The 144,179-nt window shown below is 45.9% G+C and overlaps 2 protein-coding genes across 3 annotated transcripts; one reads left to right on the top strand and one right to left on the bottom strand.

The window, feature by feature from the left end:
* Nucleotides 1-40,100: 40,100 nt before the first annotated feature.
* Nucleotides 40,101-44,637, top strand: LOC119961954 (zonadhesin-like). Its single transcript, XM_038789576.1, has 2 exons — nucleotides 40,101-41,642; nucleotides 43,541-44,637. The coding sequence occupies exons 1-2, from the start codon at nucleotides 40,403-40,405 to the stop codon at nucleotides 43,915-43,917; spliced, it is 1,617 nt and encodes a 538-aa protein (XP_038645504.1). The 5' UTR covers nucleotides 40,101-40,402; the 3' UTR covers nucleotides 43,918-44,637.
* A 22,495-nt stretch (nucleotides 44,638-67,132) lies between these two features.
* LOC119961953 (polypeptide N-acetylgalactosaminyltransferase 5) lies at nucleotides 67,133-136,692 on the bottom strand. 2 transcript variants are annotated; one of them, XM_038789575.1, is made up of 10 exons: nucleotides 135,005-136,692; nucleotides 120,007-120,173; nucleotides 111,974-112,093; nucleotides 98,715-98,850; nucleotides 90,288-90,407; nucleotides 89,399-89,516; nucleotides 79,868-80,203; nucleotides 78,633-78,713; nucleotides 68,772-68,930; nucleotides 67,133-67,836 (listed from the first exon to the last, which is right to left on the bottom strand). In XM_038789575.1, exons 1-10 carry the CDS (start codon nucleotides 136,336-136,338, stop codon nucleotides 67,792-67,794), a joined length of 2,616 nt encoding a protein of 871 aa, XP_038645503.1. In that variant the 5' UTR covers nucleotides 136,339-136,692; the 3' UTR covers nucleotides 67,133-67,791. The 2 variants fall into 2 exon arrangements, 1 of the variants encoding a protein (XP_038645503.1); XR_005459770.1 differs by lacking the exon at nucleotides 67,133-67,836 and having other exon boundaries at nucleotides 68,872-68,930; nucleotides 79,942-80,203; nucleotides 135,005-136,686.
* Nucleotides 136,693-144,179: the final 7,487 nt, after the last annotated feature.

Genomic DNA, 144,179 nt, shown 5'->3' with positions numbered 1-144,179 from the left:
GGCAGCAGAACTGGATGGGATTCTCTTAAGGTTAATGTGCAGTTTCAGTCGGCAGTTAAGAAGGCAAATGCAATGTTAGCATTCATGTCAAGAGGGCTAGAATACAAGAGCTGGGATGTACTTCTGAGGCTGTATAACGCACTGGTCAGACCCCATTTGGAGTATAGAGAGCAGTTATGGGCCCCGTATCTAAGGAAGGATGTGCTGGCCGTGGAAAGGGTCCAGAGGAGGTTCACAAGAATGAGCCCTGGAATGAAGAACTTGTCGTATGAGGAATGTTTGAGGACTCTGGGTCTGTACTTGTTGGAGTTTAGAAGGATGAGAGGGGATCTTATTGAAACGTACAAGATACTGTGAGGCCTGGATAGAGTGAACGTGAAGAGGATGTTTCCACTTGTAGGAAAAACTAGAACCAGAAGACACCATCTCAGACTAAAGGGTCTTGAAAACAGAGATGAGGAGAAATTTCTTCAGCTAGAGGGTGGTGAATCTATGTAACTCTTAGCCACAGAAGGCTGGCTGTGGAGGCCAATTAAATGAGTGTCTTGAAGACATAGATAGGTTCTTGGTTAATAAGGGGATCAGGGGCAGGAGAATGGGGATGAGAAAATATCAGCCATTATTGAATGGCGGAGCAGACTCGATGGGCTGAGTGGCCTAATTCTGCTCCTATGTCTTATGGTCTTATGGATGCGTCTGAGGATACTGAGGAAAGTGAAAGTGGAAATTATGGAATCATTGGTCATTATTTTCTTTTTTTTAAAATGTATTTTATTACCAACACGTATCAAAGCAGGTTACAGCGAATAAACACCCCAGTAAACATACTTCCCAGCAATCAACTAATCATCTGTACAAATTTTTCCCTTTTTTCACCCCCGTCCCTGCGATGAACAGTTCCTCAAACACTGCCATAAACATCCCTCACCTTTTCTTAAACCACTCTGCAGAACCTCTTAACTCATATTTCATCTTCTCCAACCACAGGAAGTCATACAGGTCACCCAGCCAAGCGGCGACCCCCGGTGATGATGCCGGCCACCACCCCAGCAAAATCCGCTGCCGTGCAATCAGAGAGGCAAAGCCCATGATAACGGCCTTCCTCCTCTCCATGAGCTCCGGCTTCTCTGAAGCATCAAATATCGCTATCAAAGTGTCCGGTCCACCTCCTCCTCCACCATTCTGGCTAAGACCATGATCACTCCCGCCCAGAATCTGCCCAATTTATCGCAACCCCAAAACATGTGTGCGTGATTCGCTTACCCCCTCCCACACCTCTCACACCCACCTGATACCCCCTGAAAGAACCCATTCATTCTCGTCCAATTCATTTGCACCCTTTGCACCACCTTAAACTGCATCAGGCTCATCCTTGCACAGGAGGATGTCCCATTTACCCTCTGCAGTGCCTCACTCCATACTCCCCAATTGGTCTCCCCTCCCAACTACCCTTCCTATTTCTCCTTGATCTTCACCACCCGCTTGCTTCCCTGCTCCCCCTCCCTCAGCCATTTGTACATATCCCTAATTCTTCCCTCCCCTTCCACATCCTGAAGCAGCAGTCACTCCAGCAGGGTGTATCCCGGCAACCTAGGGAACCCCCAAGTCCCTAACCTGCAGATACCTGAACTCACTTTCACTTGGCAGCTCTACCCTCTCCCTTAGCTCCTCCAGACTGGCAAATCCTTCCTCCAAATACAAATCCCTCACCTTGACCAGCCCCACTTCCCTCCACTTCCTGTATACACTATCCCCCCCCCCCCCCCCCCCCAACCCCCCACCCCGGCTCAAACCCATGATTCTCGCACAGAAGCGTTAACTTCGACATCCCTTCTACCCTAAAACGTTGGCCATCATTTTCTAATCTTCCTTAGCTCAGCAGTGGTGCCAGAAGACTAGAAAAGTGTTCAAAAAATGCATTAAAAAATAAGCCCAGCAATACAGCCTAGTCAGTTCAGCATTGGTGGTGGAGAAGCTTCTAGAAATAGTAATTTGGGATAAATTAGACAAATGTGGGAGAATTAATTAAAGCCAACTTGAATTTGTTCAGGGCAATTTGTGTTTAACTTGAAGTGTTTTTAATGAGGTAACAGAAAATGTTGATAAAGATAATGGTGTTGACATGGCGTACATGGACTTCCAGAAGGCATTTGATAAAGTGCCAGATTACTGGGCAAAGTTATAGCTCATGGAATAAAAGGGACAGAAGGAACATGGATAGGAAATTGGCTGAGTGAGAGAAATCAGCAAGTAGAGATTCGTTAATGTTTTCCAGAGTGGAGGCAGGTTTGTTGTGGAGTTCCCCAGACTTGGAGTTGGGAACCTTGCTCTTCTTGATACACATTAACAATGTAAACCTTGGTGTACAGGGCACAATTACAACATTTTTGGTTGACACAAAGCTTGGAAGCATTGTGAACTGGGAGGCAGACAATGACAAAGAACATTTTATGCAGAGAAGTGTGAAGTGATTCATGTTGGTATGAAGAACAGTAGAAATGAGAATTATACCCTTTAAAGGTAATCTGCGTTTGCAAAGGGTATCTGTGTACATGTGCATACATCATTGAAGGTAGCAGGACAGTTGATGAATAAAGCATACAGCATCCTAGGCTTTATTAATTGGGGAGTGGAATACAAAAGCAAGTTCTTGGCCTTCATGTCTTGGCCTTCATGAGATCGCTGGCAACATGAGGTGTGGTGAGAGTGACTGCCCTTAATATCAAGGCACATTTGACCGAGTACAGCATCAAGGAGCCCGAGCTAAACTGGAGTCAATGTTAATCAGGGGGAAAACTTTCCGCTGGTTGGAGTCATATCTGGCACAAAGGAAGATGGTTGTGGTGGTTGGAGGTCAATCATCTCAACTGCAGGATATCATTGCAGGAGTTCCTCAAGGTAGTCGTGTCCCAGGACCAACCATCATCGGCTGCTTCATCAATGACCTCCCTTCCATCATAAGGTCAGAAGTGGGGATGCTTGCGGATGATTGCACAATGTTCAGCACCATTCGCAACTTCTCAGATAATGAAGCTGTCCATGTATCAATGCAACAAGACCTGGACAATATCTAGGCTTGGGCTGACAAGCGGCAAGTTACATTTGCGCCATATAAGTGCCAGGCAATGACCATCTCCTATAAAGGAGGAACTAACCACTGCTCCTCGCTGAATCCCCTACAATCAACATCCTGGGGGTTACCATTGATCAGAAACTGAACTGGACTAGCCATATTAATACTGTGGCTACCAGAACAGGTCAAAGAAATCCTATGGCGAGTAACTCACCTCCTGACCCCCCAAAGTCTGTCCACCATCTACAAGACACAAGTCAGGAGTGTAATGGAAAATTCTCCACATGACTGGATGAGTGCAGCTCCAAAAACATTCAAGAAGCTTGACACCATCCAGGACAAATCAGCCTGCTTGATTGCTCCCTCTTCCACAACATTCAAACCTTCCACCACTGAAGCATATTGGCAGCCGTGTGTACCATCTACAGGATGCACTGCACTAATTCACCAAGGTTCCTTACACGACACCTTCCAAACCCATGACATATCTAGAAGGACAAGAGCAGCAGATACCTGGGAACCCCACCACCTGGAAGTTCCCGTCCAAGTCACTCACCACCCTCACGTGGAAATATATTGCTGGTCCTTCACTGTTGCTGGGTCAACATCCTGGAACTATCTCCCTAACAGCATAGTGGGTGCACCTACACCTCAAGGACTGCAGCAGCTCAAGAAGACAACTAACCACCAGCTTCTGAATGGCAACGAAGCATGGGCAATAAATGCTGGCCTTACCAGCGACGCCCTCATTCCATAAATGAATAAATAAAAAGAAAAAAGTAGCTTTGGTGGGCATCCTTTGCTAATAAATTGAAGAGGCCATGTCTGCTGATGAGGTCAAAAGTTTTGGTCAGATCTTTGAAAGCAAAGGGGCATCCATTGGTCATGGCATTTCTCCTGTAGCTGGTGAAGGGAGACCAACATGTCAATAGTGGATAGCTCTGCATGAAAGCCACACTGTGCCTCAGAATAGAGATGATCGGCCAGCTTCTATATAAAATGATCCGGGCAAAGACTTTCCCTCCTGTACTGTGCAGGGAAATTCCATACTAGTTCTTGCAGTCACCGCAAGGGATCACACTTGTTCTCAGAGGGTAATGTTGGTATCGCGCATATCCTGCAGCAGAACTGGCAACGGAGTTTTGAGAGTATAGCTGGACTGGCTCACTTAATTATTTCAGGGGTACTGTAGTCCTTTCCAGGCACCTTTCTGCTGGCTAGAGAATCAATAGTGTTGTAAAGCACCAGTTCCATTGGCTATTCATGTAGCTCATTCATGACTGGCAGAGACTGAACTACTGTAAGGGTGGCATCACTGACGATGTTTTCCCTAGAGCACTGTTCTAGATAGTACTTCACCCAGCGCTCATTGGCTTACTTTGGTCACTGATCGTTTCCACTAATTTAAACTTGAGGGTGGTAGCCTTCTTGATGGTTGGCTCAAAAGCTTTCTTAATGCAGTCATCCATTTCTCTGATGTTTCCATGTCTGAAGCCAGCTGAATATGACTGTATAGGTGTTGCCAGCAGTCATTTTCACAGCGCCTGACTGTTCTTTGTGCGGTCCTTCTGGCAGCTTTCAATGTTAAAGATGGTGTGTCGCTGGGGGCTTACTTGTAACTCAGCAGTACAGCTTGCTTGGTGACTATGACTGGTTCCATCTCTTCCAAGTGGACTTGAAACCAGTCTACAATCTGCTTCTCGTGTTTGACAAAGGTCGCCATTGCTGAGTTATTGATGATGTCTGTAATGTGGGCTCACTTGGTCTCTTTGTCCCCCTACGGTGGTATTTTCAAGGGCTTGTTCAAGGGAATTGAGACACTCCTGTAACAGCAGTGAATGAGAAAAGCTGGGAGTGCTGCTGTGCGGGCGACAATTTTGCTTGGAATTATGTATCTTCTTTGATTGGAGTCTAACTTCATTGCACACCGGGGAATGGTCGGTGTCACAACGTGCGCTGTGGAAGCTGCGCGTGATTAAATGTAGTTTAGAAAGGCTCTCCTGGTGATGATGAGATCCAGCTGTTGCCACTAGATATTGCCATAAAACCTGGAAACAGGGTTTGGTTTGAAAGAACGAATGGAATAGCAAACGCTGTGGTAAACACAACTCCAGAAGTCCCTGCTGTTTCTGTTCATGCTTGCAATGCCATGTTGCCCGAGGCAGGAGTGCCATGAGTCATGGTCGGCCCCAAAGCTGGCATTAAAGACCCCCAGCAGGAACAGATGTTTGGTGTTAGGAGTGCTGCAGGTGATGTTGATCTCAAGCTGATCTCAAGATGGCCCCAGGGTGTGGCAACTCACTGCGAGCGCTCTCCCACAGATCCTCTTCCTACATTTCTTATGACTGTACTAAACTTTTAAAACTTCATTCTAACGCTAACACTATCTCTAACCTTTATCTTTTATGTTCCCTCACAGATATGAAGATCCTCCAACATCTGTGGGCTGACCCACATGACCCAGCCCGACCCGTCAAGACTCCTCCAATGTACCGATCGTGGCCTCGACCTGGAACAAGAAGAGGTCTGACCCGGACGTCTAACCCCGACCTTGAGTGCGACCTGACCTGGCTCTCGGAGTGCCCGACATAGCCTGGGAAGCAACCCTGGCTCCAGAGCACCTGATAAAGCTCCTGGAATGCCTGACCCGGCCCCAAACCGACATGGTCTGACCTTACCCGCCTGCCCAGCGACCCAACCAGGAAAGGCCCACCCAGCGCCCTGACTTATCGGCAGATGGAGGAAGAGAGGAGAATTTTTGTGAGGGCCACGAAGAATCCAGCACGAGTTTTCAGGATACAAAGAAATAACATTTATTTGCAATAACATATATATACACAACAGCAGCAGCAGCAGCAGCAACTTCCCTTGCTGCTCACTCCTCTCTCTCTCTGCTGGTTCCAAACTGGCCAGCTCTATTTATTCAGGGAGTCTGCTAATGATTTCTCCGCCCCCCTTCATTGGGCAAGCTCATACTCACATAGGATTGTGGGATTGTCATTAGTCCCCAGCCAATGGTAAGCAGGCAGGTTATATCATCCCCCCCCCCCCCCCCCCCAAGTCAAAGGAATTCACCGAAGACCCTGGCGAAGGAGGGCGGCAGACTCGTTTTGCCGCAGGCCGGACATCATTTGCATGAGGCGCTGGATCGGGCGGCGTGTAACGAGATGGAGACCGGCGCTTCCGTGATGAACGGCGTAACGGTTGTATATCTACGGCCCGTGGGCCCGAGGATTCCCCCTCTGAGGTGTCTTGTGCCTCCATCTCAGAGTCAGAGTCTGCTGCCTCCGTCATCTCGGCATCTTTATCTCCACGTGATTCTGTCACGACCTGCGCCGGCTTTGAGTGAGGCACCAGGGGAAGATTGTGAGGAATACTTTCCATTGTGTCTGGTCTCTGCGGCTGTAGGAATGAGCTCCTGGGGAGGGGAATCTTTGGAAGTGATAGTCTTCTGGACCGAACATGGTCTACATGTTTGCGCTGGAGACGACCCTGGGCTTACACCTGGTAAGAGATAGGGCCTGTTTGGCGAAAGATTACGCCAGGGACCCACTGGGCACCACCAGCAAAATACCGAACGAACACTGGGTCACCGGGCGTAAACTGCCGAATCGGCCGATGCCGAGAAAATCCATGTCCCTGCCGTTCTTGTGTGCGGCTTACTTTTGCGCCAATGTCTGGGAAAACGATGCTAAGGCGGATGCGAAGTCTCCGGCCCATTAGGAGTTCTGCGGGAGCTACCCCTGTCACCGCATGGGGGGGTGGTCCTATATGAAAACAAAAAACGAGCCAGTCTCATGTCCATCAACCCGGAAAACCGTTTCTTTAGGTCTCGTTTAATGTCTGCACTGCGCGCTCCGCCAAACCATTTGAAGCCGGGTGGTAAGGGGCAGTGCGGATATGGTGTATGCCGTTCATCTTCATGAACCACACAAACTCCTCACTTGTGAATGGAGTGCCATTGCCGTGACCAGCACCTCGGGGAGGCCATGCGTACTGAAAGACAAACGCATCTTCTCGATTGTTGCGCAGGACATTGTGCCTCCCACCTTATGCACCTCCAGCCATTTAGATTTGGCGTCGATCAATAGCAGGAACATGGATCCTTGAAAAGGGCCGGCAAAATCTGCATGCAAGCGCGCCCAAGGCCGCCCTGGCCATTCCCAGTGATGCAGGGGCGCGGCCGGCGGGAGCTTCTGATGCTCCTGGGAAATGGAGCAGTTTTGGGCCACCTTCTCAATGTCGGTGTCGAGGCCTGGCCACCAGACATAACTCCGGGCCAGCATTTTCATTTTGGTCACACCTGGATGCCCATTGTGCAAGTCTCTCAGTATCAGCACCTGTCCTTTTTCCGGGACAATCACACGCGTCCCCCACAAAAGGATGCCGTCTTCCACGCTGAATTCGGACAGCTTGGAGGAAAATGCCTGCAACTCGCCTGGGAGCTGTCTATGCTGCCCACCATACAGGACTATGTGCCGAACCTTTGATAGGACTGGCTCCGTCTGGGTCCAGTCACGGATCTGTGATGTCGTGACAGGCAAGGTGTCCATAAACTTTAGGGTTGCAACCACCTCACCGGTCGTGGGGGTCGACATGGGGCCGGTCGAAAAAGGCAATCGGCTCAGTGCGTCGGCATTCCCTATCTGGGTTCCTGGTTTGTGCTCCAGAGAATACTCGTATGCAGCGAGCAACAAAGCCCAGCACTGGATCCGTGTGGAAGCAATGGGTGGTATTGGCTTATCCTCTCTAAAAAGTCCCAGCAGAGGCTTATGATCAGCCACGATAGTGAAGTGGCAGCGATATACGTAGTGGTGGAAACGTTTCACCGCAAAGACCACTGCCAGGCCCTCCTTCTCAATCTGCGCGTACTTTTTTTCCGCTGCAGTCAATGTACGGGAGGCGAAAGCCATCGGCCGCTCGGCCCCGCTCTCCATCTTGTGGGACAGGACGGCACCAATACCATACGGGGACGCATCACATGTGACGAGCAAAGGCTTTCCAGGATCATAGTGGGTTAGTAACCCAGACAACGACAATTGTTGTTTTACCTGCCGGAAAGCGGTTTCTTGCGACTGACCCCAAACCCAGGTGTGATTCCTCTTTAACAGAAGGTGCAACGGGGCCAGTGTAGTTGCCAGATTGGGGAGGAACTTTCCGTAATAGTTTACGAGGCTGAGAAACGAACAAAGATGCAAAGTGTCAGTCGGGGCCGGGGCCTGTTGAATCGCGCGCACCTTCTCTGCGACGGGGTGCAAACCTTCGCCGTGCACCCGATAACCCAGGTAGACTACTTCCTTCGCCTGAAAGACGCACTTTGTGAGACGTAAACGGACTCCAGCCTCCGAAAAACGTCGAAGGACAGCCTCCAAATTTTCCAAATGTTCTTGCTCCCGACGTCCCTGTGATCAAAATGTCATCTAAGTAGACAGCAACACACGGTAAACCTCTCAAAATGCCCTCCATCACGCGTTGATAAATAGCGCAGGCAGAGGATACTCCGAAGGGCAAACGTATATATTCATACAGGCCCCGGTGTGTATTAATCGTTACATATGGCCGGGACGCAGGGTCCAGCTCCAACTGTAGGTAGGTGTGACTCATATCTAATTTTATGAACGAGAGTCCGCCTGCAAGCTTCACGTAGAGATCCTCTATGTGAGGCATTGGGTATCGGCTGAGTCGGGAAGCCGTATTCACAGTAAGTTTATAGTCGCCGCACAAGTGAACTATGGCACCTGGCTTCATTACAGGTACAATTGGTGCTGCCCAGTCAGCGAAACAGACGGGCCTGATGATACCCAAAGTCTCCAAATGAGTGAGCTCCCCTTCTACCTTCTTGAGCAATAGCGCAGCGTGGCTCCTGGTTCGACTTAGATACGGGCTACAGCCCCTTTTATTTTCCTCAAACCGGGCTGGAATACATCTGGGTATCGTCCTAACACCTCAGTCAACCCTCCAGAAACTGTTTGAAGGATGTGCTGCCATTGCAGCCGCAAATGGTGCAACCAGTCCCGACCCAACAGGCTGGGCCCGTGGCCACGCACCACGATGAGTGGGAAACACCCCTCCTGGCGTCCATAAACAACAGGGGTCATCGTAGTTCCTGCAATGTCCAATGGTTCCCCCGTGTAGGTGGCCAACCTGGCCTGTGTGTCGGTTAATGTCAGGGTCTGTATACCCTGCTTGATGCGGTCGAATGTCCTCTCGGCAATCACGGAGACCGCTGCGCCAGTGTCCAACTCCATCTCAAGCGGGTAACCATTGGCCCGTACTGTCACTTTAATGGGGGCCACACGGGGAGCTGCCACACAATGCAGCTGCAGGCAGTCATCCTCCGTCTCCACGTCCTCGGGAGTAGTCGCCGCAGGTTCATCCAAATGAAAGGTACGACCCCTGAACTGGCCCCAGTTTCGGTCGGAACGACGGCACCTCTGGTGCCCCAGGACCGGCGTCCGCAACGGGGTCGGCGCCAACAAGTCTGACACGGACATGGCTCCTCATCCATTGGTTCTGGAGAAGGCTCCCTTCGGGGAGGAATGTCCGACGGCCACTGGCGTCGATCCGGACGTCGCCTTGCCCAAGGTACCGCAGGGGCGCGGGGGGACGCTTTCAGACGGAAGGGGTTGCGCCCCAAGGCATCCACCTCCATTCCCTGTAGCTCCTGCACTCCCCGTTCTGCATTCTCTCGGGACAATACTATTTGAATGGCCTGTTGAAAAGTCAATGTTGGTTCGGCTAACAACTTTCTCTGGGTGGCCGCTTTGTTAATACCGCAAACCAAACGGTCGCGTAACATTTCTGACAAGGTCTCACCATAGTCACAGTACTCCGCAATCCTGCGTAGCCTGGATAGAAAGTCGGCAAGGGATTCTCCTGGGGTCCTCTCAGCGGTATTAAACCGGTAACGTTGGACTATCGTGGATGGGGTTGGGTTAAAATGTTGCCCCACTAAGTTCACAAATTCATCAAACGTTTTGGTGTCCGGCGCAGCTGGGTACGTAAGGCTCCTAATCACCCCAAATGTATGCGGGCCGCAGGCGGTGAGCAATATGACCACCTGGCATTTGTTTTCGGTGATTATGTTTTCCCGGAAATAGTAACGCATCCGTTGTGCGTACTGGTTCCAGCTTTCCAGCGCAGCATTAAAAACATCCAAACGTCCATACAGAGGCATGGTGTAATAGAAAACAACTTCTAACCTGTATCCAACAAAAATCCAGGGAGGTGGCTTCAGCAGTGCAGACAGCTATTCACTTTAACCCTCGTCGCCAGTTTTGTGAGGGCCACGAAGAATCCAGCACGAGTTTTCAGGATACAAAGAAATAACATTTATTTGCAATAACATATATATACAACAGCAGCAGCAGCAGCAGCAGCAGCAGCAGCAGCAGCAGCAGCAGCAGCAGCAGCAGCAGCAGCAGCAGCAGCAGCAGCAGCAGCAGCAACTTCCCTTGCTGCTCACTCCTCTCTCTCTGCTGGTTCCAAACTGGCCAGCTCTATTTATGCAGGGAGTCTGCTAATGATTTCTCCGCCCCCCCTCATTGGGGAAGCTCATACTCCCATAGGATTGTGTGATTGTCATTTGTCCCCAGCCAATGGTAAGCAGGTAGGTTATAACAAGAATCTACTTGGAGGCCCTATTCCAGGAGCACTTGACCAGATCATCAACCCTGGAACTGAACATGTGACCGAGCCCAACCTGACACAGGAAGACCCTGCCAGTGACCCAAAACTGGACTAAAGACCCCCAAAATGGCAGAGACACAGCGCAAGGACCTGAACGTGCCAAAAGGTAGACCTGTCCTTGCTGGACAAGCTGGATGAGTTTAAGGCGAGACTTAACTCTCAGAGAGAAGGAAGTGACTGCTGTGTGCTCTGTTTCATGGAGACATGGCTCACTCCTGCCTCACCAACTGTGCCATACAACCTGACGGCTTCTCAATATACCGGATGGATCACACTGCATCTTTGGGCAAAGTGAAGTGGAGAGGATTGCCTTGTCATCAACTCTTCCTGGTGCTCGGACGTGGCGACCCTGGTGAGCTACTGCTCCTTGGACCTGGAATACCTGACTGTGAAGTGCCACCGTGCTACCTTCCATTGGAGTTCACTTCTGCCATCATCACCGCGGTATACATCCCAACCCGGGCGGAAGTGAAGAAGGCATTTGATGAATTGTACCCTGCTATAAGTAACAAGGAAACAGAACGCCCGAGGCCTTGTTCATCATGGCTGGGGACTTCAACCAGCCAACCTCAAGAGTGTACTGCCAAAATTCCACCAACACATCTCCTGTCCCACCAGGGGCACCAACATCCTTAACCACTGCTACACATCACCTGACTGCACTTCGGAAAATCAACCAGAAGACGGTACTCCTTCTCCCGGCATACAAGCAGAAACTTAAGTGGGAGAATCCGGTTAAGAACAAAGAAAAATTACAGCACGGGAACAGGCCCTTCGGCCCTCCAAGCCTGCGCCGATCCAGATGCTCTATCTAAAACTGTCACCTATTTTCTAAGGATCTGTATCCCTCTGCTCCCTGCCCATTCATGTATCTGTCTAGATGCATCTTAAATGACGCTATTATGCCCACCTCTACCACCTCTGCTGGCAATGTGTTCCAGGCACCCACCACCCTCTGCGTAACAAACTTTCCATGCATATCTCCCTTAAACTTTTCTCCTCTCACCTTGAACTCGTGACCCCTAGTAGTTCAGTCTTGCACTCTGGGATAAAGCTTCTTGCTATCCACCCTGTCTATACCTTTCATGATTTTGTAGACCTCAATGAGGTCCCCACTCAACCTCTGTCTTCCTAATGAAAATAATCCTAATCTACTCAACCTCTCTTCATAGATAGTGCCCTCCATACCAGGCAACATCCTGGTGAACCTCCTCTGCACCTTTTCCAAAGCATCCACATCCTTTTGGTAATGTGGCGACCAGAACTGCACGCAGTATTCCAAATGTGGCCGAACCAAAGTCTTATATAACTGTAACATGACCTGCCAACTCTTGTACTCAATACCCCTTCCGATGAAGGCAAGCATGCCGCATGCCTTCTTGACCACGCTATCGACCTGCGCAGCCACCTTCAGGGTACAATGGACCTGATCACCCAGATCTCTCTGTCCATCAATTTTCCCCAGGGCTTTTTCATTTACCGTATAGTTCGCTCTTGAATTGGATCTTCCAAAATGCATCACCTCGCATTTGCCCAGATTGAACTCCATCTGCCATTTCTCCGTCCAACCCTCCAATCTATCTATATTCTGCTGTATTCTCTGACAGTTCCCTTCACTATCTGCTACTCCACCAGTCTTAGTGTCATCTGCAAACTTGCTAATCAGACGACCTATACCTTCCTCCTGATCATTTATGTATATCACAAACAGCAGTGGTCCCAGCACGGATCCCTGTCACAGTTCTCCATTTTGAGAAACTCCCTTCCACTACTACTCTCTATCTCCTGTTGCCCAGCCAGTTCTATATCCATCTAGCTAGTACACCCTGGATCCCATGAGACTTCACTTTCTCCATCAGCCTACCATGGGGAACCTCATCAAATGTCTTACTGAAGTCCATGTATATGACATCTACAGCCCTTCCCTCATCAATCAAGTTTGTCACTTCTTCAAAGAATTCGATTAAGTTGGTAAGAAGGTTGTGCAATGCTGGTCCGAGGCAACAGAAGAGCTCCTACGTGACTGCTTGGAGTCATTGGTCCATTTTTAAGAACTCAGTGGCCAACCTAAACAAGTATGTTACCACCGTCACAGACTTCATCAGCAAATGTGTGTAGAAGATTGCATGCCAAAGAAGGCAGTACGTACGTCCCCAACCGGAAAACATGGTTTAATCTGGAGATTCACTCCCTACTGAAGGCCATATTTGAGGCGTTGAAGACAGGCAACCCTGACCTATACAAAAAATCCAGGTGTGACCTCCGCAAAGTCATCAGGAACGCTGAGAGACAATATAAGACCAAGCTAGAGCCACAGACTAACGACATGGACTCTCATCGGTTGTGGCAAGGCTTAAACAATATAAAGGGCTACAAAGCAAAGCCGAGTAGATCCTCCGGCAAGGGTGCACCCATCCCCAATGAGCTCAATACATTCTATGCTCATTTGAGCAGACCACCAACAAACTGTTGTCAACTACTCCGGCAGCCTAGGACAAACCTATACCTACTTTCACAACTTCCAAAGTCAGATCACCTTCTTGAAAGTGAACTTTCGGAAAGTAATGGGTCCTGACGGAGTCCCTGGTCATGCACTCAGATCCTGCGTGGACCAACTGGTGGGGGTGTTCGCAGACATCTTCAACCTCTCCCTACAACGTTCCGAGGTTCCCACCTGCTTCAAGAAGACCACCATCATACCTGTGCCAAAGAAGAACCAGGCAACGTGCCTCAATAACTACCATCTGGTGGGCTTGGCATCTATCATTATGAAATGCTTCGAAAGGTTGGTCATGAGACATATCAACTCCATATCCCCACAATGCCTTGATACACTGCAATTCGTATACTGTGACAACCAGTCCATAGCAGACTCTATCTCCCTGGCCGTACACTCATCCCTGGAGCATTTCGACCACAAGGATTCCTACGTCCGACTCCTATTCATTGACTACAGCTCCGCCTTCAACACCATAAGCCCAGCCAAGCTCATATCAAAACTCCAAAACCTACGACTTGGCTCCTACCTCTGCCACTAGATCCTCAACTTCCTGATCCATAGACCACAATCAACAAGGATAAACAACAACACCTCCTCCACGATAGTCCTCAATACCTAAGTAAGCAGCCACAAGGCTGCTTACTTAGCCCCCAACTATACTCCCTTATATACACGACAGTGTGGTGTAACAAAAACGATCTCTCTCTCTCAACATTAGCAAAACTAAGAGCTGGTCATTGACTTCAGGAAGTGAAGTATAGTACACGCCCCTGTCTACATCAATGGTGCTGAGGTGGAGATGGTTGACAGCTTCAAATTCCTATGTGTGCATATTACAAGCAATCTGTCCTGTTCCACCCACATTGACGCTATAGCCAAGAAGGCACAATAACGCTTATACTTCCTCGGAAACTAAGTAAATTTGGCATGTCCACATTGATTCTTACCGACTTGTACAGATGCACCACAGAAAGCATCTTATCAGCCTGGTTTGGCAACCTCTCGGCCCAGGACCGTAAGAAACTACAGAGATCCATCACATGAAACTGTCTCCCATCCATTGACTCTATATCTCCTGCTGCCTTGGGAAAGTGGACAGCACAATCAAAGACCCCTCTCACCCAGGTTACTCTCTCTTCCAATCTCTTCCATCAGGAGATACAGAAGTCTGAGAACTTACACTAACAGGTTCAAAAACAGCTTCATCCCCACTGTTACCAGACTCTTGAAAGACCCTCTTATGGACTGATCTGATCTTTCCACACATGGATCAGATGGGCCGAGTGGCCTCCTTCTGTGCTGTAAATTTTTTTGTATTCTATAATTCTATCTTCTCTAATGAGTAGTACTACACTCCGTATGCTTTGCCCAATGTCTGTGTCTATGCATTTACATTGTGTATTTATCGGATGTCCTATGTTTTTTCATGTATGGAATGATCTGTCTGAACGTATGCAGAACAATACTTTTCACTGTACATCGGTACATGTGACAATCAATCATGTAAATCAAATGTTGTGGTGTTCCTCGTAGAAATAGGGCGTGATTCTCCGTTCCTGACAATAAGTGTTGATGCCAGGGTAGGATTTGTGGACTTCTACAAAACTAGCGCCGCACCTGGACTGATTCAGCGACCGTGGAGGGGCTAGCACTGGTGCCACGTTGAACACAATCGATTCCAATCAGAAACGATGAGGGATTTGCCTGGTCCACGATTGATACAACTCATGTCCTGGCATCAACACTTAGTCTCAGGAACAGAGAATCGCGCCCCAGTTCTACGAAAACACCGTAACATTTGATTTGATATGATTTATTGTCATGTGTACCGATGTTCAGTGAAAAGTATTGCACTGGGAGGACACCCATACGACCTGTGGCACGATGTTTACAGTGGGCAGTCAGGGCCATACGCAGCTGCATGGTTGCCTTGCAGACTGCAGCAATGGTGCTGGGCCCTCGTTAACTCCGACACCACAGCCCACCTCCTGGTCACCTCCCCACTACTCCCCCGGCCCTGGCAGAAGCCCCCCCAGCTAGTGGTATGACTGTCAGCAAACTATGGCGATGTTGGACCCTCTCTCTCTCCCTCAGCAGCCACGGCGCCTGCTTCACGATTTTTAAAAGCACATGTGAACCTCACCGTCAGGGATTTGCCATGCCCTAGCGACTCATCCAGCGACGGGGAGGGCAGCCACACCAACAGCCCCCTGTCCCAGTCAGCTGACAACACCACAACACAGGGGTAGCATAGTGGTTAGCACAGTTGCTTCACAGCTCCAGGGTCCCAGATTCGATTCGCGGCTTGGGTCACTGTCTGTGTGGGGTCTGCATGTTCTCCCCGTGTGTGCGGGGATTCCTCCGGGTGCTCCGGTTTCCTCCCACAGTTCAAAAATGTGCGGGTTAGGTGGATTGGCCATGATAAATTGCCCATAGTGACCAAAAAGGTTAATTGGGGTTATAGAGTTAAGGGGATGGGGTGGAGGAGGTGTGTGCTTTGAGGGGGTGCTCAAGGACACACCGAGGCCAGAGGCCGAGTGGCCGAGTGGCCTCCTTTTGCACTATAGATTCAGTGATTCTAGGGGACGGAGCACATGGCAGCCATGAGCCAGAGCCAGCTGCAGATCACAGCGGCGCTCACCAGCGTGGCCCAGTCTCAGCAGGCCATGGCTGAGAGCATCAGCGCCATTGACCAGGTGCTGGCCGGCGTTGCCCAGATACAGGCAGGAATGGCCAACTCCCGGAGTTCCATGGCTGCAAACTTTCAGACCCTAGTCGATACCAGGGCGGGCCTCAAGGACTGGCAACGCCAGGTGCTGGGGTTGCCTCAGGTGCTGGATCCGTTCGCACCCCCATCCCATGGAGAGCCCCGGGGGCCATCGGGCACCCCGAGGGAGGAGGAGGTGCTGGGGCCTGTTACGGGTCCCCTTGCAGTGGAGGTCCCAGAACACCGCGACATCTCAGACTCACTCCCCTTCAGTCTCAGGTGCATCTTGTGGGCAATGGGCCGAAAAGGGTGGCACCATGCCATCCCGCTCGCCTGAGGCGCAGCCTGGCCCACCCAGGCAGGGCCGCCACAGGAAACGCCAAAGGGGACCCTAGTCACAGGGCAGGTATCATTGGGCAGCCTCCCATCCCTGTCCAACCCATATGTCTGGTACATTCTCCCTCCCCCCACCACCACATCCTCCTGATGGGTACTGGAGGGCCCCTCCAGAGCAGTCCAGGCTCCTGAAGCACATCTTCATCAGCACAAAGCACCTCTCCACCACACACCTAGTCGCTGCATGGGCCTCATTGTAACAGTTCTCCCCGTCGGTCTGTGGCTTCCGTTGAGGCGTCATCAGCCACAAGTAACCCCTGTCACCCAGCAACCAGCCCCTCAGCCGGCGAGGGGGGGGGGGGGGGGGTCCCTCGAACATGGCAGGGATGAACCATTGTGCTAATATGAATGAGTCATGTACACTGCCCTGGTACCGAGCGCAGACGTGCAGGATCCTCATCCAGTGGTCACAGACCATCTGCACGTTCATGGAGTAGGTCCCTTTCCTGTTCATGGACACATCCCTGTTCTCCGCTAATGGCCACATGGCGACATGCATCCCATCGATCGCACCCAACACCATGGGAATCCTGGCAACTGCGGCAAAGCCCACTGCCCAGGCATCCTGTTGGGCGCGGCCCACAGGGAACTGGATGTAGCGGTCCCCGATGTCGTACAGGGCGTCGGTCACTGCATGGATGTACCAGTGCACCAATGGCTGGGAAATACTGGACATGTCCCCACTCGGCGACTGGAACGATCTTGTCACATAGAAGTTGAGGGTGGCCGTCACCTTGACAGTCACCGGGAGAGGATGTCCACCCCCAGTCCAACGCGGTGTCAGGTGTGTCATCAGGTGGCAGGTATGGGTGACGGTTTCCCGGCTCATCCGGAGTCTTCTCCTGCAGGCCCTGTCTGGGAGGTCCTGGAAGGACATGCAGCAACCGGTACACACAAGGCCTCATCGGGCGCCTCCGTCGCTGTGACACCATCTCCTCCTCCTCGTTTTGTTGGGCGGGCAGCCTCCGCCGCCTCCCTGGCACGCCCCTGTTCCAATTCCCATAGGGCTACATGAAGGGCAGCGGCCCCTGCCACGGCGGCGAACATCGCTGGGTGATGGCCAAAATAACGGTCTGCAGGTGGAGGGGTAGACAACATTTCATCATTGCACATACCCCCCTCCGCAACCAGGTGCCATGGGCTGAATGGTCGCCACTGTTGCCAGCTGGCACCTATCCACGCAAACCCCCCCCAACCTCCGCTCCCCGACACTCCCCACACTCCTGACACACCCCAACCCCCCCGACACTCCCCACCACTCCCCACCGACCCCCTCCCCGGCACTACCCACCCCCCTCCCCGACACTACGCCCCCCCCCCCCCCCCCCCCCCGCACCAACACCGTCCCACACCCTCGGTCCTGGGCGGCCTGTGATCCCCGACAAGCGCATCTCTGCAGATACGGACGTGCCGTCTCGCCATCTGTGGCGTCCACCCCACGTCGAGCCCTTTCTCCTCCTTCGTCAGCGACAGCCAGCACGACTGGTTGACGCCGTTCAAAAGGATGTTTGATTCACGCCAGCGGTCACGTCGGCGGGACTGCAGCCCATCCGCCCGGAGATTTGCTGCAGGCCCAGGTCCCAGCACGTCGCGCCAATTCTTCCGATCCTCCGACCCCCGCGGCGCACTCTGCGTTGGCGTGGCTTTCCCCGGGTCGGAGTATTGGAGGTCTGCCGTCAGAGCGGCCTGATGGGATTCGCGCCGCCCCCACAAATTGGCCCTGACAGCCCCCCTCCCCCCACCACATAGAAGCCCCCACCCCTAGATTACCTGGGTGCCCCCATCCTCAAGTACTGAGGTGACCTGACCCACTCTTCCCGAGGAGCCCATGTAATAGGAAGCCCCCCCTAGGGACCCCTGTGTGGGGGGGGGGACCTCCCCCCTGGTACCAAGTAATAGGTGAACCTCCCCAGGGACCCTTGTAATAGCCCCCCCCCCCCCCCCCCCCCCGGGACCCCTGGAAGAGGGGGACCCCCAGGGACCCCTGTAATAGGAAACCCCACTCCCAGGGACCCCCTGTAATATGGAATGCCTCCAGGGACTCCTGCAATGGGGGACCCCTGTAATAGGGGGATGTCCTCCCCCCCAGGGACCCCTGTAATAGGGGGACGTCCTCACCCCCCAGAGAACCCTGTAATGGGGGATCACCCTCAGGGACACCAATAAAAGGGGGACCATTCAGGGAGCCCTGTAATAGGGGTACCCCTCCCCCAGAGGTCATTACAATGGGTGGATCTCCCTAGCAATGCTCTGCCTAAAGGAACCCACTCCACAGCCTCCCCCACGCACAGAACCTCCCATCCCCCACACAAAATCCCCCACTCTCCAGGAAAGGGACCCCTGTCTAGAAGCTTGGTAGCAATCTAGACAGAGGCAGTGGGAAGTATTGTAGTTGTAATACTTACCTTGCAACTCTACCTGTCCATTCCTCAAAGGAGAGCAGTTGTGTCTCCGTCTGGTTCCCACAGATCCATTATCTGCAAGCCACTCAAATCTTTCAGCAGTGGTCTGTGATTGACAGCTTGTAAAAACCATCTGCAGCTTTGATTCATTCATATCCCTTCATGCTTCAGTGGCCTAAGTAGTGAAACAGCAATGTTTGTAAACGTTGATCACATCAAAGAGATGTAAGTGCATTCCAATCACTGAAGTGTGTGATTTCACTGCACATACCTCTTTTCTGGGAGAGGAGGGTATGTTTTGTGGTGTCTGTGGAGGGAGTTCCTTTAGGCAGGGAGTCTCAATGGGGTGTCCACATATTACAGGGGCCCCTGGGGGCATCCCACTATTACAGGAGTCTCTGGGGGGGTGGGTCCCTATTACATGGGCTCCTGGGAGGGGGGGGGGGGGGGAGTTCCCAATTACTCCATACAGCACGGTAGCATAGTGGTTAGCACGATTGCTTTACAGCTCCAGGGTCCCAGGTTCGATTCCCGGCTTGGTCACTGTCTGTGCGGAGTCTGTACGTTCTCCCCGTGTGTGCGTGGGTTTCCTCCGGGTGCTCCTATTTCCTACCACAGTCCAAAGATGTGCAGGTTAGGTGGATTGGCCATGCTAAATTGCCCTTAGTGTTGGGTGGGGTTACTGGGTTATGGGGATAGGGTGGAGGTGTGAACTTGGGTAGGGTACTCTGTCCAAGAGCCGGTGCAGACTTGATGGGCCGAATGGCCTCCTTCTGCACTGAAACGTCTATGAACGCCTTGATCCACTGCAAATCGTATACCGCCGCAACTGGTCCACAATAGACGCCATCTCCATGGCCCTACTCTCATCATTGAGCATCTCGACAACAAGGACTACTACATCAGATTCCTATTTATTGACTACAGCTCCGCCTTCAATACCATATTCCAGCCAAGTTTATAGCAAAGCTCCAAAACCTAGGTCTTGGGTCCTCACTCTGCAATTGGATCCTCGACTTTCTGACCAACAGACCACAAGCAGTAAGAATAAACAACAACACCTCCTCCGCAATAGTCCTCAATACCGGGGCACCACAAGGCTGCGTACTTAGCCCCCTACTGTACTCCCAGTAGACACACGACTGGGTGGCAAAATTTGGTTCCAACTCCACCTACAAGTTTGCCGACAATATAACCATGGTGGGCCAGATCTCAAAAAACAATGAATCAGTATACAGGAGAGAGATAGAGAACCTAGTGGAGTGGTGCAACAACAACAATCTCTCCCTCATTGCGAGCAAAACTAAAGAGCTGGTCATTGGCTTCAGGAAGCAAAGTACTATACGCACCCCTTTTAGCATCAACGGGGCCGAGGTGGAGATGGTTAACAGCTTCAAATTCCTCGAGGTGCACATCACCAAAAATCTGTCCTGATCCACCAACGTCGACGCTATCACCAAGAAAGCACAACAACGTCTATACTTCCTCAGGAAACTAAGGAAATTCGGCATGCCCATATGAACCCTTACCAACTTTTACAGACGCACTATAGAAAGCATCCTATCGGGCTGCATCACAGCCTGGGATGGCAACTGCTCGGCCCAGGACTGCAAGAAACTTCAGAGAGTCGTGAACACCGCCCAGTCCATCACACAAATCTGCCTCCCATCCATTGACTCTATCTACACCTCCCGTTGCCTGGGGAAAGCGGGCAGCATAATCAAAGATCCCTCCCACCCAGCTTACTCACTCTTCCAACTTCTTCCATAGTGCAGGAGATGCAGGAGTCTGAGAACACGCACGAACAGACTCAAAAACAGCTTCTTCCCCGCGGTTACCAGACCCCTAAACGACCCTCTTATGGACTGACTTCATTTGCACTACACCCCTGTATGCTTCACCCGATGCCGGTGCCTGTGTATTTACATTGTGTACCTTGTGTTGCCCTATTATATATTTTCTTTTTATTTATTTTATTTTCATGTACTTAGTGATCTGTTTGAGCTGCTTGCAGGAAAATACTTTTCACTGTACCTCGGTACATGTGACAATAAACAAATCCAATCCAACTGGGTCCCTTGGAGGTTCCACCAATGCAGGGGTCCATGGGGGGGGGGGGGGATACCCCTGTAAAGGGGTCCCTTGTGGCCTCATAAGGCTTGAAAATACCCCGGGATAGAGACCCCACTCTTGCCATGCAGCCTAGCAACTGATGGGACCCACCCATGAACGTCGCAGTTGCCCCAGTGCTGCCCCTATGGATTCACCTGCTTGCACCACTTTCCAGCTGCCACTCTGGCCAGTCCCTCAACCGTGATATCACCCTATGCCAGCAAGGAGGACACTGGAAACGACACTGAAGAGCTGGCTAATGATATTATAATGTATTTAAATGAGATTTGCGACCTTCCAGTCACCGGCAAGAATTGCGTTTCCTGGTTCTGGCCTTATTTCCCCTAGCATCGCCTTTCTCGCTGACAGCTAACCCGGACTTAATTTTCTGCCTGATGAATGGTTAGGATCTGGAAGGCACTGCCTGAGACGGCATTGGAGCTAGGTTCAATCGAGGCATTCAGGACTCAAATTGAATTCTAAGGAAGGCTGACACAATTATAATGGGCCAATGACCTCCTTCCGTGCTGTAACAATTCTGTGCTTCTGAAATTCTCAGTGTAATCTACAAGAGTAATGCAAGGATAAAAGCAGCAACTCAGAGCTACGGTACCACTGACCCTCATTATTAGATTTGGAAATAGACCACTTTGGAATCAGTTATGGATCGTGTGGAAGGAGCAATGTATGACGCAATTTAATGGATCGATTTTAGAACAGAAAACATAAACGACTCCTGCCCCAGTTTTCTTATCCTGAAAAAAGCTTGGATATTCTAACCCTAGAATTTGTGTTCTTTTTCTCAATTTTATTGTTTTGTTTAGTGTTTGCATTTTTTTTTGTTTTTTGTTACTCCCCATTTCCATCTATAACAACTCGGAAGTTCAATTTTTGTTGCAGCAACCTGGGTGGAAATTCCTCCAAGCCATTCTTTTCTTTTTACTTGTTTTGGAGATGAAAGGGGGGGGGGGGGGTAGAAGGAACAGCTAGAAGCAGGTTCACTCACATTGTAGAACCATGTACATCTACAGCAGCTGAGGAGGCTACTGGAAGAGTGTGTGTTGCCTCTATCCATAGCTTCTGCTTCAAATGTTTTGGAAATGTTTCTGTAAAAGAAGCAACCATGCTCTACGATTAAATATTGTATATCATTGCTGTGTGTAAATACGCTTTTCTAAGTTTCTTGCCATGATCTACTAAATTGACATTCCCCAGCTACTTTTATAAACATCTGATTTATTATTAAAGCCCTACAAATATTAAATGCCTCCATAAAATCTGCTTTTGCCTGCTATGCTTTTGTGGAAATGATTCCTGTACCTCAGGTTCCTCTTCATGACTACAGCTAGCTATTCATGACATGAACATAGCAAATTAAATTTGATGTCCCTTCTGTGGAAAGCTCCAAAATGCCCACAGTACTCTCAGTTCTCCAACACCTCAATTTATAATTCCAGTTTTTATATTCAAATCTCTTCATGACGCTAAACCTCCCTATCTAACCTGTGTAACCTCCTCCAGCTCCAGAACACTTCTCAAACTTTGCGTTCTTCAAACTGATGTCTTCTATTCATTATTTTGAATCTATGCCCCGTGGTTCCCGACCTCACTAAAGTAAATAGACCATCCTTATTTACTTAACGAGGCCCTCATAAGTTTTATACTGCTCATTTAGTCACCCTGAGCCTCTGCTGCAGTCTGTCTTAGCCTCTGCTGTTAAAGGGAAAACAATCTATTCAATCTATCTTCAGAGCTAAAATGTCCCAGTCCTGGCAATGTCCTTTTAAATCACCTCTGCACCCTCTCTTGTGTAATCACATCTGACCTGGTGGTGGTTTTCTTTTGCATGATTGCACTCCTGAGGTTTCCATATGCTCAAGGTGTTAAATTATTGAGATTATTGGCTTTGCGATAGCGGAAACGCGGATCGTAATCAACTGGAAGGAGAATCACAGATAATCCAAAAATCTAGGTTTACGCCCGGCGCCAACATATCCATGCTAAACCGTCATTTGCATGGATTCGCTTCATGCTCCACCCTTCCACGATGCTCCACCCTTCCACGATGCTCCATCCCTCTGAAGGGGTAGGTCCCGTGGGTACAAATTCCTACAAGCATTTCCAAGGGGAGCCTGGGCACCTTAGCTGCGGAGGGGGAGCGGGAGGCTAAACATACACTTAAAAATCCTCAAGAAACATCGGGCTTGCTGGGGGTGGAAGCCCAGACCAGGGCTTTAGCGGAGAACAACTTGGTGCCAATTCTATGGACTCAGGGTGTCTCCCTCGGCATTGGAGTGGACTGACTCAGACCGCCATGGTTGGAGTCTGTCTTTTAAACGAACCCCTCTGGTGCTACTTACAGGCCCCTGGCTGTTCACACTGCTGAGAGCTGCCTGTGTCCTTTGAATGTTCATAAGACCTCTAATCATCTGGGAGCCCACCCAGGCCACACTTCTGGACACCCTCATACCCCAGCTGTTTCATCAAGGGGATGGGCGTGGCCAAGTTCAATCAGGGGCCCACCAGGTGTTGGCACTTCTCAGAAGCGCTGCCCCACTGCAGAGGAAGCAGGGGAGCAGCAGAGCTCACCTCAATCAAAGGACATCTGCACTGTAGCATTTGGAGTCTTCCCTGGTTCTCTGCCCCCCTCAGGGCAGAGGCTTCACCAGTGAACCCCACTTCTCCAGCTCCCCAGCTGTCTCCTCCTGGTGAGATTGGCAGCATTGACTGCCTCTGCCACCACTTCCCAGGCACTCTTCAGGAGGACAGGATTGAGACTACAGCCCACCATGGGGGAGAGGGTGTCCCTCTCCTTAGTGGCATGAAGCTGTGAGTCCACCTCTTATTCCTGACCCCAATGGGGTGGCAGGTTTCTGTTAGCCACCTTTGCGGTTGCAGTGAGTGTGTGGAGCGCTTAAAAATAGCTTCAGCTGACAGACTCTTTGCTGCCAACTCCAGCCCCAGCAGTTACAATGCCCGCTGGGGCCGGAAATTGCTCTGAATTTGAGCCGGCAGAGAGCTGGCCCATTTGCATGTCCTGACTCACTTCCCGAATAGTACCCTCAAGGGAAGTGCAAATCGCACGCTAGTCAGTCCCAGTGGGTATTGAAATGAAATTAAATGAATGAAAATTGCTTATTGTCACAAGTAGGCTTCAAATGAAGTTACTGTGAAAAGCCCCTAGTCGCCACATTCCGGCGCCTGTTCGGGGAGGCTGGTACAGGAATTGAACGCTGCTGCGGGCCTGCCTTGGTCTGCTTTCAAAGCCAGCGATTTAGCCCTGTGCTAGAATGACCTCATCGCTCCTGACCTGGTGTCACGACGAGGCCGTTAAATATTTATGAAGCTCAGAACGCTTCACGGGATCTAATGAGATGTCACACGATGTCTGGCCAAGATCCAGATTAACATATTTAAGTGAGCCATTAGGCTCATTTAAGAATGTCTACGCTGGATTCTCCTGAGGCACAGGAATGGACACCTGTGCCTGGGGGACCTCGCCATGGCGCCGTTTAGCAGTGGTCTGCACTAACATGGACCAGACACAATGACACCTGTGGGTCTCTCCCAGGCCATTGGGCTCTGGGCAAGGTTGTACCCTGGCATTTTCACTGCCACAAGGGCACCTTGGCACTGCCACCTGTGCACCCTGGCAGTGCCACCATGGTACTTCCAGGAAGCCAAGGTGACACTGTGGAAGAGGCCCCGGCGGGGCGTTCCCAACCGAGCCCTGAAAAAATGACTGAGCCCCGTTTGATAGCGGGGTCATTTTCAACGCTGCAGATGCCGAGAAGGCCCCCGCTTTCCGTGCCCAAAACGGACTCTGTTTTTTGCGCCTTAAATTGCACACTTAAGACTCCCAAACTGAGAAGTCTGGCCATTGTGTCAAGTGATCTTTGCTTCTGGGAAAGCCACTCACCTGTAAAATTGTGTTGCTCTTCTACATTGCTGTCATGTGCAAGTAGTGAAATTCATGACATTGAAAATAAAATGAAAATTACTTATTTTCACAAGTAGGCTTCAAATGAAGTTACTGTGAAAAGCCCCTAGTCACCACATTCTGGCACCTGTTCAGGGAGGCTGGTATGGGAATTGAACCATGTTGCTGGCCTGCCTTGGTCTGCTTTCAAAGCCAGCTATTTAGCCCTGTGCTAAACCAGCCCAATTGGCTCTGCTGGATTATGGATCTATGATCTCCCTGATACATTTATGGCAACAATACAACTGACAATCAAGTGCTAACCTAGTAAGAATTCAGAAATATAGAAATTGTTAGCCATGGCCTTGAACAGCCACTGGAGGTGCTGTATAAGATGTTGGATATTATCTGAAAGATTTCCTGTAGTTTGATCTCAAAGCCACCTTAATAAGCCTTACGCTCCTTCAAACACATCGCTTCTGTCATTTCTGGGTAACTGCATTTGGCAATGTAAATTGGTTCTATTGCATACCAGTGGGAGAAGACAGTGTTCCTTGCCCTTCAGCTGTTCTTTGTGATCCTCTTCTGCCAGTGGTTCTACTAGTGGAGCACTATAATCAAGGCCCCTGAGTATATTTCAGCTGAAGCACCTTGCAATTAGCTTGCAATTAAGTCAGGTACAGAAAGAGTGCCTTGTTTTCATTCATAGCTAGAGCAAGTGGAAAAATGTTCTGTTTATATAGTGAGGGCTTAAGTGGGTTGGTGCAGACTTGATGGGCCGAATGGCCTCCTTCTGCACTGTATGTTCTATGTTCTATACCCGGTACCACAAGTTTTTAAACCTATTTTTTCACCGGATGTGGGTGTCGCTGGCTAGGCCAGCATTTATTGCCCATCCCTAGATAACAAAACTATTGAGGTTTTGAGAATTTGGCTTGCAATGTATGTGTTGCCAGGGGTGTTGGTTTCAGACAAAAGCCCACAGTTTATGTCAGAAGAGTTAGAAATATTCCTGAATGAGAATATAGAGTGAAACACAGTCTGGTACCACCATATCACTCAGCATCAAGTGTTGCTGCAGAAAGAAGTGTACAAATTGTGGAGAGATCTTTGCAGAAGTATTTGCAAGGTGACAAATTAGGCAGCATTTTCCATGTCTCCTTTCGCCAACGGCTGGACAATTTGCTGTGCCCTGAGGGAATAATTGGGCTATCTAGAATAGGTTTCTCACCTTGCAGAATAGCGCTTAAACGTGCTCCACAGCCAAGGTTTAGTTATTTAATTCATTTAAGCCTGGTGCGAATTGCAAAGTGAAAGAAAAACAAGTCAAAGTGAAGAGGAGTCTTAATACACCAGGCATGAAAGTTAGAGAGATCAATGCTGGTTGGATGGTCATAGTAAAAACCACAGATGCTTGACATAAAGTGAAGTATGTGATTGGAGATGTAGTAAAGAGACTAGGTTAATTCACATATTAAGTAGAGATTGGAGATTCAACCAGTGTCATGCAGGCCTCATTTGCATGAAAAAGGAAATCCAACAAAAGGAGATCATGGTATCATGTTAGGATTCCTTTAAGAAAAGTGTGTTTTATCAAATGGCTGCAGTGATGTCACTGTGTGGGTGGAGCTGGGCTGTGATTCTGGCTTTTACTTTTGTTTTGAGCTGGAAGCTGCTTTGTGGCTCTGAGTTTTTTGGTTTCGTTTTCAGTTGGGAGCTGCATTCAAACAAAGGCTTATTTTTGGTCTCTCTCTCTGCATACTAAAGAATATCTCCAGACCACTTGCTAACTTCAAAGTAAAACCTGTTTCCTGCAAGGAATTAAAACCTACTGTTTTTGTAGAAAAAGGGTGTTTGGTTTATGGATGATGTTATGGAAGTTATTAAGGGTTACCTATAGAGTACTGTATCTTTGGGGGGGGGGGTGTATTTGTGTTGGTAGTTGATAAGATGTTTACTGTGTGTTTATAAAATGTTAACTGGATTCATACAAAAACATTGTTTTGTTTAAAAATACTTAAAATCTGTTGCATAACACCTGGAAAGTGGGTCCTTGTGCTCCTCAAAACCAAAATCTATTAAAAGTTGGAGGTCAGGTGAACTCCATGATATACTTTGGTGTTCTCTAAACCCTGGCCCATAGCAATGGTAATTCTCTTATTGTCTCAATTCCTCCTGCAGTCCAAGTGAATGTTGGAAAGAAAGTGGAAGTGACAAAGCAACGGTAATTTTACCGGTATCATAAAGTCAACTGGTAGGGCAAAGTGAGCCAGAGTCTTTGATTAAGACTAATCGGTCAGTGCCACAGTTCCAATCATGGAGTGGAGTTAGTTGTCAAATGTCAGGGTAGACACAGAGAGGTTAAGAGAGTAGATTCAAGGTCATGAAATGGAAATGGGGGATTTTAACCAGACAGAAAGTGAAAGGAGTCAGAGAGATTCATTGAAAGTGTTATAATCCCTGTAGAGACTAATAACTTTTAAAAAGAGTTATGAATTTGCCAGTGACCAACATTAAGGAATTGCACAGCGTTGAGACTTTTACTGTATGAACAAATTAAAATCAACATCAACTAAACATTACTTGATAAGTAACTAATATATTAAATTATAGAAAAGATGTTCCCCATTAACTTATTAGAATTGAAAAATCTGCACCACTTTCATATATTACAGCACAATCACAGCAGAAATGTAGGGTGAAATCTTGTTAAGGCATGAGCAATTTTGACTGCTGGCTGGAGAGCTGACAAACGACTTGCACTGTGTCTTTTCGGGAAAGCTCACTGAACCACAAGCCAGTTAGGCAGTGATGAGGCCAGTAGCAAGCTTTCCCCTGGAACCAAGACCCTGGGGGTGCAAGTCTCATCTATCAACTTGCTGATAGTTCTTGCGCTCCACTGGAAAGGCAGTGGTTGCTGCTAGAAGGGCAGGCACCGGAGTCCCAGGATTGCCCAGGCATAGGTAAGTAATATTAGGAGGGGGGAAAGGGAAGGGGTCACTGGGTGGAAGTTGTGTGGAGATGGGTGTGGGAGGGACTCAGCAAAAGAGTAGAAGATGGCTCTCAGCCGGCCCCCTCTCCCCTGGAGCTACAAGGTGGCTGCATTGGTTTAGCTGCCGTGCATTCTTCGTAGTGACAGGCCTGCCTGTAACTGGTTAATACCAGCAGTGGCAGAATGAGGCCCTTAAGTGGTCATTAATTGGAAGAAGCAAGAAGTTAGAGAATTTAAAAAGTGGAACTATAAGCCTGCTTCCCATTCCAAGTTAAGTTGCTAGCGTTTCGCGTCTGGATGACTCTTTGTCAAAGCTCAAAGCTTTGTCAAAGGTTTGTTAAAGAGTCATCCAGACTCGAAACGTTAGCTCATTTGTCTCCCCACAGATGCTGTCAGACCTGCTGAGATTGTCCAGCATTTTCTGTTTTTGTATTAAATTAAATGGTGTGTTTGAAGTACTTGGAGTGCAGTTAAAATGATATGCAAAACACATTATTTATATAATTAAAATCTGGAAGAATAACTATTTCTTCTGAAAGCTTGGTGAATTTATGGGGGGATTTCTTTGTCACCTGCTGCCGATAGCGGAGTTCCGGATGTGGTGGAGAATCTTGTGTTGAGCAAAAAAATGGGATCAGAGGGTGGCACAGTGGTTAGCACTGCTGCCTCACGTTGCTGAGGACCCGAGTTCTCTGGGTCACTGTCTGTGTGGGGTTTGCACATTCTCCACGTGTTTACATGGGTCTAACCCCCAGAACCCAGGAGATGTGCTAGCTAGGTGGATTGGCCATGCTAAATTGCCCCGTAATTTAAAAAAAAGAATTGGGTATTCTAAATTTATATTTTTTAAAGGGATCAGCGCCAGCGACAGCGACAGCATTGAGGTTTGTGCCCCGTGCCAGCGGTAGGATAAAAATGGGTAATTTGAACCCATTTACATCCTATTAGCCTCTGGACCCCAGATTCCCCAGGCCTCCATGATACTCCAGCCCTCTGGGCTGGGATTCACGCGAGGGTGGATTGGTGCAAGTATTTGTCAGTGTGGCCCTGATGAGGTGGATCTCACTGTAGGCCAAGGGATAAGTATTTAATGTAGCTGACCTTGGCCTGTCCCCTCACAATACAAATAATGCACAGCCCACCACCAGATACCCCTGCCAGACAGCCCCACCAGAGGCCCCCCGCTAGACACTCCCATATCAGAGGCACCTCCATATCAGTGACACCCTATGTCAGAGAACCCCCATATCAGAGGTCCCACCCTTCTATCAAACAGTCCCCGCCACACCCCATCAGTCCCCCCTGTCTGGAAACTAAAGATCAATCCAGGCAGAAACAGTGAAAAGTCACTGTTTTTCATTCACCTGTCCCTTACACCTGCTGCCTCAGATGGTGCATAGTGAGCAGCAGATTTTACTTTATAGAAAGCCACAAACACATCACAATACTTTAAACTCCCTCAAATCCTTTGATCTTGGTATCGAGCTGTCTGCTCAAAATTTCAGCCCGATAGCGGGTTTTGGACGGGAAACCCTTGCGCTCCCCGTCATGCATAAATTTGCATGGCAAGGGAGAGGCAATCACTTCTGGTGCCTCTCCTTGAGGCAGATTTTGTTCTGACATTAGAACATAGGGCTTGCTCTAATGGCCGTGTTGTGCCCGACTCAGGACATGACGCAGCTTTAAAAATCTCGCGAGTGGCCTCTCATGAGATTTACTGGGCTCACCGCGCCTCGCGAGATCTAATGGGATCCCACAATGAGCAGGACCTAAATTTGCATATTTAAGTGTAACTTAAATATGTCTTTGCCAGAGCTAACCAGTCCCAGGGTCTAATGGCCTCACTTAGGAGACCCCAGCACAGTGCCATTTAGCACTGATCTCCACAAAGGGGACCAGGTTGAACCTTGGGGAGTCTCCCAGGTGATCGGAAGCCCCCGGGTGGTCGATCTCTGTGCAGGGTGGCACCCTGGCACTTCTGATGCCACCCAGGCACCTTGGTGCTGCCTGCCTGGCTCTCTGGCATTTCTACCTGGGCACTCGAGCAGTGCCACCTGGATGCCAGCCTGGCACTACCACGGTGCCCAGGTGGTATTGCCAGGCTGGCAGTGCCAAGGTACCGAGCTGGCATTTTGCCCATGCTGGATATTGGGCCCGGGGTGCCCTGCCCTTATGAGGTGGGATGCGGGGGGCTCAAGGACTCCCACGACAGATAAATTGGTGGGGGGTGGTCTTGAGGCCGCGTTGGGGGGTCGAGAGATCAAGGCATCATTTAAAAATGAAGGTAAGTGTGGCCTTGGGAGGGCCTTCCTCACTGAGGCCTGAAAGGATAATAGAGTCCCATTCTATAACAGGGTCATTCCTGGTACTACAAGCTTGGGAAATACTCTGCTAAACCGCCCACAATGTTAAATAACACCTACAATCTCCTAATGGAGAATGCAGCCCTATTTTAACCCACATACTGCCGTATTTATTTCATGAAATAAGTTGCTCTTTTCACTATTTCTTGTCAAATGATGATATTCACAGTTGCATTTGCCGACTTCAAGGAAACATGGAGCAGCAAATGGAAGGAGAATCCAACTTTTCAGTCCATGACATTTCCTGAATACAAGACACCACTGATTGCATTTTGTCATTTGTGTATATTTTAGGCAGTGCCTTCAGTTGCATCACCCCTTCATGACTGCCAATAAAACATTACCACATTGATATTGGCCATGTTTTCAGTTGCCTGGGCTTAACCTAAGTTGCCTAGGCCTAAGTATTCCATCCCAACTTCCGTTTGCCTTTTAACACACTTTTCCCCTTTAAGAGACTTCATAAAACTACCTCTTTGATGAAGCCTTTGGTCACCTGATCAAAAAGCTCACGTGTCATTGTTTTTAAATGCTCTTGTGAAACATTTTGGGATATTTTATTAGGTTATAGGTGCAAAACAAATGTTGTATTTATGATCGATTGCAATCTGCAGTGTGTGTTAATGGCTCTACCCATTGCATTCCAGTATTGTCAAAGTCCATCAGTATCCATAAGATCATAAGATATAGGAGCAGAATTAGGCCACTCCGTCTGCTCCGCCATTCAATCATGGCTGATATTTTCTCATCCCCATTCTCCTGCCTTCTCTCCATAACCCCTGATCTCTTTATTAATCAAGTCTCCTATGTCAAGTCAGATATGATAGCTGGCAATGAAGAGGCTGTTTTCCCTCAGATCATTGTAAAACGTCTTGCAAGCAGAAAAAAACTGTAAGAATGATAACTTGTGGGCGCAGCAACAGTAACAGATGAGAGGTGACTGCAGGTTCTCAGGAGGATAATGCACTTATACAAATTTTTGCCAACTTAATTGGAAAACCACAGGTTCTTTTGATTTTTAAAGGCTTATTGCACAAAGGGTTGGTCGCAAATCTTCAAAGGAGTTATTTGCAGGTCTGTTTCTACAAATAGTGCTTTGATTTAATTTATAACGGCTTCAGAGCTCTTGGCAACTAAATACTACTCCATTCAGAGTCAATTGCTGTTAAAAATTGTTTTGCGAGGGATCACATGACGTGAGCACGGGAGTGGTTGCGTTCTTGTGAGCTACAGCTCTATTTGTCCTAATCCTTCATTTCATCCTGGTGCACATTTTATACTTGTTTTTTCTCCGGCTTGGAGGTTCCTGATTTTTTTGTGAGAAAGAGTGGAGATAAAATATTAAAATCCGTGTTTGCTCATGGCGATTGGAGTGGGCTGGGGTCGGGCCCAGCTGGTAGTGGCGCAGTTGCTGCTGAGCGAGTTCTCACTTTGGCGGAGCAGTGTGCATTAGAAGACGGCTGCCGTGGAAGATGTTGTCTTGGCTGAGAATTTTGGCCCTGAGTGCAGGTCGATAGAGCTCACAACCCTGAGAAACCTCTGGGACAGAGATCATTGACCTTCAACAATCTCAACCATCTTCCTTTGTGCCAAGGATGACTCCAACCAGCAGAGGGATTTCACCCTGATTCCTATTGATTCCAATTTTGCTATGACTTCTTGATGCCACACCTGGTCAAATGTCGCCTTGATATCAAAAGCAGTCACTCTCATGGGATTCAACACATTTTTTCATATTTGAACCAAGGCTGTAATGAGGTCAGGAGCTGATTGATCCTGGCGAAATCCAAACTGAACATCCCTGAGCAGATTATTATACATAGTATTTACAGTGCAGAAAGAGGACAATTGGCCATTGAGTCTGCACCGGCCCTTGGAAAGAGCACCCTACTCAAGCCCATGCACCCTATCCCAGTAATCCAGTAACCCCACCTAACCTTTTGGACACTAAGGGGCAATGTAGCATGGCCAATCCACCTAACCTGCACATGTTTGGATTGTGGGAGAAAAACGGAGCACCAGGAGGAAACCCATCCAGAACGTGAAGATTCTGCAGTCACTCAAGGCTGGAATTGAACCCGGGCCCCTGGAGCAGTGAGGCAGCAGTGCTAACCATTGCGCCACCGTGCCACCTGTGCCACACTTGCTAAGCTAGTGCCGCTTGATAGCACTGTTGATGACCCCTTCCATCACTTACTGATAATCAAGAGAAGACTGATGGAACAATAATTGGCTGGGTTGGATTTTTCCTGTTTCTTGTGTACAGGACATAGAACATAGAACATAGAACGATACAGCGCAGTACAGGCCCTTCGGCCCTCGATGTTGCACCGACATGGAAAAAAAACTAAAGGCCATCTAACCTACACTATGCCCTTATCATCCATATGCTTATCCAATAAATTTTTAAATGCCCTCAATGTTGACGAGTTCACTACTGTTGCAGGTAGGGCACTCCACGGCCTCACCACTCTTTGCGTAAAAAACCCACCTCTGACCTCTGTCCTATATCTATTACCCCTCAATTTAAGGCTATGTCCCCTCGTGCTAGCCACCTCCATCCGCGGGAGAAGGCTCTCGCTGTCCACCCTATCTAACCCTCTGATCATTTTATATGCCTCTATTAAGTCACCTCTTAACCTTCTTCTCTCTAACGAAAATAACCTCAAATCCATCAGCCTTTCCTCATAAGATTTTCCCTCCATACCTGGCAACAACCTGGTAAATCTCCTCTGCACCCGTTCCAAAGCTTCCACGTCCTTCCTATAATGAGGCGACCAGAACTGTACGCAATACTCCAAATGCGGCCGTACTAGAGTTTTGTACAACTGCAACATGACCTCATGGCTCCGGAACTCAATCCCTCTACCAATAAAGGCCAACACACCATAGGCCTTCTTCACAACCCTATCAACCTGGGTGGCAACTTTCAGGGATCTATGTACATGGACACCGAGATCCCTCTGCTCATCCACACTACCAAGAATTTTACCATTAGCCAAATATTCCGCATTCCTGTTATTCTTTCCAAAGTGAATCACCTCACACTTCTCCACATTAAACTCCATTTGCCACCTCTCAGCCCAGCTCTGCAGCTTATCTATGTCCCTCTGTAACCTGCAACACCCTTCCGCACTGTCTACAACTCCACTGACTTTAGTGTCATCTGCAAATTTACTCACCCATCCTTCTGCGCCCTCCTCTAGGTCATTTATAAAAATGACAAACAGCAACGGCCCCAGAACAGATCCCTGTGGTACGCCACTCGTAACTGAACTCCATTCTGAACATTTCCCATCAACTACCACTCTCTGTTTTCTTTCAACTAGCCAATTTCTGATCCACATCTCTAAATCACCCTCAATCCCCAGCCTCCGTATTTTCTGCAATAGCCGACCGTGGGGAACCTTATCAAACGCTTTACTGAAATCCATATACACCACATCAACTGCTCTACCCTCGTCTACCTGTTCAGTCACCTTCTCAAAGAACTCGATAAGGTTTGTGAGGCATGACCTACCCTTCACAAAACCATGCTGACTATCCCTAATCATATTATTCCTATCTAGATGATTATAAATCGTATCTTTTATAATCCTCTCCAAGACCTTACCCACCACAGACGTTAGGCTCACCGGCCTATAGTTACCGGGGTTATCTCTACTCCCCTTCTTGAACAAAGGGACCACATTTGCTATCCTCCAGTCCTCTGGCACTATTCCTGTAGCCAATGATGACCTAAAAATCAAAGCCAAAGGCTCAGCAATCTCTTCCCTTGCTTCCCAGAGAATCCTAGGATAAATCCCATCCGGCCCCGGGGACTTATCTATTTTCACCTTGTCCAGAATTGCCAACACTTCTTCCCTATGCACCTCAATGCCATCTATTCTAATAGCCTGGGTCTCAGCATTCTCCTCCACAATATTATCTTTTTCTTGAGTGAATACTGACGAAAAGTATTAATTTAGTATCTCGCTTATCTCCTCAGCCTCCACACACAACTTCCCACCACTGTCCTTGACTGGCCCTACTCTTACCCTAGTCATTTTTTTATTCCTGACATACCTATAGAAAGCTTTTGGGTTTTCCTTGATCCTACCTGCCAAATACTTCTCATGTCCCCTCCTTGCTCGTCTCAGCTCTCTCTTTAGATCCTTCCTCGCTTCCTTGTAACTATCAAGCGCCCCAACTGAAACTTCACGCCTCATCTTCACATAGGCCTCCTTCTTCCTCTTAACAAGAGATTCCACTTCTTTGTTAAACCACGGTTCCCTCGCTCGACCCCTTCCTCCCTGCCTGACTGGTACGTACTTATCAAGAACATGCAATAGCTGTTCCTTGAACAAGCTCCACATATCCAGTGTGCCCAACCCTTGCAGCCTACTTCTCCAACCAACACATCCTAAGTCATGTCTAATGGCATCATAATTGCCCTTCCCCCAGCTATAACTCTTGCCCTGCGGGGTATACTTATCCCTTTCCATCACTAACGTAAAGGTCACCGAATTGTGGTCACTGTTTCCAAAGTGCTCACCTACTCCAGATCTAACACCTGGCCTGGTTCATTACCCAAAACCAAATCCAATGTGGCCTCGCCTCTTGTTGGCCTGTCAACATATTGTGTCAGGAAACCCTCCTGCACACATTGTACAAAGAACGACCCATCTAATGTACTCGAACTATATCTTTTCCAGTCAATATTTGGAAAGTTAAAGTCTCCCATAACAACTACCCTGTTACTTTCGCTCTTTTCCAGAATCATCTTCGCTATCCTTTCCTCTACATCCATAGAACTATTAGGTGGCCTATAGAAAACTCCCAACAGGGTGACCTCTCCTTTCCTGTTTCTAACCTCAGCCCATACTACCTCAGAAGAAGAGTCCCCATCTAGCATCCTTTCCGCCACCGTAATACTGTCCTTGACTAGCAGCGCCACACCTCCCCCTCTTTTGCCCCCTTCTCTGAGCTTACTAAAACACCTAAACCCCGGAACCTGCAACAACCATTCCTGTCCCTGCTCTATCCATGTCTCTGAAATGGCCACAACGTTGAAGTCCCAGGTACCAACCCATGCTGCCAGTTCCCCTACCTTATTTCGTATACTCCTGGCATTGAAGTAGACACACTTCAAACCACCTACCTGAACACTGGCACCCTCCTGCGAAGTCAAATCTGTGCTCCTGACCTCTATACTCTCAATCTCCCGTACCCCAAAACTACAATCCAGGTTCCCATGCCCCTGCTGAATTAGTTTAAACCCCCCTACATAAGTAGACTAGGTAGGTGCCAGTGTTGTAGCTGTACTGGAACAGCTTGGCTAGGGGCACAACAGATTCTGGAGTACAAGTCTTCATTCAGGGCTATTGCCACAATATTGTCAGGGCCCATAGCCTTTGCAATGTCCAGTGCCTTCAGCTGTTTCTTTATATCACATGGGCTGAATTGAATTGGCTGAATACTGATGCCCAGGCATTTGTCGCATTTCCAGCTTGTCCAGAGTCCCTGCTTCTCAGTGCATTGGCTGCTGATGGGCGGCCTATCAATAGCCAATGCAGTGTGTAAACTACCTCTGATTGTACAAACTGTCAGGACAGCTATTTTCAAACCTCCCGGGGAACTCCAGGGATCCGTGGAACCCAGTTCAGAAAAAGTGTTCTAAAGGATCGGCAGTTGTACTGTTCATGCTGAGCTAGAGGATACATTGGGCACAAAATTCCAATTTAGATCGTCGCCGGAGGCAGCAAAATGAGCAGAAACAAAACCTCAGTTGGCCATTAAGGGGACCCAGAGAAAATAGAGGCCAGCAAATTATGCATCTTCTCAGCCGACAAATGCAGCAGATTGCCAGTGTGGGGCTTTAAGTCATACCAGGTGATGTGTAACACGAAGTTGGCCAACCTGTGCAAGCCATCACTTACAAGACGACTGCCACTGGAAATGTAAACAACGGAGTTTATTAAAACTGCAAAGCTAGATAGCTATGTTTATTTCTAAACTAAACCACATGGCCCATTAATCCCGTACCAGCCTCCCCGAACAGGTGCCGGAATGTGGCGACTAGGGGCTTTTCACAGTAACTTCATTTGAATCCTACTCGTGACAATAAGCGATTTTCATTTCATTTTTTCATTTCATTTCAATCCAGCAACAGCTGTCTGATTTTTTGTTCTCTAACTAAATACTACTGAAAGTTTCCTACTTTTAAATCACTTCAGATCAGGACACTTAAGTACTGTTTCCTTGAGTTCTGAATGCTGAAGAGCACTTTTTACAATGTGCTTTTGGGAATACCACACTTACAAAATTCTGGTGAATGTAATGATTAACTTGCCTTTTCAGGACAGAATCCTATAATCACTCACTGCAGTAAAAATGTTATATTACAGCATCTAATTATCGAAACTGAAAGAACAGAATTTAAAAATATTTCAAAGCCTGTCAATCAAAGAATTTCAGCATTAGGTCACTGTTTTCTTTTTGGTTCCTCATGTGGAACTGGGGTTCCCCATTGCTCATGATGCCTTGGAGGGGGCTATGAGCCACATATTCCGACCCAACATAGCCCAGATCCACAAAATCTGCGGTGTGTGTGTTGGGGGGGGGGGGGGTTCAATTGCCAACCCCAACAATGGAGGTGGCAAGGGTGGGAATTCTCCATACAGGAGGGCTACCCACACATTGGCTATCACCAACGTTGGCTACCACCAACGCATCACCTGTTCCACCAGAGGCCCAAACATCCTGGACCACTGCTACACAAATATCAAACATGCGTACCACTCTATCGCCTGCCTACACTTTGGCAAATCTGACCACAAGGCGTTGCTCCTGCTCCCGGCCTATCAGCAAAAACTGAAGCGGGAGAATCCGTCAAAGAAAGTTGTGCATTGTTGGTCTGAGGAATCGGATGATCTCCTACGGAACTGCTTAGAGTCAGTGGACTGGTCAGTATTTAAAAACTCTGCAACCAGCCTGAACGAGTCGCCACTACAGTAACTGACTTCATTAGTAAGTGTGTAGAAGACTGTGTGCCAAAGAAGCAAATCCGCGTGTTTCCCAACCGTGGATGAACAGGGATAGCCACTGCTTGCTGAAGTCTAGGTCTGAGGCGTTCAAGTCAGGCGACCTTGACCTCTACAAGAAAGCCAGATATGATCTAAAGAAATCTATCAAAGATGCCAAAAGACAGTACCGGACCAAGCTCGAGTCCCAGGCTAGCCACACGGATCCCCGCCGTCTATGGCAAGGTCTGCAAGTCATAACAGGCTACAAGGTGAAGGCATGTAAAATCAGTGGCTCCAACGCACCCCTCCCTGATGAGCTCAACACATTCTATGCCTGCTTTGAGCAAGAGGTCAGCGGGAGCGAGCCCTCCATCCCAGAAGTCGCGGATGAACTTGTATTTGAGATCACCACTGCAGAAGTCAGAGCAGCCTTCTCGAAGGTCAACCCACGGAAAGCCACTGGCCCGGATGGGGTACTTGGGTCTTGAGCGGATCAGCTGGCGGGGGTATTCACAGACATCTTCAACCTCTCTTTACAACAATCTGAGGTCCCTATCTGCTTCAAGAAGACGACCATCATCCCTGTACCAAAGAAAAGTCAAAGAATAGTCACCAATAGCCTTGGTGACTATTGTCCAGTGGCTCTGACATCCATCATCATGAAGTGCTTCGAAAGGTTAGTCATGACACGATTCAACTCCAACCTCCCGGATTGCCTTGATCCACTACAGTTTGCCTACCGCTGCAACAGGTCCACAGCAGACGCCATCTCCATGGCCCTGCATTCTACCCTGGAACACCTAGATAACAAAGACACCTATGTCAGACTCCTATTTATTAACTACAGCTCAGCTTTCAACACCATCATTCCTACAAAACTCATCTCCAAACTCCGTGGCCTTGGCCTCGGCTCCTCCCTCTGCGACTGGATCCTGAACTTTCTAACCCACAGACCACAATCAGTAAAGATAGGCAACACCTCCTCCATGATCATCCTCAACACCGGTGCCCCACAAGGCTGTGTCCTCAGCCCCCTACTATACTCCTTATACATCTATGACTGTGTGGCCGAATTCCCCTCCAACTCGATTTTCAAATTTGCTGATGACACCACTGTAGTGGGTCGGATTTTAAACAATGACGAGACAGAGTATAGAAATGAGATAGAGAATCTGGTGAACTGGTGCGACGACAATAATCTCTCCCTCAATGTCAACAAAACGAAGGAGATTATCATCGACTTCAGGAAGTGTAGTGGAGAACATGCCCCTGTCTACATCAATGGGAATGAAGTAGAAAGGGTCGTGAGCTTCAAGTTTTTAGGTGTACAAATCACCAACAACCTGTTTTGGTCCCCCCCATGCCGACACTATAGTTAAGAAAGCCCACCAACGACTCTACTTTCTCAGACGACTGAGGAAATTTGGCATGTCAGCTACGACCCTCACCAACTTCTACAGATGCACCACAGAAAGCATTCTTTCTGGTTGTATCACAGCTTGGTATGGATCCTGCTCTGCCCAAGACCACAGGAAACTACAAAAGGTCATGAATGTAGCCCAAGCCATCAGGCAAACCAGCCTCCCATCCATTGACTCTATCTATAATTCCTGCTGCCTCAGAAAGGCAGCTAGCATAATTAAGGACCCCACGCACCCCGGACATACTCTCTTCCACCTCCTTCCGTCAGGAAAAAGATACCAAAGTTTGAGGTCACGTACCAACCGATTCAAGAACAGCTTCTTCCCTACTGCCATCAGACTTTTGAATGGACCTACCTCGCATTAAGTTGATCATTTCTCTACGTCTTGCTATAACTGTAACATTATATTCTGCAGTCTCTCCTTCCTTCCCTATGAACGGTATGCATTGTTTGTACAGCATGCAAGAAACAATACTTTTCCCTGCATACTAATACATGTGACAATAATAAATCAAATCAAATTTATGCCATGCCTGCGGGAATTGCCAGGAACGGGAATGGGACCAGAATCCAGGAGTGGGTTCTCACCTGCTATTTTTGACGTTTAAGTCGATTTTAAATCTTTGGAAAACAAAAGTCACCTTGCTGCAATCTGATTGTGTTCGCAAAATTCAAAATAAGAGAAAGAGAGTTATTTTTAAAGGGCTCCCAAGTCAGCCAGAATAGCCAGAAACCTGTGGCATTATGAATATTGCATCAAGGTGCTGGATAATCCTTGGAATCCCACCTGATTTGGAGAGGAAAGCCAGTGCCAATTTCTCAGTTTACCATAAAATAGTGATTGGGTGTTGGGTGAACAAGATAGGAAATATTACCAACTAATTTTGACCTGTTTACCATTCCACTCATGCCAAAAATGAGCATTTCCGAGACTAAATCTGTTAGTACATTTTATAAAGGTTAACCAATTTCAAATGTACTATTTATTTGCCCTTCACAAGATGCAATTGATGCCAATTGATTCAATTTAATGCCATAACATATATGAAACAGGAAATTATGATAACATTTGTCAACATTACCATACAGCTCATTTGATTAGCAATTTATTCTTAAAAAGACTGCAAACCTCAACTTAAGGTGCATATGAGTTTAAGTCTAATTTGATCAAACATATTTCTACATTACAAATCAGTTTTAGTTCTCCATGGACTAGTACTAATACCTCTAAATATCACTGGAATTATACCTCCTTTGGAGCAGCTAAGATGACTAGAACTTTAGCAATGCCAGTATGACTGGGAATTTTAATCTGACTACATAAAATTGTTGTAGCCCGGCACTGGGATACAAGGTGGTTACTCATTAGGAATTAAAGATTTAGAACAATCACTTCATTTTACAGGGACCACGAAACAAAGAGCCATTTATAGTGTCAGTGAAGGCTACTGTTTACCACTCGTGCAGCAAGCAAACTGAGCCACCAACAGGCGAGTACTCAACTCCTTACATTGTGTATGAATTAAACTGTAAAATGGGACTCTCTCCTCATTGTGCAATCTGATGAATAATTAGGCATGTGATTGATGATTGGCTGACTATATTCTCAATAAGCAGAGAGCCATTCACGGAGTGGTTTTACCTACAGGTTTCTGCTTGCAGCTAACTGGACAGACAGCATTTAAACAGCTTTTTTATAATTTAGTCACTTTCTTTCTCTTATTTTGAATTTTGCGAACACAATCAGATTGCAGCAAGGTGACTTTTGTTTTCCAAAGATTTAAAATCGACTTAAACGCCATTATTGAGTTGGGAGCAGAGAATGGCTGAAGAAAAACCTACCGTAGCTAGTTCAGTCGAAGCTGGTGGAATTAAAACTAGCACACAATCAGAAGTGATTGATGTTATAGGAGGAGCAGGAGATGCTGTTCAATCAACAGAAGACAAATTCCCAACTGGTGAGTTAAACAAATTTTTTTTGTCCGAAACCACGACAACGACTGAGGGAGCTAAATCCAATGAAAATAGCAGTTCTTCTGCAGAAGAGACGGTTACAAGCACTGGGGAAACCAATTTACCCAGGGAAGGGGACATTTCAGCTGCAGACACCATTTCAAATATTAAGGACACAAACTCTTCGACAGAGCAAGTCACTGCATTTGCTCACCAAACCAGTTTACCTGCACAGGCGACTATTCCATGTATTGAGGAAGCCAGCTCCCTTACGGAGAGCATTCCATGTATTGAAGAAATTAGACTCCCTACAGCGAAAATTAATGCAAATGCTCAGGAAACCTATTCACCCACACAGTCGACCACTCCATGTATTGAGGAAAATAGCTCCTCGACAGAGAAAGTTAGTGCATCTGCTCAGGAAATCAGTTCACCTGAACAGGAAACCATTCCATGTATTGAAGAAACTAGCCCCACTGCAGAGACAGTTATTGCATCTGTTCAGGAAACCAGTTCATCTGCACAGGCGATCATTCTGTGTACTGAGGAAACCAGTCCACCTCGGGAGCAAAATATTCCAGTTGCAGAGACCATTCCAGGTATTGAAGGAGCGAGGCCCCCTGCCAAGAAAGTCATTGCATTTGCTCAGGAAACCAATTCACCCGCACAGGCGCCCATTCCATGTATTGGGGAAACCATTTCACCCACAGAACAGGCTATTCTGACGACTCAGGAAATCAAATGCCCTACAGAAGATATTAATTCAAGTACTGAGGAGGCCTGCGTACATCCGGAGGTGGCAATGCAGGAGACCTCTGCAGATGCAACCGTGCCATTTGAAATGAAAACCAGTTTCCCCATTGAACAAGCTGTCACACTTACAGAGAATGCAGTTGTATCGGCTGAGAAGATGAATCAAGCAATAGGTGACATGGACTCAGCTACAGAAGGTGCCATTCAGTCAACAACGGGAATCATTATCCCTACAGTAATGACTATTCAGGATGTAAATCCAGAATCAGAGGTAGTAACATCATGTCAATTAATAGAAGAAGAGCTAGAAAACAGTCTAGTGGAAAACTCTGCTGATGGCGAGAATGGTGAAGCAGGTAAAATATTACATATCTCTTTTTTGGAACTATGGTTAATTGCTCATGTTTATGCCTCACCATATACCTTGGATAGAAATGTACTGGAAGTTCTGAGGAATACAAGAGTTTGTGAGGAGCTGAAGGAAATTAGTATTAGTGGAGAAATGGTTTTGGGGAAATTAATGGGATTGAAGGCGGATAAGTCTCCAGGGTCTGATAATTTTCATCCCAGATTACTTAAGGAAGTTGGTGGTCATTTTCCAAAAATCTTTGGACTCTAGACTACAGATTGGAGGGTCGGTAATATAACCCTGCTATTCAAAAAGGGAGGTATAGAGAAAACAGACAACTATAGATCAGTGAGTCTAACATCGGTAGTAGAGCTGTTGCTAGGGTCCATTATCAAGGATTTTATAGCACTGCATTTGGAAAGCAGTGGTGTAATCAGACAAAGTCAGCATGGAATTACGAATGGGAAATCATGCTTGACAAATCGACTAGAATTCTTTGAAGCTGTAACTAGTAGAGTTGACGAGAGAGAATCTGTGGATGAGGTTTATTCAGACTTTCAGAAGGCTTTTGACATTGTCTCACATAGCAGTATTATGTAAAGTTAAAACGCATGGGATTATGGACAGAGCCTTGAGATGGATAGAAAACTGGTTAGCAGCCAGGAAGTAAAAGTTGGAATAAATCAGTCATTTTCCAATGGCAGCCAGTGACCAGTGGGGTACAGCAGGGGTCTGTGCTAGGACCCCTATATTAATGACTTGGATGAGGGAACTAAATGTATTATCTCCAAATTTGCAGATGATACAAAGTTGGGTGGGAGCGTGAGCTGTGAAGAGGATGCAGCAATGCTTCAGTGGGATTTGGACAGGCTGAGTGAGTGGGCATATACATGGCAGATGCAGTATGATGTGGATAAATGTAAGGTTATCCGCTTCGGTGTTTAGAAGACTTACAAAATTCTAACAGGATTAGACAGGGTACATTCAGAAAGAATGTTCCCGATGGTGAGGGAGCCCAGTACTAGGGGTCATAGTTTGACGATAAGAGGTAAACCTTTTGAGACTGAGGTGAGGAGAAATTCCTTCACCAAGAGAGTGGTGGATCTGTGGAATTCACTGCCACAAAAAAAAGTTGAGGCCAAAACATTGTGTAATTTCAAGAAAGAATTATATATAGCTCTTGAGGCCAAAGGGATCAAGGGATATGGGAGGGAAGGCTGGATCCGGGTATTGAACTTGATGATCATCCATGATCATAATGAATGGCAGAGGGGGAAAAGGGCCGAATGGCCTCCTCCTACTTCTATTTTCTTTGTAAGTTTCCATGTAAACATCTATCTAACTAAATGAAGTCCAGAGCACAGCAGTTACACCATTAACATTTATTTGGTCAGAAATGATGCAGCAATTTGCTTCTCATTTTTCAGTTTTAACTTTTAAGTGATTGGGTTGAAAATATAAAGGATGAAAATATTGTCAGATGATACAGTTCTTTGATGAGAAAGAATGGAGGATCCTTTCATAATGAAACAGAAATTCAACTTGGGTGCTAGTATAGAATGGATGGCATCACATTTGTTGTCTCTTATACACTCTTCCCAATATTCAATTCTGATGACTGATTAGAGGTTGGTGCCAGTGATGAATGATTGATGGAATGCTTCTTGTTTTAGGCTATTGCCTAAGATGAATTATATCTCTCAATATATTTGTTATGTTTCTGTAACCCACACAGCTGGTTTACAACATCAACTACTGTACATACTGTATATGTTCCTCAGCCGCAGAAAAACACTTTTCCCTGTACTTCGGTACATGTGACAATAAATCAAATCAATACTGTGAAGAAATTTTGGCAGAATCAAAGTATCAAGCAATGGAAATACATTAATATTTAAAATTTAGTTCCTGCAGGGCAAGAAGTGATCCCTTTACCAACAGAAGAAGTCTACAAGGAGAACGGAAAAGCAGACACAAACGTAAAAGATTGTAATGCTGATGACAATGGTGATGATACTGGGGCTGACGAGGAAATCTATTCAGAGGAATTCCAACAGGGAAATGACTCTTCTGATTCTCCTTCAACTGTTTCCATTCTCAGTTCCCAACCAGAGTCACCAACTAATACTGATTCTGCTGAAGATCGGCCAGGGGCTTCAAAGAGGCCTGACATTGCCAAGCATAGCTATTCCAGGTACAACACAGTCTCTTATCGTAAAATCAGAAAAGGAAATACAAAGCAGCGTATTGATGAATTTGAATCAATGGTACATATAAATTAAATACTGCAATTAATGTAATTGTTTTCACTTCAGAAAGGAGAAATGTAGCTTGCCTAGTATCTTCATCAAACACACATGACTTTGAACATGCAACGATCAGCGTACAATGTATTGCTCATTAACTAAACTTGGGAAAGGGTTAGCAAAGGGTTATGCCACATGCTACTTGCTTCAAATCTAGCCTGTAACTTTGTCAATTATTACCTCAGTATTGTACATTAAACATTTGTCAATTGAGCAGCTCAGCAACAGCATATTAATGAAAAAAGCTTAACACATTCTCTGCTGAATAAATCAATTTTATTTACTGCAATATAAGTGGTGAATGGCACTTTAAGAGTCGATATGATTTGCAAGACTGCTACACTGAAATGCAGCACAATTGTTCCTTGTACAAGTGGATAATCTGAATTAAAGCTTATTCATTTCATGTGACCATAGTTAATTAGGTCAAATGAATATTTTAGGCTTGGCACTCGCTGTTCTTAAAAGTTTATTTTCAAATATAGATTACTGTATTTTATGATTCTGCGTTATTTGCTGTGAACAAGATGTGTAATTATCCATTTAAAAATTGATAACGATAAAATTATAATGAATAGTACTTGAAATATTTTGTATCATTTCCTGTAATATTTACAAGTTCGGTTTCATTTTTGTTTCTGCTCATTCTGCGCTGATAAATAATAAACCCATACGGCAAGGACCTTGAACAATTTTCATTATTGTCTTTCACTTGCTTGTGATTTTCTTTGTGACATTGTGCTCCTAAATATAGCACACAATGAAGAACAGTTGATATTGTGTTGTTGCCTTTTACAACAGATCTGTTATGGAGCAACAAGTTCCCTGTTGTATGGGCATTCTGTTACTGAACACATTATGCTTTTCTACCAAAATTTGGTTCTATCAAATGCCCCTGTTATCTTGCAATTGTCAGTTTAACATCAGTGCTTGCTTCAGAGTAGTGTCAGCTAACAGTATGGAGGGACATGGCTGTCTCTGCACTACTTTTCTGATCAGGTAACTATAGCTTTATGTGTGCTCCATTCCCATTCGGAATAATAATAATAATCTTTATTATTGTCACAAGTAGGCTTACATTAACACTGTGAAAATCCCCGGCGCCTGTTCGGGTGCACTGAGGGAGGATTCAGAATGTCCAATTCACCTATCAAACACGTCTTTCCGAACTTGTGGGAGGAAACCGGAGCACCCGGAGGAAACCCAAGCAGACACAGGGAGAACATGCAGACTCTGTACAGTGACCCAAGCCTGGATTTGAACCTGGGTCCCTGGTGCTAGGAAGAAATAGTGCTAACCAATATGCTACCATGCCACCTCTCATTTGCTGGTTAAAATTGATGGGGCAATATTTAAAAAGTTTAAAGGCGTTTAGAATGTCCATCCAAACACTATTTAGTACATTCAGACTTTTCAACAGAATTTAAGGCATTATCACTTTTACTACAGTTTATGTGTCAATGCAACTTGAAAACTGAACTGTAAGGGGAGAAAATGTGCAGTGTAACAAGGTCTGTTTTTTAAGTATGGCAAACTAATGACTTATTATAATTTTAAATAATATACATTTTAGAATGTATATTATGGTAAATCATTAGTTATTTCATTTATTGCACTTCCTTTTATACAATGTTGGTGGACCCTTTATATCACCCATATATCAGACCACTGCTGAACCACGTGAGAAAGTTTGCACTGCTTTCCATTATACTGCTTCAGTATGAAAGTGTCAGCTAAAAAGTACATAAAACATAACAATCCTTTCAGAATGAAGTTAAATATTTGGAAATATCGCAAGCAATAAACATTAGCGATTTGTTATTCCTCTGCTTACAGCAGTCCATGAGCACCTTTTTGGGCGATTGAATTGTTGCAAGATACATTTTCCTATGAGGAATGAAAGAGAAGGATGCCTCAATAACTAGGGGCGCGATTCTCCGCACTCCCGACGGTGTGGAGAATAGCGTGGCTCGTAAAATTTTACGGCCACGCTGTTCCGACGCCCTCCCGCTATTCTCCCCCCCCCCCCCCCACGCCCGACTCCCGATATGAATCGCTGCCGCCAATTTTTTACGGCCGGCAGCGATTCTCAGCTGATGGATGGGCCGAGTTCCCAGCCCTTTACGGCTGTTTTTACAAACGGCAAACACACCTGGTCTGGCCGTTCGTAAAAACGGCCGTAAACTGTCGATTTTTAAAACCATGGCACCGATTGGCACGGCAGTACCACGGCCGTGCCAAGGGTGCCATGGGCCCGCGATCGGTAGGCACCGATCGCGGGCAGCGGGCCCGATGCCCGCGCACTCTTTGTCCTTCCGCCGCCCCGCAGTATCCATTCGCGGGGCGGCTGAGGGGCATCCCGGCCCGCGCATGCGCGGGTTTCGCGCAAATGCGCGATGACGTCATCCGCGCATGCGCGGGTTGGAGTCTTCCAATCCGCGCATGCGCGGCTGACGTCATATGACGCGTCAGCCGGCGCTAACTCTGGCAAGCGGGCTTAACGAAAGTTTACGGCGTCGGGATGCTAGCCCCGACCGGGGACCAGAATCGGTTCCCGGTCGGGAAGGGTGGGGCTGGCGTCAAACCCGCCCGGATTTGACGCCAGCCTTACGATTTCTCCCCATATGGGAGAATCGCGCCCAAGGTTTCTGCAAATGTTTTGCCCTCATGGATTTCATGGATGGAGTAGGAATATCAAACTAACAATGGTTTAGTATACCAAGCATAAAAAGTGTATTGGAAGAATTTATCTGCCAATAACTTTTATCTCTTAAAAAGTGTTCTTGAAGCTTTATAATGGTTATCTGCTTCTTTAAAGCTTGTACTCTACGGTTGAAATGGGACTGTCTTTTCATTGTTTAATAAGGACACGGGGAGTCCATACCGAGCACAATAAGAAATAAAGTTTCATTTACACAAACGATATGTACACTATCCGATAGATCCTTGTCAGGTTTCTAATCTGGTCGGTGCGATACCGGCTGACGGTTTATACAATGATTCATTTTTTTTATTAGAAAGTAATTTTTTGAGGCATTTATAATTTTAACACTTTTAAACAGAAGGATCCAACAAAGACAAAAAACCTACAATAACATAGCCATTCCCCCCAAACACAGACCCCAACCAACATGGTCCACATAACCACTCCGTCTCATGGTCCTCCCTTTGTTGGTTTTCCTACCCTTATTCATCACTTCCATGCCTCACCCCTTCGCCCCCAACCCCTCATTACACCTCCCCTTGCTGACAAACTAATTTTCCTAAAAGAAGTTGATGAACGGCTGCCACCTCCGAGTGAATCCCTGTAACGACCCCCTTAAGGCAAATTTGATTTTCTCCAACCTGAGAAACCCTCCCATGTCGCTTACCCATACCCTCGACTTCAGGGGCTCCAAGTCACTCCATCCCAGCAGAATCCGTCTCCGAGCCACCAGGGAAGCAAAGGTCAAAATGTCGGCCTCTCTCCCCCGGGATCCCGGATCTTCCGACACTCCGAATATCGGCACCTCTGGAGTCAGTCACCCTCCCTTGCAGGACCTCAGACATGACATCCGCAAATCCCGACCAAAAGCCCCTCAACCTCGGACACGCCCAGAACATGTGCACATGATTCGCAGGACCTCCCCCACACCGGCCACACCTGTCCTGCACCTCCTCAAAAAACTTGCTCATCCGTGCAACACTCATATGAGTCCTGTGGACCACCTTGAATTGGATCAGGCTGAGCCTGGCACACGACAAGGACGCAGGGCCTCCTCCCATAACCCAACCTTCAACTCTCCCTCAGAATTCTTCTTCCCACTTCCTCTTCACCTCCCCTATTGGAACTTCTTCCCACTCCACCAGCTGCTTGTACACCTCTGAGACCCTCCCCTCCCCAACTCCTGTTTTTGGCATCACCTTGTTCTGTAGCCCCCTTTGTGGGAGGCGCGAGAAATCCGGATCCTGCCTCCGAAAAAAATCCCGTACCTGTAGGTACCGGAACCCATTCTCACCTGGCAACTCTAACTCCTTCTCTAGCTCCTCCAAACTTGGGAAGCCCTCTTCAATAAAAAGATCTCTAAATCTCTCAATCCCTGTCTGCTGCCACCTCTTAAAGCCCCCGTCCAACCCCCCCCTGGAGCGAACCGGTGGTTGCCACAGATCGGTGAACACACCGATGCCCCCACCAGTATAAAGGTGAGCCAGCTTACAGTGCTGACTTTGTTTGCACAGAGTACTGAATTTGGGTGCATTTGAGTGCAAAAGTGAGAGATTGGTGACTGAGGGATGTTAAGGGTTCATTTTTATCTAAAGTCTAGAACATAGAACATAGAACGATACAGCGCAGTACAGGCCCTTCGGCCCTCGATGTTGCACCGGCATGGAAAAAATCTAAAGGCCATCTAACCTACACTATGCCCTTATCATCCATATGCTTATCCAATAAATTTTTAAATGCCCTCAATGTTGGCGTGTTCACTACTGTTGCAGGTAGGGCATTCCACGGCCTCACCGCTCTTTGCGTAAAAAACCCACCTCTGACCTCTGTCCTATATCTATTACCCCTCAATTTAAGGCTATGTCCCCTCGTGCTAGCCACCTCCATCCGCGGAAGAAGGCTCTCGCTGTCCACCCTATCTAACCCTCTGATCATTTTGTATGCCTCTATTAAGTCACCTCTTAACCTTCTTCTCTCTAACGAAAACAACCTCAAGTCCATCAGCCTTTCCTCATAAGATTTTCCCTCCATACCAGGCAACATCCTGGTAAATCTCCTCTGCACCCGTTCCAAAGCTTCCACGTCCTTCCTATAATGAGGCGACCAGAACTGTATGCAATACTCCAAATGCGGCCGTACTAGAGTTTTGTACAACTGCAACATGACCTCATGGCTCCGGAACTCAATCCCTCTACCAATAAAGGCCAACACACCATAGGCCTTCTTCACAACCCTATCAACCTGGGTGGCAACTTTCAGGGATCTATGTACATGGACACCGAGATCCCTCTGCTCATCCACACTACCAAGAATTTTACCATTAGCCAAATATTCCGCATTTCTGTTATTCTTTCCAAAGTGAATCACCTCACACTTCTCCACATTAAACTCCATTTGCCACCTCTCAGCCCAGCTCTGCAGCTTATCTATGTCCCTCTGTAACCTGCAACATCCTTCCGCACTGTCTACAACTCCACCGACTTTAGTGTCGTCTGCAAATTTACTCACCCATCCTTCTGCGCCCTCCTCTAGGTCATTTATAAAATGACAAACAGCAACGGCCCCAGAACAGATCCTTGTGGTACGCCACTCGTAACTGAACTCCATTCTGAACATTTCCCATCAACTACCACTCTCTGTCTTCTTTCAACTAGCCAATTTCTGATCCACATCTCTAAATCACCCTCAATCCCCAGCCTCCGTATTTTCTGCAATAGCCGACCGTGGGGAACCTTATCAAACGCTTTACTGAAATCCATATACACCACATCAACTGCTCTACCCTCGTCTACCTGTTCAGTCACCTTCTCAAAGAACTCGATAAGGTTTGTGAGGCATGACCTACCCTTCACAAAACCATGCTGACTGTCCCTAATCATATTATTCCTATCTAGATGATTATAAATCGTATCTTTTATAATCCTCTCCAAGACTTTACCCACCACAGACGTTAGGCTCACCGGCCTATAGTTACCGGGGTTATCTTTACTCCCCTTCTTGAACAAAGGGACCACATTTGCTATCCTCCAGTCCTCTGGCACTATTCCTGTAGCCAATGATGACCTAAAAATCAAAGCCAAAGGCTCAGCAATCTCTTCCCTGGCTTCCCAGAGAATCCTAGGATAAATCCCATCCGGCCCCGGGGACTTATCTATTTTCACCTTGTCCAGAATTGCCAACACTTCTTCCCTACGCACCTCAATGCCATCTATTCTAATAGCCTGGGTCTCAGCATTCTCCTCCACAATATTATCTTTTTCTTGAGTGAATACTGACGAAAAGTATTCATTTAGTATCTCGCTTATCTCCTCAGCCTCCACACACAACTTCCCACCACTGTCCTTGACTGGCCCTACTCTTACCCTAGTCATTCTTTTATTCCTGACATACCTATAGAAAGCTTTTGGGTTTTCCTTGATCCTACCTGCCAAAGACTTCTCATGTCCCCTCCTTGCTCGTCTCAGCTCTCTCTTTAGATCCTTCCTCGCTTCCTTGTAACTATCAAGCGCCCCAACTGAAACTTCACGCCTCATCTTCACATAGGCCTCCTTCTTCCTCTTAACAAGAGATTCCACTTCTTTGGTAAACCACGGTTCCCTCGCTCGACCCCTTCCTCCCTGCCTGACTGGTACGTACTTATCAAGAACATGCAATAGCTGTTCCTTGAACAAGCTCCACATATCCAGTGTGCCCAACCCTTGCAGCCTACTTCTCCAACCAACACATCCTAAGTCATGTCTAATGGCATCATAATTGCCCTTCCCCCAGCTATAACTCTTGCCCTGCGGGGTATACTTATCCCTTTCCATCACTAACGTAAAGGTCACCGAAGTGTGGTCACTGTTTCCAAAGTGCTCACCTACCTCCAGATCTAACACCTGGCCTGGTTCATTACCCAAAACCAAATCCAATGTGGCCTCGCCTCTTGTTGGCCTGTCAACATATTGTGTCAGGAAACCCTCCTGCACACATTGTACAAAGAATGACCCATCTAATGTACTCGAACTATATCTTTCCAGTCAATATTTGGAAAGTTAAAGTCTCCCATAACAACTACCCTGTTACTTTCGCTCTTTTCCAGAATCATCTTCGCCATCCTTTCCTCTACATCCCTAGAACTATTAGGTGGCCTATAGAAAACTCCCAACAGGGTGACCTCTCCTTTCCTGTTTCTAACCTCAGCCCATATTACCTCAGAAGAAGAGTCCCCATCTAGCATCCTTTCCGCCACCGTAATACTGTCCTTGACTAGCAGCGCCACACCTCCCCCTCTTTTGCCCCCTTCTCTGAGCTTACTAAAACACCTAAACCCCGGAACCTGCAACAACCATTCCTGTCCCTGCTCTATCCATGTCTCTGAAATGGCCACAACATCGAAGTCCCAGGTACCAACCCATGCTGCCAGTTCCCCTACCTTATTTCGTATACTCCTGGCATTGAAGTAGACACACTTCAAACCACCTACCTGAACACTGGCACCCTCCTGCGAAGTCAAATCTGTGCTCCTGACCTCTATACTCTCAATCTCCCGTACCCCAAAACTACAATCCAGGTTCCCATGCCCCTGCTGAATTAGTTTAAAACCCCCCCCAAAGAGCACTAACAAATCTCCCCCCCAGGATATTGGTGCCCCTCAGGTTCAGATGTAGACCATCCTGTCTATAGAGGTCCCACCTTCCCCAGAAAGAGCCCCAGTTATCCAGAAATCTGAATCCCTCCCGCCTGCACCATCCCTGTAGCCACGTGTTTAATTGCTCTCTCTCCCTATTCCTCATCTCACTATCACGTGGCACGGGCAACAACCCAGAGATAACAACTCTGTTTGTTCTCGCTCTGGGCTTCCATCCTAGCTCCCTAAAGGCCTGCCTGACATCCTTGTCCCCTTTCCTACCTATGTCGTTAGTGCCAATGTGGACTACGACTTGGGGCTGCTCCCCCTCCCCCTTAAGGACCCGGAAAACACGATCCGAGACATCACGTACCCTTGCACCTGGGAGGCAACATACCAAACGTGAGTCTCTCTCGCTCCCACAAAATCTCCTATCTGTGCCCCTGACTATTGAGTCCCCAATTACTAATGTTCTACTCCTTTGCCCCCTTCCCTTCTGAGCAACAGGGACAGACTCCGTGCCAGAGGCCCGTACCCCATGGCTTACCCCTGGTAAGTCGTCCCCCCCACAAGTATCCAAAACGGTATACTTGTTACTCAGAGGAACGACCGCAGGGGGTCCCTGCACTGACTGCTTCTTCCCAGTCCCTCTTACAGTTACCCATCTATCTCCAGTCTTTGGTGTAACTACTTCCCTGAAGCTCCTATCTATGACCCCCTCTGCCTCCCGAATGATCCGAAGTTCATCCAGCTCAAGCTCCAGGTCCCTAACACGGTTTTTGAGGAGCTGGAGTTGGGTGCACTTCCCACAGATGAAATCAGCAGGGACACTGACGGCGTCCCTCACCTCAAACATTCTGCAGGAGGAGAATGTCTAGTCTTTCTTTTATTTAATTAATTAACTTAAAAGTTGCTGTTTCGGTTTAGACCTTTTATATGGTCTTACTACTCCAATTTAAAAAAGAAAATATATTTTTAATGTGTTTTGTCTTTTTTATTTATTTATTTATTTTTTTTTTCGTTAATTGATGTCCTGTACATTTATCTACACATGCAGGAGATTAGCCAGCATCCACCTCTGGCGTGATGCTGGGTGTGATAACCAAGCAAAAGAACATAAAGTAACTGATGGATAAAACAAAAGAGGGGAGTGCCCCAAAACAACGAGTGGGGCACAGCCCAAAAGGAGCGAGAAAGGAAACAAAAACTTATCAAAAACCCGTCAAATTAAAGTGCGAAAATCAGGGTTGATAAGCTAATCCAACCCCTGCGATGCCCAGCGAGCACGGAAGGCCTCAAGTGTGCCCGTGGACACCGCATGCTCCTGCTCCAGGGACACCCGGCTGTGAACAAGGCCGCAGAAGATGGGCAGACAGTCAGGCTGGACGACCCCCTCGGTCGCCCGCTGCCTGATCATATAAGTGGCAAGTTTGGCCAGACCCAGGAGCAGGTTCACGAGGAAGTCTTCTGCCCTCCCCACCCCCCTCCGCACCGGATGTCCACAGATCAGGAGCGTGGGGCTGAAGTGCAAAGAAAACCACAACAACAATGCTGTCAAGAAAACAAAAAGGGAGTGCAGCCTAGGACAGACAACATACACATGCTCCACCATCTCCACTAGGTGGCAAAAGTGGCAGGTCTCTGGCAAAGCTGTGAAGTGATTTAAACTATGGTTGCACGGCACTGCCAGGCGCAGCACCCTCCACTCCAGGTCCCCTAGTTTTATGGGGAGGACACCTCCATAGAAGGACCTCCAGTGGGGACCACCGCCACCGGACGACAACGCGGTACGCCAAGGTGTGTCCGGGTGGCGGGCCAGGGCAAGGAGGTGGAAGGTATGCAACAGCAGGCCGTACAGGAAACCCCTCCACGCAGTGCGAAAAGGCACAAAGGGTATTTCCACGAAGTGGATGGGGTTGTGGGGCACCAGCACCCGGGGGGGGGGGGGCTTATTCCGGGGTTTGGGACTAATGTGGAATTCTGTCTGAGCAGGGTGCATTTGTTTTAAGGCCTTGGATAGCATTTGCCGTAAACGGGACAGACACCGTTCCTCGCCTGGCAAGCTCGTAGGGTGTTATCCAGCCCGCCCCTCCGCCACCCAGCATGTCCCTGATCCTGGTCACCTCGGCATCCACAGCCCTCCGCTCCGCCAGCCACCTGAATGGATATTGGCGGAGGTGCGGATTTGTTTGGGTTTAGACCTTTTATAGGGTCTTACTATTCTAATTTAACAAATAAGGAAATATTTTTGTGTATGTGTTTTTGACTTTTTTATTTTTTTGTTTTTTTTGGTGTTTTTTGTGAGTATATGACCTGCACGTTTATCTACACGTACAGGATTAGGCCAGAGTCCGCCACTGACACTGGTGTGATGTTGGGTTTAACAACCAAGCAAAAGAACATAAAGTAACTGATGGATAAAACAAGAGGGGAGTGCTCCAACCGAGTGGAGCACAGCCCAAAAAGAACGAGAAAGGAAACAAAAATTTATCAAAAACCCGTCAAATTAAAGTGTGAAAATCGGGGTTGATAAGGTAATTCAACCCCTGCGATGCCCACCGAGCACTGAAGGCCTCGAATATGCCTGTGGACACCGCATGCTCCCGCTCCAGGGACACCCGGCTGCGAACGAGGCCGCGGAAGATGTGCAGACAGTCAGGCTGGACGACCCCCTCGGTCGCCTGCTGCCTGGACCTATAAATGGCAAAGTTTGGCCAGGCCGAGGAGCAAGTTCACGAGGAGGTCCTCCGCCTTCCCTGCCCCCCTCTGCACCAGATGTCCGTAGATCAGGAGCATGGTGCTGAAGTGCAAAGAAAACCTCAACAACAACGCTGTTAAGAAACCAAAAGGGAGTACAGCCTAGGACAGACAACATATACATGCTCCACGGTCTCCACCATGCGCAGCACCCTCCACCTCAGGTCCCCTAGTTTTATGGGGAGGACATCTCCGTAGAAGGACCTCCGCCGCCGGACGGCAATGAGGCACGCCAAGGCGTGCCTGAACGGTGGGCGAGGACAAGGAGGTGGAAGGTGAGCAACCACAGGCCATACAGGAAACCCCTCCGCGTAGTACGAAAAGGCACAAAGGGTATTTCTGCGAGGCGGCTGGGGCTGTGGGGCACCAGAACCCGGGGGGGGGGGGGGGGGGGGGGTTTCCGGGGTTTGGGACTAATGTGGAGTTCCGACCGAGCAGGGGTCCGCTCAGACTGGATGCCACCGCACAACTACACCGCATCGAATCCAAGCGTGCCCAAGGGGCCGCGCACGACCGTTTTGAGGCCTTGGATAGCATTGGCCATGCACCGGACAGACACCGTTCCTCGCCTGGCAAGCTCGTAGGGTGTTATCCAGCCCGCCCCTCCGCCACCCAGCATGTCCCTGATCCTGGTCACCTCGGCATCCACAGCCCTCCGCTCCGCCAGCCACCTGAATGGATATTGGCGGAGGTGCGGATTTGTTTGGGTTTTGAAGAAGGTGAGTTTTCAATCAGCTTTAAACAGAGGTTGTACTTTCAGCTACTTTCAGCTGGAGCTTGTTAATTAGTTAATTGGATTAAGCCAGTTTTCAGAGGCTAGTCACATAGTATAAAGGTGAGTCAGCTTACAGAACTGACTTTGTTTGCACTGAGTGCTCAATTTGGGTGCATTTGAGTGCTATAATGAGAGTTTGGTGACTGGGAGTGCGGAATTTGGGTGCATTTGAGTGCTATAGTGAGAGTTTGGTGACTGAGGGAGTTAGGTGAGGAGGGAGCAAGGTGCTCCTTTCATTTCGTTTCCTACATTTCCTCAATGAGCGTGAAGGGAGCCAGGGATTTACAGAGAGTGCAGCTGACTGGGAGCAGAGTCAGAGGGCGGAGTTCCAGTTGGTTCACAGCGCAGCTGTATTCTGTAAGGTAAGAGGGAATGGAGGCTAGGACAGTTGCATGCACCTCCTGTAGGATGTGGGTGGTGAGTGATACCACCAGTGTCCCCGCTGACTATACCTGCGGGAAGTGCACCCAACTCCAGCTCCTCAGAGACCGCATTAGGGAACCGGAGCTGGAGCTAGATGAACTTAGGATCATCCGGGAGGCAGAGGGGGTGGTGGAGAAGAGTTACAGGGAGGTAGCCACACCCAAATTACAGATAAAGAGTAGCTGGGTTACAGCCAGGGGAAGGAAAAGGAAGGGGCATACAGTGCAGGGATCCCTCATGGCCAGTCCCCTTCAAAACAAGTATACCGTTTTGGATGCTGTTGGGAGGGATGACCTACCGGGGGAAGGCACTAGCGGCCAGGTCTCTGGCACTGAGCCTGGCTCTGTGGCTCAGAAGGGAAGGGGGCGAATAGAAAAGCAATAGTGATAGGAGACTCAATGGTTGGGGGAATGGATAGGAGATTCTGTGGTCCCGAACGAGAATCCCAAAAGGTATGTTGCCTCCCAGGTGCCAGGGCCAGGGATGTCTCGAATCGAGTCTACAGGATTCTGAAGGGGGAGGGGGAGAAACCAGAAGTTATGGTGAATATAGGCACCAACGACATAGCTAAGAAAAGGGATGAGAATATAAAAAGTAATTTTAGGGAGTTAGGTTGGAAGCTAAAGAGCAGGGCAAGCAGAGTAGTAATCTCAGGATTGCTACCGGTGCCATGTGCAAGTGAGGCAAGGAACAGGGAGCGAGTGCAGCTGAACACGTGGCTACAGGGCTGGTGCAGGAGGGAAGGCTTCGGATATGTGGATCATTGGGATATCTTTTGGGGAAGGTGGGACCTATACATGAAGGATGGATTGCACCTAAACTGGAGGGGCACCAGTATCCTGGGTGGGAGGTTTGCCAGAGCTCTTTGGGAGGGTTTAAACTAGTTTGGCAGGGGGATGGGAACCAGAGCTATGGATCAGAGGATAGGGTAGCTGTTGAACAGGCAGAAATATAATGCAGCAAGGATAGACACTTGATAGGGCAAAGTTGCGCTCAGTGAAATGGGTTAAAGTGTGTTTATTTCAATGCAGAGAGAGTCAGGAATAAGGGAGATGAACTTAGAGCATGGATCAGTACTTGGAACTACAATGTTGTGGCCATTACGGAGACATGGATTTCACTGGGGCAGGAATGGTTGTTGGATATTCCGGGGTTTAGATGTTTTCAGAAGAATAGGGAAGGAGGCAAAAGAGGAGGGGGAGTGGCACTGTTAATTAGGGAGTGCACCACAGCTGCAGAAAAGGAGGTAGTTGAGGAGGGTTTGAGTACTGAGTCAGTAATGATGGAAGTCAGAAACAAGAAAGGAGCAGTCACTTTATTGGGATTTTTCTATAGACCCCCCAATGGCAGCAGGGAATAAATTGGGCCGCAGATCTTAGAAAAGTAACAGAGTTGTTGTCATGGGTGACTTCAATTTCCCTAATATTGAATGGAACCTCCTTAGTGCAAATGGTTCAGATGGAGCAGATTTTGTCAGGTGTGCACAGGAAGGATTCCTGACTCAATATGTAGATAGGCTGACTACGGGGGAGGCCATATTGGACTTGGTGCTCGGCAATGAACCAGGCCAGGTGTCAGATGTCTCGGTGAGAGAGAATTTCGGTGACAGTGACCACAACTCCTTGACTTTACAATAGTCATGGAGAGGGATAGGAACAGAAAGTATTTAATTGGGGGAGAGGAAATTATACTGCCATTAGACAGGAGCTGAGGAGCATAAAGTGGGAACAATTGTTCTTGGGCAAATGCACAACAGTAATGTGGGAGTTGTTTAAGCAGCACTTGCTGCGAATGCTGGATAGTTTTGTCCCACTGAGACGAGGAAAGAATGGTAAGGTGAAGGAGCCTTGGATGATGAGAGAAGCGGAGCTTCTAGTCAAGAGGAAGAAGGAAGCTTATGTAAGGTTGAGGAAGCAAGGATCTGGCACAGCTCTAGAGGGTTACAAGGTAGCCAGGAAGGAACTCAAAAATGGATTGAGGAGAGCTAGAAGGGGGCATGAAAAAGCTCTGGTGGGAAGGATTATGGAAAACCCCAAGGCGTTCTACACTTGTGTGAGAAATAAGAGGATGATCAGAGTGAGAGTAGGGCCGATCAGAGAAAGTGGAGGGAACTTATGCCTAGAGTCTGAGGAAGTAGGGGAGGCCCTAAATGAATATTTTGCTTCAGTATTCACTAGAGAGAGGGACCTTGTTGCTCATGAGAACAGTGTGAACCAGGTTAATAGACTCGAACAGGTTGATATTAAGAAGGGCGATGTGCTGGAAATTTTGAAAAGCATCAGGATAGATAAGTCCTCTGGGCCTGAGGGGATATACCCAAGGTTACTATGGGAAGCGAGGGAGGAGATTGCTGCGCCATTGGCGATGATCTTTGCGTCCTCACTCTCCACTGGAGTAGTACCGGATGATTGGAGGGAGGCGAATGTTTTCCCCGTTCAAGAAAGGGAATAGGGAAATCCCTGGGAATTACAGAGCCATCAGTCTTACGTCTGTGGTGAGCAAAATATTGGAAAGGATTCTGAGAGATAGGATTTATGATTATTTAGAAAAACATAGTTTGATTAAAGATAGTCAGCGTGGCTTTGTGAGGGGCAGGTCATGCCTCACAAGCCTTATTGAATTCTTTGAGGATGTGACGAGACACATTGACGAAGGTAGGCAGTAGATGTGGTGTATAAGGATTTCAGTAAGGCATTTGATAAGGTTTCTCATGGTAGGCTCATTCAGAAAGTTAGGGGGCATGGGATACAGGGAAATTTGGCTGTCTGGATACAGAATTGGCTGGCCGAAATATGACAGCCAGTGGTAGTGGATGGAAAGTATTCCGCCTGGAGGTCGGTGACCAGTGGTGTTCTGCAAGGATATGTTCTGGGACCTCTGCTCTTTGTGGTTTTTATAAATGACTTGGATGAGGAAGTGGAAGGGTGGGTTAGTACGTTTGCCGATGACACAAAGGTTGGGGTGTTGGAGATAGTGTTGAGGGTTGTTGCAGGTTACAACAGGACATTGACAGGATGCAGAGCTGGGCTGAGAAGTGGCAGATGGAGTTCAACCTTGATAAATGTACCTTGTGTTGCCTTATTATGTATTTTCTTTTATTTTATTTTCATGTACTTAATGATCTGTTGAGCTGCTCGCAGAAAAATACTTTTCACTGTACCTCGGTACACGTGACAATAAACAAAATCCAAAATCCAAATCTCCCCCAATCTTTCACCTTGCCTGGATCGGAAAAAACCTCACTTTTGCCCATATTTAATTTATAACCCGAGAACCGACCAAATTCCTCCAGTCCCCATAATCCCTCCAATCCCCCCCAATGAGTCTGTCATATAAAGGAGCAAATCGGCTGCATGGAGCCTGTGTTCCACCCCGCCTTGCACTATCCTCCACCAAATGTTCGACGTTCGCAGAGCCATTGTCAAAGGCTCTATGGCCAGGGCAAACAGTAATGGGGAGAATGGACACCCCTGACCCATCCCCCGACACAAGCCAAAATATTCTGACTGCACCCGATTCGTCCTTACATTTGCCACCGGTGCCTGATATAGCAACCGGACCTAATCCACAAATCCTTGCCCAAACCCAAACCGTCCCAGGACCTCCCACAAATATTTCCACTCCACCCGATCAAAGGCCTTCTCTGCATCCATGGTCACCACCAATTCGACCTCATGGTAGGCATAATTTAAGAGCCACTTAATATTGGTCGCCAGGAGTCACCCCTTAACAAATCCCTTCTGGTCCTCCCCATTACCCCTGGAATGCAGTCCTCGATCCGTGTAACCAGGATCTTTGGCAACAATTTAGCATCCACATTTAATAAGGAGATTGGTCTATATGACCCACAGCGTTCTGGATCCTTGTCCTGTTTTAAGATGAGAGAGATTGATGCCTGTGATAACATCAGGAGAGCATTTCCAACTCCTTTGACTCATTAAAAGCCTTTACCAAAATGGCCCCAGCACCCCGGAAAATTTCTTATAAAATTCCACCAGGTATCCGTCCGTTCCAGGGGCTTTGCTCGATTGCATCGTCCCAACCCCTCTATTACCTCCCCAAGTCCGATTGAGGCCCTCAGGCCCTCCAACAACTCCTCATCCACCTTTGGGAACTCCATCCCCCCCCAAAGATCGTCTCACCCCTCCTCTCCGGCTGAGGATTCCGATTTATACAGCTTACTATAAAAGTCCCGAAACACACATTCCTCCCCGGTATCCCTCACTTTCACAATCTCTCTCGCTGCCTCCTGCTTCCTCAACTGATGCGCCAGCATCCTACTAGCTTTCTCCCCATATTCATAGACCGCTCCCCTTATCCTCCTCAGCTGCCCCACCGCATTACCTATGGACAGGAGTCCAAATTCTAGCTGCAGCTTCTGGCATTCTTTCAAAAGCCCATTCTTCGGAGTCTCCGCATGTCCCCTGTCCACCTGTAAGATTTCTCCCATCAATCTTTCTAGCTCCACCCGCTTCACATTCTCCTTGCGCGCCCGAGTTGAAATAAATTCCCCTTTGATAACTGCCTTCAGTGCCTCCCAGACCACCCCCGCCGACACCTCACCCGTATCATTGATCTTTATATATCCTCGGATGGCCTCCCTCACCCGATCACACACCTCCTCCTCCACTAGTAGCCCCACATGCAACCTCCATTGCGGGCACTGTGCCTTCCTTTACTCATTTGCAGGTCCACCCAGTGCGGGGCATGGTCTGACACTACTATTGCGGAATATTCAGCATCTACCACCTCTGCCAGTAGCGTTTTGTCCATCACAAAATCTATCCGGGAATACACCTTATGTACATGGGAGAACAAAAATTCCTATCCCCTCGGCCTTTAGATTCCCCGACCCCTGTCCCTCCGCCATCTCTGGATGTGTTGCCAGCACCACACCCGCTCCAGCCAACTGATTTTCTCTTTTTCGGGCACTTCTGGTCCGCAGCTCCATAAACTAGGGGGTCAATCTCTTCTGCTCTCACTTCTACACCTTTTTCCTTCACAATTGTAACTGCAAACTGGGATAAAGGTCACAAAAAGACCGCCACGAGCAGGAGCTACCACATCTGCGACTACTCACTCCGTGACCGCCACCGGAAGTCCTTCTACAATGATTAATGAGATACCTCGCCCCTAGTGGGAGGGTTTGTACTCCGCAAGAAACGCAGGGAAGACATACATTCCCACCCCAAAGATCCTGTGCGGGATATTACACATGGGATCATCCCAATTAAGTGACAGTAATTTCTGTATGGAGCATTAAAAATGCTAGTGATGTATTTTAGAAACAATTTCACGGAATACTATATGATGTTGATGTATAGTATTGCTTTGACTTGTGGCTTCATTTTGATGTGACCTTCACCTTCAATTCTAGAACTTGGGAGAACTGTGATTGAATTGTACAAAGCAAATTACTGCAGATGCCGAAATCTGTAATAAAAACAGAAAATGCATGAAATACTCAGCAGGTCTTGCAGCAACTGTGGGAGGAGGAACAAAGCTGAAACTTCAGGCCTGTGGCCTTTCCTTTCATTTGACCTACTCAATAAATAGTATCATGGGATATTCACCTGAAAAGGCATATTGTGACATCTCAACACTGAGGTGCACTGAGTACACCGGATTAACAGCATAGATTATATTCCTATCCCGAAAGGGAGAAGGGTATCCTCAATAGATTAAACCAAACTGACATGAGAGTGTAAATCTTGGAGCCCTTTACAAATTGTGCACTGAACTTCGAAAGCTCTATCTCAAATAAAGCATGGCCTCAGTTCCATGTGGATTGCAAAATAATTTACTGTTTAATTTTATTTCTACCAGGTTGAGGAGCAACTCCTTACTTACATTTATTTCACAATTTTGCAATTTACAGAGAGGACTAACCAAATTAGTATGCATATACATCATACAATCCCATTAACGTAGGACAAAATCTTAAACTTACTCCTAACTGTCATGCAAAACATTTTATTATGTTCAGTGGCAGTCAGAAGTACTACTACTGAAACCCAAATCTATTATTATAAAGTATTTAAATATAGCTCAGTCCAAAGTATGAACTTTATTTCCTGTTTCCATTCATCTCAACGGTACAAAACTAAATATAGTAAAACTGCAAGTATTTGATGGTAATCAAATAAGTTTTTTAAAAAAACATTCAGCCAGCAGTTTAAGTGTAGCGTGGGCTAATGCTCCAGCACATAGTGTCAAGGAATTCTGGAACATCTGTTGGGTAACTCATAAATGCCATGTTGGCAGTTCTCAATTTTGCTATTGTCAATGAGGGAAGATTCTATATTGTTCAATCCCTCTCAGTGGCATGTCTGAAATTTGGAGCAAGGGCTATGCCCATGTTGCAGACAGTTCTCCAAACGCTAACTCAGGCGGAGTGACAGGAGCCTAGAAGCATATTACTGGCACACTTCTTGACTGTGGAAACATGGCAAATTATTTTCTGTCTTTATTAAGAGAGATTAAAAAACACGCTGAAATTAATTAGTGGCCTTGTTAATGGTGAATGAACATTCCCTGCTAAATTTGCATCAGCTTTTCAGATCAAATGACGAAAAACAAGAACCACAACACAGTTGTCTGCTAACTTATCGGGACTCAAAAACTTCAAGAATAAATGTCAGCCGACAGCCAACACAAAATATTAAATAAGGAATCATCGTGACTAAAGTATTTATAATTACTTGCCACTAAATGGTTTACTAATTAAACAGCACTAAACATTTTTATTTATTTTCTCTGTAAAGAAAGTAATACATTGCCTTTTTTTAATTGCCTGAATCGTTTTGTATACAGATTACAAAAACAGTTGTTTATGACCGAAGCTGAAAAAATGAACCACATCTGCAACCATTTTGGCCTTGTTCCATTAACAAAATAAGAGAAACAATTCTCTTGCAGAATAAATAGATGAATCATTGCACTAGTTTGGGAAAGAAATTTTACAAAAATCTTTTATTTCACCATATTGCAAACATTTCTTACTTCTGGATTTTGCATGTTTTGTAGACCCTATGTAACCACAGCTGTATGCACATGTGAAAGAGTGACCCCTACTGGCACATTAGGTGCATAGCCACATGTTATGTTACAATTTCAAATCAGCCAAATTTCTTTAAATTCAGAAATATCTATAATCTACTTCTGAACTATCGATTGTGAATAGCAATTAAAAATGTTTGCTAAAGGTATCTACTATAGGTTAAGAGGAACACTTTCTCACTGCTGCTCACCAAATTCTTCTGGAATTTCTTTAGCACTTGCTAATGATATACTTGTTCAGTTCTCTGGCCTGAACATAGAACATAGAACATTACAGCGCAGTACAGGCCCTTCGGCCCTCGATGTTGCGCGACCTGTGAAACCACTCTAAAGCCCATCTACACTATGCTCAACTCGTGTGCAACCACTGTCTCTGGATCATGTGTCGCCATCTGGGATGGCCACTTACAATGAAGAACATGGACGGTCGCAAAGCATAACGGGGAAAATGGACAATGCAACGTTCAGGCAGGCTCAGAGCCTGAATGTATATTTATGAGCGAAGAATCCAGATGGTATCGAAACCCCAACCGATTAGCATTTTGATGGCCCATCTCCATCAGACAAAAGACTGATACTTGAGCAACCAATACAATCCCAGACATTTCGGCGCCACTCCCTGTACTCAGGAAGCATAAACAACAGGGTCAACAACCGCTTAGGACACACCCAGCCATCAAGGCACCCGCCCCTTTATTGGCTCAAATCAAACACAGTGATCATGAATTACCCAATTAGTGGGGCCCAAACCGAAGGACTGCCCAAAAGAGTGTGAAAACCCCCAAGGATAAAGAGAGAGACCACTATGTGTTCGGTCTCTCTTGGACCTGGCGCTCCGGCAACATGTACTTCCAATTGCAGCACCACCAGAAGCAAGTTTAAGTTCAACGCCCGCTACCAGACGGATGAGCCCAGCTGAGCAGCAGTTACTTCTACAGACCCGATAGACCCAGATTCGAACAACGGCCACTGTTCCTCTGACTTAAGCGGGTGCCTGAAGTTAAGTACAGGTTGTCATAGTTGATAGGTGTAGTTTAACTAGTAGCATCTATGTTGCATGATTGATTGTGGGTGTAAATAAAGTACCCTTGATCTTGAACTAACTAACTGGTGTTTGGCTCTTTGATCGATATCCGGTTAAACCCTGTGGTGGTATCATTTGATACCTGGCAACTCTGGTGGGATATAGTATCGATATCCGAAGAAAGAAGGGCAACCTTACTGACGGCCTTATTTATAGTAGGTAAAAAAGGCAACACATGCACATGTGTGCATGCCTCTCAGCGAGTGTGCATGACAGCTATATCGTGATGCTCTTGAGAGAAGGAGAAGGGGGGACATGTGGCCTCATCTGCGGATGGGGCGGATCTGGAGGGGATGGAGAAGGGGATGGAGGAGAGGGTAGATGAGGAGCCCGGGGAGGACCCGCAGGGGGAATCGGAGTTTGGAAGACAGGCGACGGCAAGGGTCCAGCCTGCCCAGACCACCAGGGAGGCCCTCATCAATGAATCAGACTACAGGACGGAGATAAATCACTTGGTTGCATGGTGTACCAAAAACAACCTCTCCGTAAATGTCGGAAAAACCAAGGAACTGATCATCGACTTCAGGAAGCATAGCACGACACACTCCCGTCTGCATCAATGGCTGTGATGTGGAAATGGTCGATAGCTTGAAGTTCCTGTGGGGTCACCATCACTAACAGTCTGTCCTGGTCCACTCATGTTGATGCAACAGTCAAGAAAGCCCAACAACAAGTCTACTTCCTGCAGAAGCTGAAGACATTTGGCATGTCTGCATTGACTCTCACCAACCTCTACAGATGTGCGAGAGAGAGCATCTTATCCGGCTGCATCACAGCCTGGTATGGCAACTGCTCGGTCTAAGATTGCAAGAAACTGCAGAGTGTGATGAGCTCAGCCCAACACTTCACACAGGCTTGCCACCCCCACATTGATTTTGTATACACCTCCCGCCGCCTCAGGAAGGCAGACATTATCAGAGACCCATCCCACCCAGGCATTGCCTTCTTCCAGACCCTTCCATCAGGCAGAAGGTATAGAAGTCTGAAGACCCGCACATCCAGACATAGGAACAGCTTCTTCCCCACAGCTAGAAGACTCCTCAATGATACCCCCCTCGGACTGATCTGTTCCCTGTAGGAACACTATTCATGATGCCCTATGCTGCCCCACCCCATGCCCATTCCCTGACACTCCTCCCTCCGACCCACCCCCCCATTCCCTGTCACTTCCCTCACCCCATGCCAGCATTTCCAGATCCGCTTCCCCACCCCCTAATACCTGACCTTCCCCATCCCCCATTACATGACATTGACACTCAGCCCCCACCCCATGCTTTCCCTTCCCTGATGCTCCCCACCCCATTCCCCAACCCTCACCCCCATTCCGACTCACCCCGCCTTTCTGACCCTCCCCCACCCTACGCCCACTCCCTGACCCACCCCCACCCTCCCCCACTCTACACCCTCACTCCCTGATCCTCCCCCACCCTATCTCATACGTCAACCCAGCCCAACCCCACCCTTCCCTCCACATCCTGACCCTTCCTCAGCCTTCCCCCACCACACCCTGACCCCCCCCACCCATGAAGGGTTTGTACTGGTGGGTGCCAGGGGGTGCAGAAGAACAAGCATGAAGATCAGATATTGGAGGCTCCGAGCTGTCAGCCAGCGATTTGTGGTGGGGGCAGCAGTGGTTGTGAATTTGAGGGGTGGCAGGTGGAACTGATTTCAGGTGAGAGGTGGTAACTTTTGCAGCTTGGTGGAGGTCATTGGTCTTCAACCGACATTGTACGGTGTTTTCCTCGTCATGCTACCCGAACTGACAGCCGCTGTCACTGCCTCCCAGGTGGCATACCTTTGAAGGAGCAGGAAGTCCCATTTCATATTAATGGCATCAAGAAGCCTGGCCACATTGATATCCCCAATGTCATGCTTGCGTGTTGACTGGGAGTGAGATTTGAGGGAGCGTTTAAAAGCAGCTCCCCCTTGTTAGCGGTGAGACACTGAAGCACGAGTCTGGTGAATCAGACGGCGAGACAACTAGTAATGGCGAGACGCTCGTGGAGGCTTATTTTCAGCACTAAGTGTTCTTAAATACAGGCCGCAATCACAGCAATGCAACCGTTGAGCAACACCCCGCCAATATTGCCCAAAATAACACTTTAAGATGCGATTCCCCCAAAAGGACACAAGGTCCCCCAGCGAGTGTGTTTAGCCACGTGTTTCCCGGCACTCGCAGTGCCAAGGAACACATGGCTATTCAACACGGCTTACGGTGAATAGGGGCATGAACGGGGAATTTGTAACCGAAGCCGCACATAGGTCTGTTTTGTACAGTGGGGAGCTCCGCTCGCCAGAACTCCCCCAGCCCGAATGCAATGTGGGAGGGTCCCAGGTTAACCCACACAACGCACTCCCCCGCCCCCCCCCCCCCACCATACTGGGCAAACCCAATCGTGTGTGCATAAAAACTGGCTATGTAGCCTATGCCAGCTGGCACTGCAAGCATGCCAGGCTGCACTGCCAGAATACCCAGGTGGCATCAGCAGTTCCAGGACACCACCCTGCCAACAAGCATGCAACAAGGGGCCTCCAATGCCCTGGGAGTCCCCCATGACTCCGTCTGGTCCCCATTTTTGGGGACCAGTATTTAAGACGCTAGCCTGAGGTGTCTGAGGCGAAGGGGTTGAATCCCAAAGTCTCAGATATTCCGGGAATCTGCAAATTAGAGTGAGGCTCAATACATCGCTCTAATATGCGGACTTTCTAAATCCATTGTGGATGGGATGCACATCGCAGTGATATTATGTGAAATGTTCAGAATTAAAAGGGTTAATGTCATATCATAAGATATATCACTAGATGGAGCTAGATGCACAACTGCATAAAGCACTGACTCACAGGCTTCTGAGAGAAGGTTGGAGAAAACTGGAGAGGAGCAGTGAGAAGGTATAGAGTTATAGATAGGGTGTAGGGACTAGTGTTAGTAGATTATAGATTACTAGGTTATTGTTTACTATAGGAGTAAGTGGTCGAGCTTTAATAAGTAGTGTAAATAAAGTTAGCTTTGTTAATGAACTTAGCTTCTTTGTAAACACTACAACATCCTGTTGTAAGGGGGCTGGTTTAGCACAGGGTTAAATAGCTGGCTTTTAAAGCAGACCAAGGCAGGCCAGCAGCGCGGGTTCAACTCCTGTATGAGCCTCCCCGAACAGGCTCTGAAATGTAACTTCATTTGAAGCCTACTTGTGACGATAAGCGATTTTTCATTTCATTTTCTCATCCATCCTGATAATAGAATCACAAAGAACACCACAATGGCAACGTCTCGCGAGATTGCATTGAATCTCGCAAGGCATTGTGAACCAGGTAGATCCCGGGAGCTGAGTCTCCAGGGTTTCAACGGCTGTGCCGTGTCATGCTGCTTTTCCAGCACAGCTTGGCCGTTGGGTTGCATCCTTAGAAATGTTTCCGTAGGCAGCATGGTGGCGCAGTGGGTTAGCACTGTTGCCTCATGCCGCCAAGGTCCCAGGTTCGATCCTGGCTCTGGGTCACTGTCCGTGTAGAGTTTGCACATTCTGCCCGTGTTTGCGTGGGTTTTGCCCCCACAACCCAAAGCTGTGTCGGCTCGGTGGGTTGGCCACGCTAAATTGCCACTTAATTGGAAAAAATGAATTGGGTACTGTAAATTTTTTTTTTTTTTTTAAAATGTTTCCGTTAAATCGTGTCCAAGATGTACAAAGTTTACAGAATCACAGTTGATTAGCAAAGCTTTCTGGTGAAACCCCACTGTAAAACAATGCCCCAAAACACTTTAAGAAACAAATCTGTCACAGAAAATTACATAAAAAATATTTTATTCAGTTTTTTTAATCATTGGAAATCTTTTAATGAATGAAGCAAAAACTGAAACTTTAAAGCCTAAAAATAAAATTACTTCAACTCCCCAATCTTATCATTTGCATTTGAACAGTTAAAGCTTCCTTTATTTTTACAGATATGAAAGAATATTTAAAAAAGACTCAAAGGGAAAATGTCCAAATTACATTAATTCACAGAAGATTTACATTTGTTACAATAAATTATTTTCCACAGTTTTCTAAAAAGGATAGAAAAATACACCACATTAGCAGATGGAACAAAATAAGTTTGACTTTTCTGCAGGTGTAGAAAAATATTTGTTCATGCCTGAATCCAAGTATTGTTCAACTCTGTGTTTCAGTTCTTTCAAGTACCCACCTGGAAATATGTATTCCTAAAAGTTATTTGCATGTTATGGCTCAATGTTCTTTGTTTAATGTTCACTGATCTGGGTGTCAATCCAACCAAACATTGTTTCAAACAATTGCAACCCTTTAAAAATGCTTGTGACGCTCAAAACTAGTTTCACCATTGTTATCTCCATCAAACTTCATAATAGTTGGTAAATTTCCATTTTTGGTGAGTGTTGGCTGGATCACAGGTGTTTATGATCAAGATTTTTCCCAATGGATTGCCTTCTAAACACAAGGAAACTGAGAAATCTCCCAAAGAATATGATCTTTCTACAAAATGAAAATACATAATAGTTAGCATGTCTTTCATAACTTGAATATTTTAACCAAACAACGTTTGCACCTTTAAAAATCATAACCTTCTCCTCTTAAGTTATTACTTCTATGGCATAGAGGAAAAAACATTGAACGAAATGGGAGCAAAGGAATTGATATGAAGCAACCCTTAAACCTCTTTGAAAGCTCCAACCTGGGCAATAAAGGAGTTGGGTTGGCCATACTATACATTTTGGACTTTTATCTCGGATCTTTTAAAATCCATGAAAAAGATGGCAACTTTTTCCTGGACAAGTGGGTCAATCTAGTCATACGAAACTAGAAAACCTGCAGATGCTGATGCAGCTCAAAAAAAATGATCTCATTTCACCATCACTGTAATTCAGCAGGTAACAGCTTTAACTGCTGCCATAGCCCACAGTTGATTAGTATTATTGTCAGGACAAAATCCAAAAGAACATAGAAGCACTTTGTAACTGTGATGAATTTAGAAATTACTGAAGGAGACAGGTTCTGAAGGAGCAAAATTAATGTTGGGGGCTGTACCCCTTGTCACTCCTGCACATTGCTCTGCTGTCTGCCACCCTGGACCTCGAACTGGCAGTTTGGAGCAGAACGTGTTTCTGACTTTCAAGTACGATGGGTAGAATCTGCCCATTAATAAAAAAATATTTTCAAAAATAATCGAAACAAAAAAATACTGGGATTGGTTACAGTTGAATGGGGTGCTGGTGAATTAATGATAATTTTCATAATATAAAATTATTTTTAATGTAACCAATGAGAATCCTTCTTCTAGTATGGCGCGTTCACACAATAAACATGAATATATTATTTCATTTTGGTCAGGGATGAGGAAGTTGGGTTGGGGGAAGACAGTCAATTTTACATGGAAGACATGGAAAAACCCACTTTCAGTCGGTACTTACCAAAGTTGGTTCATCTATAAAGGACCGATGGAACCATCTTAAATTATTGTTTCTTTTATCACAGGGTTTCATCCCCAACCCCTGTTTCACATCCAATAAAGCTATGCACATGTCCATCTGCTTAATTAGTCTTAACCACGAATGACTAAAATGTTGGTTCTATGAAAAAAAATATTTAAAATTTTTACGATAAGAGGTACTTCAGCCACCCTTCCCAAATAATATGAAGAATGATTTATCCTGGAAGTGACAAGACATTGAAAAAATTGGTTCAATTTCAAATTATTTCTCATTGAAAACCATTCAAGGGGTACTCCTTTGTGGTTGGAAGACAAAAGCTGGATGCAATGAAATATTGCTACCGGCGCCAAGGTTTGATTCTGACCTCGGGTGACTGTGTGGAGTTTGCACTTTCTCACTGTGTCCGGGTGCTCCGATTTCCTCCCGAAAATGTGCGGGTTAGGTGGATTGGTCATGCTAAATTGCTGCTAAATGTTCAAAGGTGAGGTGGGTTACAGGGATAGGGCTGAGGTCGGGTACTTTTCAAAGGGTCGGTGCAGACTTGATGAACCGAATGGCCTCCTGAACTGCAGGAATTCTATGATTCAAACCGTTCCCCTGTAAAGTGTATTGCAGAAACCATTATGGGGCAATTGGCCATAATAATCTTTATTAGTGTCAAGTGTCAACAGTAGGCTTACATTAAAACTGCAATTAAATTACTGTGAAAATCTCCTGTCGCCACACTCCGGCATCTGTTTGGGTACTCTGAGGGAGAATTCAGAATGTCCAATTCACCGAACAAGCACGTCTTTTCGGGACTTGTGGGAGGGAACCAGAGCACCCAGAGGAAACCCACGCAGAAACAGGGGGGGGGGGGGGGGGGGGGGGGGGGGTGCAGACTCCACACAGACAGTGACCCAAGAATTGAACTTGGGTCCCTAGCACTGTGAAGCAACAGTGCTAACTGCCGGTCTACCGTGCCGCCCACATATTTGGCCAAATTTCCATTTCCCATTTCAAATATTGTGTTCTTATGGCTGATCTAAACTTTCAGTGATGTTTGTAATGGAAAGGAAAATTGGACATTACTACTTTGAGGAATATCAATACAAAGCAGCAATTATATAATATTCAGTTCTGTCACTGCGGAATACCTGTGGTGAAAGTGAAAATGTGATGAGATTTGCGTCCTGCATCTCCCCATACTCCCTCCTAATCATTACTGCAGAATCTCCAACAAACCCACTTTATCTGGTTGAGAAAAGCATTTGCTCTTGTCTTTGAATTTGAGCAAATGAGAGGTAAATCTAACACTGACGGTATGCCTACTGCAAAATCCATTTTGGAACTTGTGAAATGATTGATCCGATTCCAAGTGCTATGTTTGCTGTGTTATATTCTCTTCAACTAGTTTAAGTTACTGAATTCAAACTAAAGAGGCCAAACATTGTTTGTTGTATAAATGAGATTATTTTAACTAGTGGCAGCGCCACACAAACTGGGCGCAGGAGTAGGCCTCTTGGGCTTGTTCCGCCATTCAATAAGACCATGGCTGATCTGATTGCAACCTCAACTCCACTTTACTGACGACCATTGATAATCTTCAGCCCCTTTGCTTATCAATGACCTATCTACCTCTACCTTAAAATTTATTAAAATATTCTGCTTCCACCATCTTTTGAGGAAACTTCCAAAGCCTCAGGACCTCAGAGAAATAAATTCTCTTCACCTGTGTCTTAAATGTGCGACCCCTAATTTTTAAACCAACTAAATAATGAAACAGCTCAATCTTAATAAACTCAATGTTTCATGGTGGATAATATCTTCTTGTTTCCTGCTACCTATGTACAAATACAGAATCTGTATACGCAGCCGTAAAGAGCACAATTAAGGCTAATAGCCTTTTACTCCCCTGGACCAGTTGGGACATAATGGAGTAAATGTTACAGATTCTTCTACTTTTCTGGTAGTTTAGTGGAGATTATTGAACCAACTCATCAATCACAAACTTTGCACAAAACATATATAGTTAGTGAAACTTAGAAAATACCCCTTTGGCAAACTGTAATAATTCAAAACATGAAAGTAGAAGAACAAAAAAAGAAAAGGCTGGAAATACCCACCAGGTCTGGCAGCATCTGCTCAGAGAGAAAGAGACAATGGGCGTGATTCAACGGGAACATTTCAATGTCCAGTTTTGGGCACGTTTGGGGGCGAGCGGGTATTTTGTGACGGCTGTGTAGGTGAGATGACAGCCCATATTCAAAAGGTACTCGGTCCCAAAAATGAGCCCCCACGAGATTCTCAACATTACTGGCTGCCTCGCCGACTGATTCACCCGACTTGCGGCTCAGCAGCTCGCTACAACAAAGGGAAGCTGCTTTTAAGCACTCCCTCATCATTCATTCCAGGTCAACACGGAAGCATGGCAGCGTGCAGACCTGCTCCTCGCTATGGGGATGGCAACCTCAAAGTTTCTCGACACTGGATGAGAGGCAGGCCACCCTGTTCCCCTGCGGAGGTCGGAGGACCAGTAGCAGGGTCAGCAATGCTGCCTGTGAGGCAGTGGCAGCGGCTGTCAGTGCGGGCAGCATGATACAGACGACTGCCGTCCACTGTAGGAAGACGACAAACAACTTCCAAAGAGCTGCAACGGTAAGATACCACCTCTCTCCTGCCAATCATGCGACAAATTCCCAAAACTCCCCCCCCCTCCCGAATTCACTGCCTGACACCTTGCATGCTTTGTCCTTGTTCCTCAGAACCCCCTGGCATCCACCAGCACAACCCCTTCATTTCTAGGTGCAATGCCCACAAATGCTAACCTCTCACGTATGGCTCACAATGCCCTCTCATATTGAAGGGAAAGAGTCCCAGAGATCTGAGTCCTCACCCACTATGAGGAATGGGCCCTGGAAATCGTGGGGTTGACGACGAGAGAGTAGTCACCGACAGCGAGGTTGGTCTGCACCAGAGCGGTGAAGATCCACTGCCCCGTCACACAGGTGACCTGTCTCAAGTGAGTAGTTCATGTCAGACAGTAGTTCATGTCCTCCCTCTCACTGGCCACATATCCATTGTTAGATTTAGATTTATTGTTCACGTGTACCGAGGGACAGTGAAAAGTATTGTTCTGCGCACAGTCCACGCAGATCATTCCATACATGAAAAACATAGGATATACGATAAATGCATAATGCAAATACATGGACATAAACACTGGGTGAAGCATACAGAGTATATTGCTACAATAGTAGAGAATATACATAGAGATATCGGTTTAGTCCATAAGAGGGCCATTCAGGTGTCTGGTAACAACGAGGAAGATGCTGTTTTTGGATCTGTCCGTGCATGTTCTCAGACTTTTGTATCTTCTGCCTGATGGATAAGGTTGGAAGAGAGAATAACGTGGGTGGGAGGGGTCTTTGATTATGCTGCCTGCTTTCTCAAGGCAGTGGGAGGTGTAGACAGAGTCAATGGATGGGAGACGGGTTCGCATGATGGACTGCACCGTTTTCACGACTCTCTAGTTTCTTATGGTTTTGGGCTGAGCAGTTGCCATAACAAACCGTGATGCAGCCAGATAGGATACTTTCTATGATGCATCTGTAAAAGTTGATAAGAGTCAAAGTGGATATGCTGAATTTCCTTAGTTTCCTGAGGAAGTACAAGCGCTGTCATGCTTTCTTGGTCATAGCATTGACGTGGTTGGACAAGGACAGATTGTTGGTGATGTGTACATCTAGGAATTTGAAGCTATCAACCATCTCCACCGTGGCACTATTGTTGCAGAAAGGGGTGTGTACGACACTTGTCTCACATGATCTCCATCTGATGAGGCCAAGCCATGTGGAGATCTTCTCCCCCCTGCCACCCAGGAGGAGAGCTCAGAGGAGACCACCGGCGAGACACACGCCTAGGTAGGAGACATTAGTGGACAGGCTTCTGAGCACAATCTGGTGAGCATCAAACAGTGGCTGATGCACAACAGGTGGAGCCAGGAGCATCCAAGGGTGACAGTAGTCGGAGTCTGCTGGACCCAGTACACAGCTGGGTTCCAGGTGGATGCCGAGCCTCTGGTCAAGTTTCTCCCAGAGCTACTATAGGACTCAACCTTGAGATTCAGGGTGGCACAAGAGGGCATTCCCCAACGGCATCAATGGCACCAGGGCATGAAAGGTAGCAGGGTGCCCCACCTCTGATTTGCATGGAGACATCTAGACATAGCACGAGACAACTGAAGACCAGGAACAGTGAGGAGCACTGAGCGGGCACTGGTGAGATCACTATGTGTAGCTAAGGGGAATGGAAATCTGTCACAGTAAAATGTTCACTTTTAAAACATGCCATACCTCAAATATGTGACGTCTCTGTCCTTCCCCCTCCCTCCCCACCCTCTCCCTGGTCCTCCTCGCATGAAGGACCCTTGCCCTCACCAAACGTGGCAACTCGCTGCAAATTCTCTCACACAGATCCTCTTCTTACATCTCCTATGGCCGAACTAATCTCTTAAAACTGAATTTGAACATTAGCACTATCACTAACCTTTCTTTATTATCTTCACCCAATGCCTCTGTCTATGTATTGACATTGTGTACCTTTTGTTGCCCTATTACGTATTTTCTTTTCATGTACTAAATGACGGTTTGAGCTGCACGCAGAAAAATATTTTCACTGTACCTCGGTACACGTGACAATAAACAAATCCAACCTAATCCATCCAGCCCCTGCTGGACTGCCTCCTCCGCAGACGAGACCACATGTCCCTCTGTCTAGTCCTCCTCCTCCTTTCAGCAAGTCGCCCCACTGCTGTGTCCGATTGTGGAGGGCATAGCTGATCACCACAAAGCGTGAGATCCTTTGCAGGATGTACTCGAGGCACTGTCAGAGCGGTAAAAGCATCAATACCGCATTTCCAGCAGGCTCAACGACAGCACGGGTGGCAACGTGGGCCTCATTATAACGGGTCTCCGCCTTGGTCACAGGCCTCCGCACCAGTGTCATTAACCGTGACCTCAACGGGTATCCCTTGTCCTGCATGAGCCAGCCTATCATCCTGGGGTGCTCCTCGAAGACACAGGGGATATTCGACTGCCCCAGGATGTAGCTGTCATGCACAATCCCATGGTAGCGCATGGTAGTACAGTGGGCAGAACTGTTGCTTCACTGCACCAGGGTTTCATGTTCGATTCCCGGCTTGGGTCACTGTCTGTCCAGAGTCTGCATGTTCTCCCAGTGTCTGCGTGGGTTTCCTCTGGTTGCTCCGTTTTCCCGCCCCAAGGTCCGAAAGACGTACTGTTAGGTAATTTGGACATTCTGAATTCTCTGTGTGTACCCGAACAGGTGCCGGAACGTGGTGACTAGGGGATTTTCATAGTAACTTCATTGCAGTGTTAATGTAAGTTTACTTGTGACAATAAATATTATTATTATTATAGTGGGCAGGCATGCATGATCCTAAGGCAGCGATTGCACATGCTCTTAACATTCAGGAAGTGGAACCCCTTCCTGTTTATATGGGACACTCCTTGATGCCCCGGTGATTGCAGGGCGACATGCGTGCCAGCGATTGTCTCCCGAGTCTGGGGCATCTCGGCAATGGCTGCAAATCCTGCAGTCCAGGCATCTTCGTGGGCCAATTGCAGCTGGAAAGTGACATAATATAATAATCTACACCCCCCCCCCCCCCCCCCCCAAGTAAAATGGAAATGGCTACCCACTTCCTCACTTTCCTACAGTAGCTATTGCGCCTGTTTCATGTTTTTGAAAAGGAGTTCTAAACAACGGCCAGATGACTTCCTGTCAGGGAATTTCCAGGAGGCCGCTGCATTCGACTTCAATCTCATCAATGAGATTGTAATCAATGCAAATGAGGGTTAATGATATTCTTGCCATTTTTGGGCGTGATCGAGAACAGCCGTGCCATTGGGGGAAGATCAGGTGGATCGCAGAATAGATTCACGGCGGGTGTGAATTTTGATTTTGCCCTCTCCCACTTTCACCTGGAATGCCCAGATCCGCGCCAAGTGTAACATGATTGCTGAACTGCGTCCAATGTTTTAGGTCATGATCATTCATCAGAAAGGTTACAACCTGAAAAGTTAACTGTTTTCCTCTCCACAGATGCTGTCAGATAGAGTATGACCAGTTTTTATTTCAGATATTCAGCCGACACAGTATTTTGCTTGAAGATGAAAGTAGACTTCCGGTAACGGGGATGTGCTGAGTGGACGTATTAAAGGTGGCTCTTCTCCTGAGAATTTTGTTTTTAGGCACCGCGGAAAAAACACTCCCTCACCCACTTCCAACTACAGCAAAATGAGCTATGCCTAGCAGTAGCAGTGCCACGGTCCGAAAAGTGGCAAAAGGCAATAGAAACTTGGAGAAGTGAACAGAGGTGATTGCGAACACATGAGACGATGAAGACCCACCTACACGCAACAAAGAGAGAACGCCAGGCTGTGCAGAGCTCCCCCTCGCTGGTGGGCGGGTGGAGAGAGAGTTCCTCACGAACAAATTGCAAGAGCTCAAGGAGGCCATCAAGGCTGACACAGGGCAATGGTCAAGGTGAAAGTGGCATAGGCACTAATCGCCATGCTGGCGGCCTGGACAAGGCGGAGGGACAGCTGGAGGCCCAAGGGAACACCATAAAGGAGCTGGAGCTGGCCTCAATGGACCAGAGCAACCGGATCATTGCACTGAAATCAGAGGTGTTGAGGTTGGTGACAGCACAAGGACCTAAAAGGGAAAATCGAGGACCAGGGGAATAGGTCGAGGCAGCAAAACCTGTGGATAGTGGGCCTAACGGAGGGGACTTAGGGGAGGAACCCCAGGGAATATGTGGCCCAGATGCTGGGAAGAGACAGCTTCCCCAAGCCGCCAGAAATAGACAGGGCCCACAGATTAATCTGGCCAAGGGCCAAAATTGCCAAGCTGGGGAGGGGTGAGGACAGACATACCATTCATGCTGTGAGATGAGAGCTAGTGAGGTGGCCATATCGCTCAGTAAGAGGGGGGTGTTTACTGCTAAAAATTATAGGCCGGTTAGCCTTACTTTGGTTATTGTAAGATTTTAGAGCCCATTATTAAAGATGAGATCGCAAAGTACTTGGAATTGCATGATAAAATAGGACTGAGTCAGCATGTCTTTATCAAAGGGAGGTAATGTCTGACAAATCTGTTCTTTGAGGAAGTAACAAGGAAGTTAGACAAAAGAGAATCAGTGGACGTGATTATTTAGATTTCCAGAAGGCCTTTGACAAGGTGCCACATAGGAGATTGTTAAATAAGTTAAGAGCCCATGGTGTTAAGGGTAAGATCCTGGCATGGATAGACGATTGGCTGATTGGCTGAAAGCAGAGAGTGGGGATAAAGGGGTCGTTTTCAGGATGGCAGCCGGCGACTAGTGGTGTGCCTCAGGGGTCTGTGCTGGGACCACAACTTTTCACAATATACATTAATGATCTAGAGGAAGGAACTGAAGGCACTGTTGCTAAGTTTGCAGATGATACAAAGATCTGTAGAGGGACAGGTAGTATTGAGAATGCAGGGATGCTGCATAAGGATTTGGACAAGCTAGGAGAGTAGATAAAGAAGTGGCAGATGAAATACAATGTGGAAAAGTGTGAGGTTATGCACTTTGGAAGGAGGAATGGAGTCATAGACTATTTTCTAAATGGGGAAATGCTTAGGAAAGCAGAAGCACAAAGGGACTTGGGAGTCCTTGTTCATGATTCTCTTAAGGTTAACGTGCAGGTTCAATCGGCAGTTAGGAAGGCAAATTCAATGTTAGTATTCATGTCCAGTAAGAAGTCTTACAACACCAGGTTAAAGTCCAACAGGTTTGTTTCAAACACGAGCTTTCGGAGCACGGCTCCTTCTTCAGGTGAATGATCTAGAGGAAGGAACTGAAGGCACTGTTGCTAAGTTTGCAGATGATACAAAGATCTGTAGAGGGACAGGTAGTATTGAGAATAGTAAGGAGCCGTGCTCCGAAAGCTCGTGTTTGAAACAAACCTGTTGGACTTTAACCTGGTGTTGTAAGACTTCTTACTGTGCTCACCCCAGTCCAACGCCGGCATCTCCACATCAGTATTCATGTCGAGAGAGGTAGAATACAAGACCAGGGGTGTACTTCTGAGGCTGTATAAGGCTCTGGGTCAGACCCCTTTTGGAGTATTGTGAGCAGTTTTGGGCCCCATATTTAAGGAAGGATGTGCTGGCCTTGGAAAGGGTCCAGAGGAGATTCACAAAAATGATCCCTGGAATGAAGAGCTTGTCATATGAGAAACGGTTGTGATTCTGGGTCTGTACTCGTTGGAGTTCAGTAAGATGAGAGGGGATTTTATTGAAACTTACAGGATACTGCGAGGCCTGGGTAGAGTGGACGTGGAGAGGATGTTTCCACTTGTCATAAAAACTAGAATCAGAGGACACAATCTCAGACTAAAGGGACAATCCTTTAAAACAGAGGTGAGGAGGAATTTATTCAGCCAGAGGGTGGTGAATCTGTGGAACTCTTTGCCATAGAAGCTGTGGAGGCCAAATCACTGAGTGTCTTTAAGACAGAGATAGGTAGGTTTCCGATTAATAAGGGGATCAGGGGTTATGGGGAGATGGCAGGAAAATGGGGATGAGAAAAATATCAGCCATGATTGAATGGCGGAGCAGACTTAATGGGACGAGTGGTCTAATTCTGCTCATATGTCTTATGGTCTTATATATGTTGGCTGCCCAATAACAAGAAAATCCATGCCTTGACTGTGTTAAATAAACTGTCACCATTGCTTTCTGTGAAGAAATAAAAACGGTCTTTTTACAGCTGTGCCGAGCATGGAAAATAATAAAACAGGATATAGTAGAATATAGTATACTAAAACTACATAATGAAGTTAAAGGGAACATTTCACTTGCAACTTGATTTGTTTTCCTTTTTTTTGAATTTTGAAATAAAATCCTTAGAATAGAACTTCAGTTTCAACTTGCTTCAATCAAAATTTAACTGTAGGTATTTTTATTTAAATTCAACGGGTTCAGAACAAAGTCTAATATAGGAATCTAAAATGCTATCTAGTTTTATATCAAATAATTGTTAAAATTATACTCACTGAAGCTGCAAGAGTCTTGACTGTACAAAAAAGGCCTTGTGGGTATAAAGATTTATAGAAAATCATTGCTGAAAGGTGAAGCTTTCAGTAATCCGAACAGGGATAATACAATAAATGACAATGGGAATTATTTTGAGATACAGGATAGATTTGACGGGCAACGTGCAGAACAATCAGGGTACCTGTCAGTTGTCACCAGTCAGAGACTTAAAACCAATTTGCTCATTGGGTGTCATTTAGATTTAGCAGTGTGAGTTGTCAGTGTTTTTCTGCCATTGATCGACTTGCCAGTAGGTGGAGTAGGAAAGTTGGCAGCCTATTTAGGGAGCCATATCATTAAAGAGCTAGGCTGATTGGGATGGGAACAGTGTAAAGTAGGGCACGATTAGGTTTACCTAACCTCAAACCTTTACATTACTACCAGCTTCTAGCAGTCTCTTTGAGATGCTGGATTGACTATGTTCCACTTTATTGCTTTGCATGGATCTTGCACAGCATGGGCACCGTAGATTTATTCATGAAAATTGTATCGGGATTCTATGAGAGAACTCCAAACTGCATAAAGTGATGAGGCCCTTGTCAGTTTCTGGAAGCTTTCGCCATTTACTTTAAGTTTCGGACCAAAATGAGAGATGGCGCAAAAACAAAAGAAATATCGCAACACATTTTCCAATGCAATTTTGTTCTTGCTGAAAATCAGAGTGATACAGAGACTAAAATTGGTCCCAATATAACACAGTTATCGTCTTACCTTTTGCTTAATATCACAAACTTCAAATGAAAACGTGCCATTTTCAACAGCAAGACACTTTCTTGTTCCAACATTAAAAAGCTAGAAATTGATAACAATCATTAATTTAGTGCAGAAAATGTTGCATATTATTAAGTACAGTTGACCTGTGGGCAAAATATTAAACAATCAATATCCACCTCCCTATATTAACTACATTGAGAGCTACACTGAAATTGTCAACCTCCTGAAACAATAGTTGAAAGTGTGATAGCATGAAAATTATGTAAATGTGTTTTTTGAATAGCAGCCAATGGAACCTAACACAAACATGTTAATATCTTTTAATACTGATATCATATTGTATGATTTTACACGGATAAAGTTTTAAATGGTCGAAACATACAGAGAATAAGGACTGACAGGAGCAGGATCAAAAATGATAGATCCTGCATTTCCTGAGCAGAAATTCATGATGTGGCAAATAGATTTACTTCAAAATTAAAGTAAATGTCAACATACTTGGTATTAAATTGCTGTGTGCCATAACTAAACAAATCTTAAACAATTTTCTTCTATTTAATATTGATTTTTCTCATGACATTGGAAGGCAACAATATATTAACTCGACAATTGTTGTCTGTGCATGCCAATTAACGTATTTTCTATGGCAATCATAGAATGGTTACAGAACAGGTGGTGGCAATGTAGCCCATCATGTCCATGCTGGCTCTCTACATGAGAAATTCACCTAGTCCCACTACCCTGCTTTTTCCCTGTGACTGCAAATTTTCTCTCTCCAGAAGAACATGGTGGTGTAGTGGTAATGTTACCGGACTAATAAATCAAAAGACGTAGGCTAATACTCTAGGACGCAAGTTCAATTCATAAATATGGATTATAAAGCTAGTCTCAATAATGGAGACCATAACAACTATGATTAATTATTGCAAAACTTGTCTGGTTCACTAATATCCTTTGGGGAAGGAAATTCACATCCTTACATGTGACTCCAGACTAGTGAAGCCCGTATCCCATGAAAGGAGAAAAAAATAAGCTAATTTTCCAAATCATTTTTGAAAGCCATGATTAAATTTGTTACCACCTTACGCTCAGGCAGATCTTAACCACCATGATTGATAAAAAAGTAATCAGAGAACATCATGAAGTTAAGTACACATCAAAGCTGCCATTAAATTCCCGGGCTCCTCTTACTGTTATTTCCTTAAAAACAATTCTACTCCAAAGTAACTTACCAAACCATCAGTTCTTACTAAAGATGTCTGTAAATCAGGGTAGACATTTTCTAAATACCATTTAAAGCTCTTACACTGGAGCTTTTTCCGGAGCTCCTTCTGCTTTCTTAAGTCTCCAATGTTAAATTCGATGTTATTTGTATTAAGAAGGTGGTGGTAACCATGGCCATAAAAAACATCAACATATTCATCCAGCCAAACTTCTGCCACACGGGCCAGATTCCGCTCCACTGTCTTAATTCTGTTCTTTGGAAATGTGTATGGATTACCATCACGGAAAATATGGCCCACTCTTGAACATGGGATAATTTCAATTTCTCCTCCACACATCCAAACCTGTTCCATGAAAATGAAGAAAATATTTAAGAACATAAGAAATAGCAGCAGGGGTAGACTATTCAGCCTATTGAGCATGCTTCATCATTCAATAGGGTCATGACTGACCAGATATCCAACATCACTTGCCTGCCTATCCCCATATTCACTGGGCCTACAAAATATGTCCGAGTCTGAAATATACTCAATAAAACAATATCCGCAACTCTCTGAGCTGAATCCAAAGATTCACAATCCTTCTTGCAGCAAATGTCTTACTCATTACAGTCCTAAAATGATCAACCACACTCATCCTGACATAAACCCCTGGGTGGGATTTTCTACTCCTCCTTATGGCAGGTATCATGGTGGCCGAAAGCGGAAAACGTGGCCGAAAGCGGAAAACATCGCAAGAGCAGGGAAATTGGTTTAAGGACACCGTAAAGCCAGTTCACAATTGTGCTATCCAGACTGCAATGGCGGGTTGCTTTTCCCACCACACAATGTTGGGAACATGTTTTGAATATTATGAATACCTATTAAAAGGACTTCTCTTCAGTGTCTCCCCCCCCCCCCCCCCCCCGCCATGCACAAGAACCAGGCGAGCCATGACATAGGTACACCCTCATTGACTGTGAAGCTGGAGCTGATGGGGCAAAAGAGGGGATTGGGATTGGATGGACACTGCTGGAGTCACCTGGTTAGATGACCTGCGGAGTGCAGCTGCTGATCCTCCTCTCCATGGGTGCTCGAGTGCACCTGGCTGACTCCTTGAGAAGGAGGAGGAGCTGAAGTGAAATTGAGCTGCCCAACCACCTCTCATGTAGTCAATGATGGATGCTACCAAGGGCTACAGTGAGGGAACACTGCTCCTGCAACAGTGCAGGACTGATGTCTCGGAACAAGGTCTCCACCCGTCACTTGCCAGTGTCGATCTCTGTGCGTTGGCATCCTGATGTTATCACCTTGAACTGAATGCGGATGGTCTCCATTGTTATGAAAACAAAGGTTGTTTTAATATTAAAAATAAGATATGAAGGCTACTGCTAATAGGGAATTGGCAATCGTGGTTACGTTAGCACTTCACTCAACCCAAGTGGATTCCAGTGGATGGACAGGCCATGTAGCATGAGGGAGTTACTGCCTAGCATCCAGATTGTGATGCCTGGACATGGTGCCTGAACACTGCGGAAGGCAACACCACACAAGCATCAGCCAATATCAAAACTAGGGGATGGGACACACCACCAGGGACACCGCTGGAGGATGGGGAATGCAACGGGGAGTGGACCAGCAGCTGGTCCAGGTGATGTTAGGATGGGAGTCACCGCTGTTTGTCAGTCTAACACTCTCTCCCAATATCTTAGATATTGAATGGTATGACAGGGATTTTGGACCCAGTGGAACTTGCCCTCTTGGTGCTGCTGCTAGGCCGGATGGGCAGACGTCGGAGATGGCAGCATCAGCAGATGCTCGAGACGGCAGCCCGCGTGACAGGCTCTGCCCCACACCCCAAGGACCTGGCCGCCATCAGGCTAGGGAGGGACCCAGAGGGGGAGTCCTGCAACGGCCCAAGGTGTACAAGCGTCACTGGTCATTTGAACAGATGACGGACAGGGTGTGCTGCAGGAGGCTCCATCTCAACAAGGAGACAGTGCGGTACCTGTGCCACGTCCTTGCGGATTAGGCACCACATGGAGGAGGAGGACACCCTTTCTCTGTGGCCATCAAGGTCACTGCAGCCCTGACCTTTTATGCCTCAGGATCCTCCCAGGGCTTGAGCAGGGACCTGTGTGGCATTTCGCAGGCTACAGCCCACAGGTGCATCAGGCAGGTCACAGGTGCCCTGTTTGCCCGGGTGGAAAACTACAAAATCTTTGACATGCCCAACAGAATGCCCGGGCAGCAGGTTTCTCAGCCGTAGCCGGGATGCAACAGGTCCAGGGGGTAGTGGATGGCATACATGTTGCCCTGCACTCACTGGGCCATCTGGAAATGCCTTACATTAACAGAAAGGGGTTCCAATCCCTGAACACACAGCTCGTTTAACACCACCACATGAAGATTGTGCACGTGTGCGCACGCTTCCTGGGGAGCGCCCACGATAGCTACATCCTGGGACAGACGGTCATTTCCGATCTCTTTGAGGACCACCCCAGGATGGGCATGCGCAGCCGTACTGCCCTGTTCCGGGTGCTGACTGTGAGAAGCAGCCTCATCAGAGTGGTGGAACTTGGGGGATGGGTCCAGCTTGGCAGCCAGCACCCCCTCCTCCCGCTCGGTGCACATAGAGTCCTGGGGTTCACCTTGGGAAAGAGGGGCAGCCAGGGCTCGAACCAGCTGCCCCTGCATCATCTGGCTCGGTCAGACCTGGTGGCTATCCGACATCTTCACCGTCGTGCTGACACCCGCGCCGATGCTCCTCAGTGACTGGGCCGTGCTCTGCAGTGCCTTGGCAATGCCCAACTGCGACTGGGACAAGCTCCACAGAGCCTTGGCCATTACCATGTAATGAGCGGCACCTCATCAAGGTCAGCCTGGTACTGGATAACAACCCCCAGCGAGTCGGACATTCTGCCAAGACCCCCCAGCTATGGCCGTCACCGACTGTGCGATGCCTCGAACACCTTCACTAATGGTGCCGACATCATGCACCAGGCTCTCCACAGCGATCACACCCTAGCTGTGTTGGCCTCGGTGCCACACATTGCCGGTGACATCTCCTGCACCCACAGCCTCTGGAGCCCCTCCAATTGGCTATGGATCTGCTGGAATGTCGCTGACATCTCCCTCTGAATGTCCTGACTGCACCCTAACATCTCCATCAGATCCAGGAATACCCCTTCCATTGGCTCAGCATCGGGCTGGGATCCAGCAGACCTCTGACTGCTGTCTCCACTGGGGGTTTCTGCATCCACCTGATGTACATCAGCAGCTGTGTGGTGCTCCCAGATTGTGCCCCAGAAGCCTGACCACAACGTTTCCCACCGAGGTGCTTGGAGGATGGGGTGACAGCTGTGACACCTCGATCGTGTCTTCCTCGGAGTTTCCCCCCCGGGGTTGGGCTCCTGCGAGGCTGGAGAGGGGCCCACCCAAGATGGGCCGGTGCCGTCAGCTGGAGGACTTGAGGGAGAATCGACATGTGGTCAATGAGAGGATGGGTCAGTCAGCATGCAATAACTCGCGTTGATAGGTCCTCTGGGTGGGGCCTGGTGGTTCCTCACCTATGCAGCATTCACCAACCTACTCGTGGGTGACCGCCCTGTCCATGGCCATGCCAGTCACCTCCAGGGTCCACTCCTCGAAGGAGGGGAGGATTCTTAAGTTCGGCACCTCTCCGCCAGTCTGGGCCCTCTCCTGACGATTGTGGGGGAGCTTTTCGACAGGACAGACAGAGAGGAAATTCACAGCAGTGGGACGGGGGTGTGAAGGAAGGGGGGGGGGGGGGGATGTGGAAATGGGGGGCGGGTCGCATGGAGAGTTGGGGGGTGGCTGGGAACTTGCGCGAGATGGAAAGGTCTCCGGGGGGGCGGGGGCACATTGATGTCTACTCGAGCGTGTTGCCCAGTGTAGTCTTTGACCATTATTCGGCACTCAAGGTCACACTCCCAGAGTTACAGCCGCCACCACGTCGTCCCTGCCAGCACTGGCTAACCTGTGGCTCACCCTCAGGGACCCTCTGGGGAACAGGTCATTTCTCCTGGTGACTAGGAGCCTCTCCAGGTCTGCATCACCAAATCTTCGGGGCGGTCTCCTGGGCGCCGTTGTTGCAAGCTGACTGGGGTTGGCTGAGCATGTGCTGCTGCATTTTGTTAGCGGGCAGCTGGTGAGAGCGGTGCCAGCGAATTGGCTGGTGAGCCTTCATTTGCGGCAAGAAGCCCGTGGGGCCTTGTTAAGTGAACCAATTAACATTGAATAGCATTGCCGGCCTCACTGGGCCGAGCACTGGGACGTTTGTGGCAGTTTCCGCTCGCTACCACACTTAGAAATCTTTCCAGAGAATTGCGCCCATAGTTTTAAATGGGTTTAATTTAGCGTTTCTATGTCAGGAAGGGTGAATCTATTGTTAGATTCCTCCTGGACAAAGGTGTTGTATGTGTGCGGCATTATTTTTCAATTCAACTGTTTTTCTATTGTGCTTCGAGACATTACAATGTGAAGAATAAATAAAAGTTAGCAGAAGCACGAGTTTGTTGATTAGCAACCGAGGGCCCTTTTTAGGTAGGAGGGTTTTGAGTTTAGTCTTTAGCTGAATTAATTTTTAGTTTAAGATAGGACGAGGGACGAGGCACGAGTGAACATCTTTCAATTTTGTCTCAACACACAATATACCTATTGGTCAGAGTCACCACTCCTGGGGTGAATTTTCATAGAATCCATAGATTCCCTACAATGCAGGAGGCCATTCACCCCATCGGGTCTACACCGGCCCTTGGAAAGAGCAGCTTAAGCCCACGTTCCACCTCACACCCCGCAACCTCCCCCAACCTTTTTGGATACTCGAGGACAATTTAGCATGGCCAATCCACCTAACCTGCATATCTTTGGACTATGGGAGGAAACTGGAGCACCTGGAGGAAACCCATGCAGACACGGGTGAAAGTGCAAACTCCACACAGACTCACAAAGCCGGAATTCAACCCGGGTCCCTGGAGCTGTGAGGCAGCAGTGCTAACCACTATGCCACTGTGAAGTATCCTTTCCTCACAGTTTTACAAATTTAAAAAAGTTGCTTAGGGTCTTTGTACGGCATTCTGATAAATGTTGGGGTCTGCTCCGGTATCCTATATAGAGGCAGGGTTAGAAAACAAGTAAAATGTTGTAACTGTTAAATATATGCTATCTCTTTGTTGCTACTATGCTTAATTCTGTGTTTAAGTTAAAGTTTGTTTTACCATAAAGCTGTGTCCTGGTAGAATGTTGTCACTACTGTGGTGCAGTAACATTTCCTCACAATTTTCCAAAGTTAAACGTTGGGCTCTTGTCCGGAACCCCATTAAAAAACTGGGGTTCTCATTCTTTGACCCCTAACAATTGGGTTTTAGTCCAGGATCTTTAAAAAATTGGCTTCTGGTCCTGACACAAAAAATGGTGGATGGGATACCAATCACGTGGGCTACTTTGTCAAACATTGAGTGTTGTTAGAGCTGCACTCATCGAGGCAATTGGAGATTTTTCCATCACATTCCTGGCTTGTGCCTTGTAGATGCTGGATAGGTTTTTTGGGGATTCTGACTTACAACCAGAGTATTTATATGGCCGGTTCAGTTCAGTTTCTGTGCAACAGTGACCCTGTGGATGTTGATAGTGGAGGATTTAACAATGCTAATGTCATTGAATCTCATTGGACAATGATTAATTTTCTCTTGCTGGAGATGGTCATTGCCTGGCTTTGTGTGGCACAGTTACTTTCTTTTTATGTCTACTACGTACGTACTGTGTACATTCCCTTGGCCGCAGAAAAATATTTTCCACTGTACTTCGGTACATGTGACAATAAATCAAATCAAAATCAAAATTGAATCATCAGCCCAAGCCTGGATAATGTCCTGGTCTTGTTGCAAATGGATATGGATTGCTTCAGTAGCAGAGGAGTCGCAAATGGTGCAGAACATTGTGCAAACATCAACGAGCATCCCCCACTTCGATCATTGATAAAACAGTTGAAGATAGTTTGGTCTAGGACACTCCCTGAGGAACTCCTACAGCAATTCCTGAGACTGAAATGATAGACCTTCATCAACCAATCATCTTCCTTTGTGCTAAGTATAACTCCAACTAGTAGAATGTTTGCCACCCGATTCCCATTGACTCCAGTTTTGCTAGGGTTCCTTGATGCCACACTTGGATAAGTGCTGCCTTGATGTCAAGGGTAAATACTCTAACCTCACCTCTTGTATTCAGCTCTTTTATCTATATTTGGACCAATGATGTAATGGGGTCACAAGCCAAGTGGTTCAGTAGAGTAAACTTTGATTAGGCAGCAATAATGACAATTCTGCCATAAAAAAAGCCCATGATGGGCTATACATTCCAGGGTAAGCTAACAGTTGGACAACATTTAAAGCTTTGACATTCACCTGGTAAGGCAATGATATCTTCTCTGAGGCACAGCCACTTTGCCATTGGTGACCTACTGCTCAAATGAGCCTTTCTGAAAACCTGCCTTATAATTGTGCCTGGGTCACACAATCTGCACCGGTCCTGCCTCTGAGCCCTCACTACTTTCAAAGTTGCCTGCCCCAACTTCTATACTATCTGCCCCACAGACCAAAAATTCTAAGTTTGGGCAGTCCATTTTTAAAGGTCAAGCTCACAAAGCTAGTAATTCTCTCGTCTCTGGGGCAGCTTTCACGGAAAACATGCTTCGGGTGGAGGTGAAATTGCGCCCTTGGTCTTTCTCAGATCCAAACTTTACCACTATGAACTTAGTCCACATGAGGTTTTTCTACTTAGTAGTCTGTCTATGTACCCGAGTAACTTTGTCTGACCAACAAAACAAATTACCATGTTTCCCAACAGTGTTATCAGCAAACTTAGATATACAACTAGCTCTTACTTTACCCACGTCATTATACGTGAAAAACTAGGACAACAATACTGGAGAACACCACCTTTCATAGCATGCCAATCAAAAATAAATCTCATTATCTCTACTCTTGTGTACCTTCTTCCAATCAATTACCAACCCATGTTACAAGATTGCCTGTAATTCTACTGTCATGACAGGGAGATATTAGGAATTTGGGCCCAGAAATGGGCTCCAAGATGTAGCAGGCATTTTAGGGGTTAAACAGACTGAACAAAAGACTGCTAGTAGCAGACTCAGAGGGATACATTCACATCCTGATTTATCTCTTCCCATTAAGTCTTAAACTTGTTAGTGGGATAGACAGGATGCCTCGGTTCAGCCAGGATAATCCACTCGCGATCCATTGTCATTTGGGACAACTTTGTTCAACCCGCCAAAAGCCCATCAGAGTTTGATGACCTACTTGTTTGTCAATGCAAGGTTAATTGCATATCAATAGCATTTCTATTTTTGTATAAACGGGAGTGAGCAATCAGATAAAGTAAGGGCAGCACGGTAGCACAAGTGGATAGCACTGTGACTTCACTGCGCCAGGGACCCAGGTTCGATTCCCAGCTGGGTCACTGTCTGTGCGGAGCCTGCACGTTCTCCCCATTTCTGCGTGGGTTTCCTCCGGGTGCTCCGCTTTCCTCCCACAGTCCAAAGACGTGCAGGTTAGGTGGATTGGCAATGATAAATTGCCCTTAGTGACCAAAATGGTTAGGAGGGGTTACTGGGTTGCGGGAATAGGGTGGAAGTGAGGGCTTAAGTGGGTCGGTGCAGACTCGATGGGCCGAATGGCCTCCTTCTGCACTGTATGGTCTATGTTCAAAGTAATGATAAGGGATTCAAGTCTGGCCACCTCAGGGGAGAACTTTTGTTTTTGACAGGGTGGGCGGAACTTAGAGGAAGAGTTTTTTGAACAGTTACAGTAGAAGGCTATGAAGGCCACCCAGAGAGATCATGAAGGAAGCTGCTCCAGATCGACTTTTGAAAAGGGTTCTAAAGGAACTTGACTTACAGCAGAGAACTGCTTCGTAAATACTAGTATCATCTTTGCCTGTCTATGCAAGTGGAATGAGGCCTGTATGTTTATTGGACGTGTTGTTTAATTGGAACTAATCTGTTAAGGTCAAGAAACTGCATGTTAATCTGTTAGTGTAAACATTAGTTAGTGTAAATAAGTAAATGTTTAAATATTGTTTTATTTTCTTTTAATAAAGTTTGTTTATAAAATAACAAAGCCCTATTTCTTATATTATCACTCCTAGGATGAATCAATCTTTCCGCACTGCATTGAAACTTGGTTATGGCATCTGGTCCAGTCTCTTAACTTATGTTGAGAGCTGACCAGGTGTCCCGAACATTACACAGTCTTATTTTGCTAATATACTGTAATTACACCACCCCATCAGCATAGCAATTTTGTTTTGTGGCTTCCTTTGCTTAAATTAAAGTCCAGAGAAATTGATGATTCAACCCATTCCGCTTCTCTACTTTCCAAATTATTGTCCATTTTGCTATTTCACTGCATAATAGCAGAAATCAAATTATATAAAATATATTTCATCCAAAAGACCGTAACCCTGCCGCTGACCACACCATTACCTCACTATTACACTGGAAGAGCAGCTTAATTTATATGCTTAAGTTTCTAGAGCCATAACCGTCTGACTCAAAGATTGGCATCGTTAAACCAAACCAACAAAAGTGAAAGTGTATACTTTCACTTGGAAGATTCAGTGACATTTATAAGAACAATTTAAGATACATTATTGTACTTACCTTTTGTCGAGCATTTATTAGTGTTATTTTAAATAAGTAACATTATAAATGGCCAACATGCATGAAATGGAATCTGGTTAATGGAATTTTAGCAAAGTAAAATATACGAGCCACTGCACTTTACTGATTTACCATGACTGTAGTATGTTTGAAAAGCTTTATTAAGTTGTTTAAAACAAAATCCTGAATTCACACTTCTGTCGTTATCAATTCCTGCTTTTGAGGTGCCCTTTCATTCTTTAAGCTGACTATTTGGGCCTTTTAACTGTGTTTAATTAATGAAGATATCTGCAATTATCCATTCTTTTTGGCCAGTAAGAGATTATTTTTGATTAAGGACGATCATCATTATTACCAACCTGCACTTAAGTTAATATTTTGGAACATATCTGTCTCAAAGAAAATGCAGCTTTGTAAGAAAAACTAGTGGGGGTTACTAATGATTTTCTGAATCTCAAAATACTTGGTTAAAAACCAACATGTTTGTTTCAAACACTAGCTTTTGGAGCACTGCTCCTTCCTCAGGTGAGTAGTGAAGGAGCAGTGCTCCGAAAGCTAGTGTTTGAAACAAACATGTTGGACTTTAACCTGGTGCTGTAAGACTTCTTACTGTGCTCACCCCAGTCCAACGCCGGCATCTCCACATCAAAATACTTGAATATTCTCAAAATTTTAATAATTTGATGTAGCCAAATTATGGTACTCAAGTGCAGAAATTACTGGTCCAGCTCATTTCCTGTTGAGTAAAAGCTTCAGTTCTCCTAAAATGTTAGAAAAATACTTTTAACTCTAAATAAAATTTTAAAAGTTCAATAATACATGCATGTTTCTGACTTCTGGTGAAAGGTTTTTGTTGGTACCTTAAAAGATAGCTCCATGTTTTCTCCACCCCAGACTTCTAAACCTGCATCGTAAGTACCCAGTTCATAAAAGTATTTCTTATCAATTGAAAATAATCCTCCTGCCATTATTGGACATCTAAAAGAAAAATAGGTATAGAGTTGAAGCAACATTACACATTTTATTGACTTTTTATTTTTGGACAATACAAAAATGACCAAATGCTGCATTAACAAAGCAGCCATAGCTTCACCTGGAGAATATGCAAATAAACATGAAACCAGTACCAGTGGATGATTCGACAATTACGCACTCTCGAGGAACTTTCCAGTAATTCCAAACTTTTGGTTAAAATTTGACTAGATTAAATTAATAGGTCACAGAAAAACTATGAAATAAAAGCAAAATACTGTGGATGCTGGAGATGTGAAATAAAAACAAAGTGCTGGAAAAACCTAACAGATGTGGCAGTATCAGTGAAGACAGAAACAGAGTTATAGCATTTGTCATATTTGTCCAACAGGACTCTTTTTCGGAACCAGAAAACCCTGAACTAGATAAGAAACATATTGATAGAGTAGGGAACAGAAACAAGGAGCTGCTCAAAGAACAGAGCAGGAAACAATGGGAGACTGGCAAATGAGGGATACACACAAAGTACCAAGCTGTGACCTTTATCCTAGCTAAGCAAAGCTGAACAATAACTCACATTAGATAGTGAGTAAATAGGATTTATAGGATTCAGCAAATTATAATATGCCATAATCATGAAAGTAGATCTTCATTTTTTTACTCTGGCTTTATCAAATAGCTCAAATAAGAAATTTTTGGAAGGGACAATTTCATAAATGCTTTATGGGGAATTGCAAAGATGGATTAACAATTCTTATCTTTAATATGCTTATTTACCTTATTGGGTCCATTTCTTTTAGGTTGTATTTTTTAATCATTTCATCAGGTATTGCCTTCCATTCAAAATTCATGGGCCAAGTAAATACTCCCCGGAGAAAACCACTCACTCCTACATAGCTAAATTAGAAACAAAATTTAATTAGAACAAGCATTAACAAGTAAACATAGTTGAATGAAGAAATCAAAAGCGCAGCTATTTATTCCCTTAAATGCAAAATAACAAACTTTCATAAATGCAGAAAACTATTTTAGAAAAACAAATCAGACTTTCATAAATATGTTTTAATGATTCCATGCAGAACACAACAGCAAAAGCAGACTATTACTTTCATGTGCCTGGCTTCAAGCAAGAATTTTGGTCTTTTGTGCTTATAAAAAGGTGTTTAAATCATCTATTCCACTGAAACGGTCAGTACTTTTATAATGCTGTGGTATGTGGAAGTACAATTCATGTGCAAGAACCAAATTTCATTGATTTAGATCTTAGTCGTCCTAAAGTTCCACACAATGTGTATTAGGTTTGTATCAACGCACCAATAGTTGCTGATCCTGTGGCCAGTTCAGATCCCTCCCTGAGAGAGTGTATTCCATGCAACATGCATGTGATATCTGGTAGCAGTGCTGGTTCAGAGCCTATACTACATTTTATACTCTCCTCTATAACAGAAAACTTCTTAAGTTAATTCAGACCTAATAAACTCCTTTCAAACTATTGGCAACCCCTATCCAAGATACCGGAGCAGTTTGAAGTAGAATGGTATTTCTCTCCTTTGTTGCAACTCCAACAGTAGAACCTCCAAGATAACACCACCAAAAATTGAATATTTCCCCATATTCCTCCGGTCAGCATTTTAATCAAAATACTGCTTGTTCTGGCTACAAAAATGCATTGTGCTTTAATGCCAAGCAGTTACTATTTAAGAATCACTACCTCACTAGATTTACCACTAGATTTACCAGTGGAAAAGACAACTTGCTTTATCAAATCTTGATGAAGCAAGTTGTCTTTGCTACTGGTGCAGGATTAATATGTCTGGGACAGGTGCAGATTTGATTTTGTTGATACTGAAATATCAGTACTCTTAATTGCTCGTATTCACAATCCCTTTCATCTCTCTGTGGAAAAAGCATTATTTGAATCTTACAGTATTGAGATTTTGGAAGCTTTTAAAGAGTACACAAAAAACAAGTGATGAGGGCACTCAATTGAAAGCATGCCCTTTGCCATGCTATGTCAACTCAATGGTATTCCAATTACAAAGCTCTTCCACGAGGCTTTCACCTGCCTGGTTGATGCTCAGTAACTACAAAACAAGAATAACTAAATCATTTTATCACAAGAGGTTCCATCTCACTGACGAAATCAATCCACATCCATCAATCTGCCGTAAAAACTCTGCTCACATTTTGATAGTTGTGACAATTTTCACCACAGTAGCTGAGGCAATTCAGAACATTCTAAAAGAATCAACAACATTTTTTAAAAAAAACCCACAACATTCCAAACCCACAACAGTCCAAAGATGTGATTATGGGGATTGGCCATTCTAAAATGCCCCTTAGTGTCCAAAGGTTGGGTAGAGTTACAGGGGAGTGGGCCTTGGCAGGGTGCTTTTTCAGAGGGTCAGTGCAGACTCGATGGGGAGAATGGCCTCCTTCTGCACTGTAGGGATTCTAAGATTCTGCTAAAATGTCACTTTGCCCTATTTCCTAATGTTAATGGATCCTTTAAGATTCCAGGATCCAGATCTACATCTGGGCCAAAAACTAATCAGTTCTTCCTTGGGTCATATTATGACTACCAAATTTTGTTGAAATCATCTATGAATTTTAGAGCTACCTTATTTACAGACACTCAGGCAAACGAATGGGCAAAAACATTGGGCCTGGAGAATCACCGGGGCGGGGGTGGCGTTCTGCACCTTCCAGGCAGCCCAACGCCGGAGTGGTTCATGCCACTCCTCGGTGCCGGTACGGTCCGCCCCGCCGGTTGACGGAGAATCCCGCCCATTATATCTGCACACCTTCAGTGACAAGAGGTAATGAGTTTCAAGAACATTGCAATTTATGCATGAGTAAATTAAGATGCATTCTGCAGTTGTATGGTGCTGAAAAGCTGGTTGTGGGGAAACCTTTCCGGATGACAAGACATAAGCGAAGAAATGCTGTTTTTAGAGTGCTTGGCATGCAACCTCAGTTGAGTTAACAGGATGTGAGGAACTTTACTTTGGGGCGTGCAAGCTGTCCATCTATTTGATGCAATGTAATTCAAATCTGTCCTACTGTGGCTGTCAATCCCATCAGCTTCCATGTGCTTTGCTCATTGACAGAGTAATTACTCTGTCGACCACCTAATGCGAAGCAGACTGGGTACAATTAGGTACCAAACAGAGTAAATTTTCTGTTCTGTACTGTTTTCACAAGCACCTCCAAAGTAGCATTAGAAAAGGTACTCGAATGATAGTAGATCGGTTTTGTACTGTTATTGAACCGTAATCTCAGCAATTTGCACTGTAAAGCATCTTTAACATAAAATAATGTTCCAGTGCCACAGGAAGACAATAGAAAAAATTAAAGGAGTGATGGATAAGCAAACAACTATTGCCTCCTCAAAGATCAAGGTCCTGGAGTTTTTCTCCACCTTACATGCGAAGTGTGCCGGCTCTCATGTCAGCCCTTGGCTTCCTCATCACTAAAGAGTGGCAGACATGAATGGCAAGGAGCTTGAAGGTCCAGCACTAATTTTGGGCTGCATGGGTGTTGCAGTGCTGCCCTCGGTATGCGAAGCTAAATGTGTGTCGCTCACAGGGTGGGAGTGTTAGATGGGCTGGACACACCCAGGGTTCGTGAGGTGGAAGGCCCTGGGCTGCACTCCTGCCGATCCCCCCTTCGGGTGCCCAGGAGCACTTGGGCTTCGCTATGCGATAGAGGTGAAGCTGGAGTGAGATGCAAAAGCCCCTCTGTCCTCTGGCATTGGCACTTCTGGATTCTCACTAGTGCCTGCACCATGCAGTTGAAACCCTGCACCTTGTAGCTCATGCCCACTCCATGGAGTGTATGAGCTGAACCATAGAGTGGGCATCCCCTGCCATGGAGTACACGTCTTGTGCCAAGGTCTCCACGGCAGACGCCACCCTCGGAGTGTTGGCCTCGTCGCGTTGGGAGTAACGTCACCATCACCTCAGGCAGAACGTGATGGGGCTCCTCCAGTCAGCCTTGCAGGACGGAGAGGTATGCTGTCATCTATTCCGAATGCTCGCGACTCTGCTTTTGTAGTTCCAGTGGCTCTGGGACGACCAGACCCAGGGGCACACCATCAGCAAGAGGCTCAGCTGAGTCTTGGGCTCCAGCATCCCTCAGAGTGCTGGTTTCCTGGGACATTCCTTCCTCCACTTGCTGTAGATCTTCAGCTATGAGGTTCTGACCAGTCAGTGATTGCCTACTAATCAATCCAACCAAGGTGGGAGCATCTGGGCTGCTGGAGAGTGCAGATGACAACTTGACATCTTCTCAATGCTGGTCTCAGAGATGTCGTCTTGGAGCTGCTTGGGTTTGTGGTGCCCAGAGGGCACACTGATGGTCCGGGTTGGCCAACTGATTGACCTGCAAGGGAAGCAAGTTGGCATTACCGCATCACGGGGGATAAATGAAGGGAGAAAGTTAACTCACTTGAGGCTTGCATCATGGCTGCATGTCTTGATGGTTCCTATTTTTGTCTGCTGCCCCCACTTCAGTCTCTGCACAAGTACTGTCCTGCTAATCGCCTACTAGATCAAGGGCTCTCACCCCAAAGGGTGTTAGGCATCTCAGCTCGGGCCTGATTCTGACAGGCTGCGGCTGCTCATGCTGGCTGTACTCAGGTATGTCCTGCACTGAGACAAGTAGGTAGAGTGTAGGAGGGAGTCCTGCCAAGTCAGATGGTAGCGAACATTCGTGAGAGCAGGGATGAGGAGCAGATTATCCATTGGGGGATTGGATTGGATTTGTTTATTGTCACGTGTACCGAGGTACAGTGAAAAGTATTTTTCTGCAAGCAGCTCAACAGATCATTAGAAAAGGGAATTAAACAAAATTCAAGAAAATATATGAGAATACATAATAGGGCAACACAAGATATACAATGTAACTACATAAGCATTGGCATCGGTTGAAGTATACAGGGTGTAGTGTTAATGAGGTCAGTAAATAAGAGGGTCATTTAGGAGTCTGGTGACAATGGGGAAGAAGCTGTTTTTGAGTCTGTTCGTGCGTGTTCTCAGACTTCTGTATTTCCTGTATCTCCTGCCCGATGGAAGAAGTTGGAAAAGTGAGTAAGCCGGGTGGGAGGGATCCTTGATTATGCTGCCCGCTTTCCCCCGGCAGCGGGAGGTGTAGATGGAATCAATGGATGGGAGGCAGGTTTGTGTGATGGACTAGGCGGTATTCACAACTCTCTGAAGTTCCTTGCGGTCCTGGGCCGAGCAGTAGCCATACCAGGCTGTGATGCAGCCAGATAGGATGCTTTCTATAGCGCATCTGTAAAAGTTGGTAAGGGTTAATGTGGACATGCCGAATTTCCTTAGTTTCCTGAGGAAGTATAGGCGCTGTTGTGCTTTCTTGGTGATAGCGTCGACGTGAGTGGACCAGGATAGATTTTTGGTGATGTGCACCCCTAGGAATTTGAAACTGCTAACCATCTCCACCTCGGCCCCGTTGATGCTGGCAGGGGTGTGTACAGTACTTTGCTTCCTGAAGTCGATGACCAGCTCTTTAGTTTTACTGGCATTGAGGGAGAGAACATGGCAGTGAGTGTGGCGAGAGATTGTTGCCAAGAGAAGTATTAGAAATCCATGAGGTCTGGGTGAGAGATCACCGTGGAGATGTGAAGGGTGCATGGAGGGGTACACTGGAATACATCAGGAGGCAGACTTACCCTGTCTGCATGAAGAAGGTTGTTAAATCTTCTTCTGGCACTGTTGCCTCATCTTCTTATGCAGCAAGCTCATACTCACTTTGTGGTAACTGCCTCCCTGGCAGGGCTGGTGACCTTGATTGATGGATGTCTTTATTTTATATTGTTCCTAATCCATGCCTTGACTATTCCAATGGTCTCCTCAAGGGTTTTCTGTCTTTCACCCTCCATAAAGCTGAACTCATTCAAAACTGTCATCTGTTTCTTAACTCGCATCAAGTCCCAAATATCCATCACCCAATAGATGCAAGGACGTGCATTGGCTTGTGGTCGAACAAAACCTTATTTTTAAACTTTGCATCCTTGTTTACAGATCCCTTCAGTCTTGCCCTTCCTTCTCATTGGGCTCAATTCTTTTACCGGCCAAAGTTATTCTGCCTTCACAGTCTTGCCCCTCACCTGAGGAGTGTGGCGCTCAGGTTAAATCACAACCAGTCATTTCCCAAATGGCAGAGCAACCCATGGTCCTCTGGAATTGTGGCAATATTTTTTTATTTTTGCCCATTCATTTAACTTGCCTGCGTCGTTTGCAATCTCTCTGCGCCCTCCTCGCAGCTTACTTTCCCACCGAACTTCATATAATTAAGAAACGTAGATGAGTTACACTAGGTCCTCTCATCTAGGTCGTTGATACAGATTGTAAATGGCTGAGGCCCATGCACTGATTCTTATCGGACCTTAATTATTAAAACCTGCTAAACTGAAAATGACCGGTTTATCATGAGTCTGTCTTCTGTCAATTAACCAACCCTCAATCTCATAAACCCTCATTTTGTGTAATAACCGCATGTGTGGCACTTTATCAAATGCTGTTAGAAAAATCTAAATACACTACATTTACTGGTTCCTACTTTGTTACCACTCTAAACAACCACACCCCAATAATACATTCTAGCATTTTACCCATAGAACATAGAACAGTACAGCGCAGAACTGGCCCTTCGGCCCTCAATGTTGTGCCGAGCATTGTCCGAAAACAAGATCAAGCTATCCCACTCCCTGTCATTCTGGTATGCTCCATGTGCCTTTCCAATAACCGCTTGAAAGTCCCTAAAGTGTCTGACTCCACTATCACAGCAGGCAGTCCATTCCACACCCTAACCACCTTTCCCCGATTTATCTCCTTCTGTGGATCGGCGTCAAACTTTGCAAAGCGCCTTTGAATGGTTTAAAATCTATAATGAAACATTGCTGTTCAAGATTCAGTTGTTGCAATTCACTTTTCCCGCCAGGAGCGCATCCCCACCAGCGGGCTTTGCGGCGCCATGATTCGGTTACAATGGGAAATCCCATTGACAAGCGGCAGGAAGATAGAATTCCTGCCAGCAAACTGCGTGCGGCCGAGAAACACGCAGCTGGGAAACTGGAGAATCCCACCCATTATTTCCTATGTTATAAAGTACATTTAACTTTGGAAACAAATACTGGTGAGCAGTATATGGACCTTAACTGGAAGGAAAATAACTCCAGCAAAATGAGTGTCACTAACTTGATAGAATTTTTTGAGGAGGTCACAAAGATGATTCATGCAGGTAGGGCAGTGGATGTTGTCTATATGGACTTCAGTAAGGCCTTTGACAAGGTCCCTCATGGCAGACTGGTACAAAAGGTGAAGTCACATGGGATCAGAGGTGAGCTGGCAAGGTGGATACAGAACTGGCTACGTCATAGAAGGCAGCGAGTAGCAATGGAAGGATGCTTTTCTGATTGGAGGGCTGTGCCTAGTGGTGTTCCGCAGGGTTCAGTGCTAGGACCTTTGCTGTTCGTAGTATATATAAATGATTTGGAGGAAAATGTAACTGGTCTGATTAGTAAGTTTGCGGACGACTCCAAAGGTTTTTGGAATAGCGGATAGCGATGAGGACTGTCAGAGGATACAGCAGGATTTAGCTCGTTTGGAGACTAGGGCGGAGAGATGGCAGATGGAGTTTAATCCGGACAAATGTGAGGTAATGCATTTTGGAAGGTCTAATACAGGTAGAGAATACACAGTGAATGGTAGAATCCTCAAGAGTACTGGCAGTCAGAGAGATCTAGGTGTACAGGTCCACAGGTCACTGAAAGGGGCAACACAGGTGGAGAATGTAGTCAAAAAGGCATATGGTATGCTTGCTTTCATTGGCCGGGGCATTGAATATAAAAATTGCCAAGTCATGTTGCAGCTGTATAGAACCTTAGTTTAGGCCACACTTGGAGTAAAGTGTTCAATTCTGATCGCCACGCTACCAGAAGGATGTGGAGGTTTTAGAGAGGGTGCAGAAGAGATTTCCAGGATGTTGTCTGGTATGGAGGGCATTAGCTATGAGGAGAGGTTGAATAAACTCGGTTTGTTCTCACTGGAACGTCGGAGGTTGAGGGGCGACTTGATAGAGGTTTATAAAATTATGAGTGGCATAGACAGAGTGGATAGTCAGAGGCTTTTTCCCAGGCTAGAGGGGTCAATTACTAGGGGGCATAGGTTTAAGGTGCGAGGGGCAAGGTTTAGAGGAGATGTACGAGGCAAGTTTATTTTTTTTTTACACAGAGGGTAGTGGAACACGCTGCCGAAGGGGGTGGTGGAAGCAGGGACAATAGTGACATTTAAGGGGAGTCTTGACAAGTACATGAATATGATGGGAAAAGAGGGATACGGACCCCGCAAGTGTAGAAGATTTTAGTTTAGATGGGCAGCATGGTCGGTGCAGGCTTGGAGGGCCAAAGGGCCTGTTCCTGTGCTGTACATTTCTTTGTTCTTTGAAAATACAAACGTTTTTACTAGATGGATACTATTTCACGTCCCATCTGGCATCACAGCCATAGCTAGACCATGCTCACAGGTATCAACTCAAGGTTGGATAGAAGTTAGGGATGAGGTCCAGTCACACAAATATTTTGTTACATGAACGGAATGCAGAAAATTTACTTTGGACATTCCTGATCAGTACACGAAACTTCAGTAGCCCCATTTAGGCATTTTTCCAGGGCCTTACCTCATATTCTGTCAAAATTACAGTAGTCAATTGGGATAACTGCTGAGGCAGGGGAGGCGTAGTGGTATTGTCACTGGACTAGTAAACTAGAGACCCAGAGGTTCAAGTCTTGCCACTGTAGATGGTAAAATTTGAATTAAATAAAAATCTGGAATTAAAAGTTGAATGATGACCTTGAACCCATTGTCAATTATTATAAAACCCTATCTCGTTCACTAATGTCTTTGGGAAAGGAAATCTGCCATCCTTACTTGGTCTGACCTACATGTGACTGCAGACCCACACAGCTATGCGGTTGGCTCTCAACTGCCCCCTCAAGGGCAATTACAGATGGGCAATAAATGCTGGCACAGCTTGCGATACCCATGTCCCAAGAACAAATTTTAAAAACAAATTCCCAGTGTAATATTCTACTAGTAATTCTGCTAAAGTTAGACATCCAAACCAAGCGAAAGTAACTTTAATGGATCCAGATTTGTACCAAACAGAATTGTGTAATTGTACCTCATATCCTCATCACTAATGACTTCAATCACAGGACATGCTACTTTTGTTCGCTTTGAGTGGATTATTTCCAAGAGTGGTTCTAGCCAGCCAACATTGCATTCAACATGGGAGTCCAAAAATGTCAGCACATCACCTAGAAATGAAAAGGGACGTGTTAGCGCCATCCTTGATTAAATTACTATAGCACTCAATGTTTTCAGGTCTTGCTAATAGACAAATGATTTGGGAACAATCAACTCAAGAACATTTTGTTCACGAAGTGCTCAACACAGCAGTTAGTGAACATGAGAAACACTGGGGCTGTAAAAAGCATGAACCTTCAAACAGAATACAGCTAAGAAATTCTTCAGAATTTCCCTCGATCTGCTGAAAACACAAAAAAGATCTATTAACAGCTCCAAAAATAATTATAGTGTAATATTCAAAAAGCTTACTCACAATTTGAATATGTCAGTTTAGTCAGGCATGCTGCAAATTGCAAGAAATTTCTGTTTTTATTATGTGGTGGCTCGAGGCGGTACCCAGTAGACAGTAGTAAGGAACAAAGTGTTTATTGGCAACTAACAAGAGTAACTTAAGTACAGGCACAGAGTCTCCAATATACATGTTAACACTCTGGCTCCAAGGTTCACTCTGGCTAAAACCCCGCTCACAGGATTCTCTGCTTTTCCCTCATTGGTGGGGGTTCACTTGCCCCGCATGATCGGACCCAAGCCATTCACATGACAGCCAAGAGCATGCTAGTTAAAAGGGTTGCGCTACCACATATCATATATCTTTATTATAATGAAATGAAACAATGCTCTCAGTGCATGTTTCAGAATTACCCTAATTGCTGAGTAGCAGTTATATCAGTCACCTGAAACCTGATTAGAGGCAAAAGATGTAAATTGCATTCTTCTATTTCAAGCTTAAGCAGTGCGAGTCATCTGAGTTTAGCTGGGTTCAAAATAAGAGAGGCATAAAGCGCACACTTAGTAAGCTTTGCGCATATGAAAGCGAGACAGCCCGAGTGACTGAGACAGCCAGAATGAGGATTAGAATTTGGTCATTTGGAAGTGTGGTAATTTGGTGCAGAGTGGGACAAGGTGCGTTTTCCCCTTTTCATTTTGTTTTCTTTCTTCTGGCTTTGTAACTGGTGATCTGCAGGGAGAGATTCAGAGTGCATCCTGGGAAAGGAGGTGATACAAATATCTTTTCATATTGTGGGGGGGGGGGGGGAGGGGGGGGGGGGGGGGGGGGGGGGTGTACTGAAGTGACATCACAGTAAAGCTGTGACCGGTATGGCTGGTAGGGAATCTGTTAAATTTGAGAAAGAAAACATTGAGAAAAACTAATTAAAACTTATTAATTAACTAGGTAGAGCAGTAACTAAACCCGAGGACAGAGATTAGTATTTAGCATTTAACTTTACAGTAAAAATCTAGCACCAAGGCCAAATAGCTAATTGTAACTTAATCTAACAATAATTTAAGTACTTATTTAAAATTAATTAACTAGTGCTTAAATGTCACTCAGCAGGGTGCAGTGCTGTAACTGTGAGATGTGGCAGATCTGTGATGCTTCCAGCGTTCTGGTCGACTATGTCTGTAGCAAGTGTAATCAATGGCAGCGTCTCACAGACCGCGTGGTTCGGTTGGACCAGCAGTTGGATGCACTTAGGAACATGCAGGTGGCGAAAAACGTCATAGATAGGAGTTATAGAGATGTGGTCACACCAAGATGTAGGCAAACAGATGTCCCACTCTCTAACAGGTATGCCGTTTTGGATACTGTTGGGAGGGGGGGGGGGGGAGATAGCCTATCAGGGGAAAACAACAGCCAGAACAGTGGCGCTACAATTGGCTCTGTTGCTCAGAGCAATTGTAGGAGAGGGCAAAGTGCAGGAGAGCAATAGTTATAGGAGACTCTATAGTAAAGGGCACAGATAGGTGCTTCTGTGGAAGTGAAAGAGACTCTAGGATGGTGTATTGCCTCCCTGGTGCCAGAGTCCAGGATGTCTCATAACGAACACAGGACATCCTGAAGGGTGAGGGTGAATAGCCAGAGATCATAGTACACATAGGTGCTAACGACATAGGCAGAAAAGCGACAAGGTCCTGCAGGAGTTCAGGGAGTTAGGCAGTAAGCTACAAAACAGGACCTCCAGGGTTGTTATCTCAGGATTACTCCCTGTGCCACGTGCCAATGAGTCTAGAAATAGGACGATAGTGTAGCTAAACCAGTGGTGTAGGAGGGAGGGTTTCAGATTTCTGGACCATTGGGATCTCTTCTGGGGCAGGTGGGACCTGTACAAGAAGGATGGGTTGCATCTAAACTCAAGGGGCACAAATATCCTGGGTGGAAGGTTTGCTAGTGTCACTCAGGAGAATTTAAATTAGTATGACTGGGGGGTGGGAACCAGAGCATTAGCTTAGAAGGTGTCATAACTGAGGGGGAAATAGAGAACAAAAAACAGCCAAAAAAAGGTGACAAGTGTGAGAAGGGAGATGGTCAATGCAGGACTGAAGGTATTGTACCTTAATGCGCACAGCATACGGAACAATGTAAATAACGTTGTTGCGCACACTGAAATTGGCCGGCACGATGTTGTGGGTATCACAGAGACGTGGTTGCAAAGGGATCAGGGCTGGAATCTAAATATCCAAGGATATGTGTCCTATCGAAAGGACAGGTTGATGGGCAAATGGGGCAGGGTTGCATCGTTAGTAAGGAATGAAGTTAAATTGATAGCAAGAAGCGATATAGGATAAGAAGGTGCGGCCGCACCTGGAGTACTGGAGTACTGCATGCAGTTCTGGTCACCACATTATAGGAAGGATGTGGAAGCTTTGGAAAGGGTTCAGAGGAGATTTACTAGGATGTTGCCTGGTATGGAGGGAAGGTCTTACGAGGAAAGGCTCAGGGACTTGAGGTTGTTTTCGTTAGAGAGGAGAAGGCTGAGAGGTGACTTAATAGAGACATATAAGATAGTCAGAGGGTTAGATAGGGTGGACAGTGAGAGTCTTTTTCCTCGGATGGTGATGACCAACATGAGGGGACATAGCTTTAAATTGAGGGGTAATAGATATAGGACAGATGTCAGAGGCAGTTTCTTTACTCAGAGAGTAGTAGGGGTGTGGAACGCCCTGCCTGCAACAGTAGTAGACTCGCCAACTTTAAGGGCATTTAAGTGGTCACTGGATAGACATATGGATGAAAATGGAATAGTGTAGGTCAGATAGGCTTCAGATGGTTTCACAGGTCGGCGTAACATCGAGGGCCGAAGGGCCCGTACTGCGCTGTAGTGTTCGATGTTCTAAGGCATAAAATCTCTGTGGGTAGAGAAGAGAAATCGCAAAGGTAAAAAGACCCTGATGGGAGTTATGTACAGGACCCCTAGCATAAGTCAGGATGTGGGCAGGAAATAAACCAGGAGATGGAGAAAGCATGTAAAGAAGGCAATATCACAATAATCATGGGGGACTTCAATATGCAGGTGGACTTGGAAAATCAGGTTGGTAGTGGATCCCAAGAAAAGGAATTTGTGGAATGATTAAGCGATGGTTTTTTGGAGCAGCTTGTGGTAGAGCCCACTAGGGAATAGGTAATTCTGGATTTGGTGATGTGTAATGAGGCAGACTTGATTGGAGATCTTAAGGTAAAGGAACTCCGAGGGAGCAATGACCACAATATGATAGAATTTACCCCGCAGTTTGAGATGGAGAAGCTGGAATCAAAGTTGATATTACAATTAAATATGGGTAACTACAAAGACATGAGGGAGCAGCTGGCCAGAGTTGATTGAAAAAAGAGCCGAGCAGGGAAAACAGTGCAACAGCAATGGCAGTCGGTTTTGGGGGTTATTCGGGAGGCACAGCTGAGATTCATCCTAAGGAGGAGGAAACATGATAAGGAGCGGACAAGGCATCCATGGTTGACGAGGGAAGACAAGGACAGCATAAAAGCAAAAGAAAAAGCACACAAAGTGGTGAGGATTCATAAGAAGCCAGAGGATTGGGGAGCCTTTAACGCTAGCAGAGGTCAACTAAAAAAGCAATAGGGGAAGAGAATACAAAATATATGCAAGCTAGCTAGTCATGTAAAAGAAGATAGGAAGAGGTTCTTTCAATATATAAAAGGTAAGAGAGAGGCAAAAATAGACTTTGGACCGCTGGAAAACGTGGCTGGAGAAGTAATAGGAACAAAGAAATGGCAGACAAACTGGTTACTTTGCATCAATCTTCACAGTGAAAGACACCAGTGGGATGCCATAGCTCCAGGAGAATCAGGGGGCAGAGGTAAGTGCAGTGGGCATCACAAAGGAGAAGTTTCTGGGGCAACTGAGAAGTCTGAAGGTGGATAAGTCATCTGGACCGGATGGACTCCACCCCAGGGTTCTTAAAGAAATAACGGAGGAGAATGTGACTGCATTGGTGGTGACATTTCAGGAATTACTGGAAGCAGGAATGGTCCCAGAGGATTGGAAAGTGGCTAATGTAACACCACTGTTTAAGAAGGGAGGGAGGCAAAAGATGGGAAATTATAGGTCGGTTAACCTGACTTCGGTCATTGGTAAGGTTTTAAGAGTCTGTTATTAAAGATGAGATCGTGGAGTACTTGGAAGTGCATGATAAAACAGGACTGAGTAAGCGCGGCTTTGTCAAAGAGAGGTCATGTCTGAAAAATCTGTTAGAATTCTTTGAGGAGGTAACAGGGAAGATAGACAAAGGAGAACCAGTGGACACGATTTATTTAGATTTTCAGAAGGTCTTTGACAAGGTGCTGCATAGGAGATTGTTAAATAAGTTAAATAAATGGTGTTAAGGGTAAGATCCTGGCATGGATAGACGATTGGCTGACTGGCAGAAGGCAGAGAGTGGGGATAAAGGGGTCTTTTTCAGGATGGCAGCCGGTGACTAGTGGTGTGCCTCAGGGGTTGGTGTTGGGACCATAACGTTTTACAATATACATTAATTATCTGGAAGAAGGAACTGAAGGCACTGTTGCTAGATTTGCAGATGATAAAGGTCTGAAGAGGGACAGGTAGTATTGAGGAGGCAAGGGGGCTGCAGAGGGATTTGGACAGGCTAGGAGAATGGGCAATGAAGTGGCAGATTAAATACAATGTGGAAAAGTATGAGGTACTTTTCCAATGTGGAAAAGTACAAGCACTTTGGAAGGAGGAATTTAGGTAAAGACTATTTTCTAAATGGGGAAATGCTTAGGAAATCAGAAGCACAAAGGGATTTGGGAGTCCTTGCTCACAATTCTCTGAAGGTTTAGTTGCAGGTTCAGTCGGCAGTTAGGAAGGCAAATGCAATGTTAGCATTCATGTCAAGAGGGCTATAATACAAGACCAGGAATGTATTTCTGAGGCTATACATGACTCTGGTCAGACACCATTTGGAGTACTGCGAGCAGTTTTGTGCCCTGTATCTAAGGAAAGATGTGCTGGCCTTGGAAAAGGTCCAGAGGAGGTTCACAAGAATGATCCCTGGAATGAACAGCTTGTCGTATGAGGAACGGCTGAGGACTCTGGGTCTGATTGGAGTTTAGAATGATGAGGGGGGATCTTATTGAATCTTACAGGATACTGCGAGGCCTGGATAGAGTGGCCATGGAGAGGATGTTTCCACTTGCAGGAAAAACTAGAATCAGAGGACAGAATCTCAGACTAAGGGATGATCCTTTAAAACAGAGATGAGGAGGAATTTCTTCAGCCAGAGGGTGCATCTGTGGAACTTTTTGCTGCATTAGGCTGTGAAGGCCAAATCACATGAGTGTCTTTAAGACAGATAGATAGGTTCTTGATTAATAAGGGGATCAGGGGTTATGGGGAGAAGGCAGGAGAATGGAGATGAGAAAAATATAAGCCATGATTGAATGGTGGCGCAGACTCGATGGACCGGGTAGCCTAATTCTGCTTCTGTGTCTTATGGTCTTATGTTCTGTTACAATATCAGAAATATTCTACTTTTGACCATTTCAAAAATGTATTTTTTTCTCTTTGTATTTCCCCATTTCACAGTTTCCTGCCTAATAAGAATACGCAGATGGCCTGCACTCCTAAAACTACCTGCACTAGATTCAGTGGTTTCACCTCATGATTCGATACGGTTACCAAGATTGAAATGAATAAAGAAAGTTGTAAAGTTAGAGAATTCTGCCTCTGTATTCAACTAAGGCATAAAAGAAGAAACATTTGTCCATCTTTCTTCAGGAAATTAATGTATTGGATTATAATTCACAAAGAACAAATAGTACTTTGCCCATGACTGAAAATTGGATTGATGGATAAATAGCCTGTTACGAGTGGGAAAATGTTTGTGCTTAAATTTCAATAGCTGTTTGTTGACATAATGTCTGAGAGTTATCGTTATAGCATTACTACTGCTTGACTGCATCAACAACCTGTCATTATCACAGTAGGGGAGCTGCAAGTTCACAGGTTCAGGGATTAGTTGTCTTTGATGCAGACTACCATGCTTGTTTTTAACCGGGGATCAAGTATTTGAAAGGATCCAAATAAACAGAGCAGACTGTAATTAATTAGAGTATAGTGAAGTCTGTAATATATATTGTTATGCATTTGTTGCTATGTCCTCTATGTGCTAAATTAGCAGACTATTAATATTATAACATTTAAGGTACAGGATGTTCCACAGCTTGCTACATTTGTTCCTGCAGGACGGTCTTGAAGTTTTTGGATAGACCACTAGGTCAGTCCACGGATAAGTGAACAGTCAGTTTGAGTTAGTCAGCCAGCAAGTGTCGCAGATAAAATGACCAAGACAGGGGACAGAAACAGTAAAATGAAAAGAGCAGAGAACCAGCCTCTAAGTTAGAGAAAGGGCTGCAGGGAGCAGACTTTAAATGAAATGGGTAGCAAGAAGCCCATAAGACCCATGAAGGCAGCTAAAGGTAGGCGACTCCATGCTGTGGGCCGTGGGGGCAGAAGTATCCCTTTGGATTGAATTGATTTGTTTAGTACGTGTACCGAGGTACAGTGAAAAGTATTGTTCTGTGTACAGTTTAGACAGATCATTTGAAACATGAAAAGAAAATACACAGGGCAAACATAAAATTACAATGTAAATACATAGACACAGGCATTAGGTGAAACATACAGGACTGTAGTACTGCTCAGGAGAGAAGATGTGTGGAGAGATCAGCTAGTCCATAAGAGGGTTGTTTAGGAGTCTGCTAACAGCGGGGAAGAAGCTGATTTTGAATCGGTTAGTGCTTGTTCTCAGACTTTTGTATCTCCTGCCCAATGGAAGAGTGAATAAGCCAGGTGGGAGGGATCTTTGATTATGCTGCCCGCTTTCCCCAAGGCAGTGGGAGGTGTAAAGAGAGTCAATGGATGGGAAGCGGGTTGGTGTGATAGACTGGGCGGTGTTCACGATTCTCTGTAGTTTCTTACAGTCTAGGGCCAAGCAGTTGCCACACCAGACTGTGATGCAGCCAGATAGGATGCTTTCTATGATGCACTTATAAATTGGTAAGATTCAATGTGAACATGCTGAATTTTCTTAGTTACCTGAGAAAGTATAAGCGCTGTCGTGCTTTCTTGGTAATAGTGTCGATGTGGGTGGACCAGGACAAATTGTTAATAATGTGCACACCTAGGCATTTGAAGCTGTCAACCATCTCCACCTTGGCCTGTTGATGCAGACAGGGGTGTGCACGATGCTTTGCCTCCTGAAGTCAATGACCAGCTCTTCAGTTTTACCGACATCGAGGGAGAGACTGTTGTAGTTACACCACTCCACTGAATTCTCTGTCTCCCTTCTGTATTCTGACTCATCGTTGTTTGAGATCCGACCGACTACAGTTGTGTCGTCAGCAAGCGTGTAGATGGAGTTGGAGACAAATCTTGCCATGCAGTCATGTGTATATCAGGAATACAGTCGGGGTTAAGTACGCAGCCTTACGGGCCCCCGGTATTGAGGGCTATCGTGGAGGTGTTGTTGCTTATCCTTACTGATTGTGGTCTGTGGGTCAGAAAGTTGAGGATTCAGTTGCAGAGTGACGAGCCAAGTCCTAGGTTTTGGATCTTTGATGTGAGCTTGGCTGGGATTATGGTGTTGCAGGCGGAGCTGTAGTCAATAAATGAATCTGATATAAGAGTACTTGTTGTCGAGATGATCCAGGGATGAGTGTAGGGCCAGGAATATGGCGTCTGCTGTAGACCAGTTGTGACGGTATGCGAATTGCAGTGGATCTAGGCAATCTGGGAGTTGATGTGCCTCATGGCCAACCTCTCTAAGCACTTCATTGCGATCAATGTCAATAGTCGTTGAGGCACACCGTCTGGTTCTTCTTTGGTACGGGTATAATGGTAGTCGTCTTGAAGCAGGTGGGCACCTCAGAGCGGAGTAGGAAGAGGTTGAAGATGTCTGCCAGATGGTCCGTGCAGGATCTGATGCATGACCAATGACCCCGTAAAAGGCCGATTGGACTTCGGAAGCACCGACGGTGGGTATGGGTATGTCCGGTGCTGTTGGGACAGTTGACCGCGGTCTCATGGTTCCTGCTTGAATGAGCAGTAGTGTTCTGCCTGGCACAACCAAAAAGCTGAAATTGTGCTTGTGAACTAGTGTTTGGGTGTACTTGGGAATTCAAGAAAGAAAAATCTCAGAAGGCTAGATTGAAACCCTGCAAAGTTAGCTGTTGAAGCCATCCAAGTTGGAATGACTTTTGGAGAGAATTTCAAATAGGGGGCGGGATTCTCCCGCAACTGGCTGGATGGCCCGCGCCAAGAGCGGCGGTAACCACTCCAGCGTCGGACCGACTGGACGGTGCGCAATCCTCCGCACTTCTGGGGGCTCAGCCGGCGCCGGAGTGGTTGGCGCTATGCCAACCAGCGCGGAAGGGCCGGCGCGAGTTGGCCCATGCACAGAACTGCCAGCGTGGTTCCACGCATGCGCAGCCCGGCCGCCGATTTTCCTGCACATACACAGAGGGCTTCTTCTCCGCCGGCCATGGCAGAGCCCTGCAGAGGCCGCATGGCAGGAAAGATTGCCCCCATGGCACAGGCCCGCCCGCAGATCGGTGGGCCCCAATCGTGGGCCAGGTCACCGTCGGGGGCCCCCCCTGGTGAATTCACCTGAGGAAGGAGCAGTGCTCCGAAAGCTAGTGTTTGAAACAAACCTGTTGGACTTTAACCTGGTGTTGTAGGACTTCTTGCTGTGCTCACCCCAGTCCAACGCCGGCATCTCCACATCAGGATCTTTGAAGGTGAAGATGAGATAGGTGGAATTTCAGTAAGATTTGTTCACTCAGTGTGACTAACACCTGGGTGGATTGTTCAGAAATCTGTGAAATCATATTGGTCGTATTTGTCATTTATTGTGCAGTGTGGTGTGTTCAGTCACAATTGGCTTGTTAACTGCCAGGTGCTTCATCCTTCGCCTTAGCCCGAATGTTACACTATAAGATAACTTTTTGAAATAGTTTTTATCTTTTTGATTTTGTATAATAATGTTGATTTTGGAAGTTCAAAACCCTTCAAATCTTGTGACTATCTTCACTTAATAGGTGTCTTGAATTTCAAACTTGGCCTACTTTAAACAAAACGTTAGTGGTACTTAACCAGATCTTACCAATAACCTGGGTACTGGCCAAAGTCACAACAAGATCTTGTAATTCATTTTATTTAATCTCAGCATGGTTCCTGAGTTCTGTCCATGATGGAAACTGCCAGTAAGTTGGCATAGAGGATGGAAAGGCTTGTGATGGTGGGCTGGCATTCATGGGTTCGCACCTAGTAGGCATAGGGACTATAAAGGCCATGGGGAAGAGTGGGAAAGGTTGGCATGCATTGATAGTAAGTTGGCACAGGGGCTACCAGGGACCATGGAGGTGGGTAGAGAGGAATAGGTTTGCATGAAGTGTATAAGGGAGGCATGGGGAGTGGGTGGGAGGGGGAATGAGTGCTAGAGGATCGACCTGTTTATATTACACTGGAATGAAAATCCAGAACACTGTGGTGAGCCTTTTTAACCTGCCTGCCTCAACACTCAGCAGTTCTTGCAGTTATCCCTGAACTGTTGCCACATGTGTAGGGCCTGATTCCAGCAAACATTCAAACTTCCCACCGGGAGGTGGGTACACCAAGCCAGGAAATTTCTCGGCTCTAAATGCATAAGTCTCCCAAAATACAGAAAGGCTTTATCGTAATGAACTCCAATATAGTAGTGCTGGAACCTGTCCCTTTGTTTCAAAAATAAAAAGCAGGGGAATAAGAGATAGCATTTCTGCTGGGATACAAGACTAGGGTGTTTCCTGAAGCTCTGGAGAAGAGGAAAGAGAAAGTCATTTTAAGATCAAATTACCAGCTTTTTGCTAAACCCAGAGATATCACAGATAGAAGACAGTCATGATCTGAGAAGATTTGCAGCCAACTGAAAGAAGAGAGCAAAAGACAGGCCTATCTTTTGAATAGTTAAATTGAATAGTTAAATTGCCAATTCTATCATTTACCACATGCAATGTGGGTGGTGCCTCATGCTCAATTTGAAAACCAAGGAGGGCTGGAGAATAGTCAATGTTGTTCCTTTGTTTCAGAAAGGTAGCAAGGATAATCCAGGGAACTACAGGCCGGTGAGCCTTACGACAGTGGTAGGGAACTTACTGGAGAGAATTATTTGAGACAGGATCTACTCCCATTTGGAAGCAAATGGACTATTAGCGAGAGGCAGCACTTTTTTTGATTTGATTTGATTTATTATTGTCACATGTATTAATATACAGTGAAAAGTATTGTTTCTTGCATGCCATACAGGCAACTCATAATGTACCTAGGGAAGGAAGAAGAGACTGCAGAATATAATGTTACAATTATAGCAAGGTGTAGAGAAAAGATCAACTTAATACGAGGCAAGTCCATTCAAAAGACTTTTTGTGAAGGGAAAGTCGTATCTCACTAACTTGATAAGAGTTTTTCGAGGAGGTCACAAAGGTGGTTGATGCTGTAGGGCAGTGGATGTTGTCTATATGGACTTCAGTAAGGCCTTTGACAAGGTCCCTCATGGCAGACTGGTACAAAAGGTGAAGTCACACGGGATCAGGGGTGAGCTGGCAATATGGATACAGAACTGGCTAGGTCATAGAAGGCAGAGAGTAGCTATGGAAGGGTGCTTTTCTAATTGGAGGGCTGTGACTAGTGGTGTTCCGCAGGGATCAGTGCTGGAACCATTGCTGTTCGTAGTATATATAAATGATTTGGAGGAAAATGTAACTGGGCTGATTAGTAAGTTTGCAGACGACACAAAGGTTAGTGGAATAGCAGATAGCGACGAGGACTGTCAGAGGATACAGCAGGATTTAGATCGTTTGGAGACTTGGGCGGAGAGATGGCAGATGGAGTTTAATCCGGACAAATGTGAGGTAATACATTTTGGAAGGTCTAATGCAGGTAGGGAATACACAGTGAATGGTAGAATCCTCAAGAGTACTAGCAGTCAGAGAGATCTAGGTGTACAGGTCCACAGGTCACTGAAAGGGGCAACACAGGTGGAGAATGTAGTCAAAAAGGCATATGGTATGCTTGCCTTCATTGGCCGGGGCATTGAGTATAAAAATTGGCAAGTCATGTTGCAGCTGTATAGAACCTTAGTTAGGCCACATTTGGAGTATAGTATTCAATTCTGGTCGCCACACTACCAGAAGGATGTAGAGGCTTTAGAGAGGGTGCAGAAGAGAGTAACCAGGATGTTGCCTGATAGAGTGCATTAGCTTTGAGGAGAGGTTGAATAAACTTGGGTTGTTCTCACTGGAACGACGGAGGTTGCGGGATGACCTGTTAGAGGTCTACAAATTATGAGGGGCATAGACAGGGTGGATAGTCAGAGACTTTTTCCCAGGTTAGAGGGGTCAATTATTAGGGGGCATAGGTTTAAGGTGCGAGGGGCAAGGTTTAGAGGAGATGTACGAGGGAAGTTTTTTTTTTTACACAGAGGTTAGTGGGTGTCTGGAACTCGCTGCCGGAGGTGGTGGTGGAAGCAGGGACGATAGTGACGTTTAAGGGGCATCTTGACAAATACATGAATAGGATGGAAATAGAGTGATACTGACCCCGCAAGTGTAGAAGATTTTAGTTTAGACAGGCAGCATGGTCGGCGCAGGCTTGGAGGGCCGAAGGGCCTGTTCCTGTGCTGTACTTTTCTTTGTTCAAGTTTATAAGGAGTGAAAACAAGACTGGAGGATTTGCCTAGCTAAAACTAGAGGGAGACACCCTAAGAAAATTCTGACTATGGATCATAGTATTTGGAAAGGAAAATAAAAGAAGCAAAACCCTTGGAAAGCTACAAAACACTTTGGATTGATTCCAGAAGTGAATATCTACTTAAGAAACCAAATAACGGGCAGCACGGTGGCACAGTGGTTAGCATTGCTGCCTACGGCGCTGAGGACTTGGGTTCGAATCCCGGCCCTGGGTCACTGTCCGTGTGGAGTTTGCACATTCTCCCCGTGTCTGCGTGGGTTTCACCCCCACAACCCAAAGATGTGCAGGATAGGTAGATTGGCCACTCTAAATTGCCCCTTAATTGGAAAAAATAATTGGGTACTCTAAATTTATAAAAAAAAAAAAATTTTTTTTTAAAAGAAACCAAATAACAAAATAAAATTAGGATTTTCAAAACAGCAACACAAGAAAAGAGGTAAACTTTGATTTGGTGTTTAAAATATATGTTGACTACAAAAATAGTGATTAATTAATGATGTTTTGTCTTCCGTTATTGATCAGTTCTTTCAAAAAATGAAATCTTGAAATGTCATTATTTCAGTCTCAGAATTCCTACAGTAGAGATGGAGGCCATTTGGCCCATCGAGTCTGCACCGACCCGCTGAAAGAGCACCCCTGCTAGGCCCTACCCCTGTAACCCCAACTAGCCTTTGGACACTTAGGCAATTTAGCATGGCCAGTCCACCTAACCTGCACATCTTTGGACTGTGGGAGGAAACCGGAGCACCCAGAGGAAACCCACACAGACTCAGAGAGAAAGTGCGAACTCCACAGAGATTGTCACCCAAGGCCAGAATTGAACCCTGGTCCCTGGCGCTGTGAGACAGCAGTGCTAACCACTGTACCACCATGCCTCCCTGTACACGTCAATAACTGGAAGTTAAAATTACTCTTTAAATTGATCTCTATGCATATTGTAATAAGACTGATCAACTTATATTTGTAAAAGCAATTCACTTCTTTATCTTCATGAAGCACGAAACAAATTATAAAACTGAATTAGAGAAAAGTCAGGACACTATACCTGTAGCCATGGTTGCACCTACAAGTCTGGCTCGGATTAAACCATGACGCTCTTGTAGGTGAATAACATGAACTTTTGGGAACTGTGTCATGTATTTATCTAAATTTTCTTTCAAGTATTCTGTATAACGAGAAGAAAAATAGAATGTGTTGGTTAAATTGATTTCAACAAGAAATAATTTTCATACAATACTTCAATGAACAAAACCTATCGATTTAAAACCAAATCCAATTTGATTTTCTTGCTTTCTTACTTCAGAAATAAATAGAAATGACAAATGCACACTCCTAAAACCAATAACCTAAGGCAGAACAGTAGTAACCAAATTGCCACAACTCCTACCTATCGACTGTCAATGCAAGGGATAGGAGATTTTCATTAATCATTATAATATTCCAAGTTGTTATTGCTCAAAAAATATTTTGCAGAAGCTTTTCATCTTTTACTCATCAGAAAAACTGCAAGAACATCAATGCCAGGGTAAACAACAACTTTGACGTGTATGAGAATAGAGTTCTGACTGATTGGCAAGTGGACTCTGATTGGTAAAAGCATTGCCATGGAGAAGGCACCAGTTAATGGTGACTGATAGTTAAACGTCAAGCATTGTTTGAAAATTTGTATCAGGCAGCTTATTGTCAAGATGAGGAGATGCTGCCGATGGACTGAGGTGGGCACAGTAAGAAGTCTTACAACACCAGGTTAAAGTCCAACAGGTTTGTTTGGAATCACTAGCTTTCAGAGCATAGCTCCATCAGCTGATTCATTTTAACCTGGTGCTGCAAGACCTCTTACTAATTTGTCAAGGCATTGTCCTGAGTAATGAACTAGCAACGTTTTAATGTTCCTTGACAGGATGTGGTCAAATCAAATCAAATTGGAGGAATATTCCATCACACTCCTGACTTATGCTTTGTAGAAGGTGGGCAGGCATTGGGGAGTCAGGGTGTGAGTTATTCACTGCAGGATTCCTAGCCTCGCACCTGCTCTTGTAGCCAATATTTACATGGCCAGTCCAATTCAGTTTCTGCTCAATGGGAACCTTCGGGACATTTAGTGTGCAGGTTTCAATGATAGTAATGCCATTGAATGGCAAGGGACGATGGTTAGATTCTCTCTTGTTGTAGATGGTCATTGCCTGGCACTTGTGTGGCATGAATGTAACTTGCCACTTGTCAGCCCAAGGTTGGATATTGTTCAGGTCTTATTGCATTTGGACATGGACTGCTTTGGTACCTGAGGATTCGCCAATGGTACTGAACATTGCACAATCATCATTTCTGACCTTGTACTGAAAAGGAAGGTCACTGATAAAGCAACTGAAGATGCTGGGACTGAGAACACTACCCTGAGGAACTCCTGCAGTAACATCCCAGAACTGAGGTGACTGAACTCCAACAACCACAATCACCTTCCTTTGTGCTAGGTATAACTCCAACCAGTAGAGAATTTTATCTGATTCCCATTGACTCCAATTTTGCTAAGGCTGCTTGAAGACATGCTGGGTCAAATGCTGCTTTGAGTCAAGATCAGTCAGTCATACCACACCTCTGGAGTTTAGCTCTTTTGTCTTTGTTTGAAGACTATAATGAGGTCCTCAGCTGAATAACCCTTGCAGAGCCTAATTGGAGTGTCGGTGAGTAGGCTTTTGCGAAGCAAGTGCCACCTGTCAGCACTGTTGATGGCGCGTTCCTTCATTTTTTGATGATCAAGAGGAAACTGATAGGGTAGTAATTGGCCAGGTTGGATTTGTCCTGCTTTTTATGTACAACGCATACCTGGGCAATTTTCCACATTTCCTGTTGGATGTCAATATTGTAGCTCTACTGGAACAGCTTGGAATGTTCTGGAGCACAAGTCTTCGGTACTAATGCCGGAATATTGTCAGGGCCAAATTACCTTTGCAGTATCCAGTGCCTTTGACCGTTTCTTGACATCACGTGAAGTGAATCGAATTATCTGAAGACTGGCAGCTGGAGACCTCAGGAGGAGGCCAAGGTGGATCATCCACCGAGTACTTCTGGCTGAGGATTGTTGCAATTTCTTCCGACTTACCTTTTGCACTGATGTACTGGACTCCCTTCATCATTGACGATGGGGATATCTGTGGAGCCTCCTCCTCCATTGAGTTATTCAACTGTTCACCAGCATGTGTGATTGGATGTGACAGGACTGCAGAGCTTAAGATTTGAAATCTCTCCTATTTGAGTTAATGGAGGTCATCCTCAATGTGAAGACAGGTCTTGGTCTAGGTAAATGACACCTTTTTGCAATTTGAATGGGGTCTGGCCATTTATTATTGATAAAAATAAGTCTACTTCAAGTGCAAAAGCAGTTGGACAATGGCAACGTAGGATTCTGAATATTATTCTCCTGGGAGGACAGCGGGTTCGTACTCCATGAAGCCACTGGCACTTCCTTGGGTGCTACCTCGGCAACCCTAGTAACCAGTCATAGAACATATTGAGGGCGGCATGGGAGCACAGTGGTTCGCACGGTTGCTTCTCAGCGCTGGGTCCCAGGTTCGATTCCGGCTAGGGTCACTGTCTGTGCGGATTTCTTCCCGTGTCTACCCCAAAGGTGCTTTGTGCTAGGTTGAATACCTGGCCCTCATTTCTGTTGGAAGTTCTGTGCCTACAAGACTGATTCATCTGTCTGTTTACATCATTGGAAAAGGGAATTCCATGACATCAGTTTTCAACCCATTGACCTTTGTGAAAGAATACCTCATTGGACTTTGATTTTGGACTTGAATCTGCATGTACAAATATTTATTTTCTCTGTACTGTAAATCCTTCTTTTCTCAATTGTTCTCTTTACTGTACGAGTGTGGAGACCCTGTTGCGAACCTCCACCAAAGCATTGGGTGTGTGTGAATAAGTCTTTCGACTTCATCCAATCTCAAACTTGCTGTCGGGTTATTACTGGAAGATTGGGTCACACAAAAACTGGGTTGGCGAAATATGCCGCCACTTATAAAAGAGGGAAACAAATAGAAACACTTTTATGCTTATGGACTGGTGGTGACAGGAGAAATTAGTGCTGTTTAACTTCCCCTCCTGTCCGTAACAGAGTTGTTTGTCTTCTTACACCGGTGGTGCACAAGGCAGAATTTCAGTGACGTTTTCCTGGAACAGATTGTTAGCCTGTCGCAAGAGGCTTATTGCTTGAGGCGCGCAACTCTGCATTGTCATGGCTGACCAGGAGCCTCTTCTGCTCTTACCGCCTGTTATTGGCACGTTGGAAGGATTTTGCAGGTTGATACACAATCTGTTGGCTGCACTATGAATGCACCTTAAGTCCTGGGGTAGGACTCAAACCCAGAGCTACTGGCTGAGAGGAGGACCACTACCCACTGTGCCACAAAATCTTTGCCATAACAAAGTAAATAAGGAAATTCTGTTTCCAGTGGTTGGAACAATGAGTAACCAGAGAACAGAGTTAAAGGTGACAGTCGAAAAAGAACCTGTGGTAACATAGGAAACATTTTTTTCTATGCAGCGAATGGTTAAGGTCTGGAATACACTGCCTAAGGGTGTGGTGGAGGCATGTACAATTGTAGCATCCAAAATGTAATTTGACTGCACCTGAAAAGAAAGCATGTGCAGGAGGATGGCAGGAGAATGGTATAGATTTGCTCAGAAGGCAGGTGTAGACACAATGAACCAAATGGCCTCCGTCTGCACTATAACAATTGTGATTTTTTAAAAAAAGTTGTGATCTGGATTTCAATGCCTGAAAGCATGGTGAAAGCAGACTGATGGCAACTTTCAAATGGTAATTCAATAAATGCTTGAAAGGAAAACATTTACAAGACAATAGGGAAAGAGTTGTGCAGCAAGAACATAGGAATAGGAGTATGCCATTCAGCCCTTCAAGCCTGCTCCATCATTCAATAAGATAATGGCTGACCCAGTTGAAGTCTCAACTCCACTTTGCCATCTGTCCCTATAAGATGCCACATAGGAGAAGAGCCCATGTTGTTAAGGGTAAGATTCTGGCATGGATAGAGGATTGGCTGAGTGGCAGAAGGCAGAGAATGGGGATAAAATGGGTCTTTTTCAGGGTGGCAGCCGGAGACTAGTGTTGTGCCTCAGGAATCTGTGCTGGGACCACAACTTTTCACAATATACATTAATGATCTGGAAGAAGGAACTGAAGATATTGTTGTTAAGTTTCCAGATGATAGGGGTAGCATGGTGGCTCAGTGGTTAGCACTGGGACTGCGGCACCGAGGACCCGGGTTCGAATCACAGCCCTGGGTCACCGTCCGTGTGGAGTTTGCACATTCTCTCCACGTCTGCGTGGGTTACACCCAAAGATGTGCAGGGTAGGTGGATCGGCCATGCTAAATTGCCCCTTAATTGGAAAACAAATAATTGGGTACTCTAAATTTATTTTTTGAAAAGTTTGCAGAGGTATGGGTAGTATTCAGGAAGCAGGTGGGTTGCAGAAGGATTTGGACAGGCTAGGAGAGTGGGCAAAGAGACAGATGAAATACATTGTGGAAAAGTGTGAGGTTATGCACTTTGGAAGAAGGAATGGAGGCATAGACTATTTTCTAAATGGGGAAATGCTTTGGAAATCAGAAGAACAAAGGAGTCCTTGTTCACGATTATCTTACGGTTAACGTGCAGGTTCAGTTGACGGTTAGGAAGGCAAATAGAATGCTAGCATTCATATCGAGAGAGGTAGAATACAAGACCAAGGATGTACTTCTGAGGATGTACAAGGCTCTAGTCAGACCCCATTTGGAGTATTGTGAGCAGTTTTGGGCCCTGTATCCAAGGAAGGATGTGCTGGCCTTGGAAAGGGTCCAGAGGAGGTTCACAAGAATGATCCCTGGAGCTTGTTGTATGAGGAACGGTTGATGACATTGGGTCTGTACTCGTTGGAGTTTAGAAGGATGAAGTGGGATCTTATTGAAACTTACAGGATACTGAGAGGCCTGGATACATTGGATGCGGAGAGGATGTTTCCACTTGTAGGAAAAACTCGAACCAGAGGACACAATCTCAAACTAAAGGGAAGATTCCTTTAAAACAGAGATGCGGTGGAATTTCTGCAACCAAAGGTTGGTGAATTTGTGGAACTCTTTGCCACCAAATCACTGAGTGTTTTTAGGACAGAGTTAGATAGGGTCATGATTAAAAAGAGGATCGGGGGTTATAGGGAGAAGGCAGGAGAGTGTGGATAAGAAAAATATCAGTCATGATTGAATGGCGGAGCAGACTCGATGGGCCAAGTGCCCTAATTGTGTTCCTTTGTCGTATGGTCTTATAACTCTCAACTCCCTTGCCTATCAAAAATCTGTCTCAGGCGGCCTTGAATAAATTCAATGACCTGGCCTCCATTGCTTTCTGGAGAAGAGAATTCTGAAAATTATTGACCAGTTGAGAGAAAACAGAATCTCCTCAACTCTGTCTTAAGTGGCAGACCTCTTACTATTAAACTGTGTCCCGTGGTTACAGTATCCCCTCCAAGTGAAAATATCTTGCTGATATCTACCATATTAAATCCCCTCGGGATCTTCAATACGATCACCCCTCATTCTTCTAAACCTCAATGAGTATCGGCCCAAACAGTTCAACCTTTCTTCATAAGATAAGCCTGTCAACTCTGGAATGAGTAGAGTGAACCGTTTCTGAACTGCTTCTAATACAATTATATTGGTTTTCAAATGCGACCAAAACTGCACACAGTACTCCAGATGTGGTCCCACCAATGTCCTGTACAGCTGTGGTAAAACGTCCTTACTTTTATATTACATTCCCCTTTAAATAAATGCCAACATTCCATTTACGTTCCTGATCACTTGCTACACTAGCATACTAACATTTTGTGATTCATGTATCAGGACACCCAGGTCCAGGTGTGGGACTAAGCGGATAATTCTACCAAAGAGCTATGAAGGGCTGAATGGCATTCTTTTAGCTGCTCTACAATTCTATTTTAAGCCCCTTAACCAAAACTTTGAGGCCTGAATGGAATATGTTTGAAAGAAAAAGAACCTGAATAATGTTATGAAAACAATGCCAGTTTCACTGACTGTGCTTTGAATAGTTATGAATGCACTGAGTTATTTGCATTTGTCAGTTATTTATCCAAGAGAGATTACCAGTCAGACATGAACAATTACCTCATTTTGGGGACAGGCACTGCAACCCACCAGCAACCTACAAATACTCAACTGATATTTCACTGTTTATGCATTTGCAAATTACTGACTCACATTTTGTCACCGAGTAGATAAAAAGATTTCTGAGAAAGGATCAGAAAAGTCCCCATTGACAGCTCCAAGTGATAAAGGTTAGACAGCCGACACAACTAAAGCAAAGAGCCAGAGTCTACAGGGAAGTCCACATCTTCAAATAAAGTTCAACATAGAGTAGAACTTGATTTTATTCTTTCCCTCCCCCCACAGTATCTTGATGTGTGTATTCACTAGCTCGCTAAGTCGCCAATGCTAAAGAGCCGTTATCTTTTCAGAGGAAAGTGAAAACTTGATTTTCCCTGAAGGAGACTTCCTTTTCTAAAGAATTTTTCTGCTGGCCCCATAAGAATAAAGAATAAATAAAAAGCTTGCTAAAGTGAATTTACTATTTCCAACAAAAAATACAGTTATAACTGGCCTTCGACATTTCAAATCGTTTGATCCAATGCAAAATCAATCAGGGAAACATTATCAATCCATAATCTTTGCCAAAAGTAGATTCAATTGGGTCTGAATGATTTTGAAGTGTTGCATTCAACGGAGCCATGTTTGAGAAGTCGACAAGTAGCTCAAGATATTCCAAATAAATATTTATTACAGTTCATTTATTCTGGGAGTAAATGCATTGTGTGGTAAATTAACAGGACAAACTGTCAAAGAGGTTTAACCAAAGAGTTCATCTCAGCTCAAAGCAAATTACTGTGGATGTTGGAATCTGAAACAAACAGAAAATACTGGACAATCTCAGCAAGTCTGATTGCATCTGTGCAAAGAAAAGGGAGCTAACATTTCCAGTCTGGATGACAAAGAGTCATCCAGACTAGAAACGTTGGCTCCCTTTTTTCGACACAGAGCTGACAGACCTGCTGAGATCGTCCAGTATTTTCTGCTTTTGTTTAAGCTCATCTCAGCTGTTATGACAACGCTATTCAGCAACCCGCTAGGGAGAGTAGGAATTTGGGCATAATGCTTGTGACTGCTATACTTTTCATCTGGATGGTAATGGTAGCATTGCACTAATAGGTCTATATGTGAAGAATTACAGGTTGTGTCTGGTGATTGAAACATATTTATTTTGCACATTTGGTCAAAGTGGATGCAAAAAATCAACCTTCGTTGGTCGCTGAATCAGAACTAAAAAAAAATTATGATTCTTCAAACCTTACTTTGTCTCTTAATTACGTAAAAGGTTAATTCACCTATAATTTTGTTTGCTAGCTATGTCTTAATTTATGGTTTAAATACAGCTCCAAATGGATTTGCACCATTCGTTAGATATAATTATTTTTTCCAGGAGCAAAATCTGCAATTTAGAATGCCACTCCCACATAATCATATCCTGATTTCAAAGTTATTTACTTGTAACATTTCCAGGTAAACTACAGGCATTTGCTGGGCCGATTTTCCTCAATCGGCTTTGGTAATTTCAGTGGAAGACTGACAGAAACCCCAGAGAAGATTGGGTTTTTGCCAACGTTATGGCAACTGTACTCAAGGAAAGTCTTAGCAATAAAATTTTGTGAAGAATGGAATTTTTACTTATAATTCAAGCAGGCCACCTCATACAGAACATTGTGATTATTCTATGGTTACACAAAAATAGAAACAGTCCAGCTGGCTTGAGCTGTAGCAGCAAAATAAAAATTCTTACAATTCAGAGACTGACAAAATAAGATGACAATCATGAATAGAAGTGTTTCTTTCGAGTTAAAGAACAACCAATTCTTTCCCTTTCACTCTGATTTAAAGGTAATGATATGCAGAAGTATTTTCAGGAATATATTGTTCAGTAACACTGACTGAACAAGTCCTTTCTTACCTTTGGTGCTGAAGTCATCCACAAGGATAACCTCTTTAATGAGATGAGCAGGTGATCTGTTGAAGATGCTGTGAACTGACCTCAGAAGTGTCGACCACACTTCATCCACGAAGCACATGATGATGCTGGTTGTTGGAAGATTGTTGTGAACTACCTGGTTGGAACACCTGGAACAAATACATCCCCAGGGGTATAAGGTTTAAACAGCGAAGAATCATGGTGTGTTGTAATGTTGTTTCAATGCAAATGCAGTCCTACTGATTCTTGATTCCTCTCTACATCCATTAATCTCCTCCAAATGAGAAAAATAAAAGTGGACTCAATGATGATCATTGGAGAACACCACTGTCTACCATCCTCTAATCTAACAAAAAGCATTTACCATGACTAACTGCTTTCTGTCATTAAGCTGATTATTATCCAAACTGACAAGGATCCTCATGTTCGGAACCCAAAGGTAGTTTTAAGGGATTTTTATCTGTATGGGTATACATTAGAAATAAGGTATAGTTTTAGGTGGGTTTAATTTAATTTGTGTGTCTGGAAGGGACCTATAGTTAGATTAATGCTGGACAAAGGTGTGTGTGGGTGTGTGTGTGTGAGGGGTTGGTTTCAGTTCCAATTGGGATTCTATTGCGATAGCGAGAACCGCAGCATGAAGAATAAATATAGTTGTTTAGCAACGAAAGGCCCTTGAAAGGGGTTACATTTTATTTTGTTTTTTAGTTTTAACTGAAAAGTGAGCGCAGTTATAGAACACAGTTATAGAAGCCAAACAGATTTAAAAAGTTTTTTCCCCACTGTCACAAGACTCCTAAACTATCCTCTTATGGACCGATCTGATTAATACTACATTCCTGTATGCTTCACCTGATGCCGGTGTCTATGTATTTACATTGTGTACCTTGTGTTGCCCTATTACGTATTTTCTTTTCATGTACTAAATGATCTGTTTGAGTTGCACGCAAAATAAACTTTTCACTGTACCTCAGTGCATGTGACAATAAGCTATTCCAATTCCAGATAGACAACCGGAAAGGAAAAATCTCCCACCGCTTCGCTAAAAGCAGTGGTACTAGAAAGCTAGAGGGAACATATCTCTCAGCTTTGCTATAAGAAAACCCGTACAATGAAGCAATGGTCATCCAAAGAGCAGCCAGTTAAGAACACTGGAGAAATAAGAAGTTTACAGATGGTCTGAGGTTAAGGGTACAAGAACAGAGGACTGTTCAGTCAAAACAGACAGAGCTCAGAGGAAGGTTGAAAAGCCAAAAAGACATCTGAAGTGATCCTCGGGTTTGTGAGATTTTTGCGACAACTTGTGGAATGTGAATTGTAAAATCTATGGGAATTTGTGGCTGGACCTCAAGTGTGCAAAAGTAGTCAAGGCAAAGAAATCCTAAAAGGGATCGTGTAAAACTTGGGAGTGCATTCTCTGATAGAATTGGAGGAGAAGCAGAGAAGAAGCTCTGACAGAGTCCTTGGAAAACGTGAGGTGGATTTTGCAATGCAACCTCCTAATGGAAAGCATGATCATGAGAGAAGGTTTTAAAGCATGTTTTGGGAGTGGAGTTTGAAAACTCTCAAGTGATAATCAGCCCGGGGGGGGAGATTCTGAGGAAGAAATCCACAGACACACCTTGGTTTCAGAACAGAGTGTACATTTAACCACAGTCAATCAGTGTGTCTCAAAAAAGTGACATTGCGTGTATCAATGAGATCACTGTAGCTTCAAACGTACTGTGTCGTCCATGTTACCTTAAAGCCTGTGTGTATTTGCTAATCTGCCGGGGAGGTTGGGGGGGGGGGGGGGGGGGGGGGGGGTTAAAGCAATATTGTATCATAATGCATTTATTCATGTTTAATCTTTTTTTTCCTTGTTGTCAAAACTAGCAGTCCAGTGGCTCTGTTGCTCCTCGTTTGACAGAGAAAAAAGTAAAAATTACATTATTTCGAGGCAAACTTCCATTCTGGGATCTTCCTGTCCAATTGTAACCAACTGGGATCGTAACACTTCCTATTTAAAGAGCTCCAATTTTGCTAACCAGCTTTTTACGTGGTACTTTTGAAATGCTTTCTTAAAATCCATATGCAATCCCGTCATCAACCTTCTCTGTTACTTCATCAAGAAATTCAATTAGATTAGTCAAGCACAATCTTCCTTTTACAAATCAATGCTGGCTGGCCTTAATTAGCCCAAATCACCCCCAAGTGCATGTTGACTTTGTCACAATTGGGTTTTAGAGGTATCCTATCACTGTTGTTAAACTGATCGGCCTATAGTTAATAAGTTCAACTTTTCTCTAATAATGGTGTCATATCTGCCACCCTCTAACCCTCTGGCATCTCCCCTGTAACTATGGAATATTATAGCAAGCCTTACGCTATCTCCAGTCTCACGGTCTTGATCAAAGTGATGCAAGTCATCTGTATCAGGCAACTTATCCATTCTAAAGTATAACCAGTCGTTCCACTGTATCCTGCCCACCAATTTCCACCCCACATTGTGGACGGATGATTTTGTAAGTAAATCCACATATTAGAATGCGACAGCTAGTCTCACTCTAACATGCATTCCCACAATCTACCCAAGGCGTGAGATCGGACTCCCTTGCTGCTCTCCACAAATGGGGGCCAGATGGAACAGCATTCATAGGGGTCTCCCAGGAGCTTGGAGGCCTCCAGGTGCTTGCCCTTTGGGCCGTGTGACCCTGGTACTGCTGGTGCCAGCCTGGCAACCTGGCACTGGCACCCTTACAGCCCTAGCCTGGTACCATAGTGATGCCAGCCTGACTGCCCAGGTGGCAGACTTGTGCCAAGCCAGTATTTTACTGCGGATCAGGCCTAAGGGTGCCCGAGGAGGGCAGGGGTGGAGAGATGCAGAGGCCCCTCTTGCTGTGAGTCGAGTCGGGGGGGGTTGGGGTTGAGGGGTTGGGACGCCGTTTTTAAATGAACCTCGCAGCGCAGAAAAACACAACGCTACCTAACGTGACTCCAGTTAGATATGGGGCCTCAGCATGGAACGGGTGGGCGAGGCTGGACTTAGTTCCATTACCAGAAGGAGATCGGTGGTGTCCCAATCTCTCGACGCCAGCCCCCCCCCCCCCCCCCCCCCCCTCACCCCTAAGGGGATCCAAGGGCATCCCTGCACCTCACCTGCACATGGAACCCCCGGGCCTGATCCCCGTCAATAGAGAAAATGCTAGCCTGGCAGTGCCCCTGCCAGTGCCACCTTGGCAGTGCCAGGCTGAAATTCAGGTGGCATTGCCAGGGTGCTAGCGCCAGGGTGCCAAGCTGACACCAGCGGTGCCAGGATAACACCCTGCCCAGAGGGCCAACATCTGGGGGCCTCCAATCCCCTGCGAAATCCCCACAAGTGCTGCTCCTCCTGGTCCCCATTTGTGGGAACCTGTACTGAATGGCACTCGCCCAAGGCAAACGAGATGGATACCAATGCCACGGTTACCCGAGGGAACAGCATATTAGTCTGAGACAAGTGGTCTTGCTCTAATATGCATATTTGCAAAAAAGCAATCCCGCCACAATGTCCGAGATTCACATCACAGTGTCCCGCGGGATTGCGTTAGATATCGCGAGGCGCAGTGAACCAGGTAAATCCCGGGAGTGGGGAGTACCGACATTTACCGGCCATGTTGCGCCTGAAAGTCAGCGCACCGCAGTGTATCGTGGTCGGTAGATCACACTCAAATTCTTCACTGTTAAACCATTGCTAACAATCCGTGCACATAAAGTTCCTTTATTCAAAAAGTTCTCCAGTGGCAATAGCCAGATTTCTTCTGCATTTCAAGAACAGTGACTCAACACTGGTGGACGTTAGCCAATGAACAGACAGTAATTCGGGGCGCAATTAAATGGAAGCATAGCGTGACGAGAAACCAATTATCACCACTTAAGCCCCATTTCCATACAATTAACTAGAGCCACCCCATATCCAATGGCCTCCTGTCATTCAGCGGCTCCCCAGGAAGAGCTCACGCTGGTGCTGATTAGTACACTTTAAAAAAATATATAAATCTGACGGAAGGGTTTCTGTGGGGAGCCAAGAAGGAGTCGGCATCTTTGCTCCAGTCAAAGTGTCCAGGGGTGTCTCTGTGCTCGCTGGCGGATGGGGGACCCTCGGCTGGGTGTGGGCCCCCATGGGAGGGTGGGGAGGCAACCGCGCACTGCACCATCATGCCAAACCCTTGTCCCTGCTCGTCTGCCGCTAGACCACGTATAACTCCCACCGACTGCTGAGGCTACTGGCTGTGCAGCTGAAGGCTACTGCCAATAGGGAATTGGCAATTGTGGTTAAGTGCGCTCCGCACACGCCAAGTGTATTCCCGTGGGTGGGCGGGCCACGTAGTATATGGGAGTCACCTACCATCTAAATCAGACCGTGATGCCTAGTCAGTGTACTTGAACATTGTGGGAGGCAACACTACACATGGAGCAGCCATGTCCAAATACCCAGGGGATGGGACACAACTCCATTGACATGTCCACAGCCGGTGGGTGGGCGAGTGCCACGGGGAGGGAGCCAGTGCTCCGTCCGGGTGAGGTTGCGAGCAGGTTTCTGGGGTACAGGGTCTGGGGCCCAGTGTGGGGGTCCGCTGTGGCCTGGAGTACTTGTGGAGGGCATTCCAGGTAGGGTGGTGGGGCAAGAAATCAATGGGGGAAATGGAACGTCCAAGGGTGGGAGCCACTGCTGTTTGTCAGTCAAACACCCTCTCCAAATGCCTTCCAGATATTGAATGCTATGCCAGGGATGTTGGATGCAGAGGTTGCCCTAGTGGTGCTGCTGCTACGCGATACGGCCAGACCCAGAGAAGGCGGCAGCAGCAGCAGCGTCTGCAGATGCTCGAGGCAGTGGCCCATGTTCTCATCCCACATCCGGCAGTGGACCCCCTCACCGGGCCCCACCCTGTACCCTGGAAACCCGGTCACAACATCACCCGGGCCGGGCACTGGCTCCCTCCCCGTGGCTCTCGCCCACCCACCGGCTATGGATATGTCAATGGAGTTGTGTCCCATCCCCTGGGTATTTGGACGTGGCTGCTCCACGTGTGGTGTTGCCTCCCGCCCATCAGGCTAGGGAGGGATCCAGAGGGGGAGTCCCGCGACGGCCCAGGATGTACAGATGCCGCTGGTCATTCAAATAAATGATGGACAGCCTGTGCCGTAGGAGGCTCCGGTTCAACAAAGAGACAGCACAACACCGGTGCCATATGCTCACGGACTTGGCACCACGTGGAGGAGTGGGACACCCGCTCCCGATGGCCGTCAAGGTCACTGTAGCCCTGAACTTTCATGCTGCAAGATCATTCCAGGGCTTGAGCAGGGGACTGTGTGGTATATCACAGGCCACAGCCCATAGGTGCATCCGGCAGGTCATGAATGCCCTGTATGCTCGAGTGGAAGACTACATCTGTTTTGACTTGGGTCAGGGGCAACAGGATGCCTGAGCAGCAGTTTCTCCGCCATCAGCGGGATACCCCAGATCCAGGGGGTCATAGATGCCACGCATGTTGCCCTGCAGCCATCTGGGGGTGCCCTATGTTAACCAAAAGGGTTCCACTCCTTCAACGTACAGATCATGTGACCACCAGATGAAGATAATGCACATTTGTGTCCGCTTCCCGGAGTGTGCAAGACATACATCCTGGGGAAGTCGGTCATCCCTGCCCTCTTCAGGGAAGTACGGCGGCACAGTGGTTAGCACTGCTGCCTCACAGCGCCGAGGTCCCAGGTTCGATCCCGGCTCTGGGTCACTGCCCATGTGGAGTTTGCACATTCTCCCGTGTTTGCGTGGGTTTCGCCCCCACAACCCAAAAGATGTGCAGGGTAGGTGGATTGGCCACACTAAATTGCCCCTTAATTGAAAAAAAAATTGGAGACTCAAAATTTATTTATTTTTAAACAATCCCTGCCCTCTTCGAGGAGCACCCCAGGATGGGCAGCTGGCTCCTGGCGCGATAATGGATATCCGCTGAGGACCTGGCTAATGACGCTAGTAGGGAGGCCGGAGACTGAAGCGGAGATTCAAGAGGCCCATGCAGCCATCTGGACTGTCATTGAGCGGTGCATCGGACCCCTCAGGATGCAGTTCTGATGCCTCGACCACTCCAGAGATGCACTCCAGTACACCGCCCGGGGCGGTCGTCCGCTTTGTTGTGGTCTGCTGTGTCCTCCACAGCCTCGCACCGCAGAGGGGCGATGAGCTGGAGGCTGGTGATGAGGAACATGTGGCCACCTCGGAGGAGGAGTTGGAGAAAGATGGGGATGAGGAGGCAGGCTCGGACCAGCAGGGGCTGGAGGACGATGCTGTGGAAGAACCTGAAACCTAGCCGGAGGCTGCAGGACGGGAGATCGGTGAAGGTCTGGCAAGGCCGGAGGGCCAAGGGGGCCCTCACACTGGCCCGATTCACCTAGGACGTCGACTGGTCCATTGTCGAATCCTTACCCACCAACCACTCCCCCATTTCCCACCCTCCCTGGGTATCTGCCACAGGACTCCAGGGTGCTGGACTGTTTCGGCACTGTCAGCGGTCACTGTAGAGGGAAGAGGGTAATGATAACCCGCAGAGAGCTGGGCTCTAGTACTCCTCAATCTATGCCATAGTCTGACCCCTGCCTGTCTGCTGAGTGCTCACTCACACCCATCACCTGCGTCTGGTGATGTATTGCAGAAAAAAGTGACAGAGGCTTCCTACTGGTTGTGTACAAGGGTGTTTATTGTTCAATATATGTCCCCATTCTCCCGATTGGGGCCACCGCCGCCACCCCATGGGATGGGTCCAGTTTGGCACTCAGCGCCACCTCCTCCCGGTCGGTGGTCATAGGGCACTTTGGGGACAGAGGGGCAGCTGGTTCGAGCTCCGGCGGTTTCCCATGGTCCGCACTATTGTGTCAACACCCTCGGCAATGCTCCTCAGTGATTTGGGCCATGCTCTGCAATGCCTCGGCAACGGCCACCTGCAATTGGGACAAGCTCCGGAGTGGCTCGGCCATTCCCATCTGAGAGCACGACATGTCCTGCAGAACCTTATCAAGATCGGCCTGGTACTGGGTGACATCCATCAGTGAGGCAGACATACCAAATATGTGCAGGTTAGGTGGATTGGCTGTGATAAATTGCCCTTAGTGTTGGGTGGGGTTACGGGGATAGGGTGGAGTTGTTAACCTTGGGTAGGGTGCTCTTTCCAGGAGCCGGTGCAGACTCGATGGGCCGAATGGCCTCCTCATGCATTGTAAATTCTATGTAATACCACCGAGACCCTCGTCATGGCTGTCACCGATTGCGCAACACCTTGAACATCTTCACTCATGGTGCTGACGTTGCGCACCAGGTTCTCCATTGTGGTTGCCACTCTAGCAGTGTTGTTTTCAGTGCCACTCATTGCCAGTGCCATCTCCTGGCCTGCAGCCTCTGGGACTTCTCCAATGAGCTATGGATCTGCTGGGGTGACACTGACATCTCCCCTCGAATGTCCCGGCCACTCCCTATCGTCCCCATCAGCCCCAAATTACCCTGTTCCAGAGGCTCAGCATTAGGCTGAGTCCAGGGATCAAGCAGACCTCCAACTGCTGTCTCGCTTGGTGGTTCCTGTCTCCACTGAACATGTGCATCATCAGCAGTGTAGTGCTCACCAGATTGTGCCCCAGAAGCCTGTCCACTAACATTTCCTACCGAGGTGCGTGAATCTGCGCTTATGGAGGATGGGGATGACAACTGAGCCACGACTATAACAGTTGTATCCTCGGAGCTCTCCTCTGCGATGTTCGCCACGGAGTCAGGAGTGGGTGCCACCCGGGATGGACCGGCGCCGTCGGCTGCTGTACTTGCGCGAGAATGGACATGTGGTCAGTGGGAAGAATGGGTTGGTCAGAAAGGCAAACACTACTCACGTTTGACAGGCCCTCCGTCCGGGTGGAGCCTGGCGGTTCCTCACCTCTGGGCTATCCACCATCCTCCGAGGGAGATAAATCACTTGGTTGCATGGTGTACCGAAAACAACCTCTCTCTAAATGTTGGAAAGACAAGGAACTGATCATCGACTTCAGGAAGCGTAGCACGACACACCCCCCCATTTGCATCAATGGCTCCGAAGTGGAGATGGTCAATAGCTTTAAGTTCCTGAGGGTCACCATCACCAACAGTCTGTCCTGGTCCACTCACGTTGATGCAACAGTCAAGAAAGCCCAACAACGTCTTTACTTCCTATGGAAGCTAAAGAAATTTGACATGTCTGCATCGACTCTCACAAACTTCCACAGATGTGCGATAGAGAGCATCCTATCCGGCTGCATCACAGCCTAATATGGCAACTGCTCAGTCCAAGATCGCAAGAAACTGCAGAGTGTGGTGAACTCAGCCCAACGCATCACACAAGCTTGCCACCCCCACATTGAATCTGTATACACCTCCCGCTGCCTCAGGAACGCAGACAGCGTTATCAGAGATCCCTCCCACCAAGGCATTGTCTTCTTCCAGATCCTTCCATCAGGCAGAAGGTACAGAAGTCTGAAGGCCCGCACATCCAGACATAGGAACAGCTTCTTCTCCACAGATACATAACTCCTCAATGACTCCCCCTCGGACTGATCAGTTCCCTGTAAGAACACTATTCAAGACGCCCTATGGTGTTCTTGCTCATGTATTTGCTTTGTTTGGCCCCTTGTTCCGCGCTATAACCAATCACTGTTTGTGAATCACCTGAGGAAGGAGCAGTGCTCCAAAAGCTAGTGTTTGAAACAAACATGTTGGACTTTAACCTGGTGTTGTAAGACTTCTTACTGTGCTCACCCCAGTCCAACACCGGCATTTCCACAGCATCAACTTTTTGGACACTAAGGGCAATTTAGCATGGCCAATCCCCCTAACCTGCACATCTTTGGACTGTGGGAAGAAACCGGAGCACCCGGAGGAAACCCACGCAGACTTGGGGAGAACGTGCAGTCACCGCACAGACAGTAACCCAAGCCGGGAATCAAACCCGAGTCCCTGGAGCTGTGAAGCAACTGTGCTAGCCACTGTGCTAGTACATGTAACAATAAATGAAATCAAATTAGTTAGTGTTTACTTTTCCATGAAAATAGAAGGCAAGAAAACTACATATAAACTTACTTTCTTGGTGTAATTTCAAGGTAAACAAAACTGGCATGCAACACCAAAACAAACTCTGGTGCACTGAGGCATTTGTTAAGACACATGGTTGGAGCAAAGTACTCGGAGCTTCTTCTTTGCTTACAACTTGTGCTGTGACGAACTGCGGAACACCCGACATTAGCAGATACTCACAAAACATTTGCAGTGAATTAAGTGCCTTTCTTGCAACATTTTATTTCCCATCTCATGCTATACCCATCTCATTCCTTTCATCTCTCTTATATTATCCCCATTCCATCCCTGCCATCTAACACTACCCTCCCAAACATTGAAATCCTTCCAGACAGGGTAACTTTATTGAGCTCCTCTTAACATTCCCTTTTTCCTCCTCCACCAACCCATGCCCTGTCCTGCTGCCATCACCGTTTTTCCTCTACTCTCAGATGAAGTTTCAACTGGAGTCATTGCTGATTAAAAACCAGATCAAGGATAATTTAGCATTTTTAGTAAGCAATGCATCACATACATACCAACCTGCAAGCAATAGGTTTCAGCCCAATAATTGTGCTTGATCAATTTAGATCTCTCACTGATTCTTGCACATTATAGTAACTGAGGACGAATAAAAATAACAACTGGTTCAAGAATATAACACAATTATATTGAAATGTCCATGAACCTATTTCCTTCAGAACTCTCCTGTAAGGAAGAACTTGTTCAATTTAATGCAGGTGCACATACATCATGTGATCCAGTCCTCTACAAGCCCCATGTGCCTGCACCAGATTCTGTCCACCAAATCAATCTATCAACCAGAATAGCCAATCAGCACAGCCAAAAACTGCGTGGCATTATCCTAGATTGCCACTAGCAACTGTGTCCACTTCATTTCCCAGCATTGGCTGCCCTCTTATGATATAATTGCATGGCCTCTCTTTATTTACATTCCAAGAGGAGAAACTCGGTTTGCAGGAGTGTATTAAGAAGTATTTTAATTAGGCAGTTGCCTTTAAGTTATATGCTAAATGTACTTCAGGTTCATAGTAAACAGGACCAGCAAATTGCGCAGACCATTAACTTGATTGCAATAAAGCAAACTCCTACAAGTCACAAGAAGTTCATTGTGTCAGAATAAATCAGGTGACATCTCCTGAACATGACTGAGCAGAATTTTACCCCCTTGGACCATATTTTTGGAGGCATCTAACAAGCTCCAAGTTCATCCGCTATCTGAATTTTAAACATCACATGTTCAAAAAGAAATAAGCAGTCTGAATACATTGTCATTTTTCATGAATGCCAAACAGTTTTTCCCAGCATTAAGAGCTACCAAAGTATGTGTGCAAAAATGAATATTGTCACTTACCTACAGATCATATATTTTTGACTAATATTGCTTACACTTCTTGCATTTAATCAGTACAGTGCATTCTGGAACTAAACACCAATTGCACTCTTGCTTGTCTTTTTAGTTATACATGTTACTGTGATTATTTAGAGCACTTGCTCTTTTGAAGGAAACTAGAATGTTCCCAAATCATGATTAAGTTTCTCCATAACAATGCTTAGTTTTTCCTTTCTACTTGTTACGTAAGTCTTTTCCCACGTCTGTACTGTGTAAAAATACAAAAGGATGAAAATGGTTACCCAAAAACCCATTGCACAATATATAAAATTGATTTGGGTTTGTTTTCTACTTCACTGACATTAATAAATTAGAGCAAAAAGAAAAGAAAATTCTGTAAATACTTAGCAGGTCAGGCAGCATCAGTGGAAAGAAAAAACAATGGTCTTTGTCAAAACAAAAAAAAGTTAGAGAGGTAACAAGTTTTAAGTGGAAATGGAAGGAACAAAAGGTGGTCCATGGCAGGATGGAAAGAAGAGATTAAATGACAAAAAGAATGATGGTGCAAGGAGCAAAACAAGATGGCAAGAGGAAATTTTTTAAGACCGAAAGTGAATCCAGAGGAGGTGCAAATGTGAATAGCAGAATCAGAACCAAGAGCAGCTGTCCAAAAGCTGGGGGCAGTAGTTCTAATCTGAAGTAACTGAACTGAATGTTAAATGCAGATTACTATGAATTCTGAATCAAATGATGTGATACAGTTCCTTGAATTGTATTGAGGGTTAATGTGTGTGGTGCCGAGAATTAAAATGTCAGACAACTGGAACATCGGAGTCACTCTGATGGAAGAATGGTGGTATAACGCAAATAAGTCATCCAAACTGCATTTGATCTTCCCAATGCAAGGAGACTGCATCATGAATAACTGAATACAAACTATTGGTGGTGGTGTGATGTGAGGGATGAGGGGCTAATATTTAACAAACCAACTACAACGAAGCTCCATGAAACAAGGTGAGCCATTTAAACAGCCTGTCATAGCACTTGGGAGCCCTTGCAGTTGCGCCTGGTTTCTGTCCTGGTGCCACGGGGGTAAGGGGGGTGTTGGTAGGTGGTGCAATCCACCACCTGGGGACAAAAAATGGGCCAAAAGCTGCATTTTTCCTGAGGTGGATGCAGCAGGCAAGGACATTTCCAAACTTGCATTGTCCCACCTCTGGAGCGTATATTCTGCCCATTATGACTATTGCAATGCCATTATCTACCCTTTCAGTTCTGTGAATAATAGGTCTCGTGCATCAACTCTGAATGATCTCATTTTAATTTTATATCCTCTGCTTTACCTTCCCACCAAGGAATGTTTCCTTCTATTTGCCCTATCAAATAATTTGCCTCAATTAATGTTTCATTTTTGAGGGAATACATATTTAAATCTATGTAGTCAATCCCTCTTCCTTTTAGATTAATAAATGAATTGAATGCCAGAGGTTAGGTGAGCGTGACTGCCCTCGACATCAAGTCAGCATTTGACCGAGTATGGCATTAAGCAGCCCCAGCTAAACTGGAGTCAATGGGAATTATGGGAAAATCTCCGTTGGTTGGAGTCATAACTGACACAAAGGAAGATGGTTGTGGCGGTTAATCATCTCAGCTCCAAGACATCACTGCAGGAGTTCCTAGGCACAACCATCTTCAGCTGCTTCATCAATGACTTCCCTTCCATCATAAGGTCAGAAGTGGGAATATTTGCAGGTGGGGGCAGCACGGTAGCACAGTGGTTGCTTCAGATCTCCAGGGACCCGGGTTCATTTCTCGGCTTGGGCCACTGCATGTGTGGAGTCGGCACGTTCACCTCGTGTCTGCGTGGGTTTCCTCCGGGTGCTCCGGTTCCCTCCCACAGTCCAAAGATCTGCGGGTTAGGTGGACTGGTCATGCTAAATTGCTACTTGGTGTCCAAACGTTAGGTAGGGTTGCTGGGTTACAGGGATAGGGTGGAGGTGTGACCTTAGGTAGGGTGCTCTTTCAGGGGCCGGTGTAGACTCGATGGCCAAATGGCCTAATTCAGCACTATTGATTCTATGACTGCACAATGTTCAGCACCAATCGCAACTCTTCAGATAATGAAGCAGACCATGTCCAAATGCAGCAAGACCTGGACAATACCCAGGCTTGGGCTGACATGTAGCAACTTAGGTTTGTGTCACGTAATGACTATCTCCTACAAGAGAGGATCTAGCCATTGCCCCTTCACATTCAATGACATTACCGTCACTGAATTCCCCACTATCAACATCCCGGGGGTTACCATTGATCAGCAACTGAACTGGATTAGCCATATTAATAATGTGGCTACCATGGCAGATCAAAGGCTAGTACTGCCTTGATGAGTAACTCACCTCCTGATTCCCAAAGCCTATCCACCATCTACAAAGATCAAGTCAGGAGTGTAATGGAATACTGTCCACTTGCCTGGATAAGTGCAGCTCCAACAACACACGAGGAGCTAGACACCATCCAGGATAATAATAATCTTTATTATTGTCAAGTTTAGGCTTACATTAACACTGCAATGAAATTACTGTGAAAATCCTCTTGTTGCCACATTCCGGCTCCTGTTCGGGTACACTGAGGGAAAATTCAGAATGTCCCATTCACCTAATAAGCACATCTTTCCGGACTTGTGGGAGGAAACCGGAGCACCCGGAGGAAACCCACGCAGACACAGAAAATGTGCAGACTTGTCAGTGACCCAAGGGACCTGGGACTGTGAAGCAACAGTGTTAACCACTGTGCTACCCTGCCACCCTATAAGAATTAAATCTACGCTGCTGGGCTCGCTCTGTATCACAAACCAGCTGTCCAGCCAAATGGGAGTTAAACTAATCCTGTTTGATCTCATCAGGAGGCAGTGGCGTAGGGGGAGGTGGTCCTGTAGTTGACTGGACTAGTAATCCAGAGACCCAGGGGAATAGTCTGGGGTCCTGAGTTTGAATCCCACCATGGCAGATAGTGAAATCTGAATTCACTAAAAATCTGGAATTAAAGGGTGAATGGTGACCACAAAACCATTGCCGATCGTCATAAAAACCCATCTCCTTAACGAATGAGAAGTGCTTGATAAAATAGGACTGAGTCAGCACGGCTTTGTCAAAGGGAGGCCATGTCTGACAAATCTGTTAAGAGTACTTTGAGGAGGTAACAAGGAAGTAGACAAAGGGGAACCAGGGGATGTGATTTATTTAGATTTCCAGAAGGCCTTTGACAAGGGGAACCTTGAACCAACTGCCGCATAGGAGACTGTTAAATAAATTAAGAGCCCATGACGGAGCAGATTCGATGAGCCCAGTGGCCGAATTCTGCTATGTGTCTTATGGTCTAATGTCCTTTGGAGAAGGAAATTTGCCCTCCTTACCCGGTCTGGTCTACATGTGACATCCAGATTCACACAGCGATGCGGTTGACTCTTAACTGCCCCCCACCCCACCCACTAAAATGGCCCAGCTAGCTACTCAGTTCAAGGGCCATTAGGGATGGGCAACAAATGCTGGCCCAGCCAGCAACACCCACATCCCAAGAATAAATTTTAAAAAGATAAAAAATATTGATACTACACTCCTAATCTGGTTCAATTCTCAGCAGGTCAGGCTCATACAAACAAAAAGGTATAGTCTGCATTCTGCTGGAATGGAATTGCCATCATTATGGCTGTGAAACTTTGATCCAATTCTGTGATCTATATTCCAGTCATGAAACCAATCCCACCTGTTGAATAGAAAACATGCACCAGGTACTTCCATGTTGCTGTTTAGATTGGTAATGGTATACCTTGGATCTAATTGGTGAAAGTTTATACAAAAAACTAGGAAGAGTTACGAATTTTGGGCTGCAGATCCATTAAAATAAAAATAGTCGTGGTCCAGAAAATATCCAAATGTGGAGGAGATTCCTTTTCACTTCTAAGCAGGATGTTGCAAACTACTATTTGTTGGATTGTTTATTATTTATGCATTTAATTTACTTGTCCACAATAATACATACATAGAGAATTTTGATTCAATTATGCCAGGAATTTATGCTGTAAAGTAAACCAAACTGGAGTATCTCAAATCATAACTAAGAGTGTACTATAAATTTAAATTATTGTTCTCCGTAAAATCATTAGCATACATTACAGCAGATCTAGCATTTGAAAATACTTTTACAATTTGAATTCTTTCACCTCAAACTGATGAGTTTGCATGCAGAAATGTTCTAACAAATACTGTAACAGAAGCTAGAAAAGTCTCAGATAGAACTACTTGGTTTGCAATACTTCAATACAAAATTTAGGATCATTTAATGATATGGAAAATGATAGTTACAGCACAGCAATCAAATTCTAGGAATAAACCAATGAGTAACAAAACTATGTATGCAATATAGACCCTCAGCTCCATACTTACCAAAATATATTCTATAAATTGTCGTAGAAATAACTGGGATTATTATTACATAGTTAGAAAATTGTACACGAGTAAACATTACTTTGCTAATGACAATCTCACCCTTCAGGTCTGGTATCCGGGATAGCCCTGTCCAGTGGGATCATGTTACTGAGGTATACGTTGAAATGTCCCTCACTCCATTTTTCCTTTGCTAATTTTTCATGTTCTTTTGGCACAACTGATCGCTGCCCAAACTGACCAATGGCTTTAGGATCACGAGGAGATAAAGTCATGTCAATCGCCAAGACCTTGTGTACACCTACAATAGAATCTAAATTAATAACTGAATCATTCAGAATACTGCCAAATCTCTCTCGGTCAAATGTTTCGTTGTTTTTAGGAGTTAATTCCACCCCAACGTCTTTCGAAAAACCCTTTTCTTCAATGGCATTTGTCTGGTTGTTAAATTCCAAATTGTTTGTGGCGGTTTTGTTGGTTCCAATGATAATCTGTGCCTGTGTGGCATTGGTTAAACCGCTTAAAATTGTTTTTTCAGGGGCGGATTGCTTTAATACAACACCTCTTGTGTCAGTAATGTTGACGAATTCGTTTTTCGTTCTATTCCAAACTTTAAGGCCGATAGACGTTTTCCCATCGGATTGCTTTACTGTGTCGTTGGCCTCAGTATGCGGATCGGTTGCCTTGACAGATGAATTCATCTTGTTCCATTCTTCCAGCCCGGCTTTTTCCGCCTCGGCGGCCGCTCTCTGTGGCAGGGAGACAGGGAGAAGCCGGGAATCGGGGGCGGCCTCTGCCCTGCGCTCGCTCTCCGGCTTCATCTCTGCCGCCCCCGCGCTCGGCTGCCGGTTTTCCGCGGCCAGCCCGCCGCGGTCGGGCTGCAGCCGTCCAGCGGCAGCCGCCGGCCCGGCCGTCACATTCCCGCCTCCCGGAGGTTGTGGGGCTTTGGGTGGAGCGGGCCTCCGCACCTCCCCCGGTGGCGGGCCGGGATGAGGAGCCGTGCCGATCGGCCCGGACCGCGCGGGAGCCTGGGGCCCGCCCTGCCGGTCGGGCTGGGGGGCCGCTGACTCGTTCCAGAACCTTCCCGGGGGGGGCGGCGGGAAGCTGCGGCGGCGGCTGGCCGGGGGGCGCGTGCCCGCTGCCGCACGACGTCTGGCCAACTTTGCCCCCTCAGCTCGCCGCCCACCCCCGCCGGCAGCCACCACCACCTCGCCGGCTCTTTTCCTGAACATCTTGTGCAGCTCCTGGTCCTGCAGCACCTTCGCCCTCAGCCGCTCCAGCCGCACCAGCTCCTCTCTGGAAACCCGGCTGTTGATCTCGCTGAAGGAAAACCGCAGCGCTGCCATGTCAAAGATCAGCCAGATAATCGAGGCGGCAAAAATAATCGCCAAGATCCTGCTGCTGCCGCGGAACAACCTCCTCACTTTATTCATCATTTTACTGCCTTGACCTTGCGCCGGGTGACCCCGCTTTCTCCTGGTCCCTTCACGCGCGACGTGGAGGTGCCCCCCTCTCTTCCTCCTTCTCCCTGCCTCTCTCGCACTCGGTCCCTGTCTGCCTGCGTGGCATTTCCACAACTGGCTTCCCAAAAGCGATCCAGCTGTGCAAACTCAGCGAGCTTGAAAAGTGTGCAAAAAAAAACAACAACCCACACCGGGACACCTATCACCTTCAAACAGAATCAATATTTACAACCCCTTCAATCTCAAAGCGCATGTTCCAACCACAAAACCATTGTTCCTGGTTTCAAGGTGCAAGTCCACGTGTTCAAGTTCAGATCCTTGTTGGGAACTGCACCGACGATCTTGAATGTGAAACTCGAGTTGCAAATTATGATCCCAATTATATGCGTGAATGGAGTGAATGCATTCGTTCCTTCCAAAGCCTCGGTTGTATGTAACTTCGAAACACCAGTCTCATGCAGAGAAATAACTCGCAATTGGTGTTTTCTATAGTCTGACCTCACGACATTTGTGAACCTGCTGTCTTTTCAAAGTTTCATCAAACGTTTTGTGGATTAAGAAGCAGAACATCCTTTTATAAGCGTTTTTCAAATATGTAGAGGGACTCGCAGGCGAGAAGAAATGTGACTCCATTCTTTATTTTATTCTTAATCATTGGATTATTAAAGTTTAAATTCGTAAGTAAGTGGGGTGAGAGGAGGCATCAGTTTAATTCAAAATTAATTAAAATAACTAGTCACTTAATTAAAATACAATAAGGATGGTAGAGTAGGTGATGCGTTGCAACTGCAGGACGTGGGAGTTTCTGAATGCTAGTGTGATTCAAGGCAAACACGTCGGCAGTAAATTCCTGCGATTCGAGGACCTTCCGCCCAGAGTCAATGAGCTGGAAGCCAAATTGCAGACAGGTTCAAGGTCATTATAATCAATACAGCCAAGTGTGGGGACTACAATGTGGAATCTTACCATGATACCATGGTACAGAAAGCTATTCAAGTGGGGGGAGCTAACCTGAATGTAATGAAAGTAGGTTATAGTTGGTGAGGGGGATCGACATAGTTCTATGCAGCCAAGAATGGGAGTCTACTGCTGTGTTGCATTCCTAATGCCAGGATCCAGGATATCAACTCTGAGCTGGAGAGAACTAAGATTTTGTGGGGGTGGGAGGGAGCAAGCATCCAGCAGTCATCATCAACATAGGCACCAACAACATAGGTAGGACTAGGGAGGAGCTTCTGCTTATAGAGTATGAAAAGCTCGGGCTAAATTATGAATCACAACTTTTGGATTATGTTGCTCTGTTTCGGTCCCAACAGCGTCGCCAAGACTGTAGGTATTTCAATTTATCTTGGTGAACCACAAGCCTTTCCCTTATATCGGTCAAATGACCACACAACCCGTTAGTTCGTTCAAAAGATGGTTTATTTACATACACAAGAGTTATCTCAACATGCAAACGCAATATCCACTATGAGTTAAACCACACCTATCAGCTACAATAACCTATACTTAACTTCAGGGCGACCGGCACAGTGCAAATGGATAAAGGCCTTTATCTGGATTTCACTTGGCTGTTTCGAAGAAAGTGGCTCTGTCTCTGCAGGACTCATCCGTCAGGAGGCAATTGTTGGTCTTGAACTGAGCTGGCTGTTCCTGCTGTAATTGGGTTGGCACAGGCCGGATCCAAAAGAGACAGAACACATGGCTGTGCTCTCTTTTATCCCCCTGGGATTTTGCGCACTTTGAGGTGGTCCTTAACCTTGGACCCAATAGTCCGACAGGGCTCTGATCACTCTCTTTGATTTCAGCCAATAAAGGGGTGGGTACCTTGGTAGCTGGGCGGGTCCTTAGCAGTCATTGATCTTGGCAGTTGTGCTTTCTGAGCAAGGGAGCGGCGCCGATCAATCTGTGGCTGTACCGGTTGCTTGATTGAAATTCTATTGTCCTGGGAAAATGGGCCATTGAAATGTAAACGAGCGGGGGTTTCGGTTAGGTCTGGTTTCCTGTGTTTTAGATACACGTAGGCTGTGAATCTGTCTGAATCCTGGGTTGGCCATAATTCCCATGGTCCTTTGCAGGTAGCCTCTTAGATGGCTACATTCCGTCCTTTTGATCCTGAACGCGAAGCGTGATTGATCACACTATTGATCACTGTTCATCCTTGGTGGACCAGTCACCCTTGTTAAGTAATGGGTTAAGAGACATTCAATTAGTTGTCTCATTTATGTTAAGTGTCCAATAATTGGCACTGATATGTAAAGTGGCTTCAGGTGGCCTCTGGGTCTGGTGATGTGTAGAGTTTTGGGCAGAGTCTGTTGGAAGAAATAAAGGTGTGTTGGTGAAAAAGGAACAGAACTTTTGTCTCTTCATACCACAGCATCTAATACGTCTAACAATTGGTAGCAGAGGATGGTTGCTGTGTAAATGTGAAGGGTTGAAAGATACAATTTTTCCAGATCAAACCAAGGAGTGAGTGAAAAAAAAGGGATATATGGCTGAACCCAGGAAAAAGATGGCTGGATATGACTATCCTCCCTTATTTTCTGAAAGGGAATCGTACGGCCAATGGAGAAGTGCAGTAGTTATGTGGACTAAGGTAACTGCTTTGGGAAAGAGAAAACAAGGTATGGCATTGGCTCTTTCTTTACCATATGACAATAAAATCCAAAACAAAGTGCTTTCTGAGCTGGAATTGGAAGAGTTAGACTCAGAAGAAGGTCTGGCGACTTTATTACATTATATGGATAAGATTTATAAGAAAGATGACTTGTTAAGTGCGTATGAAGCATGGTCGGATTTTGATATGTTCCGGAAAATGGAGGATTTATCCATCAAAGACTATATAATGGAATTTGGCAGAATTCTTCAGCCATCTTTTTTTTCACTCTGAAAAGAGTGGTGATCCCTTGCAATATTGCAATAAAAGGCTGCAGAAACACAACCTGGAATTTCCACAGTCTGTGTTGGCCTTTAAATTACTTGACTGTGCTAGAGTGAGCAACATGGATTAACTCCTGTTTTTGACAGGAGTTCAGTTTACGGATAAGGATACCTTATTCGAACAGATGACAAAAGCTTTACAAAAGGTTCTGGAAAAACATTCGATGCCGATGGCTCTGATGACCCAAATAGGTCAGCTTGCAATAAGGCAGAATATGGAAGATACACTACCAACAGGATGGCGAAATCGTACGGCTACGAACAGGTCTCAAGACTATAAAAGGAGACCGAGACAAGGAAATTATGAAGACAGAAACCCAGTTAGAACCTACAATAGGAAGATGAACTCCAGAAATGCACGGGGCATGATAAATCTATGTTTTCGATGTGACTCTCAATACCATTATGCTTTCAACTGTCCAACTCGTTATGATAGAGTGTTTGAAGCGACACGTGACACGGAAGAGTCAGAAGAGGAAAACGATAGTGACCAGAAAGAAGGCATTGTCCTATTAACAAGCAGTTTTACGCCGGTAATGAGGGTGTTGGTTGCAGAATCCTTCAACTGTGCTGTATTGGACAGTAGCTGCATATCTACTGTGTGTGGGATTGACTGGTTAAAATGTTATCTGAACTCCTTGAATGCTGAAAATCGTAACAAGGTTAAAGAATTTGAAAGTTCCACAAGTTTCAGGTTTGGGGATGATAATACTCTGAAGTCGCTGAAAAGAGTGGTGATCCCTTGCAATATTGCTGGAATGAATCATTTCATTAGCACGGATGTTGTATCAAGTATTTGCTTCTGAGCAGACCGTCGATGAAGAAAGCACACATGAAACTGGATATGGAACAGGATAAGGCAACAGTTTTTGGAAAGACGGTGGACTTACAATTTACACAGTCGGGACACTATTGTATTCCATTACTCACAAATAATATTTCAAGTAGAGTGGTTAAGGATGTGTTAATGGCAGTTGAAAATAGGACTTTAGCTGATAAAAAGCTTGTTGTAGTAAAACTGCATAGGCAATTTGCACATCCGTCTCCTCGGAGGCTGAAAAATGTATTAAAGGATGTAGGGGTAAGGGATAACGACTATACTAAACTGATAGAACAAGTTAGTGATCGCTGTGAAGTTTGTAGGAAGTACAGAAGGACACCAGCACAACCGATAGTAACCCTACCTTTGGCCAGGGATTTTAACGACATTGTGGCCATGGACCTTAAGATCTGGGATAAAGCAAATAATATATTTATTTTGCATTTTGTAGATTTAGCAACCAGATTTAGTCAATCAATGATTGTACGAAGTAAAGAAAAGAGAGTAATTCTGGATCAAATCCTGGAAAAATGGATCGGGACAGAAATGGGTCCACCGGCAAAATTCCTTACGGACAATGGGGGAGAATTTGCTAATGATGAGTTTAGGGATATGTATGAAAACATGAATATCAGAGTTATGAACACGGCTGCAGAAAGCCCATTTAGTAATGGTGTCTGCGAAAGAAATCATGCTGTCATCGATGACATGCTTCGGAAAATTTTGGCAGATCGTCCAAACTGCAGGCTCAATTCAGCTTTAGCATGGGCGGTACATGCAAAGAATTCATTGCAGATGGCTGGGGGCTATAGTCCTTATCAATTAGTGTTTGGTAGAAATCCTAAAATTCCATCCATTTTGGATGACCAGCCTCCAGCTTGGGAGGGGACTACAATTAGCTCTGGTTTTGCTGAACATTTAAATACATTACATAGCAGTAGAAAAGCTTTTTTGGAAGCAGAAGTCTCTGAAAGAATTCGCAGAGCTTTAAGAAAAGAAAGAAAGAAAAGAAAATCGCTTATTGTCACGAGTAGGCTTCAATGAAGTTACTGTGAAAAGCCCCTAGTCGCCACATTCCGGCGCCTGTCCGGGGAGGCTGGTACGGGAATCGAACCGTGCTGCTGGCCTGCTTGGTCTGCTTTAAAAGCCAGCGATTTAGCCTTGTGAGCTAAACCAGCCCCTGGTAAAACATAATGTACGGCCATCAGATGCCGTTTTTCAGCAAGGAGACATGGTATACTACAAGAGAGACAATTCCAATGAATGGAAAGGCCCAGGGAAGATCATAGGCATAGATGGCGAAACAAATATTTTGCAACATGGTAATCAAACTGTTAGGATACATTCATCAAGGATAATGGGTATCAATTACAAATTTTCTAATTTAGACAGAGCAGACAGACATGACTAGGAACCAGAGTCATCTGGTACGCATGTGTTACAGAACTATGAGGACCAGTTAACTGATATAGACAGGGTTTCTGTTGAGGAACACGCCACTTCCGATAAATTAGGACAGGCCATTTTTCTGAAAGGGCAACTGCCAAAAGTTGGTACAAAAGTGACATACTTGCCTGAAGGGTCTAGTCAATGGAAGGATGCAACTGTTATTAGTAGAGCAGGGAAGGCCACTGGAAAGTATAAACATTGGTTGAATGTACAGCATTCAGGGGAGAAAGTTAAGACAATGGATTGGGAAAACAAAGTTCAAAAATGGAGGGCACAGAAACGCAGTGCCAGTTCAGATAGTACATCAGATAGTGAACAGGTTCGCAGGAAAAGGTTGAGAACTATTGAAAGGACATCCCACAACAGGAGGGAAAGATCAAGCAGTAGCAGTGCAAAATGAGATACCAGGCGGGAGAGGGGACGTAGTTTATCAAGATCTCGGAACATGAGTAAGACTACGAATACTAATAGGAGTAGAAGCCCACATGCACGAGATTTTGGTGGCTTCAAATAAATTAGATGAAAAAGTTATCGAAGATGCTAAACAGCAAGAATTGCATAGTTGGAGTGAATTTGGGGTATACACGGAAGTGCCGGATAGGGGACAAAAAGCTCTATCCCACAGATGGATTTGTACAGAAAAGGTTCTTCCGGATGGAACTTATAAGGCAAAGGCCAGGCTTGTGGCAAAGGGATTTGAAGAAAACTTAGACGATCAGGACTTAAGGGTAGATTCACCTACAGCAGGAAAGGTTATTTTGAAGATTTTCTTGGCTCTATTAGCCACAAAGTCATGGGAATGCAAATCTATAGATATAAAAGCTGCCTTTTTGCAGGGGCATCAGCTCCAGAGAGACATTTTTCTCTGTTCTCCTAAAGAAGCAGCTAACACAGAAGGGGTACTCTGGAAGTTGAACAAATGTGTATATGGATTAAATGATGCATCTAGAGTGTGGTACGTTTTGGTAAGGTCAGTTTTGTTAAAGTTAGGCTGTTGCCAGTTGAAAGCAGATCCTGCAATGTTTTACTGGCACTATAAAGGAAATCTTTCTGGCATCTTTATGATGCATGTCGATGATTTTTTATGGGGTGGGAGTAGTGATTTTGAAGCTATTGTAATCTCTGGTTTGAGAAAAGAATTCAGGGTTGGAAGTCAGGCTTCCGGTGCATTTAAATATATTGGACTGGAAGTAGGACAGACTAAGTTAGGGGCAACTTTACATCAGCAATCTTATTTGGAAAGCATCAGCCCAATAGCAATTAGTCATGGCAGGGTTTCACAAAAAGACACAATGGTTTCAAAGATAGAGAAAGAACAACTGCGAAGTTTAATTGGGCATCTGAACTGGTTAGGTAGACAGACTAGACCGGACGTGAGTTTTGATGTCTTAGAGTTGAATACAAAAATAAATGGTCCCAAAGTGGAAGACATAATAAGAGCAAATAAAGCGTTGGCCAAACTAAAAATGCAGGAGTGTGTTTTGAAGTTCCCGGTTTTAGGTGACCTTAGGCACTTGAAACTCATAGTTTATAGTGATGCGTCCTATGCAAATTTATGTGATGGGGTTTCAAGCGCAGGAGGTTTTATAATTTTCCTTTTGGGGAACAATGGTAAATGTTGCCCTCTTGTGTGGGAAGCAAAGAAAATAAGGAGAGTGGTCAAAAGCACTTTGGCTGCTGAGACGTTAAGTCTTGTGGAAGCGGTGGATATGGCCTTTTATATAAATCAGATATTGACAGAAATTTTGGGATTAGGGGATTTGGGCAATACAGCTATTGACTGTCACATTGACAATAAATCCCTGTGGGAAAATGTGCACTCTACAAAAAGTGTCAATGAAAAGAAGTTACGGATAGACATCACACGTTTGAAGCAGATGTTGGACAGAGGGGAAATAACAAAAATTAAATGGGTCGACAGTAGCTATTAACTGTCAGACTGTTTTACGAAAAGAGGGGCTAGTTCACGGAAACTTTTGGGTATTGTTAATGAAGGGCGCCTGTTTCTGTGATTTTTTTTTCTCCAAAAAAACTTGAACTTTTGTTTTCACCTAATTGGTTTTTTTTCTCCAAGGAAGGGGAGACTGTTATGTAATGGGTTAAGAGACATTGCAATTAGTTGTCTCATTTATGTTAAGTGTCCAATAATTGGCACTGATATGTAAAGGGGCTTCAGGTGGCCTCTGGGTCTGGTGATGTGTAGAGTTTTGGGCAGACTCTGTTGGAAGAAATAAAGGTGTGTTGGTGAAAAAGGAACAGAACTTTTGTCTCTTCATACCACAGCATCTAATACGTCTAACAACCCTTGGTCAAGGCAAGATTCTACTCTACTCTATCTTATGGTTTGGGACACTTACATAATATTCAATTAATGCATTCAAAAATCAATTCATCTCTAACGGTCACTTCTTTAGGTCACTATAAAACATTTAATTTATCTGCACAGTTGATCTCTAGCTAACGCTATCTAAGCTACTCTCATGATGTTGGTGAATATCAAAGAACTTATATACAGTACAAAATTTAAAACAACAGCATCACATTTCTATTTAATCTTAATAAAGTTAAAGAGGTACATGGTTTATTTTTAGCAGCGATTGTTACA

This window comes from Scyliorhinus canicula, chromosome 2 (genome assembly GCF_902713615.1).
Source record: "Scyliorhinus canicula chromosome 2, sScyCan1.1, whole genome shotgun sequence".
In the NCBI taxonomy this organism is placed as follows: domain Eukaryota; kingdom Metazoa; phylum Chordata; class Chondrichthyes; order Carcharhiniformes; family Scyliorhinidae; genus Scyliorhinus; species Scyliorhinus canicula.
This window is presented reverse-complemented; position numbering and strand designations above follow the sequence as displayed.

Excerpts from the sequence above, each read along its gene's own strand:
- LOC119961954 (XM_038789576.1), top strand. The coding sequence starts at position 40,403 with ATGGCTGAAGAAAAACCTACCGTAGCTAGTTCAGTCGAAGCTGGTGGA. Across the intron at positions 41,643-43,540 it reads TGGCGAGAATGGTGAAGCAG|TTCCTGCAGGGCAAGAAGTG; the intron begins GTAAAATATTAC and ends TTTAAAATTTAG.
- LOC119961953 (XM_038789575.1), bottom strand. The coding sequence starts at position 136,338 with ATGATGAATAAAGTGAGGAGGTTGTTCCGCGGCAGCAGCAGGATCTTG. Across the intron at positions 90,408-98,714 it reads ATTAGTGATGAGGATATGAG|CTATGTAGGAGTGAGTGGTT; the intron begins GTACAATTACAC and ends TTTCTAATTTAG. Across the intron at positions 78,714-79,867 it reads TAGTAAGAACTGATGGTTTG|CTTTTTAATGTTGGAACAAG; the intron begins GTAAGTTACTTT and ends ATCAATTTCTAG.